The sequence below is a fragment of the Electrona antarctica genome, assembly GCF_951216825.1.
Source record: "Electrona antarctica genome assembly, chromosome: 10".
In the NCBI taxonomy this organism is placed as follows: Eukaryota; Metazoa; Chordata; class Actinopteri; order Myctophiformes; family Myctophidae; genus Electrona; species Electrona antarctica.
The window spans coordinates 21,001,993-21,146,171 of record NC_136791.1 but is presented as its reverse complement, the minus strand read 5'-3'; the positions used below and the strand labels follow the sequence as shown (position 1 = coordinate 21,146,171).

Sequence of the window (144,179 nt, the reverse complement as noted above, 5' to 3'; positions counted from 1 at the left end):
TTAAGCGAAACAGACAATCCCCCAAACATCCCAAGCTCATAAAGCACCCAAAGTGTCTCATGACCATAGGATGTTCAGGATCACCAGTTTGACCATTGACCGTGCTTTGTTGGCCAACAGACACACGCATGCACGCACACACATACACACACACATGCACGCACGCACACACACACACACGCAGAGGATGTATAGGACTTGATGTGGTCCATCTATGGACCGTCTAAGTGGGCAAACTTGATCAGAGCCCTATTGGCTTGAGTTTCTTTTTTTAATACTTCAAAAAGTACAAAACATATTATGTGGAAATAAAATAAACAAGAAATTGGGAGATGTTATAGTTTGCGAGATTATCTACGGACAGACACACACACAACACACACGCGTGCGCGCACACATGCACATGGCTGCAGAGCCATGTCGTATGTGCCTTTTAATGAAGGGTCATGTGGAAAGGTAAAGGGTGCAAGGTAATGTTAGGTCTTGTGCTCAATTGTCTGCCCTCATTTGTCCTTAAATGCCTGTCCTCATTTTGCCTCCCCAGTCCATAATAATAAGTGTCATAATATTATATTTCTGGACACTCACATTTTTCCATTATTATTTCCCCCCCAGATCAGCGTAGTATAATTCTTATAGTTAATACATTATACAAAGCAAATGATAATGCATTAAAAATTATAATCGCTGTGTTATAGTGTGATTATAAGTGGTCTTAGGAGTATTTAATAAAATGACAGGAGGGGGTTGTCCACTTTTCTTTTATAGGCATTATAAAATGCTTCATAATTTATTCAAGACTACGTGAAGACATAATGAATACAGTGTTGTACTGAAAAATATAAAGCCTTCAGTATGTTTATATTGAATTATTAATATTAATATCAAAGAAAGTGTTTCCAAATAGATTCATGGACAAATAAACCAGTAAGACGCCCTGACAGCGAGAAGCGAGATGCACGCATCTGCCTGGGTGACAGCAGACGGCAGATGGCAGACTGCTGGGTGAGCGCTGCAGCTTTGGCAGGGAGGGTAAGATTATGGAATTAATTCTGTACTGGCCATTTAAGGAGCATGTCTTGAGTGTACAGAGTTTAAGGGAAGGGAAAGGATCAACATATGGAATGTCAGAACAGGTTCTGAAACTTCTGAATTATACCCATATATGGAGATCTAAGGGTTTGAGGTCAGATGTAGAGTTGCTGGCCAATACTGATGACATCAGGGATCTCCATATATGGGCATAACTGCGACACAGGTCGCATTTACTATGACATCAAGGTCTCCACATCTCCATCCCTGATGATGTCACATGATGTCACGAGACCTGGGCACCATATATGGTGCCAGACACACTGACGGGAAATGCTAGATTCCATAGTTAACTCTCCACCAGAGTGCTCCAGACTTCCCTCTCCAGAACAACATTAGTAACTTTCTCCTGGGGGAAGACGTTCTAAGGCCAGTGAGTCGATGCGTTTTCTCCAACTGCGCCTTGGTCTGCCCCGGGGTCTCCTCCCACAGGTGGGACGTGCCTCGAGGACCTCCCTAGGGAGACGCCCGAGAGGCATCCTAACCAGATGCCCGAACCACCTAAGCTGGCTCCTTTCCAGGCGAAGAATGAGCGACTCTACTCCGAGTCTCTCCCGTGTGACTGAACTTCTCACCCTATCTCTAAGGGAGATGCCAGTCAAAGAAAACTGTATTCGCGACCTTATTCTTTCGATCAGGGTTAGATGAAGTCAGTGTCGTGATCTGCATATATGGAGATGGCCATATATGGTGCGGCATGACGTGTCACGAGGCGTGATGACACGAGGCGTGACCATGGAGGTGAGATGTCACGAGGCGTGACCATATAGAGGCGTGGGGTGACTAACGAATAACTGACAGACGGGAGATGCACGTTTTCAGAGTAAATTTGACCTACAGTCACAATGAAAGGTATAGAGTATGAAGTCCTGGATGGATGACATCAAGGAATGGACTGAATGCTATACCCCTGCTATACGCACAGCAGAAGACCGCTAGCTGGAGATCCCCGACTGCCCAAGCATCCACAACAACCATGGGTAAATTCTCCTCCCCTCAAAGAAATGCAAATCACTGCATGGCGTCCTTTAAAACGGACCTGAAAATCCACCTTTCAGCATGCCAAAGGGAGAGGAAATGATTGCTCCCCCCCTTAGTCAAGTGACTATACCCCCCACCTCCTTATAACCCCTTCATTTTCCCCAAAACCATATGTTTTTAAGGGGCCCCTTCTATAAACTACTTTTGTCCCCACACGTCTCAAGATTTGCCATTGACAATGAACGGAGAAATTATGTCAGAATTCGGCTAAATATGACATAAATTAAACATAAAAACATTAAACGCCATGCATACATCATATGTAACCGAGCAAATCAGCTAACCAATCACATGTTGGTGGGAGCCCTTGACCAATAAGGACCACCTTATGTACCTTATGAAGCAATGTCAAATGTCCGCTAACATAAATTGATGTACGATGACAAGAGCGCCCCTAATTTCACACGGGTGTGATTATGTTTACTTTTCATGATGATTTGAATGTTGTTGTTATTTTTGTGTCATGATTATTAATTGAATAACCAGGACCTGAATGGAAACAAGACCAATTAAAATCTACAAAGTATCTAGTAACTAAAGTTAAAAAAATAAATGTAGTGGAGTAAAAGTACTCAAGTACAAATACCTCAAAATTGTACTTAAGCAAATGTACTATAGGCATATAACAAATGCATAGTTTTCTTGTGAAAGGAATTTGTGTGTGTGTGTGTGGGGGGGGGGGGGGGGGGGTCACATTCAATCAAAAATCGCGGTAGAAAGGCCTATGATGCAAAATGATGGTGAGTTGGTAACCAAATTGACCCTTATATATCTCTCTCTTGAGAGTGTAAAATGAAAATTTCAAGAAAGTCTATACACAATTAGAGAATATAGGAGAATTATAATTTTGATCAACGTTTGCCTGTTGTCTCTCCCGTGCGGTATACCACATCAATACAGCATGGAATTGTGGACAAAATCGTATCCAACGAAACGACAACTAAACAAAATATTATAAGTCCAGGGCCTGAGAGGCTAAATCTATATGCACGTGGTCCCTGGCTCAAATGCCGAATAAATGGCCTTTATGTGAAAAGGGTTGAAACCCACAGGCCTAGTAGCATGAAATTGAAGGTCATGCAAGGGCCAGATTAAAAACATGCCTGTAAAGCGCTAGCCGTGGTGCTGAATCTATAGGCTGTTATTACGATCACACCAGTCACCTACATATAGGCATATGGGGCACCTGTCTTGCATCTGCCATAACATGTTTGTCGAGAGCCCTTTCTTATACCCTTATGCAACCAAACAAACTATAAGCAATTGCAAATGAAGAAGGCCTATACCAAAGGAACTTCATGTGTGCGCTAAACTGCACTGCATTTAATATTTGAGGGTTAGCCTCAGAGAGTTAGGCTATATGAAACAAGGCAACTGCTGCTACATTTTTACTCATCCGCGATTAGATCATCTCAAATTGTATTTCAGTTTTTTTTTAAGTATTATATTAAACGGGTGATAATGATCAAATTCCAGAGAAACTATATATTATAAAATGTTGGTACACATGCAGCATTGCGGAACTATATAGGAAGGCCTATTGGTATAGGATATAGGTTAATCACAGAACAGCCTTTTAAGGGAATGTCGTATTAATTAATTAGTGAAATTATTGAACAAGACGGTGCTCTCCTCCTACTGGTGGCTTGATAATAAATCAGACTTATTGTGCAATCAGCAAAACTCAAAGCATATAATATCCACACGGATGCGTCTTTAAATCAAAGCTACTGCATGCAGGCTATAAATGATACATGATACAATTGTACAACAAAAAACAGAATCATCTTCACACTCACTGCCAGATCTAACTGCTGCACGTGTAGCCTATTATTTACATATTGATGCATTTTGAGCTTGAATATATTAGTCTATCTGAGCCTTCAAAGTGAGACACCTTTTCAGGCTGGCTATATGTCTCATGTTTTCGTCATATCAAAAATAATAAGGCTAACAAGGAGCATGTTAATGTTTAATGGGCGACATGCACGAAGCTCATTAAAAATACTAGATTCGAAATAAAGTCTATTTAAATGTAAACAAAACATATAAATACCGTATATCCTATCTTTCCATATAGCTTGTGACTGAAAATGCCATATACGACCAAGTGTGCGCAGTATTACAGGCCTTACGCCTACTGTTATGAGGAAAATGTGAGAACATATTGCATGTATGATTGACGCTTGACGGAGACCGTTTTTTATTATTATTATTATTTATTTGTATTTATTTTTTCAAATGTTTATTTTTGGGGAATTAAATGTATTAGCCTATAGAAATGTATCTAAATCAAACTCTATGGCCTATATGAGATATAGGATATATTGGTCAGAAAAACAAATACGCAACAAATAAACAATTTATTTCATTTTGATTTAAAAAAATAAACTAAATACAATCATAATTAGACTACAGCTACCATCATGACATAAAGTTAACTTGTCGATTTAATATAATTACTACGGCATAATAGGCCAATAATAATAATAATAATGCCATAATAATATTTATGTTTTGACACGTTTATAATATTTCGTGACGCTTAGCAAGACGATTGACAAGACGAACGAAACCAAATATTGAGTTAAATCGACACACGGACGGATGATTGTACCGATACGGTTTAGATTGACTATGTGTGATCAGATGATAGGGGATATATATATATATATATATATATATATATATATATATATATATATATATATATATATATATATATATATATATATATATATATGCCACTGTGTGTGCCTGGTGCCTTCTTGGCAACAACAACAACAGATGTATCTCGCCTCCACAACGAGGGAGGCAACATTGTACACACACCCCCACACACACCCATCCATCCATCCAACCATTGAATTGCAGCCAGGCAGGTCTGCAAACTAGGATGCACAGCCAGAGAGTGAGAGAGAGAGAGGAGAGAGAGAGAGAGAGAGAGAGAGGGAGGGGGGTATATGACACCCATGTGCAACAAACCAAACCCACCCACTGTAACAAACCAGGACTCAGACTCTGACGAGACATGATGCTGCACTGTTTTGGATGAATGATAAAGCAAAGGCTATATGAGTAGAGGTAGAGAGAGAGAGAGAGAGAGAGAGAGAGAGAGAGAGAGGCTATATACACGGTCCAGTGCTTTCACTAGACGTTTGCAGATGAAGCAGCTGCCTGTGATTTATTCGCTCTTAATAATTATATCTACATTGAAGGATTTGACTTGCTGTGTTGGTCAGCTGCATCTTCTGGTCAAAATGTAACCAACCATCAAATTCATAGACGAAAAAAAGAAAACCTTTTGAAATGGGATGAAATAAACAAGTCAAAACCAGCCTGGGATCAGTCAAAACGCTGCTTTGCTGTCTATTGATCACCGAGGACATCTAAAGGACTAACATCCATAAGGTATATATATCCTCCAATTATGTAATATCCATGACTGTAACTTAACCATGATTATTTGAGTCATTTTGTTTGTATATGAGTACCTATATACACATCATGCACTGACATAAATCATGTGCATTTCGTTATCAATTCATTTCTTTATATAGGATCTCTAGAGACCATGGATGCTTTTTTGGACCAGATCTGGAGGCCGTCGTCGCTGACTATACTGCTGTCCTCCGTGACGTTCCTCTTCTCCGTTCACCTGTGGCGCTGGTTCCGCCTGAGCGTCCTCCGCCGCAACGGGCAGCACCCCTGCCCGCCCGGACCCTTCCCGTGGCCGGTCATCGGGAACGCCGCGCAGCTCGGCAAGGCGCCTCACCTCACGCTCACGCGCATGGCCAAGAGGTTCGGAGACGTGTTCCAGATCAAGCTGGGCTGCCGGACCGTCGTGGTGCTCAACGGCGACTCGATCCGACAGGCGCTCATCAAGAGGGGGGCCGACTTCGCCGGCAGGCCGGACTTCACCTCCTTCCAGTACGTGTCCAACGGCGACGGGCTCGCCTTCGCCACCGTCACCGAGTGGTGGAAGGTGCATCGCAAGGTGGCCCAGTCCACGGTGCGCATGTTCTCCACGAACAACATGCACACCAAGAAGGCTTTCGAGAACCACGTCATCTGCGAGGCGAGGGAGCTGTTCCATCGGTTCCTGCGGGAGACGCAGGAGCACCGCTATTTCCAGCCGATGACATATCTGGTGGTGTCCACGGCCAACATCATCAGCGCGGTGTGTTTCGGAAAGCGCTATTCGTACGAGGACGAGGAGTTCAAGCAGGTGGTGGGTCGCAACGACCAGTTCACGCGGACCGTGGGCGCCGGGAGCATAGTGGACGTGATGCCCTGGCTGCAGTACTTTCCCAATCCCATCAAAACCATCTTTGAGAACTTTAAAACTCTCAATAGGGAATTTAGCGCGTTCATTGGAGATAAGGTAGCGCAACACAGAAAGACGATCCAGTCGAGCGACATCAGGGACATGACGGACGCGTTCATACTGGCGATGGACCAGCTCAGACAATCTGCCACAGGGGTCCCCGTTGGAAAGGACTACGTGCCCCCCACTCTATCGGATATCTTTGGAGCGAGCCAAGACACCTTGTCGACGGCGCTTCAGTGGATCGTCCTGATACTTGTGAGGTACGTGTATAGGCTAATGAACTAATACTATAATACTATATATATATATATTATAATAATTTATAGAAATAAATCAAATCAGATTTTAAAATCTCGACATTTTAAATGCATGATAACGGTTGTTAAAAGGATATGGTGTAACAAAAATGATGCCATGAAAGTAGATCAGTAGGCCTAAAGCTCTTCACTATTTGCCATTGCCCAAAACTCCATAAACCATATAGGCTGAAGTCAGTCAGGCACTTCAGTAACACCGTTATGTAACCTATGGGTATAGCGCCCTGTAGCCCTGGTCCAGTGCTTACAGCGAGTAGAGCGAGTCTCGCTGTAAGCACTGGACCAGGGCTAAGCGCCCTGCAGCTGCAGATATAGGACCAGAGAGCACATGCATGCTGATAACTGCGTGCCAGTGAAAGTGATTAGGTATAGGGTAAGTGGTTTTCTTTGGTTAAAAATAAGTGTTAAAAAGTGTTTGTTCAGTAAGAGTCTCCATGTCTCTCCAGCTTTTTATTAAACATATAAATTCAGTGTCAGGTCGGGATACCAATTTTAGCCAATCAGGATAGAGAACTCAGTCAGGATACAGATTAAACAAGTGGAATTGTAAGTGATGACACAAATAAATCAACAGGCAGTTTTTGAACTGTCTGGAACACTATATAAAAACATAAGCTGATAAATGGCTGTATACTTTCTCCTGATTGGCTGAGATAAAATGTATTTTCTGTTTATTAAAGAGTTGGAGAGACAGGGAGACCACACTAACACTCTATAGCAATAGTGAATATAGCCTATACTATCAGAATGTAGTGATTTAACATTTTAACAAAAAAACGTTTTGTTTTAACCAAACAAAATCACTTACCTGTGCCACCACTTAATGCAAGTGTATTATGACTATTTTCCCATCTCTGCCCTTCTGAGACTGTATCTCAAAATTACATTGGTGACTGAACCGCTTATCCATAGTCGGGTTGCGGGGGCAACAGCTCCACCAGAGAGCTCCAGACTTCCCTCTCCAGAGTAGGAACGAAGGTTGCTCGGTAGACAGAGAGCTTTGCCTTCTGGCTCAGCTCTCTTTTCGTCACAACAGCATGCTGCATAACTGCAATACTGCCCCTGCCACTCCAACCAGCTGACCAAGCCACCCAGGCTCCTGGTCAGTCATGACCATAAAACATTTGATTCTGTGTCAAAACATATGAAAACTTTTTTATGGTCATGATTCAACTAGGAGCCTGGATGGCTTGGTTGAAGGATTAAATGAATGTAGCTATATATTATTTTCTGAAATCTATGGGGAAAATGGAATTGGGTTTTCTGTGGCACTACAAAATGGTCGCCACTGTTATGCCCTGTATATGTTTGATAATTCTATCAAACCTCATCTATAATAAACCTCATCTATAATAATTAGGATATGTGTTTTTAGAGCGGTGCCTATAACCGCTCCAATGACTGGCTGTGTGTGTCTGTCTATATGTCTGTCTGTTTAGAGTACGAACAGCTGCAGTGACATAAAGTGGCACATTCACACTGAGCACTATAACTATAACTGCAGCCAGCCAGTGGTGTCATTTTGAGCGGTGCCTAACCGCTCAAAACCACATGACTATGGCCGTGTGTGTACGTCTGTCTGTTTAGACTGTAAACAGACTCCAAACTTTAGAATAGCTACAATACCGCTGGATGACCAGCCTAAAGGGCCATTCACACTGAGCACTGTGAGAAGATACATGCATCCGCATGGGTGACGGCAGACTGCTAGGCGAGCGTTGGTGCTTTGGCATGGGGGGTCAGATCAACATATGGAATGAATTCTGTACTGGCCATAAATGGAGTTTGTCTTGAGTGTACAGGGTTTGATGAGGTCAGACCAACATATGGAATGTCAGAACAAGGAGGACGGGTGGTGATGGATCAACTTAAAAAATGTCAGAACAGGTCAGCTCCATATATGGAGATCTAAGGGTTTGAGGTGAGATGTTGTTGCTGACTGGCTCCATATATGCAGATCTAGGTGATGATCCATGTATGGTCATTGGTTATCCAGGGTTAGATGAGGTCAGTGTCGTGAACTTTATATATGGAGATGGCCATTATGGTGGTGTGACGTGTCACGAGGCGCGAGGTCACGAGGCGTGACCATATATGGAGGTGTGATGTCATGAGGAGTTACCATATATGGAGGCGTGATGTCACGAGGCGTGACCATATATGGAGGCGTGATGTCACGAGGCGTGACCATATATGGAGGCGTGCAGCCAGCTAGCGCAATTGTTGAGCAGCCTGCACCGCTCAGTTCACACGGGTGTGACATACACTTGCTGTCACTGTGTGTGTGAACTCTGTTGGGATGTACTGTAGGCCTAAACTGTAGCTTTCACCTGTCAATGTATACAGGCATGCTGAGCAGAAGTAAACTGTAGCTTTCACCTGTCAATGTACAGGCATGATGAGCAGAAGTAAACTGTAGCTTTCACCTGTCAATGTGGGGCGGTAGAGTGGCCGCATGGGAACCGCAAGGATCCCAGTTCGAACCCGGGTACCTCCAGAGTCAGTGTCGAAGTGTCCTTGAGCAAGACTCGGAAGCCCTAACTGCTCCTGATGTGCAGGTTGGTGCCTTGCATGGTTTCCGCCGCCATCGGTGTGGCAATGTGTTGTGTGAATGGGTACATGTAATGCACGATCTATGTAAAGCGCCTTGGATAAAGGCGCTATTATAAATGCACCATTTACCAATGTATACAGTCATGCTGAGCTGATGTAAACTGTAGCTTTCACCTGTCAATGTACATACAGGTATCCTGAGCTGCAACTCCGCCTCCAGCAGGAGGTGGACAAGGTGGTGCCCCGAAGCCGTCTCCCCACCATCGAGGACCAGCAGCAGCTGCCTTACGTCATGGCCTTCATCTACGAGGTGATGCGCTTCACCAGCTTCATGCCGCTCACCATCCCCCACTCCACAACCACGGAAACCTCCATCATGGGCTACACCCTGCCCAAGGACACCGTGGTCTTCGTCAACCAGTGGTCCATCAACCACGACCCGGTCATATGGCCACAGCCGGAGACCTTTCGCCCGGAGCGCTTCCTGGACCAGGACGGAGCCCTGAACAAAGACCTCACAGGCAGCGTGCTCATCTTCTCCCTGGGGAAGCGCAGGTGCATTGGGGAGGACTTGTCCAAGATGCAGCTGTTCCTACTTACCTCCCTGCTGGCTCACCAATTGCACATCACGTCAGACCCAACCAAGCCACTTTCTATGGACTCTAATTATGGGCTGACTCTGAAGCCCCATGCCTACTCCATAGCGGTGTCCGCACGGGACAACATGGATCTGCTGGATGAGGCCAGCAGGCAGTCTACGGACGGAGGGACTCGGGAGGATGCGGGTGGACATAGATCAGACTGAAGAAGAAAAAATGTAAATGAACATAATGTAGGCATTATAACTACAACATAAACAATGAAGGTTGGAAGGACAATATACACTGAAGAGACTCAGCACCTGCATGCAATCAGGTGTCCGCTAAATAACTTAAATATAAATATACATTATATTTATACGTAAGCTGAAAACTCAGGCAAAAAAGTCATTCTTCACTGCTTCACAGGACCGATTCTAGAGACACGTTTGCTTTTTCCAAGTATTGCGAAGACATTGCGGTCTCTCTCACTGGACACATTGTTTATACTGTGCCCTACATGAAAGAGCAAAAAAAACAAACAAAAAAAACACCATGTACTGTATGCACTGGACACCAATTTCATAATTAGGCAGGAGGCATAGGTGATTCTTTCATTTCATGATACACTCAAACAGCACAACAAATGCAAATTGAATGAGGGTCTTTACTGAATTAATGGATTGCGACCCATTGGGTATGCTGGAGTCAACATAATATGGTGTACTGGACCTGACAATGTTGTACTGTTAGTTTGACACTAAATAATCAGGATACACTTTGGGCTCGGAACTGAATTAAAATATGCACTGAGACTTAGATATAAATATGACATTCAGACATTACACTGTGGTCAGAATGAACCCTACACTGTATATCTATTAAACACAAGCTTTTAAAAAAAAACATCTTTAAGGGCTTCCGTCAGCCCAAAGCCCTTGAAATCTTTGCTGACCACGATTACCATAATCTCACCACATATTATAGAATAGCTGCTACACTACATCCTGGCTATTAAGTGTAAACACTGGAATTCACTCTGTAACGAACTATATGGCAGAATACATATCATTATGAAACTGAAATGCATTAAGCTTGTGTAAATTTAGCTATTGCCATGATGGAACACCAGCTCACATTGCATTCATACGACATTCCGTATGTTGTTCCCTCAACCGAATGTCTAAATCTAAATCTAAATGTTCACAATGCAACGTTTGTGATGCCTCGTGAACTTGTAGATCTGATATTTTTTGTTCAGTGTTCCCCCCCCAGAATATGGATGCTAGGGCTCAAGTGCATGGTTAAACCTAACGTTGACCATAAGCCCAGCCTAAAAAACTGAGGGACCAAGGGAATACACTGACACCACGCTAGACAGGAACGCCCAAAAAAGTCACATCCGGGGTAAGAATTTACCCCGGAATTTTCTATGGCTTTTCTTTTTTCCTTAATCACATACGCATCTATGCCGATGCTATCTAACTTGCGGAGGTAGCGTGCCTTGTCCACGGGCAACAGATCTTTCAACGTATGGCATTGCAAATACGTTTGATAATCACTACTCTGCTCAATATTGTTTTGAAAATGCCGCAAATTGCATTGCAGTGAACGAGCGAAAATCACAACTTCCCCCGTTTGTGGGCGGAGTCACAGTTTGAGGCGCTGTTTACGCGCCGTGGTGTCAGTGTATGCATACAGGGCTGACTCTGCCACGAGCACAAGCAATGAAATAATTTCACAAACAGACTGATATGCACATGCAGTGCTTCAACCATTTGTCATCCGATGACATACTACAAATGCATATAGTTACTCAGGAATAACGAATAAGGCCTATCAAATGCCAAATGTTTGACCTAGAATGCTTCTGAATGTTAACTGAAACATTATGACCTAGATCTTTATTCAAAGGTCTAGGTTAAAGCGCATATATGGGTACCAAACATTAACCATTAACTGGCTGCGTATGTAGCTTACGAATGTTGCTAGTCTGTGAACTGCTGTACTATGTACCAATATGACATTACTAATGTTAGATCTATATTAGATCAGTGTTATTAAGACATATTTTTTGTGACAATGATTTTGCTCGTGTTCCACTACTGCATATATAAGCTTGAATGTCCAAGACGCTGCTCTTTGTAAAACCTTAAACCCTACTATTTAAGTTCCTTGGAGAAGATGCCAGTTACAGTACCAAAATTATTTCATATTATCAGATATTAAAAATGTACACAGCAACATCATGAATGTTATTTTTTTTAATGAGTGTCAAAATGGAGCCTTATAGAGTTATCATCTTTACACTCACACAATTGAATTAACAGTTAATTGAATTTTGCAGTGTATAATTGGAACAACAGGGTAAAATAGGTGTGTTTTATATCCTTCTATCCATCTAATTTGTGTCTCTTATCAATAGATGCATACAATACAATACATAATGCCAGGCATTTGACTGAATTTCAGATAAGTTAAAACTGGAGATAGATGACAAGCACCAACCACTCATCTCTGGCTCTTGTGGAAAGCTACATTTTCATTAGTTGTTCTCTATTACTCTCAAAATGTGGAAAATATAGCTATATCCAGAGTATCCATAAACATTTAAGGGGGAATCACACAGTGTATGGCTAGTATAACATTTTATTCAGTTCCCTTGATTGATAAGTTCAGATAAAGAAATGTTTGACTCAGTTAAGTCAGTGCCCCATTTAATAGGAAGGGAGCAGCTCCAGGCAGTTCCTAAAATGCCTGGAATCAGGCTGTGCAAACTGTATGATATAGGCCTACATGAATTCTTAAAACCGATGTGATGAGTGCAGAATAAAAATCCTGCAAAACAAGATTTTTGCCATGAACCTTTTTAGACCCATTTTAGATCATTTCGGACACTCTTTCACACCACCACCACGTTGAATCTAACTTTGATTTCAGTAGTTTCGTTTTACTCAACAATACTGCGGTAAATAATGTAGAACACGTCGTTGATTAAAAACACATCCACAAACCTCCGTCCCACTGACTGTGCATCAACTACAATGTACTTCTTGTCATAATTCTTGCATCCTTTGTCAGATAACACAAATTAGATGAGTACAGCAAAAGGCAATATTCACTGTATAGCTATACAGCTTTTATTGTAGCTGTATCTTACAGCTGTGATGTTATTCTTGAGAGTATTTCTTCATACCCTCTTTCTAGAGCGGACAAACTAACTTGTTTTGAGTGATATTTTACAGTAATACTAAATAAACATTTTATTCATTATTTTGTATTTCTTTATGCAATTTTATGAATGTTTAACACAGAAATGTTATTTTCTGTTATTCACTAATACATAAGGCATTGCAATCCCAAACAGTTCGGCTATTCTTCAAAATCATCTGGGTTAACCTGCAAATCTTTAATACGGTATATCATATTCAACTTGGATGCATAGTAGCTTCAATAGAGTGGAATTCTCTGCCACTATGTGCTCAAAATACAAGACAAAATAACTAGGCAAAGGATTCTGTCTGCAAAGCAAACAAATGTGTATAATATACTGTTGTAATTTTCCATCACAATCCGCGGCTGATGAAGCGTTAAGGCTGATTAACATGTCTCATCCACTGTCAAGAGGGAGTTGAGAAGATGTGTACTGTATTTTGGGCACCATGCCAGGTCAGGTGGGAACCAAAGGGAAGTGTTTGGGAGAGCCCTTTCCCTGTGTGGCGTTTTATCTTGGCCTCCCAGAACATCCTGTACTTGATCAGCGAGAGGTTCGCTGCCAGCTACTGTAAGCTAGTCAAGTTAGTGTGCGTGACAAATCCAGATGAAGGTAGATGATTACTAATAATACGGCACTCAGCATGCAGTTTTTCTCCATCTCTCCCCACTTCTCTACTAGGGAAAGTTGTGGACTCTAGGGACAATTTCTTTGGGGATCTTTGCTTGCTGCAAGATTAGTCTGGTAGTATAGAGACCTGCCACTTTTATGTTTAATATAAATACTATACTATGTCATTTTGACTTTGAGAAATGTAATACCGCTCTGCAACATCACAAGGCTAGGGTTTATTAGTTTTCCCTCGTGAATCACAGGAAGCTGCAGCAACAACTCCCAGTGCATGAGCATTAATTACTGAGAAATGAAACTGGCCTGTTTATGCCGAGACTTTCCCCAAGCGGTCATAGAGTTGAGAGAGAGAATGTATTAATTAAAGGATGGCCACTTACTGTACGTTTGAGGAGTTTGGCAGAATGTTCATTTGTAACTCAGAGAGTATACAGAATGTCTGCAGATGTGAATTGAAAGTAATTTACAATGACGTGCAAACACTTGGGATTTGGATGCATATTATGGATGCATCCAGCGTGGTAGCCTACAGTATAGACATGTATACAGGCCTAAACATCTGCAGCCAACACCAAAGTACATAGGTGTCTCAATATGTTTATAAATTTACCTCATTATCTCAACATTGTGCAAATTAAATGCTTTTTTAATTAAAAAAATTACCCGTTAGGGTTAGGGTACGTCTGGGGACGTCTTGGGAAAAAAAATTGTGTTAAGTTATGTGTCAAAATGTACCATTATGGTCCATTCGAGCGCCGACGCGTGGCACTGACCACCACAACATAATGTGCATGAAGGCATTGATACCGTAAGTTGAAATACTGCAGTCTGTAAAGTTTGACCATTTTAAATTGTCTTTTGAGAAACAGGAGATCGATTTAAATAGACAAAGGTCTGCACAGATAAAGAAAAATAGCAGGTATGTCTGTGAAGCTAGTCGTTTGTTTCACAGCACTTTAACTTAAAACCTTAATTGACTGGATTCCCAAGGGCTCTATACTAGCCCCCCTCCTGTTTCCAATCTAAACGTGGGTAGATTACCTTCTACAGCAAGTGTGGAATGCCCTGACTCCATCCCTCAAAAAATGCAAAATACTGGCATCCTTTAAAACAGGCTTGACAATTGACCTTTCAGCAGGCCAAAGGGAGAGGAAATAATAATGTATTGCATTTTATAGCGCTTTTCCAAGTGCTCAAAGCGTTTTACAATGGTTAATTCATTCATACATTGGGAGGCGAACAGTCGATGCCAGCGTCCTCACATTCACACACCAATGGTGGCAAGCTCACACTGACCAACCCATTGGAGGCAATGTAGAGTTCAGTGTCTTGCCCATGGACACTTCGACATGTAGACAGGAGGAGCCGGGAATCAAACCTCTGACCCATGGATCATTGGACGACCCTTTTCTACCTCCTGAGCCACAGTCGCCCTCGAAATGATCAGGAGCCATCATTTCGAGGGCGACTGTGGCCCTTAGTCAAGTGACTACCACCTACCTCTTTACCCCCTTCCCTTTTCCCCAAACCTATAGGCCTACACGTATTTATTTTTTGTGATGATTGTAATTTTCTTTCATATCATGATTATGAATTGAATACCCTGGACCCGAATGGAAACAAGACTGCAAGGACCTTTTCACCCCCGGTGATATCCGTTTAGAGTAGACCGAGTTGGTCAGAGGGTAAAACAATCACTGCCAGAGAAATGAGTTCTTGCAAGACTACACAAACAACGGTGTTAATCCTAATAAACCTGGCACAATTACAGTACATGTCTGCAAAAAAGGAAGGCAAGCCTTAAAACTACAACATCACTCAATGTCACACAAGAACCTGCCTGTTGTTCTATTGGTTTTGGACTTGGACCAATGTCAATATTTGGTTTATAATAAAGCAGAAAAAAAATCCCCCATAACATTTTAATCATGCACTCATATTTAACTATTGCCATAGATGTCAATTTAATTTGTTTTTAATAATGCGATGAATCTAGAGTTGCAATACCATCCAGTGATAGCCCATTCATCCAAATTGCATTTGCGATCTGCTTGTATCAGACACCAACATTGCAGCTCTAGGGCAAGTTTGATAATATCCTCTTTCAAACTGCAAAGCTTTTGTTTCATAAAAATCCACCGTACACATGTTATACTAGCTACTTTCTGTCAGTGTTGGAGTTTGGAAGCAGACAATACATTTCTGCACACATTTATGTTCCATGCAGTGTCAAACATTACAGTATGTACTGCAATGCTTTTTAGATGCAAGTAAACCACCTGCCATCCTCTTGGGTCAAGTCAGAGCACAAGTAAACCACCTGACATCCTCTTGGGTCAAGTCAGAGCACACATGATGTGAATGTAGCCTAGGACAGTGGCGGAGGTAAAATGGTGTAATTATAGCACCTTTATACAATTAAGTGCAGTGGTTTTCAACCCTTTTCATATCAAGGCCCATTATTTATTCTGCATTTGAGCCACGGACCACCATTTTATGTCATTTTAGCCTCTCAGACGCAAAACTTAGAATATTTTGTTATGGTTGGGTAAGATTTTTGTCCACATTTCCACGCTGTATTGATGTGGTACCATTAGGAGAGATAACAGGCAAATGTCAATCAAAATAACAATTCTTCTAACTCTTGAGAGTGTAAAAAGTTTCATTTTACGCTCTCAAGAGTTAAAGATCTATAAGGCTCCATTTGGGTACCAACTCTGGGGACCACCTGGAACCTCTGGGGACCACCTGGAACCGCCTCAAGGACCACTGGTTGAAAACCACTGAATTAAGCGCTACAGAATGCATTATTACACTACATTCACACATTCACACCCTGAAGGATGGAGGAAACCGTGCAAGGCACCGACCTACTCATCAGGATCACTTAGGGGTAGGGGTTGGCTCGACCTACTCATCAGGATCACTTAGGGGTAGGGGTTGGCTCGACCTACTCATCAGGATCACTTAGGGGTAGGGGTTGGCTCGACCTACTCATCAGGATCACTTAGGGGTAGGGGTTGGCTCGACCCGATCACGTGGTTGGAAAGAAAATAGTGATCGGTGGCCTACTTGGGAACCGGTGGTCAAAATGTACTACACTGATCAGCAAGGAACTCAATCAAGAATTGGTCACCAAGAACTGTTACTTTTGTGCATTACCCACTGTCCCTCCAGGCTATGGGATACATGTCCACCAGTCTGTGCAGTAATGGGGTGAAAGATATTTGCTCCTCCTTTCGGCTAAAGTCACGCAACTATTGTCCTGTAATCATCTTATTTACACATCAACCCATTTCTTTTCAAATGCAGAGAGAGAATAGGGGGATGACATTCAGAAAATCGGGAATCAAACCGGGGCTTAATTGCTGATCAGAACAGTGCGTCCATGCGGTATGCACAACACTCTGCTATTCTTTCACCAAAATACCAACAATGAATGAAGTAGTGTTGGCCTCATTGGTCAAGCTTATAAATATAGCTGTGGTCTGCTGTAGGGTACATAAACTCTGTGCCAGCTTCTAATAGTCCGGAGGCTTAGTGAAAGGATAGTGCAATAAAAGCGTAATTTTTTGCATGATGGTTTGTTAGGGTCAGTTATTGAATTTTAGCCTAGGAGCCCTTGTCAAATATCTATTTTAAATATCAAATTGCAAGACTATCATTATCAATGAAATCCGCCTAGTATTTTCAGACTATATACATCATAAAATTATCAGATTATTTCCAAATGTGATAAAGTTGACTTATTTTGACATTATTAAAGTCACAGAACATGAAATATCATCAATAACACCTTTATTGCAATGAAGAATACAAATGAACTAGAACTCGACCGGCCATCGGACGGTCTCGAGCCACGCCATCCAGGTGGCCAGTTGTCTGGGTGGCCACTTGTGCAGGGTGCCCACTTGTTCAGTCAGACTACATTTTGGGTGCGATACTGTACCATACTATACTGTACAATACTGCACTGTACTGTACCAAACGGTACTGTACCATACTGCACTGTATGTACTGTACCAGACTGTACCGTACCGTACTGCAATGTACCATACTGTATGTTACTGTACCATACCGTGCTGTATTCGGTGCCTGTGGTCGGTGAATGTGGAAATTGTGATATAATTTGCGTCACAGCAAAATGTTAACCGGTGTTATAACCGGTTAATGTTATAACTGGTTGTTGTTATATATACAGCATGTGCCGAATCGCACAGCAGATATAGGTGCTTTGTCTCAGTGCCACTTAATGTCAATCTGCCCCCCGGGTTCTCTAAAACAGACTACTGGCAACAGAAGGACAATGTAGCATATGTATGACTAGGAAACATACACTTATAACTTAAAATTACACTGGCTCTGACAACAAGAACAAAATAAAACCAATAAAGTTTTTACTGTACTGCTGAATTGTTTCAAACATGCTAATTAAGTATTCAATCAATCAGAAACTCACTCACTCACTTTTGATTGATTACTTAATTGAAAATGCATTCAAAGGGATACAGACACAAGAAAGCCGTTAGGCTTGTTTCCGTTCTGGTCCTTTTGGGGAAAGGGGACGGGGAGCACGCTCTCAGTGCCATAACAAAGATTTAAGTTAGATAAATTAGCATGTAGTTTGCTCTTTTCAAATTGCCAATTACTTTATTAATGTAATACATTTGCCCTCACGTATTTGTAATTTGTAACAAGATACCTTTTGGTGCATTTGTGCCCATCTGTGACTATCGCTAGCGGGTCCACCTGAATCAACAAACAAATGCTTTGCAAACCATCAAACAATATCATGTACAGGTGTGAATAAAGCCAAGCATTGTACAAATCAGAATTGCACTTGTTTAATTACAGTCAGGTAGCGCTCAGCAGTGTACAGAGTAATCTCTAGGTAGTGTATAATTTATAAGACAACTTCAAGGAACACTGTACATCACCTTGGTAAATCAAAATACATTATTGTTTTCCTGACACTGTATAACAAAAAAATATTTTACATTTTTCAAGTAGCGTTCATAAAGTAGATAGCCTCCGCTTGAAAACAAGGAAATCAAACAGAGGAACATGACATAGGTAGTAGAGGCCTGTCCTCATCCCAAATGATATACAAAAACACAAAACCTACATTACTTGGTTTCATTGGATCATATAATGGCTAATGATTACACAGTATTAAAGGTTCCTTGCTAGAATTATTTATTGATATCAATTCTACCATAGGGGGGTTTTCAATGTATTCAGAAAATAATATCGGTTTTGGTTTTATGACATAAATTACTCGTGTTATAATATCTCAAACGTGAACCATTATGTGCAATTACTTAACTTCTTTACTTAACTAAGATTTTCGTGGTGAGCAATGTGTTAATGCCATTCCTTTGTTTGCAACAGAGCTAATTTTGTGAATCTATCCAAAACCCAATGCAAATATTCCACTCGCAATCTGCCATGGGAACACACGCATAGCATAAGTATCTCCAGGTTTGCCTTCAAAAAGACATCATCCCTGTAACACTAAAATAATAAAATGTTTAACACGTTAAAGTAAGTTATGTTTTTTTTATACATTAAAGTGATACTGTGTAACAATTCATAGTTTTAGGCGGCTTTGGTCTCTAAGAACTGGGATTCCCAAAATGCAGTTCACGGAAGTACCACTCAAAAAAACAAACAAAAAATAAATGTTGCAGTTTTAGTGCTGAGATGATCACAGCCTTGTCGGAAACCGTGTATGTATTAACTTTTTGGTACATTGTATCAGCTTAAATTTACTGTGTGTCGGGTACAGACACATGACAAAAAACAAGTTTAGAGTTGTCAAAATACACATTAAAATGTGAAAAGTATACCAGTAAAAGATTATGTAAAAAAATAACTTTTCTTCATATCACAAAAGGATGGGTAGCTGCCAGAAGCGGTATACTGTCGTAAGCGACAGTATACCTGTTTTTTTCTGTTTTAGTGTTTAGCTAACACTTCTGCCATCCTGGACGTGGCCCAGTAGTGTCTGTATAATAATGAAACTTAGGCAGGAGATTGACTAACAGGTGGACGTAATATCCCCAACATGATTGCAGATAAAAGCTCTAAACGGATAGAAATTGGAAATTTTAAAATGGATTAAAAGATTTTTGTTTGTAAAATCAGTTGCGCATATATACACACAGGGTATATATATATTTACATGGCTAAAAGTTAAACGCCAACCATCCGCCGAATGCTGGTGGCGAAATAAAAATAAAAACGGCCCGATCTGCTCCATCAGCCATTTATATCGGTGAGCGACGTATAAAATCGTTTTTCCTTCAGTGTTTTATCTCCCGTTTTAAGAACGAAAAGGAAAAAAACTAAATTGCGCTCGTTTAACATGGGCTCCAACGCTCCTTTTTCGAGCCGACTAATTGTTTGAATTGGAATGCAAACTCAAGCACCATGGAAACATACCAGTGAAGACTAGATGACCATTGCCTGCAATTTCACTGTAAAGCCAGCAAGCCAATCACTATTATGCCACACCTCCCTCTACAGAGAGAAGCTGGACAACAGTGTTTAGGATGGAGACTACACTTCCCTCTCAATGGCCGTGATTCACTAAACTGTTTACACCCATATTTTGGGTGTAAAGGAATGCAGTGCAGTGAAAAAGAGGGCCAGAGGTCATCGAGTGGTCACAGATCAGCATGTTTGTTTGGGTGCAACCATTGTTGGAGGTCTTGTTTTGGCCAGTGGTGCCACTTGAATGTGAAGCAGGAGACAAAACAAAAACAGGAAATGGAGCGGAGGGAACACAGGCTCCGCCGTGTCGAGGTGTCCTCGAGACACACTGGTGCATATACACTCATCCTCAGTGCAACTGGATATTCAATATAAAATACATTTTTTTGATCTGACTATTTAAAATATGACACTGGGCATACTGGATCTTGGATCAGGGACCGCGGGGAGACACATGCTCGCAGCTCACATTATCTTTACAGATAAAAGACAATTCACTTACAATCTGTGAAATATTCACTCTTTCACCCTTGTTAACGGTATTATCCTGCAGACCTGATTGCAAGACGGTCTGTGTAGATGTCAGATAATACAATCAGATACAATGTAGTGCAGTCTGTAAGTTCAGATATGACTTGTTTGTTTTTTCCTGAAACGGAGTGAACCATAATCTGTTTAGTCTACCTGTTTGCTTTTAGAACTGACAAGATGGTTTTAACTATGAAGAGCATTCAAGTGTCCCATAGCATAAATGTTACAGGTGTAAGCCATGTGTCCTAATTGTCCTTGAGTGCCAGAGGACAACATCTATTGTACATATAGCTCTGAAATATCCTTTAGCATAAATATACAATTATGTCTGTGTGCTCACTGGAACACCATAGTAGCTTTTTGAAACAACCATCCTGCCCCCATACACACACTCGCAGAGTGAATTAAAATTCAGGGAACACACACACACACACACTCTCACACGCGTGAAGTCGTAGATAATGGTACCAGTGGAGCATAAAAAGGTCCTTTCTAATCCGTGGAAAAAGTGGCCCCCGAAACATTGGAGAGTGTGTTCATACACCAAGCGATGGGCAAAGTAAGTCCAGCTCCTTCTGTGCTTCTTCATCCTAGGAGAGAGGTAACGTTTTACAATACAGTACATACACTGGTGTGACCTCATTCAGCTCTATTCAGTCTGGCTCTAGCCGTGTTATGATACAGTGTGGCTTGTGCCCCCAGCCAGATGACAGACAATAGCTACTGTATGTCTGATCGAAGAAAACTACTTTTTCCCCAGCTTTGGCCATATAAACTATACATTTCCTGTTAATGGCTTTAAAGCAGTGGTTGTCAAAGTGGTCGTAGTCGTAGTCAATGGCGAGGGAGAGCGAGTGCATTTTCCGGCAGTGGCATCAGCCGCGGAGTCTCCGCCAATTGCCAACAACACCCGTGGCAGTGTTTCTCGGCGACGCCCTAGCCCAAACCCTAACCTCACAGGCAAGCCACGGCTGATATTTAACCAGCAGCGCATGTCAGGAGCCACGGGTGAGTTTTAACCAGCGACGCCGACACTCAAACCCTAATCTCACAGGGAAGAGACGGGCAGCACATGTCTCGGCAGTTGCGGCGTCGGCCGCAGAACGGACCGACACTGTCGCGGAAAGTAGCGGCAGTTGTAATAATCCCCCCCACCTTCCCCGCACGCTGGGCAAGACCTACGCTTTGGGGCGGAAGTTGCAGGATTTTGGTGGAAGTACCGCTCAAGGAAATGACGTTGATGCTTTACAAATCATTACATTCTCTGTGAATGAAACAAGTGTTGTGATTGGTCGGAAAAATATCGTATCCGGGGGAAAATACATCTGACGGATGTTTCCGGACCGACACTTTTCTCTTTGCAGATGAGTAAGGCTGGGACCGAGGCTACCTTCCCCGGCAGGTGCCGCCAGTTGCGGCATCTGGACTGGCGGCCGCCGGATAGACCGACACTGCCGCGGAACGGATTGCCGCTGCGGGAGAATGCACTCGCTCCTTCTGGCTTTTTCTCTCAAAAAACAATAGCTATACACTAGCATGGTGTGGCCAACGGAGAAAATACCCAACTAAAAAGCAAGTGAGGTAAAAAAGGAGTCAAATAGAGCATTATGGGTAAACAATCTTTACCTCTTTAGAGACACTATCCATTGAAGAAGCAGCATCACACATCTTTCTAGCCTCTTGTTTCTGGCTCAAGTCTCTGTAGCACTGTCCAAGAAAAATAAATACAATTATTTAATATTTATGTAATTACAGAAATCATATATTTAACATGTAATGTGGTCCCAGAATAATAAGATCTGGATATCAAATAAAGATACTGAATTGATCTTGGATCTTAACCACATGAAACCTTAGCCTGGCTAATAAGCCAGACTCAAATCACACGTGTGGTATTTGAGTCTGGAAATGCTGTGTATGGATCTTGTTTCCCGGGGGGCGGGTTCAAACAATTTCTCTTTGACGCAATTGGTCAGAGCTACTGTCAGTCAAAGGTCTCAAGCATTGAACATCACTGTACCAAAGCCCGCCCATATTGCATACCGTGTCCCGATTGGCCACACCAGTTCTCTGGTGTAGGAAATGTGGGCGACTGTGGCTCAGGAGGTAGAGCAGGTCGTCCAATGATCCATGGGTCGGCGGTTCGAATCCCGGCTCCTCCTGTCTACATGTCGAAGTGTCCTTGGGCAAGACACTGAACCCCAAATTGCTCCCGATGTGCTGGTTGGTACCTTGCATGGCTTCCGCCGCAATCGGTGTATGAATGTGTGTGTGAATGGGTGAATGTAATGCACAATCTATGTAAAGCGCCTTGGATAAAGGCGCTATATAAATGCACCATTTTACCATTTACAATTGAGCCTCTCCAGACCGTAATCCGCCGGCAGGCAATTTTTTTTTGCCAACGGCTGATTCGGTCTGGCTAGCATCCCTATTCCCTAATGAAAAGTGCAATACAAATAAAATGTCTTCTTCTTCTTCTTCTTGTCATGTCAGGATAGTTTCAACATTCAGCAAAAAAATAAGGATTTTGGCTAAATAGCAGATCTACAGATGTACAGATGCAGATGTACACGCTCACAACGCAACATACTGCAAGCTTGTGGATCGCATATTTTCAACAAAGATTTGGTGTGGGGGGATAAAGGGACAGACCACTGTGGTCAACAAAGAACATAGGGTTGAATTGGTTAAAGTCACATACTAACCTTGGCTAAAAACACAAAGTTCGTTTTGGAATATCTGGGACGGATCTCCTCTGCCTGTGAGTGCAAGAAGATACAAAGAGACAAGTTCCATGGTTAACAATTGCAATTTAGGCATTTAGCAGACGCTCTTAATCCAGAGCAATTTACAGTAAGCAAGCACAATACATAAAATACATAGTCATCAAGAATCACAAAGAGTGCTATGTCTACATAAAATGTTATCTAAATTAAAATAGTTGAGCCTTTGCATACACCTGTAAGGTCGTCGAGGCTAGGGCAAGTGCTACAGCAAGTGCTACGAGCTGAGATGGAGTCTGAAGAGGTGAGTTTGCAGACTACGGGAGAAGATTGGGAGTGAGTCTACCGTTGTGTCTATGGAGTTAACATTACTCTAATAGACCCCCATGTGTGTGGTTACAATATTCAAATATGGTCTTCCCTGCATATTTTTGCTTTCTTCCTGAAAGCTGAAAGCCTTTGAGTCAAAAGTCCCAACCGAAATACACCACTTTAGTGACATCAAATCAACCCCTCCACCATTATCATACAACACACAGCTGTGGGCGGGGCTTGAGTTCAGATGGGTGGTGCTAAGGTGAAAACCAGGTATACTTAACTCATTGGGCGCCGAAATCGCCTTTTGACGCCTGTTTTCCGAAGGCCCCGGGCACCGAGATCGCCTTTTCACGCCTTTTTTAATATCAATTCATTACTCTGGTTCCGATGTGGTGAAAAGAATAATAACTATAATAAACGGTCTGTCTATGGGGACGCAGATTTTAGAACGCAAAATTAGACCAAAAACAAGCTTGATTTGTGGCTCATGTCTCTAAACGATATGATCCTAGCTTACAAAAAGTGTTTTTGGTGGATTAAATCAAATGACAATCGCGGGACATGTTACATTTTTACTTCCTGACTGGCAGTTTCCGGCCAAATCGGCTTTCAAACTAAAGGTGCTCGCCGTTGAAAATGCATGTGAGACGCTCTGAGCCCTCCACTAGATGGCACTGTGGTGCCGAATGAGTTAATGAACTGGTTGGTGTGGCCACATAAAAACTACATTTTAAGACTTTCTGTACACTTTTTGAAAAAAAGGAAATCCTCCTAGAATAATCATAATACCTCATGGTGATGTTTTAGGGGGGAACAATCAAGGCGGAGTCTTTAACATTTTAAAAATCGTGAAAAAACGTATTGTGAACGCAATATCGTGATTTGAATCGCAACGTGAGTCGAGTGAATTGTTACACCTTTTCATTTCAAAGACTCCCAGTTTGATGCATTACAATTGCAAAATGCTCGGTGTAGCTCACAGAGCTACAGCCCCATAAGCCCCACACACCCTACGGCAATTCTTCCATAGTCAAGGCCATGCAGCAGCACAGAAAACACCCGGCTATTGGTTAGCAGGAGGATATGTTGTATAACCTCGCAGGAGGTGTTTGTTGAAGCTAAGACAGCCTCTCTCCCCAGCCCCCCCCCCCCCCTCTCCTCTCGGCCATGAGCGACAAGTTCCAACAGGAAGCACTTATATCAAATTGATGGGTGAGATACTCACACACACGAGATGTTGAAGAGGACGCACGCATGGGAATATTGGCCAAGGAGCACGTTTCATTTCTCTACTATATAAACATGTGAAATGTGGGAACACGGGATTAAGTCTTTCTAAACACAGGGGAGGGGTTTGGTCTTTTAAAAAAATCTGGATGCCGATGCAACCTGGAGGCAATAGGTTTCAATTTAACGCCAGACAAATAAGAGCACTGTGCGCTGCATCTTGCAATGGGTGTTAAATTCAACCTTTGAGAGCATGCCAAAACCTAATTTAAAAAATAAATAAATACTAAAAACAAATCCAACAACTATTTGTGGAAACACAAGTAGGTGGGGCTAAGCAGGGGGTAAAAAAAAGCAGGGGAAAAACTGTAGATTCCCGTAGGGCAGTAATCTATTACTGTAATATCCTTACGTTCCTCCTGTCTTGGCAATGGTAAAGGCTTACTCATTACTAACGAGTAAGCCTTTACAATTGCCAAGACAGTAACTGTGTTTTACAGTTACTGATCCTAGTAACTCTACACTACCTTTATTTTATTTTTATGTTTTAATTTTCCCAGAGTGAACGGCTTTCAAAATAAGACGTTTTCCGTCTGCTGCGTTTTTCGAGTTCAGCCACTAGATGGCAAGTGATGGTGGCGAATGAGTGAACTTTGTATTACATAAGTATTATATTAAAACAAGTATTGAACGTATTGCTTCCACGCGCTACGTCCGGCCGGGGAAACTCTCCTGTCAGGTGAAAAGAAGCAGCTTGGACTTCTCATGCATAGCAGGAAGCATGAGGTCAGTCCGCTGCCCCCCAGGTTGGCAGAGGAAGTGTAGCGCCCAGGATTAGATTAGATAATTGACACTGGGTGAAATGGGTTGCAAAATCGTGGGATAATTTTTTTTTTTCCAACGGTTTGCAAAATTAACTCAGGACACAACCCCCCCCCACACACACACACACACACACACACACACACACACACACACACACACACACACACACACACACACACACACACACACACACACACACACACACACACACACACACACACACACACACACACACACACACACACACACACACACACAGGTGTAATGACATTACATACCTTAAGGAAGTGTTTCAGTGCATCCTGGACTGTGGCATTGGGAGGCTCTCCAAATAAGGTAGCGGCAACTTTCCTCTCAATCCACGATAACTGAGCCACCTGACACGTACACAAAAATGGTTAAGGAATTAGACATATTAAATCAGATGCAATTGAATGATAAAAAAGAAAGAAAATCCAGTCATTTGAGAAGCAAATACATATGACTTCTGTTACCATCCGGCCACTCTACCCCTGAGCCACCGCCACCGACCAATAGTATGTCTACACTAAAGCCTGTACCCTGCTCGGAAACTTGAGTAATCATGGAAATCTGGCTTTTGGCTTTTAATTCCATCTAAGGGACAAATACATGGAAAAACAAGCTGGGTAAAATATTCTAGGCTTAAATTAATTGATATATAAATATTTTTGTAAATCTCTATGGGAAAAATTAATGGGCGATCTTTCAGCGGAACCAGAAAAATCACGCCCACTGCCATGCCCTATTCCAGCCTTTGGAAAATACAATATTAAAATCCCATGATGACCAAATGAACCCTGTGTAGACTGGTCTGTTTTTCCACTGACAGTCGTTAAGAGAAGATAATAGGCGGGAGGAGGAGGAGCAGGCCTTCCTCGCCCCCATTCATCTTAGCACAACAATGTGTAATTGCAGGTGTAGCGTTGCCTTGGCGTCATCGCGGGGCCTTTCAAAGAGAACTGCTGCCTCAATGTAAACAGTAGATCATTGTTGAATACCAATACGCCGACGAGAACACATAAAATTTAACCACCCCCACCCAATCATCAGGTGTTACTTCCACCACCACCAAATGTGCTTAATCACTCACTGCCCCACCCCCATGCTCCTGTTTTCGTACAGGTGTGTGTGTGTGTGTGTGTGTGTGTGTGTGCGTGCGTGCGTGCGTGCGTGCGTGCGTGTGTGCGTGCGTGCGTGCGTGCGTGCGTGCAGCTCGCTTGGTCAAGCGTGCCGCAGCTCGCTTGGTCTTCAACCAGCCAAAATTCTCACATGTCTCCCCCCTGCTCCGCTCCCTGCACTGGCTCCCGGTCGCTGCCCGCACAGAATACAAAACTCTGATGTTGGCATTTAAAGCAACCAAAGGTATGGCTCCCCCATATCTTGCCAGCATGATTGAACCCTACAAACCCTCCCGCGCACTCAGATCAGCCAACGCAGGGAAGCTGGAAGTACCCTCACTAAAAACGCCGGGACAACGCTCCACACGTCCCAAACTCTTCTCCCTTCTGGCCCCAAAACTGTGGAATGCACTTCCCGTTGCAATCAGAACTGCAGCATCACTCCCGATCTTCCGCCGTAGTCTGAAAACCCACCTTTTCAGACTCCATCATGGCCCATAGCACTTACCCTACCCCCCTTAGACAGCACTTCTTAGACTTATATAGCATTTGAAACAGACTTATAGCATGTCATGTAGACAGCACAATAAGTGCATTGTATGTAGTCATAGCACTTCATAGTATATAGTGTATAGTAGTCATAGCACTTCATAGTATATATGTACAGCATAGTATAGCATATATGTGTAGTTTATATGTATAGTGTCATTATATAGATATGTTCTAGTTATAGTTTATATGTATAGTGTCATTATATAGATATGTTCTAGTCACGTTCTTAGCTTACGCATGTTTCGCGATAAATGCTTTTTACATATGTGATGTATTCCCATGCTTTTTGTTCTTGCTTATTGTAAGTCGCTCTGGATTAAGAGCGTCTGCTAAATGCCTAAATTGTAAATTGTAAATTGTGCGTGCGTGCGTGCGTAAGAGAACTGGATATGAACAGTGAAATTCTATCAGCCATTCTTCAAAGAAGCCGCCTAATGGAAGCCTGCTTACGGGAAAATGCTGGTTTTGTCAAGTTTTCTGCTCAATCACTTCTGACCCTGCTAGCTACACCGTTGCACAATGTAAATACCGCTGCATGCATTGCACAGTATACTGTTATGTATGTTCAATGCAAAGTCATACTATCTCCTGCTCACAGAAACCCGTTCAATTGACAGCCCCGTAGAAAAAGCTGTTCCGACATTCTCTGCGATCCAGAGTAATGTGCATTGCATAACCCATCGACATAATCTCAAGCCGTGTCTGCTTCTTTTGAAGAAAAACTTCCTGCCTTTGAGGAAACCATTGTTGTGAACAGGTTACCGGCTGTGTTAATCAACAGGAATACTTTGCACTTTGTTCATTCGTTGACGGCTGGTTCACTTCAATATACTTGGTGCATTTTGTATTAAATGAAAAGGGCCTACTGTATGTTCCCAATCATAATGATCAGCAAATATGTATGTATGTGATGATCAATAATTGTTTCTTCTATCCTCCGCGTCATCAGTGCCCATATACCCTATAGGTGGGGTTGGGGAAAGGGCCTTTCTGTGTGGAGTTTGCATGTTCTCCCCGTGTCCCCTAGGCCTAGGGTATATTACGTACCCTCACAAAAAAACGAAGAAATCCTGGTCTCTATACTGCCTCCCCCTGCTGTGTGTGCACGCGTACGTGCGCGTGTGTGTGTGTGTGTGTGTGCGCACGCACGTGACTTACCGCATAGCACCAACGTCCTAGTAGGTAGTAGGATAGGGGGTCCTGTGGCTTAAGCTCGATGGCTTTATCCAGATGATCCTGGATGGACAGAGACATGGGACAAATTAATATACAGACTTTATCCAGGTGATCCTGGAAGGAGGCACAAATATACAGACTTTAAAGTGGTTTTCAATCCTTTTTGTATCAAGGCCCAATATCTATTGGGCATTTGAGCCACGGACCACCATTCGATTAGATTTAGCCTCTCAGACCCAAAACGTAACGAATATTTTGTTGTTGGATAAGATTTTGTCCACCACTATTCCATGCTGTATTGATACCATAGGAGAGATAACGGCAAACGTTGATCAAAATAACAAAATACCAATTATTAAGACTTCTTGTAAATTAAGTATAATGCAGATGTCTAACAATTTAACTGTGGGTCAATTTGGTTTCATTTTACGCTCTCAAGAGTTAAAGATCTCTAGTGGTCCATTTGGTTGCTAACACTCCTTCATTTAGCTGGAGACCACCTGGAATCCCCTTACCTTGAATAAGTAGCCATTCTTTATCTTGTTCTGCACCGTGTCATATTCGGCCATGATACCGCACATGATGGCATACCTGCAGACAGACAAAAAGGACATCGTGTTCACTTTTAGACATTTGAAGACCACCTGAGCGATGGGACTGACAGGTGCCACTCATCATTTTATTGTCCGAAATGTGTTAGTACCTGCTGATGTAACCAGTACCACACATGATTTTGTTTGACTGGAGTGGAAGTACTGTAATTACCTGTAGGATCAGACTTTTTAGGGACTTTGTATATAAAAAAAACACACAAATGTAATATGTTGCCTCCATTATCACCACCTCTAAAGGTGTGTGGAGATGAATCAGGCAGTTCTATTCCCCCCCCCCCCCCCCCCCCCCTGGTCTGAAGTAGGCCACAGGCACTGGGAAGAAGAAGTGATCAAAGTCCTTTCACAACTACGCTGCCATGATGCTGCTGGTGCTCTGTGTCAAACAGTGCAGTGAGACACAAAACACCCTATTATATGGCGGGTTGGGGGGTGCAAGGTCATCTTGACAGTGCCATCTGACATGGTGGTACTGATGGTAGATGGAATCCGAGTGTAGGGTGCGTGTGTGTGTGTGTGCGTGTGTGTGTGTTTCTTGCTTAAGCAGAGCATGATTTGTAGTCGGGCTCCCGACTAATCACTCACTTGCACCATCTCGCTGGATTGTGATTGGTTGAAATGAAGCAGGCACACAGCGTGCCTAAACAGTACGAAAAGCAAACAGTGATTGTGAAAATTGTATTATTTGGCGGTTTGCGGCAGAGCGCAAGTTTTGATTCAGGTGATTGGTGGGGAAGTACGAAATTTAGTTTAGGAGCGTGGTTTATGAGTTTCTCTCCCCGGTGCGGATATTTAATTGATTTATGTAACTTTGGTGATTATTGCTTACAGCCGCTCAAACAGAACATGTAAAAAAAAAAAGAAAAAAAAAAGCTTTCATCCAGGGGGCTTGTAATTGTGTGCAACCATTTGTGAACATAAATCTCAACCCCTTTCGTGCGACACAATGTAACTTCCATTTAATGTGGGCGGTGTGGAAATTAGCAAAAATAAAACGAGTGCCAAACATCACAACGCGTTAAGTGTCTCGCACTTTCTCTGCCAGGGGAACAAAGGTGGGCGATCCATGAGTTCTGCACAATGAATGCACCGTGTTTATTTTCTTAAGATGGCATGGGTGTTGCCCACACGCCACACCACTGCTGGGTTGGCGGCACACATGCAGTGGGGAGCTTTACAACATCACAGGAGCAAAGATGCTATCTGTCTGAAGTTGTGTGCCGTTTGGCTTCCAATGAAAACACACTTCTGGATGGGACGGCTTTTGCGAAAATCCTATAAAAAAAAACATCGCTACCACTTGCGAGGAAACCAATCCAACCCCCGATGCCGAGTGCCAAGCACTGAAGCAGGGAGGCATTGGGTCCCATTTTTATAGTCTTTGGTATAAAACACCTGCGGTCTCCCCGAGGCTATCTTTGGCATGACCCGTGACCTGGCCAGAGAATTGAACCCCGACCTCCCAATCTCAGGACGTACACTCTCTGACCACAATAACTTTGTACTTCTAGAAGTATTGCTGCACTTACTCGATTTGCAAAGATATTTTCCGATTCAAGTTTGCCCTCTAGCGTTTTGGGTTAGAACGTAAACTAATATGACCCGATAGTCTATCTCTGGTCTGTCTCCAAATAGAAATTCCCCCAATGCTACGAGAGTCTAAAAACACAGCAATATAAACATGAATTCAATCCTTGCCATTGAGGTTAATAACATCATCCCAATCCATCAAGGCAGCAATGTCTCCGTAACACTTTATCCTTGCGATCTGAAACATATGTTATTAAGAGCAATAAATCTTGTTTAAGGTCAAGGGAGGGGGGAGAGAGAGAGAGCGAGAGAGATGAGAGTAGCAGCATACCTGAAGGTAGTACTAATCCCCAGGTTGAGATCAAGCATTGCACAGGTGAGGGCTGTGTGGGGAGGATTGCTCAACAGCCATGCTACCGCAGGACATATTTTCCCCAATCCTCTGATTGGTGTCGTGTATCATTATTCAGCATATAGCAATGCTGGCAGTACTTAATCAGAAGTATTTTGGACCCAGGAGGTGTGTGTGTGAGTGCCAGTGCCAGTAGTGGTAGAGCTCATTGTGCCAAGCACACATAATGGTGTTGGCTCGTCTCACCTACCTGGAGTTCCCCTATATGGAGCAACACGCTGGAGGACGGGAGCTCATTTAACAACACAGGACAGACCGGCGATTGTGTTGATGTTCAGGCCTAACTTGTATTTACGGCAAGTGCACCCCTCCCTCCCTCCCTCCCTCCCTCCCTCCCTCCCTCCCTCCCTCCCACGGCGCTATTATTTACCACCATTAACAAATAATAATTGTTATTTACATGCAATGCGGCGTCACAAAGCATTTGGAGAGAGAGACAAAAGATGTCATGCATGCCAGGTTAACTAATGCTTACTGTTTAACGAGCAATGACGGCAAGAAGGGTCTACCTCGTTGCTTAAGTAAACTTTACATTTTCGGCGTGTGAAAAGGTACCGTGGTGTGCGTGCCTCCAGAGAGGGGAGAGAGATGCATGGGAGCAGAGAGCACCAAGAGGAGGTGGAAGAGAGGGAGGGAGGGAGGGAGGCAGTGCATCCACACTGTAGCGTCACGAAGATGCCAAAAGCCGCGAGTGGCAGGCATCTCTTCCTGGTTTTTAGACAGCTGGTGGATGGAAAATGAAGCTTGCGCGCGGCTTCCGCTTGCCGCGGGGGCAAGAGTTTCTGATTTTCTGGCCGACACGGCATTTTGCCTGTGTGGGTGGAGCTGCATTTCCATACACCAGCTATTTAAAAACCAGGAAGAGACGCCTGCCGCTCACGGCATTTGGCATCTTCGTGACGCTACGGTATGGACGCAGAGAGAGAGAGAGAGAGAGAGAGAGAGAGAGGGGGGGGGGGGGGGGGGGAGGGATAGAGGGAGGGAGAGGGAGGGAGGGAGGGAGGGAGGGAGAGAGAGAGAGTGTCAGAGAGATGGGATGTGAAGGTGTGTGGAGAGGTGTGTCAAGCCTCAGGGGCCTATAATATACCTGCTGTTGTTTAGACTTTCCTTTCTGTCCCTGCTGTGTTGAAATACTACCTTGCAGTGGTGCAAAGTAACTAAGTACATTTACTTAAGTACAATTTTGAGGTATTTGTACTTCACTTGAGTATTTCCAATATCCAATACTTTCACTTCTACTCTACGTCTCAGAGCCAAATATTGTACTTTTACTGAACTACAATTATTTGAAACTTTAGTTAAGACTAGTTACTTTGGAGATTTAGATTTCGATTAGAAAACATACATTAAACACTTCAACCCTGGCTATACACATTTCAGCCATTTAAAAATAGCCACTCTACAAGCTCACAATTTGCGTGGCAAAGCTATTTGCAAAAGTTTAAATTGGACATTCTGCATAATGAGTACTTTTACTTTTGGTACTTTTAGTACATTTTGATACCAATACCTTTGTACTTTTACTACAAGTACATTTTGAATTTCGGACCTTTACTTGCAACAGAGTATGTCTATATTGCAGTATTGATACTGCGAGTACTTTTTCCACCACTGCTATGTTGCATGACTTTCCAACGCGATGGGGGGTAACTATCGACAGGGGGGGGGACGCCAGTTGCGCAAAGGTGAAGTCCACGCTTTCATCGGGGCTCGCCGAAAATCCCCCACTCCGACGGGTAAAAACAAAAACCTTTGGTAAAAACAAAAACGCTGCTGGGCGGAAACCGCAAGATTTATTACAGCCTTCATGTCGAAACATAGAGAGCTCATTCAGAGATAGAGAGAGCAAGCGAGAGAGAGAGAGGTCTAGGCTGTGCTCCGGGCTAAACCTGCACTGAACACATTGGAGGAACTCTAGGAATTCAAGGGCAACCTGTTGGAAACATGCTGTGGGAATGAGCAATGTGTTTTGATAAATGGTAAATGGTAAATGGTGCATTTATATAGCGCCTTTATCCAAGGCGCTTTACATAGATTGTGCATTACATTCACCCATTCACACACGCATTCATACACCGATTGCGGCAGAAGCCATACAAGGTACCAACCAGCACATCGGGAGCAATTTGGGGTTCAGTGTCTTGCCCAAGGACACTTCGACATGTAGAATGTGTGTGTGTGGGGGGGGGGGACAGTTGCGAAAGCCCTGTGTGAATTTAAAGAGTGGTTCATGCTTGGTTCATGCGCCAAAGTGAGGTGCCTTGTGAGCTCTTTTAGAGGGGGAATACCACTCATTTTTAACATTGACCTACTGTACTGACCTGTTTATAGCTGGTTAAAACAGAATAATACTTCCAAGTGATGAGGTCTTTGTGGCGCAAGATCGAGAACGGAAGGGGTGCATTGTTGTCATGACAACCCTAATGATGACCGCAGCAACACAAAGGCATGTGTTCAGTTTTAAAGTTGTCACTCCAGAGGTCAAAATGACACCCCCCCCCCTACACACACTCGCGCGCCACCCTTCTGACTGGCGACTGGCAAAGGCCCTGTAGTTAATCCGTGGGTCTTTGTACCATCAGAGGGGCCCTGCAGTCAGGGATTTACATGGGCTAAATTCACACGGAGGGATCAATGAAAACGCACCTAAAAAACAAAGCCTGCGATGCAAGTAATGCAATCACGGTGTCCCTGGCCGCCCGTCAAGCCTGCTGGGATTATATACACAACCGTTTGGGCTTCGTGCTCGCAGGCACGAACACACACACGTCACGCAACCCCCGTAATAACCCTGTCCATGCCGTGGTGGGGAAAAGTACTCAAAGATTTTACTTAAAGGTTTCATGACATTCATTTTCGTTTTTCTTTTAGGTTTAATTACACCCACACAACCTGAACTTTAAACATTCAGAAAGACTAGCTGTCCAGTCAAAGCCTTGGGTGTTCATTCATCCATTCATTTTGTAAATCAAGAGAGTGCACAAATGATTACATTTCTGCACTTTTTCCAGAGTTTACTGAGAATTTGACTGGTGTGGTGTACAGTAGTACGGTATCCCAGTTGTGTTCCACGGCAGGCAGTCCTCCGTAAAGAGGTTGATGATGTGAAAAAATCTGCGGTGGATACTGGGAGGTGGAGGAGGGCATCGTGGGAACAGAACACAGCGCCGTCTGGTTCGACACGGCTGCTGGAGTTCAAAAGTTAGAGAGGAGTGACAGCATGGAGTACGTGCTGCAGAGAGGTTGATAGATAACATTCAACTTTGACAAAGTGCCTCTCCCTCCCCATACAAGCAACTTCAAAAGAAGTCCTTGTCCACCTCTTCTGGTAAATGGTAAATAATACACTAATCACACAAACATCCATACACCGATGACGGAGGAAACCAATGGGGTTCAGAGTCTTGCTCAAGGACACTTCGACACTAACACTGGGGGAGCCCCGGGTTCGAACTGGCAACCTTGCGGTTCCCATCCGGCCACTCTACCCCTGAGCCACCGCCGCCCCGGGAAATAAGCCCTGGTAAGTCAATTTGGCCTTTGACACACAAAAAAGCTGGTGAATTCTATTAAACAGTGATGACTACTGGCTAAGTCGGTTAATGTGTTTAACCCTAGATACCTGGCCATAATGTGTCTGCTTTAAGATACATTGGAATAGAAAAAGTTGAAAAAACACAGGGGAGGACCCTGGGAGTCTCTCTTGCTGAAAAAATAAGCATTTTGGATATATGAATTGAGAACCCTTAAACCTTTTGGTATGAATTTGGACCTAGATATCAGACCATTCCTTTAATACCTGCCTGACATGCCGCTCTATTATTATATCTGTGTATTCCTTTTGTATTGTATATATGTTTGTGTATTTATTGTATTTTAAACCTATTGTTCGTGAGTGTATGGCCCCTTAATTGATGTATTTGTATTGCTCTGGAGTGGATCTTCACATACAGCCTATTGGCTTATTAATTGATTGAATGACGACACCCAGTTATGTTCCACCTATTTAAGGATTTCAAGGCCATACCCATGTAACTTGAGAAAGCCCGGAGGGGCGAAACGTTGTTGTATTTAGGTTGAAATAAAAAAGACGGGGAGCATAACTTTATCGTGTGCGGACATTCCACTTCTTTCTTCATTAACCCTAGATACCTATAATGAATTTCTGGAGAAAAAAAAATCCTGGTTGCATAAACTTCAAGGGCCCAAAATATCCCCATCTGAGTGGATCAGACAGAATTTTGTCTGCTCATTTCTTGTCTGGAGTGCTGCGGTACGTGCATGAGCTAATGCCAATTATTTCCGTACTAATGAGGACAAATAGGACTGCTTGTTCCACAAGGGACTTTAGGGATTGTTCCTGACTCACAATGGACCTCCTTTGGTTTTTCACGCTTTTTTCTGGCGTCATGATTTCCCTTAGAGGGCTGGGATGGGTTGTGTTAAGTGATATGTTTTGGTTTAAAGGTTAAATCACTATATTGTGTTAGTAATCCTTGCTAGTGTTCGTTCCGTAACATGGGGTCTCCCTGTCTCTCCAGCTCTCCAATAAACAGAAAACACATGGTCAGTTAGGTGACACAATTTCAGCAGCCATTATAATCAGCTTAATTCTTATAGTGTTCCAGTTCCAATTTTGTCTGCTCATTTCTTTGTGTCATCACTTACAATTCCACTTGTTTAATCTGTATCCTGACTGAGTTCTCTATCCTGAATGGATAAAATTGGTATCCCGACCTGAAAATGCATTTTCTGTTACCGACTCCTGTTACTGAACAAACAGTCTACAGCAATGAGTACCATCACAATATAGAGCTTTTTCTAACACTTATATTATCCAAAGAAAAATCACCTTTAAAATTGCTAAAGGATAGAATAGTGGTTCGTAAGGCATTTGCACAAGAGATCGAGGCAAGAATTCCCTGGCAGTGCAATGTGGCCTGGGAGAACACGCAACATGGTTTATGCCAAACGTCGTGACAAGTATGGCAGCGGTGTGGAAAGTAGGGTGAGAGCTTTTCTCACGGCATCGACAGAATAAGTAAACAGCTACTTATAAACTGCCTTGCAACACTTCCTGGCACACTCCCCAGTCTCCATCCCCTCCCTGCCTTCTTAAATCATAGTTCTATCTAGGCTTACTTTTCCCCTCCTGTCCATTAAACTCAGACGGCATTTCCGACAAGCTTAAGAATCTCACAAATTCCATTAGTGGGATATGGGATTAAGCATTAGGCTTCTTTTTAAGCTGTTGCTCTTAATTAACTAAACAAACACAGCCTTCTCTACGTGCATGAGCTAATGCCAATTATTTCCGTACTAATGAGGGCAAATAGGACTGCTTGTTCCACAAGGCACTTCCTGACTCACAATGGACCTTTTTGGGGGGGGGGGGGGGGGGGGGGGGGGGTTACTATGCATCGTAAGCATGATCGAGAACCGCATTAACAGTGAAGGCGTTGACTCTGTGAATGTTTATTTTTTCTTTATTTCTCTATTTGATAGAAATCTTCTGCCCATTTGGTATATTATGCTTATACATGAAACCCTACATGTCTACATGCCTGCTAATTGCGCTGCTACATTGTAGCTTACATAATACGTTGTAACTTAATTTTTCAAAATGGGGAGGGAAAAACACTGGGATATCAAAGTTGATTGGTGGTTATCAGCCCAAAAACACTGTTGCAAATAACATTTTAAACTCTAGCCGCATAAGACAGGGGTTCTCAACCTGGGGGTCGCGACCCCTCAGGGGGGTTCCCAAATTATTTTGGGGGGTCCCCAAATTATATTTATATATTTATTTGCAACTGAATTTATGGAAAATAGACATTTAGAGTTCACATAGTACACATAGTGCATGCATAAACTTTCCTTAATGATTATATCTGGTTTCAGTAATTATTTATGATGTATTTTCTCTATTATTAAGGTTATTGTAGCGGTCAATTTGTATTGGTGGTGGGGAGGGGAGCGGGGCGGGGGTCACGACTCACGAGACATGGCCAAAGCCTTTTCGGGGGTCCCCAGCCAAAAACGTTGAGAACCCCTGGCATAAGAGACCAATCTGAATGTCAGTATGTCATCTTCTAGTTCAATCCTCCTCAGCTGTATGCCATTCACCATCTCACTGTACGTACGAGAAGTCAAGTCTTAACACGACGAGTGTTTCAGATGTGGAATGCAGCATTGGGGCCTCCATAAATACAAACAGGATCCATGCCATCAGGCCCACTCCACACAACTCATTAAAAGAGGGAATTTTTCCCTCGAGTCACCACGTAACTTAGGTGATATGCTTTATCAAGTTACTTTAGTTACAAATTGTATTGCCCTATAAAAACGCTGCTAAACCATATACGGTAGATGTATTTCATACCCTGTACTTTATTTCTTGTATGTATGAATGTATGTATGTTGCTTCACACTTCCTGCCCGTTTTGTGTGGGGACTGCGGATGAAAATTAGCATCATTGCTAAATCTGGTGTATTTGCGTTGCATTTACATGTCTCATCGAAATAAACAACTAAAGTAACACTAGAGTAGAGTGACTGCAGCTCACAAATGGGCCTCGGCTAACTTCAAAGCTCATCAGCATGAAATCACAAAACCAATGATTTTCTTTTTTTCTTCCCAATATTTTGTAAGTTAACCCCATTTTTTCCCCCAGTGTCAATTATCTAATGTAATCCTGGGCGCTACACTCCCTCTGTCAACCTGGGGAGAGCAATGCACTGACCTCAAGCCACTTCTTTTCACCTGACAGGGGGGAGTTTCCCTGGTTGGACGTAACGTGTGCATGGAGGAACACGTTATTCCAACCAGTTCCTTCCCCCTCCAGGGGGAGGCCCCAAACCAATCATATTAAAATGGTATTTTTAACAACTCCTAAGAACAACATTTCATGAGTCAAAATAAAAAAGATGTCTTCTAAATCATGACAGTTTTCTGAAATACCTATGTTCCTATATCAGTGGTGCTCAATATTTCATGTCAAGGACCCCCAGAATTATCTGTATTTGGTTGCGGACTCCCGTCTGAAAATATGTTGTTCCAGGGACCTCCCCAGAAGCAAAGATTTGAGTTATAAACGTTCGCTCTGAAATAATATATAGTCAAAGATTTGCGGCACATTTTCACAATTTAAAAAAAAATTGCAGATCTACAAGCTCGTAGCGCTATGAGCTTGTAGATCTGCTAATTTTCAATAGCTAAACATAATCCTTGAAACACCAAAAGGGGTTCCCGCGCAGAATGGGTTAAGTACTCGACTTAAGTACAATCTAAAACAAGTAAACAAGCTCACAATGCGCCGCATCGCAACACACTGTGAGCTTGTAGATCGGCTATTTTCAAATGGCGCGTGGCGTGCGTGCGTGTTCATACCGTTTCAGAGCTTTTGCCATTTTGCTCAAAGAAGGGTTAACTGGATAAGAGTTCACCCCCAGCATGACTGATTCACAAAAAGCTACTGCAGGTAGCCCAAAGATGGTTATCGCTCAAGAGCAGCATTTCATTAACCCTTTGTGTCATCAACCACTGGTTCGTGTTCGCAAGAGCGGTTAATGGGAATAGGAACACCTTGCTGCTTCTAGTTATCACTGTGTGTGTGCGTGCGTGCGTGCGTGCGTGCGTGCGTGCGTGCGTGCGTGCGCTCATGATGATCTCCCTCACAGTGGTGGTGACTGCAGGATCGCACAGCAGCAAGTGTGTGTGTGTGTGTGTGTGTGTGTGTGTGTGTGTGTGTGTAAAGGTATACCTACCACTGATGACTGTCGGCACACAAGGGATTCAGAGTCACAGCTTCTTCTCCCACTTGTTTCCCTGAGTGAAAAAAGAAAAGGGGGGCAAATGATGCTGTGCTGATAACACACACTAACCACCACCTATATGACTGTGGTTTTCAACCCTTTTCACATCAAGACTCTTTATTCGGCATTTGAGCCACGGACCACCATTTGATGACATTTAGCCTCTCAGAACCAAGACCAAATAATATTTTGTTGGATAAGATTTTGTCCACATATCCATGCTGTGGTACTGGTAACATTAGGAGAGATAACAGGCAAACGTTGATCAAAATGACATTCTCTAATTGTGTACGATTCACAATAATTGAACTCTTCAGAGCGTTCATTTGGTTTCATTTTACGGAGTTAAAGATCTAATAAGGTTTGATTTGTCCCCCTCAAGGACCACTGGTGGTCCCCGGACCACTGGAGAGTTGGTAGGCAAATGGACAACTGGTTGAAAACCACTGACCTTACCTAGGACATTCATAATCATGTGAGCAAAAACAAGAGAGCGTGCGGATTAGCTGGATCTGGCAGAATTAGGAGGGAGGGGTTGATTGGATGAACACAACAATAGCTACACAGAGCAGAAACGCCACTAGGCAGTGCACTGTATAGCAATAAAAACAAAAGTGATATGTAACGCAATCCAGGAAGAGATGACTTTTAAATCCTTCATCACTTCGGTGGCGACAGTCTCATTTCACTTGCTCTATTAATACCAACGTCGTTAAGTACAGTATACGGTGCCCTGTTGCTCTAAATAAGCCCATCTCCAAACATCATCAACACCTTTCACAATGGTGTCTTTGAGGAAAGCACCTGACCGGCCTTGATTAAAGGTACATTAATGAGGAAGGATTAAATAAAAACAGGTCAATCCAGTCTGAACCCACACAGCTGCCTCTGTTTGAGGGAAAGGGCATTGTGGTCTACATATTGTTATAGTGTAACTCAAGACGCCAAGAGCGTGGAAAGTTATTAAAACCGGCTTTTAAAAAGCACCGTGGGAGGCAATTGTAAAATCATGAAAATAAATAAAACTAGAGTCATTGATGGCAGAGTGCACATTATTTGTAGCTCAACCATGCAAGCAACTCTAGAGGAGTTGCTGTTAACACCTTGGAGGCGCAGGACTGAGATCACCGTCAAGTTCAAGGTCAGTTGCCCGAGACGGAGATTGATTAATCTCCGTCCAATTAGTGCTATGAAAACTGATCGCATCGCTCTACAGCCTAGAGGCACTTGTTGCGCAATCCTCGGTGTTGCACAACAGTGACACGTCATCGAAAATGTTTCCCTGCCTGTTTAGCTGACAACAACGAAAATCTTAAAACATTCATAACTCGCGATCTAAATCATCCCGTCTAATTATGAAAAAAAGATCCTGTGTTTGACGGCCCTCCGCTGTCCAGTCGCTAGTCGTGATAGATTTATTCTTACCTCCCGTTGTTGTCAATCGACTCTAGAGTGGTGTGGCTATTGTTAGCTGCTACACACACATTCACAACAACATCTGGTCCGTCGGTAAAAGTGGTCCGGGCGCTATAAACGATGGGCACATTTTATTAATGGATTAAATAGGTCCGGGCCCTCAAGGTGTTAACTCATTTGGCACCGAAATCGCCTTTGGGTGCCTGTTTCCAAAGGCCCCAGGCACGAGATCGCCTTTGGACGCCTAATTTAATATCAATAAGATTACGATGGTCAATTGTGTCCTGTCAATTGGTCAATTGTATCCACTACTTGGGCTTTTGTGAACACCCCAGACAGTTTTTAAGTTGCTCGATTCAGTATTTAGATATTCGATATTCATTTTAGCTGTCCCGCCCCCTTTCTATGCAAACCCATTGTAACTTCAAACTCTTTTTAAATGATAGATTCATCGATTCATCCTTTTTTCTGATAACTGATAGTTCTTCCAATACGTGAGGGGGGCATGCATGCTTTTTGCAATTGTTTGATGTTTTTAGTCTCCTCCGGCCTCCTTTCGTTTCCAAAATATATTTTCCATTTCCCCTTGCAAGTTTATTCTTCTTTTACTAAGAGCGCTTCCGCACAGTGATCAGTTGGGGTTTAGCCAGCCACCACAGCTGTGTTTATGACCGATCATCAAATAAGAGGGAAGCTTGGGGAATTACCAGTCTCGGCATGGGCCTTCTTCTCCTCCAGGCTGGAGCTGACGTCGTGAGCATCACAGTAGGCACGGGCTAGTCGCCATAGAAACGTCGAATTCTGTCCAAACTAGGAGTAAAGAAAGAAAGAAAGAAAGAAAGAAAGAAAGAATAATGCATCTGATCAGAATGGTATCATAATGCCAAATGGTTTTCTGTGAGACCTGTCATTGTGAAATTGGATACTGTAAGGAATGGATGCTGATCAGTATTGATTCCGTCGACTAAAACTAAGAAACTGTCGCCGACAACTGTCGCCCTTTTTCACTGAGGAAAACGAAATAAAAACTAAGCTATGATCAGCGGTGCACACAAGCGGTGCGCCAGTGCGCATGCGTCGTCAAAACGTTTGGTGCGCGGTAGATCAAAGGCATTTGCGCACCAACAGCTGAGAGACAGGGATTTAGAGAATGCTGACAGGCATTCAAAAGGAACTCAAATGAGATGTTAACATCCTGTAAGTAGACTTAGAAATAAAACTAGTGTTGACTAATCATTACAAGTAACTCTTATTTTGATGAGGAAGTCAGAGGACAGGAAGTCCGTTTCAGTTGTAAACAAGCTACGATGACAAGCTACAATGACAACGGAAAGGGAAAGTTATTGTGAGCTCAGCTGTAAACCACGTTAGCGACCATAATATGAAAACTATCTGTCACTTAAGCAATGCAGGTTACACACACTGGAATTAAACATGGAACCTGCATTAGGTGCAGCATTGTTTGTAACCTTTATTTCAGGGGAATATTCGGGGGGCATTAGGTGAGTAATTCATTGTATATGTGTTGGACGTTTGTGGTTGTGCTAGTGATAAACGGACAGCTGCTGCCAGTGGGACCTTACTGCTGCTTAACGACGACACTGTCTGTGACTAGGTGTACTAGTGTAGCTTTGCATCTGTTGCATCTTCCCGTGTGAATGCAGCATAACGTTGTGGCAGGATAAGAACCCCCCCCCCCCCACTGTGCGCACAAAACTACATGGCCAGGTGAGTACTAGCCCAAAATAATAATGTGCACCCCTGGCTATGATGACTAAAACTAGACAAAATATTAGTCAAATGTTAGGGAGCGACTAGTGGAGTGGAGATCCAATTTATGTTGGTTGCGTTCTGATCTACAAGCTCGTAGCTTGTAGATCGGCAATTGTCACTATACAACCAAGTGTAAAATCAACCATTACCACACCATCTGCCAAATGCCATATGCCAAAATGCATTTTTGTCGACAAAATCGACTGTAGATTTAGTCGACTGAAATCGTATGATATTTAGTGGACTAAAACTAGACTGACACTACAAGTAAGCCTTCTAAAGGGCGAGGTCGCGTGCACGCATCCGCCTCGTTGACGGCAGACTGCTGGGCGAGCGATGGTGCTTTGGCATGGGGGGTCAGATCAACATGAATGAATTCTGTACTGGCCATATAAGGACCATGTCTTGTGAGTGCAGGGTTTGATGAGGTCAGATCAACATTATGGAATGTCAGAACAGGTCAGCTCCATACATATATGGAGATCTAAGGGTGGTAGCGGGGACATTCTCTTGAGTGTACAGGGTTTGATGAGGGCCCAGGTAGGGCCTGGCCTTAATTTCCGGTCCTGCTGTGAACTCTAATTTTCGCCGGCTGCCAGGTGCGGCTGCACTAATAACTTTGGGGAAGGCCCGTTTAGAGTTTGAATGGATAGGTATAAGTCAAAAGGGAGACATCGAAGAGGAAGGATGGATGGGGAAGGATCAACATATAGAATGTCAGAACAGGTTATGACATATATCTCCATATATGGAGGTCTGAGGTTAGATGTAGAGTTGCTGGCCAATATTGATGGCATCAGGGATGTCCATATATGGGCTTAACTGCGACAGCAGGTCGCAATTACTATGACATCAGTGATATCAATCCCTGATAATGTCATGTGATGTCACGATGACCTGGGCACCATATATGGTGGCTGATCTCACGTGATGTCACGATGACCTGGTGTAACACACTGACGGGAAATGCAAGATTCCATAGTAAATGGAACAAACAACATTCCACTAAATATGACTAAAACTACATTTTATTTTATTCAAAAGACTGACTAAAACTAAATATTTTTTTCCCTCTGTCAACACTAAGGCCGATAATAAATGTGTGGACATCCAACACACCTCCTCTCTCTTCTCCTGCAACGTGTCTAGGCTCTCTCTCTTGTCGGACGCGGTGCCTTCGTGCAAGGCGTCGATCCTGTCGAGAAGGATGGACAGATCGTCCACAGGCTCTTCCTCTTCCCCGCTCTGACCTTCATCGTTTGACTCCTCTCCGTCTGAGTCAGTCAGGGCAGTTATGTACCTGAAAAACATGTCGAACAGACCCGTCTTTAGCAAAAAAAAAAAAAAAAAACATGCATTCAATCACTACACACACACACACACACACACACACACACACACACACACACACACACACACACACACACACACACACACACACACACACACACACACACACACACACACACACACACACACACACACACACACACACACACACACACACACACACACACACACACACACACACACACACACACCATTTGTAGTAGATAACAGTAGCACAATTTGAAATTTGCACCCTATGGCCAGAAACATAATTAAGTCTGTGTGTTTGACTGTATTGCTGAATTCCTACAATGACCATAATGCTTTAGTGCACTGCCCCTCCCTGTGTGAGAAGGAAGTGAGACCAATGCCTGATGAGTCATCAGGGCAGTTGAAATACTAATACGGTATATACTAATCTAATGTAATATCTAAAAACGCATATTACACACATTAAAAACCCCGGGAACGTGTTTCTTGTGTCCTAAACATCATTAAAATGAGATCTGGGTGAAAAAGGCCATTTAAATCATGCACGATTCAGCTTCACTGACATGCGCTGAACATGAACTGCATGCTGGTTACAAATAATAAATGTGACTCGTCTTGATTCTGCAATAACCACAAAATGATACTTGGCTTAAGGTGTGTGCACCAATAAATTATTGGCAATGGTTGGGCCAAAAAAACCCAGTTCACCCTATGATCATAAAAACACAGCTTGGGGTCGCAATCACCCAACGTAAAACACATCTCCTTCCTTCCGTGTGTGGAATCAGGAATGAAAGTCTCCTGAGGCATCCGTGTTGTGATGACTAAGAGCCATCATAATCAAGTCTTAACGAGTAGCTTTTACTCCCCCCTCCCCCCCACAAACACACACGTCACACACATACACCCCGGCAGACATTGGCAATAATGGATCAGCAGTAGTCTGTACACTTGTACAGTACAGTATGTCTACATGCAAAGTACACGTTTGCTTACACAAGGGGGGCTCTTAATTGTTTGTTGGTAAGATACCTGAAGGCTTTTCTAATGCACAAAGGGAGACTTGTTGGCCGGGACGGACGAGGCACGCAATGTTCAAATGCATGTGTTACGACGGCCTCCTTTCAACCACCCTAAGTAAATTCTAACACCCCTAAGCTACCACTTAAAACACAAGCAGTAAAAAGAATTATGCATTAATTCCATAGTCGGGTAAAAAATGAAAGACGCAGAGGAAAAATGAAAATATGAAAGGCCTCCATTAAGCGTTGGCAGTAGCAACACATGCGTCATCAGTGGTTATAGGGAATGTTTTAGGGGGGGTGGCGAGTGGTCCTGGCGGGATGTGTCAGAGCAGAGCGGGGCCGCCGTTGTGGCAGAAACATTATGGGACTAACAGGTGCTGCTGCCGTGCCAGAGGCTTCCACCAGACTCCTCCCTTCAACCCCACACCGATGTGATTAAAGGAGTCTGGGCCTCTGAGCTACAGGAGGTGTTTTCTTCAGTAAAAAAGAAAAAGAAAAAAAACGCTGTCAAGTAAAAAGCGTGGCTGACATGGGCAACAAATCAAGAGAACACCGCAACACAGTGTGCCGTGCTGTGCTTCTGGCTCCACCGATCAATCACAGCTTCTTCCCACAACCGCCAAAAAAAACATGAATTTTCTATACTGAGACAAACATTATTAACGACAAAGATCAGGGTAACTCTCTAGGGGAATTTCTACCTTTTTTGTTAAAAGGTCAGGATTTTAAGACGCATGACCTGAAAGTACAAATGTCATCGCTAGAGGCCTATTCTTTTCCTCCGTGCTTAAAACCGACTGAAGTCAGCTACGTGTAGGCACACCCCAGTAAGAGAAATGCTTTCTGTGGGGGGATTAACAGCCGTCAATCTCACCTACCATTTCTGTGGCCGACAGGCCTGGCCTGTTAGCTCGTAGACTCCCAGAGCGCTTGTTGTTTTAAAGCCTACAGTATTTGCTTGAAAGGAAGACTCCTAATCCCTCTGCACACACACAGGCAAACTCTGGGAAATAAAGCGTGTTCTTGAGCCATCAACCTACCTCACGCACATGCAATTCTTGTTCTTTGACTATATACGTCTCTAAATGTGTTGATGAATTGAACAAGGTGGACCCTCTTGTAAACAAGTGTAATGCTTAAGTGGGTCGTCCACTCAAAGTTAACAGTCTTTGTATTGAGTTTGTGCTTGAAATGTACTGTAATTCTGCAAACTGTTAATAAATATTTCAATCAATTCAATCAATCAATCAATCAATGATTTGGTGCGAAAAGGAAGGATGACTGATCTAACCCTAAACAGCAGGTAGGCCAGGGATGAGTAACTTTGACGATGGCCACTAACTATACTTCCAGTTTCCACACTCACTCCAGAGGGCGACATTGCATATTACCGTCGTAGCAAAAATAGCCGATCTACAAGCTCAAAACGCGTCGTCCCAGTTTACACTTTCTGGTCGCTAATAATATCCTCTCTGTCTGACTGCGGGGTAAACCCCAAAAACGTGTAGGCAGACACCAACCATTTATTGGAAAGTTTGAAAGGACCACTTCAATTGGTCCTCACTAATAATCATGGTAAAATATCAAAATATGTTTCTACCGACATCATCAATGGGGAATCCAAGCTAATAGAAACTGCAGGCTTTCTACAGTATTCCTGAAAAGTTGCAATGTGAAAATGGAAGCCATCGTTCTCGTGATTGGTGTACGTCAAAATATATATATTTTTAAAAATACAAAAAAATCTGCCTAACGATGATGTCATTGGTGTACGGGTTTCTGAATTGCCCACAGCCCTCATATGGGACACAGACCGAATAGGAAAAAAATTGTGGTATTTATTTTATCATTAACATTAGTGAGGTGAAGCAGTCCTTTAAATAAAGCTAAATGGGCATGCTTTTGTCTGCATAATAAGGGCAATGCAGTCTGATGCTGCTTTATTCTGAGCTGTATGGTATACTACAGTGAACTAACTGGATACAAGGCTTTTGGCCCGACTGTGGTGTTATTTGAGTTTCATCATTCGTCCATTCAATCACTAATTCATTCATTCATGTCCTTTCATTCATTCAGTAGTCTCTCCACAGTTGTTTACTCAATGGAGGTGGTGAGAGAGGGAGCGCAGAGTAACTGACTGATCAGCGCATTCCGCACGCACACGCACACACCCACCCACCCCCGGCTCATGAATCAGGACACCAAGGTAAATCCGTGAATGTGTGTGTCATCATTATCCTTAAAGTGATTATGAGTCTGACTGTATACCCGAATGTAAAGTAAAGAATAAACAAACGGAGGCTAGAAAACAAAACAAAAAAATCGCAAAATGTGACCAAATTTGACTGAGGGACTGCCATTGGATTTTTTTTAATTTTCGTTTTTTCATGTCTTATGAAAGCAGGGAATCATAGCTTCAAATTGATATATTGGCTTATAGAGTAGTCTTGCAGAAAACAGGCTTGAAAGGTTCACTGCTGTGGTCTTTAACATTACACCGTGACCTAGCTACATGTTTAAGCATTTATTTCATATTTACATCGATTTCAGCTCTGACACTTATTTCAGACATGCTGTAGTATGTGAAGAGTCTGCCTATGCTATTTTCTCTGGTGAAAAGCTGGAATTTGCGCAATGCCAAGTAATGTACATCTCACTCTCCTAAGTCCAGTACCACACAATGCGGTTAAATGGGAAACCTTTATTTCCTCGAAAGGAATACAGCTTGCAGTGTAAGCACAGGTTAAACTGGAAGCACAAAGATAAGAGAATAATTATGATGCATAATTAATAACAACGGTATTGTCTAAATGGGTTAAGTGGCTCAGTGGAAGTCTGTTCCACAGGCGCGGTGCAGCCCAACGGAAGGCCCAGTCCCCCCCAACGGAAGGCCCAGTCCCCCCCAACGGAAGGCCCAGTCCCCCCCAACGGAAGGCCCAGTCCCCCGAAGGTTGCATTTCATTTCCCTTATTTCACCTTGGCAGTGGCAGGGGGAAAAAATGGAGGAAAGTAACTAAGTGCATTTACTTCAGTACTGTACTTAGTACAATAGAGGTATTTGTACTTTACTTGCAGTACTTTTACTGCACTACATTTCAGATCCAAATATTGTACTTTTACTACCACTACATTTATGTGAAAACTTTAGTTACTAGTTACTTTGTAGATTTGTATTAGTATTACAAAACTTACTTCAGCCCCTATTATACAGTATATATATTCCGGCTATTTGAAAATAACCGATCTACAAGCTCACAATGGGTAGCAATGAGACACATTGTGAGCTTGTAGATCTGCTATTTTTTTTTCCCCACGATTTTGTAACCCATTTTTCACCCCTGTGTCAATTATCTAATGTGATCCTGGGCTCTACACACCCTCCACCAACCTGGGGAGAGCAACGGACTTGAACTCATGCTTCCTTCATGCATGAGTGTCCAAGTTGCTCCTTTACACTTGACAGGGGGGAGTTTCCCCGGTTGGACGTAGCGTGTGGAAGGAACACGTTATTCCAACCAGTTCCTTTCTGCTCCATCAGGCTGGCCAGGGGGAGGCAGTTTAGAGACCAGGATTACTGCATGTTTTTGTGAGGGTACCTACCCTAGGGGACACGGGGAGAACATGCAAACTCCACACAGAAAGGCCCTTTCGCCAGCCTCACCTCGGATCTGCTATTTTCTAAATATTTTAATACCGTAGAAACCTTGAAACAAGTACTTTTACTTTTGGTACTTTTAATACCATTTTGATACCAATACCAATACTTTAATACTTTAACTCACGTACATTTTCATTACTGGACCTTTTTACTTGTAAGGGAGTATAGTTCTACATTTTACTTAATAAGTAAGAAATGTTGAGTAGTTTTTCCACCACTGGGAACGAGGGAGGCACTCTTTCAGTTGCCGGTGGGAGTTTAGCAGTTGCCGGTGGCGCCGCCATGGTTACACATCCTTCAAAACAAACCTGATAGTTACAGTTACCATCCCAACATGGCTGGGCCTAGGAGCATTCAGCTCCGGCTACATTCAAGCCTGTGCACCGCTTAATGTGGCAAGGGCAATGAAACAATGACAACAATGACCGGTTGGACCAGCATCAAATCTGTAAGGCCCCATACACGCATACAGAACACATGCATGTTCTGCGTCTTGTCTGTCTTTAACTCATTTATCGCAGACATCGCCTTTTCTTTTTTCTAATGGCGCTCGGAGCCAAGATCGCCTTTTTTAATATCAATTGATTACGGTGATCAACTGCGTCCTGTATGCGGTCATAACACTTGGGTTCCGGTGCGATGAAAAGGATAAAATAAACGGAAATGGAAAATCCGCTGGTCTTATGCATGTCTATGGGGACGCAGCTTTTTGAACGCCAATATGTCGGATTCTTATTTTTGTGTCAAAACAAGCTAGATACAAAAAGTATGTTTTGGGTGGATTAAATGACATTTGCGGCAGTCGTTAAATATCAGATTTTAACTTCCTGACTGGGAGTTTCCGGCCCAAAAGGATTTCAATCTAAGAGCCTCGCCCATTGAGTTATAAAGTGTGGCAGCCTGCGCCGCTCTGAGTCACCACTAGATGGCGGTCAATGAGTTAATGGCTGCCACAATGCATTTCCAATGGGAGGGAGTCACATGGTTTGACCAAACATTTGTATTTGATGGCTGTGTTCTGCCCATCAAACCATGTGACTCCCATTGGAAATGCATTGTGGCGGCCATTAACACTCCGATTGCCCGGGGTTATTTAATCCATTAAATCAGCGGTTCCCAAACTTTTTTGGCCGTGCACCCAGTTACCTCCAGACCTAGCTGACGCACCCCCCCACATGGAAATATAAATTGCATAAGCTATATAGAGACAAATATTTCCTATTTATCCACATATATGCACATATATGAACCTGAATATGGCATAATATATGCAGCATAGGCTACATTTTGCATATACATACAACATAATATGTTAATATATTTAAAATAAAACAATAGCACCACCATTAGCCTTTTCATGTCGCACACCCCCTAGAAGTCACTCGAGTCGCGCACCACAGTTTGGGAACCCCTGCATTAAATCATAGCGCCCAAGCAATTCATAGCAACGGAGCACTTTTACCGGCGGACCGGAAGTTATACCGGATGTGGCTGGAGCAGCTAAATGTAGCCAAAACGGCGATCGACAACAACGGGAGGCATGATTAAATCTAACGCAACTAGCGACTGGACAGCGGGGGGCCGTCTAACACAGGATCTTTTCTTAGAATTGGACGGGATGATTTAGATCGCGAGTTATTTTTTTATTGTTTTAAGATTTTCGTTGTCGTCGGCCAAATAGGGGGGGGAAATTTTCGATGACGTCCCACTGTTGTGCAACATCGAGGATTGCGCAACAGGCGCTCCTAGGCTGTAGAGCGATGCGATCGGTTTTCATATTAATAAACTTCGTCTTTTGGATAAAACTTCGTCCTGGGCGCTGGGTGTAACAGTTTGAGTGCGGAATTAATTACATCGCAATGCCACGTTCACTGCCTGGATTTCACTAATCTTTGAAGAACGACCGTGCCGACATCATCGTTCCTTTTCATGAAAATCCGCTTTAAAATCGTGTAATCGCTTGTACGCCGCCATTGGAATGCATTGGGCTCTTTTTCTGATGACGTAATCAAAACAGGTCACCTAACCCACTCTGTCCGATGGAAACTCAGTTAAGTTTTAAAACGTATTAAAAACGCGAATGAAACAATGAAAACATAACTTGTGTAACTCATTATTGGGAGAGAAGCTGTTCTACAATCAATTTTTGTAACTTGTGTAAGTCGTGAATGGGGGGGGGGGGGGTGTTACACACAGACAAGACACAGAACATGTGTATGTGTATGGGGCATTGGGGCCTATGTGACGCCTTCCACTTTTCCCATGCTTCCAACAGATCAGCTGCCGAACCGGCCATGTGGCGGTGACATGACATCATCGGGTTTCACTTCACTTTGACATCGTGAAACTGGCAGCCGGCGCTCGCTGACTATGCATGCACCCCGTTTGTTGTGATAGGTAATGGCATGCAAGGCAAACAAATGAACACACAACGAACAATTAGGTGGCATTCATCTGTGACAGACAGGTTGTGACATTATCGGCGCTACGGCCGAGATAAATCACACTGCATGTTTTCTTTCACACTAGATTACTCCCAAGTCGTTACCGACAGGTGTCACCGACAGCTCTCGTCTACACTGGCAAAGCAGGTTTATCAGGAGATACTGTGATTTGTCTCCTCAAAAGGACAGGCACTGCATTGCATAATGAGGTTAACTACCCTCAGATATCAGCCCCTAACACAAGAAACTTATTGTACACAATAGAGGCTTAGGCTCGTAATGAAACTTGCCTAAAGGCAAAGAACATCCAACAATATACATAAACAGGGCGGAGAGAGGGACGCCTGCACTTATGACTGAAAGAAAAAGAAACATAGGTGAGAAATATCAATGACATGGTGTGAGTTTCTTACAAAGCTTTATTCCCTGAAGCAACGTGTGTGCGTGTGCGTGCATGCGTGCGTGCGTGCGTGCGTGCACGGTCGGGGAGTGGGGAATGGGATGCGAGGCCTAAAGTATAACTTTTTTCAGCAAAACACTGGAACTGATAGGAGGAACAGAGCCAACCGACAAAGGCCGCCAGCGTGTTCGCGTCTCGTGCATGCTGACAGTTACCAGGCATAACATTTTCCTCCTCAATTCTTTCAGATGTAACATGTTAAGCCCAGTTGCATACATTCGGAGAGCTGACCCGATACCATGTTTTTCAGACCGAGTACGAGTACTGAATTTTTAGTACTCGCCGATACCGAGTACCGATAAGAGTACCTTTTATTTTTGTTGAATAACCACTTATTTTACTCCCTTTTTCTCCCATTTAATTTAAATGTCATGCCTTGTACTTGTAATGATACTGTAATGTTCAATTACCACAATAATAATAGCCTGAAACAATTTAGAAAAAGAATGTTCTTGCTAGGCTGAACGATCAATGCAACAGCATTGATCGTTCAGCCTAGTGTCAATTGAATGTTTTGGTACTCGGGTCAGAGTATAGGGGCCGGTTCCGAGTACCAAGTACTTGAGGGTGGTATCGGCCCGAGTACCCGATACCAGTATCGGTATCGGAACCATTTGCAGGTGTCAGATTAGAGGCAGAAAATCAATGCAAACCACTAGCTTGAGGGGTTTTGTTTTTTGCACGAGAAGAACCTTTCAATAAACGATGCCCCTGGAGGGAAAGTGTATACTGTAGCCAACTGTGGGTGATTGAATTTGTGCTCCAGGATTGTGGCAAATGCGAGAAATGACTAATGCATTCGTGTCCGGGTAGCTCAGTCGGTAGAGTACTTGCCTTCCGACCGCAAGGTCATGGGTTCGAACTCGGGCACCACCAACTCAGCGTATGAGGAGCTTGATGTCGTGCGGTAAGTACTGCATGATGAGCTGATGGTAGGTGTTGTTGCGCTCCACCTCAGCATTCCATCTCTCAGAGATCTAGTGCATTGTGAAACGGGGATAGACTCCCGCACCCTGGCTGATACCGGCAATGAGCCTCTCTGACTTACTTACTTAATGCATACAATGTTTGTTCTAGTAATGTACAGTAAATGCCTTTAGTGGAGACATTTGAGGAAGTCTGTTGAAGGGAGCCATCTTGGACACTCAACACCGTGACATCATTGAACAATTAGGCAAGAAGCGTTTAATCCTAAAACAGACAATGAGTTCCTTTTTTCTCTCTTTATAAACATTTCTATGTGCTATGATCAGACATGCCTCTTGTTAAACAAAACTGATCTGCTTAAATCAACAACTAGCCAGCAGCATAAATGGTATTATTATTTAGAGCGAGCGGGGGGGGTGGGGGGTGGGGTTATGTTATAATGTCCTTGAGCTATACAGCGGTGTGTGTGACGTGAATAAACTGCAGTGGGAACTGTTGGGGAGGAATTACAAGTTCCTACAAGAGGCATTTATATGAAGTCTCTGACAGCTCGGCGCACAGTCACAGTGATTGATGGCCTCTCTGCTTGTAGAGGTAGCACGGAGGAGGAAGCTGTTGTGACACATGAAGAGTGAATGGAAGCAAGCGAAACGGGAACTCTCTACTTTTCAGTGGCTGCGTCTAAATCTTTATCATTTTGATATACAAGCAACACTGCCCCGTGTTGAGATTGTGACATACTCTAACTCGTTTATTTCAGTGGTGGAAAGTAACCAAGTACATTAACTTAGGTACTGTAACTTAAGTACAATTTTGAGGTATTTGTACTTTAAGTGAGTATTTCCGATTTTCAATACTTTTATTTCTACTCCACTATACATCTCAGAGGCGAATATTGTACTTTTACGCCACTACATTTATTTGACAGCTTTAGTTACTTGTTACTTTGTAGATTTTGATTAATACTACAGGACATACAGTACCACTTCAGCCCTATATACATTTAGGCCATTTGAAAATAGCCGATGCCATTGTGAGCTTGTAGATTTGCTATTTTCAAAAGGTTGTTTACATTCAAAAACTTCAAAGGAGACATTCTGCACAATGATAACTTTTACTTTTGGTACTTTAAGTACATTTCGATGCCAATACTTACTTTTACTTGTAACGGAGGAGTATTTCTATATTGCAGTATTGATACTTTTACTTAAGTAAAACATTTGTGTTGTAAACATGTAAACCTGTCACATGTAAACCTGATTTATGCGTTGTCGTGCGAGGCATCGCTCGCTGAAAATATTTTGTGATGTGTTGTTGTGAACTCATACAGTAGATCTGCTATGTTTGGGGGAGCGACACCACTGTGCACATTAACACAATGAGTGCCGCCTGCTGGCTGAAAGCGGTATCATGACGCTTGGGTGCCACGTGATGAGAAGCAATTCTATTGTGATGTGAGTCTGGTTTGGGGTGCCATCTTGGATGCTAAAGAATAGCATCAATGCTAGCGAGCTAAAATGAGGTCCATCGTTGCTCTAGAAAACACCAATGTTCCCATCGTGCTCACCGGATAATCAGAAAATATCCCCGAGTCCGAAAATCGCAGATGAGTTCAAAACCACGGAGTGCCGTAGTTTCTGAGAAAAGAGCGTGCAAAGGCAGCGGCTACAACAGAAGCTAATGGCAATGGAGAAACAAAAACAGTGCGGGCGGGGCCCTAGCAAACGTGCACAGCAACCAGAGCGGTTAAAAAAAAAGGAAAATAGTGATATCAAACGCCTCAAGACGAGCCTACTCGTCAAGAGCGCCCGCGCATTGCGCGCAATTAATTAATCAGGACAACGGGATCAAATGTATTAAGTGTGCTGCAAGAGCCTCATGTTTGAGCAAGACCCATCTAATCAGCACGCACGCCAGCAATGGTCACAGTTGGGATGTCTTTACAAACATGCCAGATAAAGCTGGCTTTAAAAATATATATATGATGACTAAGATTATCACATGAATAAACGGCAATTTGCTCTAGTGGAACTAGAAAGCCCATTTCCAAACAAACACACACACAGGTTGGAAAAGTATGAAGCTTGAAAAAACATTCACCTCCAGTAAAATAAGCAGAGCTCAGTTCTTACCGTAAGAGGCCAATCTGTACATGCCCCTGTAAGTTGCCTCATGATAAATGCATAGTTGTGTTCATGTTGTGGAATATAAACTTACCGGAGGTACGTTTATATTCCACACATTCTGAAATGGCCTATTGGATAATGCTGCATGATTCTTGCTCATATGTGAATCTCGATTTTACTCCACAAGAATTGAGATCACCGATTATCACATGATTCTCGTTTTTTTCCATGAAAATAACTGTAGTTGCTGAACATTACTACATTAAAAACTTGGCTCCTGGAGCCAAATAACTACTGTGGCTTTAAAGATATTATGGCTTCATTGCCTTTATTTGATAGGGTACAGTAATGTGGAAAGGGGGAGAGAGATGGGGGGGAAGACATGCAGCAAAGGTAGACGGGCTCGGGACTCGAACCCGCGGCATGCCGCCAGGCTGGATTACCGGCCTAAGTGCCTGGACCGCTCAGCCGCCGCCCAGGCCACTACTGTGGCTTTAAACGGACAACATCAAAGTGCTTGACTTGACTTAAACCTCTCTCAAAGTCTCTCTCTTGTAGCAAAAAACATAAGAGTAACTAAAATGAATTGGACAGCCAACAAATGCTGCTCGGTCCTTGCTCAAATTTAGCAATGAGATCCCATAGGTGTCTGAATCTAGATCTCGATCTGTTTGATTAATTGTGCAGCACTACCATTTGATGAGATTTGTCAGTATATGGGCCATATACAGTTTTGGAGTCTGTAAGACGATTGTTTACATTCAACATTCAGCGGACACTGTCAAACAGACCTTTATTTCGAGCAAAGTAAAATGCTCCCTAAACACACAAATCTGTCTCATATTTTTAAGGCAGTTACTTTGAATCAAAAAGCAATATAACAGTGCAGTACTTACTTAGCAACGTTTGCCCCACTCTTACTACCATCATCACGGTTCTTCTTAGTTACATAAGAGCATTTAGCACGGAGATATTATGCTATGATTTCCAACAAGTTCCAAGACAGACATGGGAGAGCCCTTTAAATGGATGTGAGGATTATGGGGTTTAATTGGTCTCTCTGGTTGAACGCCATGCATTCCCCAAGGGGGTGGAATTTCTTCGCTGCACCTTTTCCCACTACACTAAAAACCCCACGCCCTCCACTCGTACAAATAACAGAGCGCGGGGAAAAGGCTCTTCAATTACCGCAAGGTGATTTGATTTCTCTTAAAGCATAATAACCCGTACTGTAATTAACAGCTGTTTGATGAGGGCCGATGCCTGCCAATCAAGAGCTGGGAATCTTGGCTTTCAGAGGGCAGTCTACTTTACTCTCTTCATGCTTCTGTCTGCCTCTCGAACAAATGGGGAGAGTGATGTTTACAGAGGGGAGAGGTTTGAGCCCCTGTTCCACATAGGGGACTTTTTTTCTTCTTCTTTTAAATGTCTCTGTTGCATTGCACTTAATCCCAGGGATAGGGAACACAGACAAAGTCTGTTCACCTATAAACAATAACATCAGAGGCTATTTACTACATACCATTTGACCAAACATAAATTACACCGATAAGCACAATATGAGCAGCAAATTAAGAAAATGTATAACGTCTTTCCCACCAAACATCATCGTATCATTAATAATAATTGTGATTCATACTTGACAATCACAATATTCAGCAAAATAATCAAGATTATCATTTTAGCCGTAATGGTGCAGCCCTTCAATCATGTGTCCAGTATATTTAAAAAGTGTCACTGACTGTCCTCTAGCCTCTAGTCTAGTGCAGGGGTCACGACCCCTCGGGGGGGGGGGGTCCCCAGATAAGAACGAAAAAACATTGCATGGGTGCACCTGGGACGTATCCTCAGTGATGTATCACAAGGTCATCGGGATTTCGGGTCTCGCAACATCATACCCCTCACTCAGGTGATCAAGTCCCGACTTACGTCCCAGTAGCTAGTACCCACGCACGATCAGTCCCATTAGGGAAAGACCAGGGCCACACAATCCGCCGCTCCCGAACTACTCTGCCGGGACTGGTAGGTAGACCAATCTGGCGCGTGGATTGACTCCTGTCTGGGCCCCTCATACGTCTCACCAGGTCCACTCCTGCTCTCACCAGGTACACTCCTACGTCTCACCAAGTCCACTCCTGCTCTCACCAGGTCCACTCCTGCTCTCACCAGGTCCACTCCTACGTCTCACCAGGTCCACTCCTGCTCTCACCAGGTCCACTCCTGCTCTCACCAGGTCCACTCCTACGTCTCACCAGGTCCACTCCTGCTCTCACCAGGTCCACTCCTACGTCTCACCATGTCCACTCCTGCTCTCACCAGGTCCACTCCTGCTCTCACCAGGTCCACTCCTGCTCTCACCAGGTCCACTCCTACGTCTCACCATGTCCACTCCTGCTCTCACCAGGTCCACTCCTACGTCTCACCATGTCCACTCCTGCTCTCACCAGGTCCACTCCTGCTCTCACCAGGTCCACTCCTACATCTCACCATGTCCACTCCTGCTCTCACCAGGTCCACTCCTACGTCTCACCAGGTCCACTCCTGCTCTCACCAGGTCCAGACTCCCAGCACTCCTGACACTTAATTCAGGAGTGGCGGATTCTTGAGCTCTTGGTTCTGCAAGCTCCACCTGAACGGTGGTGCTGCATGCTCTACTTGCGGCTTGAATGGCCATCCTAAAGGCCTCACCATGGGTTGTTACTTATATATATATATATATATATATATATATATATATATATATAAAAAGTTTTTCCTTCCTCCTGTTACCTGTCCTGCTCCTGAGATGCACCGGACCAGCGTACAACAGGCTTGCGGCACGGTGGAACCCCCTTGTGAATGACCAAAACTGCATTTGTACTCTCGTTCCCAGATTTGCTACAATTTATGCTCGTGTCCAAAAAAAATAAAAAATAAACAGCTTAAGCCTGCCTGACTGCTAAACATTTAATGGGTTAATGATTGTCACTTAACTGCCAATATTTGTTTTCACAAGATGAGATTTAAAGTGGCAGTCCATTCTAAAGGAGAGACATCTGTTGTTTATGTTATTTTAAGTTGGCGTGTGATCAAGGTATTTGGGCTGTGGATAGGAGAGGTGGATGACTGGGCATGTGGCACCAGATTCCTACGGCTGCTCCCTCCCTCCAACAACCTGAGGCGCATTCATCATACCTCACATTTAGACCACAGAAAATAAGCAAGTCAGGCCAGGTGGCAATGCCAAATGGGCACATGCCTTAAAAATATCACCCGTGCGAACTGAGCGGTGCAACTATGCTTTTATTGTGATAGTCACTGTACTGTAACGGCAGTGGGATCCGGGGACCCCCAGGGGTCCTTGAGGCAGTTCCAGGGGGTCCCCGGCTAAATTATAGTTTGGAACCAAATGGACCCCTTATGGGTCTGTATTCTGTAACTCAACATTGATTTTATAATATAAATGGGGGGGTCCCAGAGATGGAAATACCATTAAATGGGGGTCTGTAGACTAATTTGCATGTCAAACTGGGGGTCTTTGAAATGAAAATGGTTGAGAATCACTGCTAGAGAAATTAAAATCTTTATCCAAGGCTTTACAGAGATTGTGCATTATATTCACCCATTCACACACATTCATACACGATGCCAGAGGAAACCATGCAAGGCACGGTACAAGTAAAAGGCAGAACTTTTACTTGTACTACATCTTGGATCCAAATATTGTACTTTAATACCACTACAAATATTTGAAAACTTTAGTTACTAGTTACTTTATAGATTTGGATAATTATACAAAAACACACATTAATATAGATATTTCGGCCATTTGAAAATAGCCGATCTACAAGCTAATTATTACATTATGGCCTGCATGGACACGGACAGGAAAAAAGCAGGACACTCGACTGTGAGGTCTTTGTCAAGTCTAAATGAGATGACAGGAAATTACGTCTTTTATAGTATAGCTCTGGTAGCTCCTTGTCACACACTGTATAAAAGACGTAATTTCCTGACCTCTCATTATCTCATTATCATCCAAGCATCATTAAAATAAGATCTGGCTGCAATTTGCAAAAGGGGTGTGTCCCTTTAACAGTTTGGCTCAGCACCAAGGAGGAGGAGGATGTGCGTTAGCCAGGCTATAAAATAAACTTACTTGCCTGACTGTAAACCAAAAATCACACCCGTATGAAGTGAGTGGTGCAACTCCGTCAGGGTTTTTCATGACCCGCAGGTCCAGCATGTGATAATAATCTGACCCGGCCCAGCCCGCCCCGCAGCACCCCATCAATTTCCACAACTCGACCTGGCCCGCACCCCGCCATCATTAAATGCACGTCAAATATGTCTTTGAACGCAGCTTTTATGTCAAAAAAGGTGCTTCTAAACTGTCTTAAAAGGCTAATAATATCACTGGCAAGTACGCATAGTCCCGGCCCGACTCCCGGGTGTTTCCGACCACCGCATCACATCCATAACTTTTGACTGGGTCTTCTGACGTCTTTGGAAGGCCCAGACGAAGGCGCATCATGGCTGGAAAAACTACCTAAAATCTAAATTTGCTGTCAAAATCAACACTGCTACACAGCGAGGTGACTTTTTTTAAGGGTACTCACCCGCCCTCGCTCTCTGCCTCCTCTGAACTCGGCCCCTCGGCCCTGGCTCCTCCTCCTGTGGAGAGGGCCCGGCGCGCGGCCCTCTTCCTGCGTGTGGGCGTGCTCCTGTGGAGGGGCCCCAACGTCCGGACTCTGCCGGCTGCCGCTGCTCCCTCCACCAAGCCAAGCTCATCCCGCACGTGGTCCTGCAACGTGGGCAGAGCGCTCTTCAGTGCCTTCATCTCGTCCTTCAGCTCCGAAACGCACTGGATTAGGGCCTCCAGGCGGGCCAGGACTTCGGCCTGGCCCCCACCGCCGTTGCTGGGCCCCACCATCATCGTGCCGCCGGCGGCCCGCTGCTCGTCGTCATGCGCCGCCGACGACAGACAGGAGGATCTTCGTCGCTCGGACCGTTGGCTCTGGTACCAGACCGCGGCCAAGCCGATGCCGGCCACCCCGGCCAGCGCACCCAGAGCCAGCACCCTGCCGTCCGCCTGGGCCATGCTGCTGTAGTGGACCTTCAGACGGAGGAGAGAAGAAGGGACGCAAGTGGACAAAACGTTGAGACCTTGTTGTATCCGCTGCTGCCGTTTGCTACAAATAAGATTCGGAATGCCTAAAAAGGAGTTGCGAGCCCCCATCTTTGTTTTACACAAACATATGGAGCCACACTACTGTTAAATATATTGTAAAAATATATTTTTTTTTAATGTATTTCAGTTGTGACGTGGATGATGTCTGTGCATACAGCAGCCAGGTTGTGCCTTAAACTGACCCCAGTTTTATTTCCATCTCATGAGGAGATAAAGCCTGGGAATTAAGAACCAGAAGTACAGGAAGTACAGTGAGTAGAGTACACTACAGGGACACATCATGTTGAATGTCCAGCCCTCCTGTAGCCTTGCATTACCTGTATTTCAGGTTAAGCCATTAAGACCTGAGACCAGGCAGATTCTACAAATGTTCTACAACTGTATCACAAAACATATTAGACATAAGCCATGGACCTCAAATGATGAAAGCTTGCAATACATTTTCGGATACGTAATACAGTAATAGCGCAGATGTGTTCTGAGCTGCTTTATTTTAAGCAGCAACCGCATACTGACCTACAGCATTAAAACAGTCAGTCAATGTAAAATGTTTTGGTTTATTTGTTATCAGGTTTGTTTTTCTTGAGCTTGTTTATTTTATGTATGAGCACTGTACAACATAACAGGTTAACAGCTTATTCCAAATTTAGAAATTTGTCGCAATTAGTCTGCTAAATGCCTAAATTGTAAATTGTAAATTGTATTATGTAGTTTTATACGAATCGATTGTTTCTCCCCAACATTTGCTTAAAGGACCAATTCACCACTTTTCAACCTATCTTCATATAATTGGTCCTCACTAATGTTCATGATACAATACCACATTTTTTTCCTACACTGTCTGTGTCTCATAGGAGGGCTGTGGGCAGTTCAGAAAATCATTGTTAGGCAGATTTTTTTTAAACAAGATTTTTTTAAATATATATTTAGATTTCTATTATCGTGAGAACGATGGCTTCCATTATCGCATTGCAACTTTTCAGGAATAGAAAGCCTGATGATTTCACTGGTGGACGGGTTTCTGAACTGCCCCACAGCCCTCATTAGCCCCTTTCGGCACCCTCGGTTAGCTTCCTGAAGTCTGGACATCGCTGCCCAATTTGTTGGATATGGTTTTATATGTCAACAGACAACAGCATAATCTTTCTAAGCTGCAAGCTGTGTCATTAAAATGATACAGTTACAATTTCCCTCTGCCTTCCCTAGCTTAGCTGTGTTTTAAGTTATGGAAAAAATATAACTAGATCCCTCATTTTAAGTTAATTCAGACAAGTGTAAGCTTAAAGCATATGGCGTATATAAGAAACAGCATTGCTACACGCACAGCAATAACTATAAGCTTCAAGCTTAACGATACCGTCTTATTGCTGCCTGATTTCATCATTCACCTGCAGTATAGACAGTAGTATTGACTGTGTACACTAAAGACTTGTTGGCCAGCTGGGTAATAGGATAAACACTAATCTCTTCACGAGTAGTTACTTCTAACAAGAAGAAGCTCTGTCGTTACAAGATCACATTACAAGATCCCTTCACACACAGATAGATCCAATGACAACCAATCCAGCAAGCAATCTGCCTTCACTCAAAGGTTAATGGATGATGGTGGTGACCGTGTTGCATCATAAACAATAACGTGAATTGCCCCTGTTCAATGTCCACCGGCGGGCCCGGGCTATATACCAGATACATTACAGATACCGGATACATTATTATTCCATTGAGTTACACTGTCAACATACGCTTACTTTTAAACATGCATACTCAAGTCAAGGCCTTCCATTCATAATGTCATCCTTATTCATGAATAATGAGTAATAATAGAGAGCTTACTCGGCAGGTAAGCAGGCTCGTATCTTATTGACAGCAGCAGAGCAGTCCAGGTCACTGTGCAACTTCTAAAACCTTCCGTCTTTGCTAAACATCCCCAACAGAAAGGTTCCGCGCTGACACCAGTAGTAGTCAGTCAGCATCATAGCATAGCGCCGAAGTTCCCACTTCAGCCTGCAATCTACTTGGAAATGTGCTGCAAACTAGGTGCACTGGCGCAGTGAAACCCCGTTTGTGTTTTGTTGGTAAGAATTGATTACATTTTTGTTACATTGGTTTGTATAATCATTTGTATAAATCATTATGTCAGGTCTTTATCAGATATATAATATTTTTGCACAATCAATTGGTACTAGGCCTACTGTATCTTTTCTGTTAATGCAATGATGAATTCATATTAATAATAATAATTAATTTGCACTTAAATAAACATGACATAATAATTAGTAGGTTCATAATAATAATAACTAGAACTGCACTCTGTCGAGTGCCTACTTGCTTGTTGCACACAAGTAGGCCTACTAGTGCTGTACTGTAGACCGGCCGCTACAAACTTTCAAATCTCAGCCTCTCTGTGAAAGAACGTTTTCAATATTGAATTATTAGGTTTAGCTATTTGCTACGTACCTTGCTTTTGGAGGAGAAAAAGTAGTATTTTGAAGTATGGTAATGATTACTTATGCCTGTTATGGCAGTGGTGTCAGATTACATACTACATTTAATAAACTAGAATGGTGCCCGTGGGGCCTCTACAGCGGTGCCCGTGGGGCACTAGCCTACTTGGAACGATGCAAGTTGGAAATGCATGCCCCACCCAGATATTATGCGTTGGAGCCTCTACGGCGGTGGGCACTGGACTACCAGCTCTGTATATGGACGATGGGCAGGGGACCACGGCAGATTGCCAGATTCCCAGAAAAGCATGGCCCAGCGGCATTCTGCCGAGTAGGTGGAGCTTCATTTCCATCCACCAGCTGTCTAAAAACCCGGAAGAGACGCCGGCAGACAGCGGCTTTTGGCCACGCAAGGAAGCTTAGGTGTGCCCAGAGTCTGTACCATGGTGCACTGCTAAGGTCTGATCCCCCCCTCGCTCTGCTCCATGCAGACTCTTCTCCCTTCTGGCTCCAAAAATGGAATGAACTTCCCATTGCAATCAATCTTCCGCCGTAGTCTGAAAACTCGGGTGCAGTACTTAGTTTAGACAGTACTTAGTTTAGACTAGTCATTTGGTTAGACCAGTCATTAGTCCTACATCTACAACCTATCTCAAACCCTCACCTCCCACGGGGCTGCACACCTTTTTTTTTTTTTTTATCTTTTTTTTTTGTGGAGGGACAGATAGTAGGCTGACAAGAAATGGGGAGAGAGATGGGGGGAAGACATGCAGTAAAGGCTGTTGGGATCGGGAGTCGAACCCGCGGCACACTGCCAGACTGGATTACCAGCCAAGGTGCCTGGACCATTGAGCCATGGCCCAGGCCCTAAACCTAACCTTAACCCATGTCTAACCAATGACTAGTCTAAACTAAGTATGCACCCCGAAAACTCACCTCTTCAGACTCCACCTTAGCCGTATCACTTATTAATTTGCACTAACCTTGACGACCTTACAGGCGTATGCAAAGGCTAAATGTATGTAATTTAGATTATGTAGACATACTAGACATGTCTATACTATAGCGCATATATGTCAAACTCAAGGCCCGGGGGCCAAATCAGGCCCGTGGATGAATTATCTTTGGCCCGCGGGATGATATTTAATTAGTATTAGAACTGGCCCTCTGGTATATTGCACGGACCACCATAATACTACAAGTCCGACAATTCACTGCGAGTGCATTGGCACATATCACATACTATGAAATCAGTGCTTGGTGAGGATCATAGAACAGGAAACTGAGCTTAATAATAATGCATTTTCAGTTTTAAATGCATTTACTTTTTTGCTGTTTGCCTGGGACGTCCTTATGACCGCGGTGCCCGTGTGTTGAAACACAGTCCGGCCCTCGACCTCGACCGATTTCTTTATTTTGGCCCACTGTGTATTTGAGTTTGACATCCCTGCTATAGCGTATAGTCTGTATACTCATAGTTTCATTGCCTTCCAACCCACACCTCCCGAGTTCGAATCCCGCTGTTACCACTATTTTTGGACATTAGTTTTTGTTAGGGTTATGTTTAGGCATAGCTTTTGTGAGGTCTGGTTTAGAGTTAGGTTTAGGCATATAGCCTCTTGTGTGCGGTCCAAATCAACACAGCATAGCGCTATGATAGCGCTCCCTACCCCACTGACAACCAATCACAAGTCTCCTACGGACACAATATTCACAACCAGTAACTGCAGGTCTGATGAAAAGAATGGGAACAGGTGTGTACTGTAGATGGGCAGGTACAAAAAGTTGAGGAGAATGAGGTGAGGTGGAAGGAATGCGGGAGTTGCTGGAAGGGAGAGAAATAGACAGACAGATGTGGCAGGAAAGAAGAGACATGACTGACTGTATACACTTGGCAGATGAGCTGGGGGCTATAAGGTCAGGACCTGCACAGTAGACAATTGTAGACACTGGGGACAGAACGGAACAGAAGGAGCTATGTGGCTGAACCATAGAGTATAAAGAAGGATAGAGACTGAACTGGCGCGAAGCTCCGCCCCCCCCGCTATTCATGTCAGTGGAAGTTGCTCAGTGGCGTTTTGAAGCACCCGGAAGGACCGTCTCAGAACGTCTACTGCCGCAAATGCGGAAGTGCAACCGAGCGCTCAATGTTAAAGCTCAGCTGCACAGGGTTTCCTCAAGGGGCCAGTGAGGCTATTCAACGTTGAAGGTCTGGGTCCTAGTGGTAGGAGGAGGGACTACAGGCGGACCCGTGGATTCATGACCGGGAAACCCCGTGCAGCTGGGCTTTAACATTGAGCGCTCGGTTGCATACGTCACCCCGGACCTCAAAGTTGAGGTCCGGAGGAGGGACTTCCGGCAGTCTTCCGGGTGCTTCAAAACGCCACTGAGCAACTTCCACTGACATGAATAGCTGGGGGGCGGAGCTTCGCGCCAGTTCAGTCTCTATCCTTTTATATACTCTATGGGTTTCCTCGTCATGAATCCACGGGTCCGCCTGCAGTCCTTCCTCTTACCACTAGTATTCCGTCCTCACGGTCGTGTATCCGAACAACAGCTTGACAGATAGCTAACAAAAACTCCAGCAAAACGTTTTCTTCAAAAGAGTATGGCTTTACTGATGGTCGTTTCTGTAAAACTGAAAATACAGTACAAAGCATGTATCAAAATGCTGCTCAAATGTATGCAAATTAAATCACAACATTGTAAATAGTTCCATGTACAACATTCTTTTTTAACACATTTTAACAAGATGAAATAAACTAGTAAACAATTATGAAATTGCAGAATATGTCTTCAAATGTCTATATGAATTGTAACTTTTCCATCACTGGCAACAGAGCAACAATGTAGCATTAGAAATGGCACTGCTAGCACATTAGCTTGGTTAGCACAGGCTTTAGCCCTTGTATTACAGGTTAAACAAATTTACATGTGTAGTGCACTCTACATTCATAAAACAACTCAAAGTCACTCATTTCTTCCACTGAACAACTTTCATGTGAAAACTCTCAAAACACTGGTCTCTACTTACAGACATATCAACTCCAAAGGCTTAGCTGACAAGAGAGAAACTGCTTGACATGCACACTGTTTGCTGCTCTCTGCACTAATGAGCACATGGAAATAAAGCCGACATAAAAAGGCACTACTTCAAAATGTCCACTAGGGGTCAGAAATATCTTAAACTGAACTGGTGACATAACACTCCCCGCATGGTATACTAACAAGTATGCCACTATAAACTACTCCTTCTGCAATAGTCCGAGTTTGGAGTGTCAGTGAAAGGAGGTTAACAGGTTAACAGGAGGGGCCGAGTTCGTAGACCGAAGCTTTGGCTCCGTTGGGAAGGCTGCTGAATGTGTCCTGAATGGACTAGGGCATAGAAGGTGCCAACAGACTGCAGCTGTACTGACTGCATTTGCACCTGCTGCACAGGGGGAAAGGCTGAGGAAGGGGGTGGCTTCCCTGTTGATAACGATAAGAAGGGCTCAATTGGGTATGTGTAATCATTTTTTGGCCAAGTGTCGGTTGTGTGAGAGGACTGGGAATGTCTGTAGCTTGGACGTAGTGTTTCCTCTCTTTCTCCACACTGCATGTCCTTCGCAAAAGTGATGCTAGGCTCTGTAACCTCTGACCCTGTGTATACAGCTTGTGGAGGAGTGAGGGGTTCAGAATGTGATTCCTCAGAAGCTGGCTCTGTGGCTGCACTGGCCACTGAAGGAGCAACCTCCACCTCGACGTGTGCAGGCTTCACGGTGGAGGTCAGCGCTGCTGTTGAATGCATGGCTTGGATAGGCTGTGACTGTTCTACAGTCTTGAGGGCTTGGATGTATTGCGGTTCTCGTACCTGGCCCTTGTTGGCTGAATGTATCCCTGAGGGTCTGTCTGCCTCAGCTTTTGGCTTCAAAACCTTGCCTCCAAGGTCATCTGCGTTTGTCGGCAGAGTTAACTCCTCTGGGCATAAAGGAGTGTTCAATTGGGGTTGCTTTGTCAATTGTGGTTGCTGTGTAGGAGCGCTGAATCTCGCCTTTTCGGAGACTGCTCCAGTACATGGCATGAGAGATGAGGTGCGTACATCTTGTAGCACGTTTGTCCTGAAGACATTCACGTTGGATGGCTTTTTGGCTCCCTCAAGGCAGATCTCACCCACAATTACCCAGCCTAAATCCAGTCGCTGTGCAAATGGAGTATGGTGCGGACCATTGTGCTGCTCGCGCACCTTGTGTACGCTCAGAATGTCCCGCCCTAGCAATAGGAGAATGGGAACATTGGGGTCAGGTGGTGCTATTTTGCCTATGAGTGGTTCAAGGTGAGGGAAGTATTGTATGATGTCGGGTGAGGGAATTTCAGATCTGTCATCTGGGATAGTATTACACTCCAGGAGTGAGGGAAGTGCTACCTTGGTTTTCCCATTGAGTGATGCAACAACAAAATTGCTGGCTTTCCTGCCTGCTGTCTGCTTTGTGCCTGAGCACGTCTTCATAGTGTAGGAGGCTGCATCTCCACTGATGCCAAACAGGTTGAAGAACTCTGACTTCACTAGTGACCTGTTACTCTGGTCATCTAACACTGCGTAAATCCTCTCAGCCTTGTCAGGACGATTAGCAGGGTATACTTGAACTAGACACATTTTGGAACATGATCTGGGTCCGTTAATCTCGCTGCAGATTTCTGTGCACATGGAGGTGACTTCAGTTGATGAACCGCTCTCTCCCTCCCCGCCGTGCTCTTGCTCTGTCTCCAAGTCTCCCACTGCCCAAGGAGCTGGACCTGGGTGCAATGCAGAGATATGCCTATCACTAACACATTCCCTGCACCTCACATAAGCCTTACAGTCCTTAGCGAAGTGCTTTGTAGATGCACAACACCGAAAGCAGATGGACATTTCCTTCAGAAAAGCTTTCCTGTCATCTAGATGCCTGTTTCTGAATTCACGGCACTTGGCTAGAGGGTGTGGCTTGTTATGGATAGGACACTCACTGTTTGGTTCAAGTTCTCTTCTAGCAGGGGTGCTGTCCTGGTCCTCTGAAGCCGTGGCTGACACCTCAGTTTTCCTTACTGAGACTGGTGTCTGATAACTGTACTTGACAGGTTTCTCTGGCTTAATCTGGGATGCGTTGGTCGTCAAGATCCTAAAACTTGGGTCATTGCGAGCTCGAGCTTCTTGGCTAATGAAATCACAGAAGAATTCGAATGGGGGAAAAGATACTAGGTGCTCAGCTTTGTATCTGGAACCCCGTGAGATCCACTTCTCTTGGATGTTGTAAGGCAACTTCTCCACAACGGGTGCAATACCACGTGGAGTGTCTAGATACCCCAAACCGGGCAGGTAACCCTCATACTTGGCTGATTCCAATTCTTGGAGCAGGTCACTGAGCTCTCTCAGTTGCATAGGATCTTTATTGCTGATCTTGGGGAAGTTATCCAGCCTGTCGAAGAGGGACTTTTCAATGACTTCTGCAGAGCCGAAGCATTCTTCCAAGCGTTGCCAGGCTTTGTGCAGGCCGAGAGATGGATCACCTATATGCACTGCACGCATTCTTCTCACATGCTTTGCTGACTCACTCCCTAACCACTTAACCAGAAGGTCAAGCTCTTCATTTGGACTGAGTAGTAGACCGTCAATGACATTTGTAAAGGATGTCCTCCAAGCCAAGAAGTTTTCTGGTAAATCATCGAACTTGGTGAGGCCAGAAGTGACAAGGTCCCTGCGTGCTAGGTACCTAGCCATGTCACTGATGTCACTTGTGTCTCCAGTTGCAGTGGGTTTGAATGGTGAGCTCTGAAACTGACTAGGAGTTGTTTTGTTTGGTATGCCCTGAAACCTACTGGGAGTGGGCAGTGCTGGCCTTTGCCTACTGGTTTGGTGTAATGGAGAAATGTGTTCATGCTTGTTGCTGGGGAAGCGCTGTCCTTCATAAGGAAGAGTTAAACGCTGTCTTAGGGGTGTGGGTGATCTCAGTACGTGGACTGTTGCCTCTAGATTGACCATAGCTTGCATATTGTCTTCAGCAGACCGCTTCTCATCCTCAGCAGACTGCTTCTCATCTTCAGCAGGTAGCCGTAGGCGTGACTGTTGTTCTACGTACTGCTGTGTGCGTTGGGTGATTGCATGAGTGATAGCTTCTGCAGCATGACTGCCTTCTGCAGCACGACTGCCTTCATCCTCTTCAGCTGCCTCAATGACATTTGCCTCAGCAATGGCTGCTGCCACTTCTTTATCATGCTGCAAGGTATTTAGTTTGGCCTCTAACTGGGCTCTCTCAATCATAATCTGTGCTTCCTTCTTGGCATACTCAGCACGTGCGCGTGCAACTTCCACTTTAACACGTGCCTTGACGGCTGCCGAACTGGTTGCAGAAACATTAGACTTTCTAGTTTTGCAAGAGGCTACAGACCTTATATCCATTTGGTCCACCTCCAGTGGTTCTTTGCTTGGCTCCTCTATAGATTCAATAATCTCTTCCTCTTTTGATGCCATCATGCAGTATTGGTGTATGCTTGGCGTGAGCAAGGGTGATGATGATGATGTTAAGCACTCGCTGTGAAGATTCCTCTTCTTGTGACGATCTGCCCGCTGAGTTGATATGTCTTTTTACTATTCCGTCCTCACGGTCGTGTATCCGAACAACAGCTTGACAGATAGCTAACAAAAACTCCAGCAAAACGTTTTCTTCAAAAGAGTATGGCTTTACTGATGGTCGTTTCTGTAAAACTGAAAATACAGTACAAAGCATGTATCAAAATGCTGCTCAAATGTATGCAAATTAAATCACAACATTGTAAATAGTTCCATGTACAACATTCTTTTTTAACACATTTTAACAAGATGAAATAAACTAGTAAACAATTATGAAATTGCAGAATATGTCTTCAAATGTCTATATGAATTGTAACTTTTCCATCACTGGCAACAGAGCAACAATGTAGCATTAGAAATGGCACTGCTAGCACATTAGCTTGGTTAGCACAGGCTTTAGCCCTTGTATTACAGGTTAAACAAATTTACATGTGTAGTGCACTCTACATTCATAAAACAACTCAAAGTCACTCATTTCTTCCACTGAACAACTTTCATGTGAAAACTCTCAAAACACTGGTCTCTACTTACAGACATATCAACTCCAAAGGCTTAGCTGACAAGAGAGAAACTGCTTGACATGCACACTGTTTGCTGCTCTCTGCACTAATGAGCACATGGAAATAAAGCCGACATAAAAAGGCACTACTTCAAAATGTCCACTAGGGGTCAGAAATATCTTAAACTGAACTGGTGACATAACAACTAGGGCCCAGCGCTTCAACGTTGGAGCGCCTCACTGGCCCCTTGGGGCTGAACCGACAATTTGTCCGTCCCGTGGGGAGTTCCGTATTTACTGTTGGGTTTTTTTGTTTGGTTTTTTCGAAGGGCTGCATAACGTGGAAAAATAGAGCACTTGCATAAAGAAAAAAGATTCACACTCAGAGCTTACTCACAATCTGCTCAGCACCACAGCGCTCGGTGTAGCCGGGTTCCATTGATTATAGTGGCAGCGTACCGTTGCGGAGCAATTCTGCGCCAAGTCCGTCCCCGGTGTAGCCCGCCCCATAGTCTCTTTTTGAGGGGCGCTAGCACCTCCAACGTCTGGCTTTCGGACATTACGTCAGATGGCAGCCGAGTCTATGGTTTGTTTAGGGCACTTTAGACAAACACAGACTTTTGAGGAGCTATGCCCAGCTTTTAGTGTGTGTGCACACACATTCCCATTGACAATGAATGGACAATTTTACGTCATAGTGTAAACACAAACATTGCATAACACAAACATTGAAGACGAAGGTGAGGATGCAAATTCTGATTGGCCAGAATGGTATGATGAATGATGATGTACGATGATAAGAGCGCCCGTCACTTCACACGGGTGTGATTTTTGAAGGGCGCTAGCCCCTCCTATACAGGTTTAATGTTTGTCTTTAGTTCAATGTTTGTTTAATAAACACCATTGACAATGAAGGGAAAACTTATGTCATTTTGTAACTCATTAAGTCATATTGTCTCTTTATTGTTAATGGCATTCAATGTTTGTGTTGGCACCGTTTGTTTTATATCACCATTACATCACCTAATCAACATGAGTTAGACTTTAATATATTAGCGCCCCTCACTTCACACGTGAGCTTGTACATTTTTAATTCCAGACTTTTACTTGTAACAGAGTAATTCTACATTACAGTAATGATACTTTTACTTAAGTAAATATTGTACTTTTTCCACCACTGTCCCTTTCATCATCAGTTAGCAGCCATACATGATATGTTCTTGTTATGTCTTTCAACCACTGCAAATGAATGATCATACACAATCCACACTGGCCCGTACATACAGTATGTCCTCTCCAGAGTGGTTGCTTTGCTAATGTATCTTTTTATATATGGCCAACCATCAGTTATAGTAGCATCCAACATCAAAACCAGGACACCGGGTTGTTGGGATACAAGTTTGAATATTGTAGTAGGAGATTGCAGGTAGAAAACCAAGAAAGGTTTTGTAAATAAGAATTATCCACATCTAGCTACACATTTTCATTACACCCATGAAGGCCAGTTTATGGAGGAGTCGCCTTGGCCTGTACTCACTCCAGTCACAGTGACGCAACCTAAAATTCAAGGCTGCAGATTGCCGCAACTGCAGATCCTGCTCTCCCCTATCCAGTGATCCCTGTCAGGCAGCGCTATATTTATGGCAATTACCTTGAGGAATTCATTGACCCTTTGATATAAGTTTAAACCAATGCTAGGCTAGCCTAATGCATACAGTAGGTTTAGCATGCTTGCACCATAGCACATGCAGTGGCTTAATTGTCTCCACCAGGCCGAAGGCATGGGGAGAGAGTATGTTTTGCACTCAGTCCGTGTGTGTGTGTGTCTCCGTCCTTCCGTCCGTCTGTGTACAGCTAATCTCCGGCACCGTTAACCCGGTCGATGCCAAACTTTGCACACACACTCCCTGGATGCCAACGATGAACCTCTGCCCCACATTTTCCAGAACGGCCTGTTATAGCGCCACCATGAGGCAGCTTTTCACATTTTTTACCTAAAACTGCACCGATCTGCGTGAAACGTTGCATGCACACTCCCTAGAGGCTAAGGACAAACCTTTGACCTGCATTTTCCGCATCTGCCTTTTATAGCGCCACCAGGAGGCTGACTTTTGTAAAACACATTTTTTGATATTACTCCTCCAGATTCTGTCCAAAAATCTCACAAATCGTTACACAGTATCTCTATGGTCATGTGCTCAAGTCGGATCTGTCCGATATTTCATATTCCATCCTAATTGGCTATAATTGGCTTTCACAGTTTGCAAGATTGCCCCGTTTTGAACAAAAGCCTCAAATCATGAACGCAGCATGCAATTTACGTGAAATCTTTCACACATTTTCTTACTAGGCTGAGGAATATATCCCACCCTTTTCACATTGGCCTGTTATAGCGCCACCAACAGGTTGATTTTTGCAAAACACATTTTTGGAACAAAATGCCTCAAATCATCCAATTGTCATCAAAGGCGTATTGAAGAAATGGCACCCTTTTCACATTGGCCTATTATAGCGCCACCAGGAGGCCACAACCTGACCTGCCCTGGTGGAGACCTGTGCCCAGAAGGGCACTTTTTCTAGTTTGTTCTTTCTTCGTATGCTCGTATGGTGACCAATGAAAACAGTATTTGTGTCCTTTCAGTTTGGCTATGTTTTAATATTGATGTTTTGATCCAGTTGACTTTTCAGTTTTTAATTCTCGATGCACTTTAGACTGAGATATATAGCCTTGCTTTAGTCCTTCAAAGACCACAGTAACAATATAACACAGGTCAGGATCATATTTTAGCCAGACTAACTGGTTTGAATAAAGTAAAAGACTGACCACATCAACACATGTCTGTTTCATCAGAGAACATGAGTGGAAAATCAATGAATGCATATAGGCCTATACACTTGTTCATTGGCTATGAGAACCTTGCATTGTGACTATGAGAGATGCAATTTGATTTTTTTATCTCAAGTAGATTACAGTATCATACGTTTACAATTTACTTTACAATTTACAATCAGCACAAGTCTAAGACAAACACATCATAAACTCATAATTTACATAAACATATCCTCTTGAATTTGAACTTAATAATTGTCTTAATTGTCTTCTGTTGTCTGGAGTTATACATTCATGGTTCAATTCGTGGTATGACAAACACCAATGTGTATCAAACTTGTCAGTGCTATAATTTAGGTAATTGTCCTGACTGTTTTCTCACTCAAAGTTATAGGCTACTTGGCATGTTTCATGTGTTTTAGCGTATTCCCTGTAAAGTAATAATAAATGTACATTGTGCAAATCTGAGCATGTATTTCCAAGACTTTCTATGCTGCAAAAGGTAGCATTACCATTTACAACACACAGTGTACTGTACGATCAATGTTGAAAAATACTAAACTTACCTCTAGAAAGAAAATGTATCTCCCTGCGAGAGTTCTCCCTGCTGTACACTCTATTGTCTGGACTGCGATTGAGAAGGGTCCAAATGTATTTATAAACAAATCAACCTTGAACTTGGTGTCAGTTCAACTGAAGTTGTCCTTAACTCCAATGATACATGGCTAGTGTAATGGGGGAACGTACAATTTGTTTATTTGTTTGTTTTTATTCCATTATGTACACATACCTCCAAAATAAACGGCACAATTATTTATATTGTCTGTCATTGCGAACGCAGTGAGCATTTACTATGAGACCCAGCAGATCACGTCTGTGTGTGTGTGTGTCTGTCTGTGTGTGTGTGTGTCACGCTGTAACACCACCCGCCCACCACCAGAGGGCGCAGCTGTATCACACACAAAAACACACACACACACACATGCACGCACACACGCACGCACGCACGCACGCACGCACACACACACACAAAACTTAACTTAAAAAAAAACTTAACTTAAAAAAAAAACTTAAAAAGGAAAAACGCACACACACAAAACTTAACTTAAAAAAAAACTTAACTTAAAAAAAAACTTAACTTAAAAAAAAAACTTAAAAAGGAAAAACGCACACACACAAAAAACTTAACTTAAAAAAAACTTAACTTAAAAAAAAACTTAAAAAGGAAAAACTTTAAAAGGAAAGAAAAACCTAAAAAAAACTTTACTTAAAAAAAACTTAACTTAAAAAAAAACTTAAAAAGGAAAAACTTTAAAAGGAAAGAAAAACTTAAAAAAAACTTAACTTAAAAAAAAACTTAACTTAAAAAAAAAACTTAGAAAGGAAAAACTTTAAAAGGAAAGAAAAACTTAAAAAAAACTTAACTTAAGAAAAAAACTTAAACACAAAAAAAGAGAACTTAAAAAAAACCTTACAAAATTACGTAATTTATTCTAATTGTTGTTTTTGCAATTTACGAGCTGCGTTCGCTTCCCGCGTTCGCGTCTTATTAGGGTGATTTTGCCGTTCCCCCCAGAGGTTTTTGGCCAAAACGAATGCGGCTTGCCGCATAGCCGCAAGGGCCCAGGGGGGGGGGGGGGGCTCAACAATTACTCTAGCCTCAACTCTAGCCTATAAATCTGGCACTGGCTATATCTTATCTTGTGGACAATGAACTTACGGTTACTGGTGGTATCTCAACTGGTGAAAAAGCCCTCATTGAAGGATGTGTTAATCAATTAATGTATTGATTACCGTAAATTACAACATTGATACAAAGTCTGATGAGGTAATATTTAGTATTTCCTTCAGAAAGATAACTAAAGTGTGTGTGTGTGTGTGTGTGTGTGTGTGTGTGTGTGTGTGTGTGTGTGTGTGTGTGTGTGTGTGTGTGTGTGTGTGTGTGTGTGTGTGTGTGTGTGTGTGTGTGTGTGTGTGTGTGTGTGTGTGTGTGTGTGTGTGTGCGCGCGCGCGGGCGTGCCTAGAAACATATTTGATTATGCACAATGTTTACTTGACCTGCCAGAGGCCGGCAGTCAGTCAGTCATACCCCACACGGAGAGGCATAACAGTCAGCCGGGGGGCACAGTAAAGAGTAAAGGGGGGAGTTCCCTTGCTTCAGTGATCTGACGATCGCTACGTGCAGTTTCTTTCCTGTACAGTCTGTACATAGAGTACACAGTATTGTTCCTCTGCAGCCCACAGCCTGCATTCTGCCAGCACGTACAGGGAACAAAAAGCCCACCTGAAACCCAGAGGCATGGCGTCGCAAAAAAAAAAGAAAAAGAAGAAGAAGCTTGGCCACAGCAGCATGAGGCCCTGGGCTGGCCCCCACGTACAGACGTACTGTAGATGTGCCGATAAGGGAGGCGCAACCAGCCGTGGCCTCGCTCCCACCGGCTCAAAGCCAGCAGATAAGGAGTAGAGCCATCGTTAGCACGGATGTTTCATCCACCCAACCACCACACAGCTGCCCGAGGGCATGCCACAGGGAACACATGAAAGCAGCCTTAGATTTTGGCTCTGTGTGCACAAATAAACCCATAACACTTGTCAACGCTATAGAAGGGAGAATAATCCAGGTGAAATAAAGCATCGCTATCAGGCCTCTGCTGACACACCATGAGTGTGACCTCCAATTATTCCCTGTCAGTTCTGAATGAGAGTTTCTTTATTTTTTTCACCAATTAACTTGCATGAGTTGGAAGAGAAGAAATGACATCTGTGTCAGTTGCATACTGTGTTTACAGGTAGTTTAAAGATTAATTCAGCCATAAAACAGTTGTGTAACTGATTTTATCTTTGAGCTGTAAGAGTTTGTGAGGATTGGGAAAGTCTATCTGATATGTCTACACTTGCTCCATTGATGTCTATCGTAGATGCATTCAGTTTTCTCATACTCACACAGTAGGCCAACATTGTGAGCCCAGCAAGTGATTTGGGGGATTAGAAAAGAAACAAGAAACATTAATTTAAGACCTCTATTACGACAAATAGCATAAGTACACAGGGCGATGTATATTTACATTGCATTCATCTTTTTCTTTTGAAAAATGTCGCCCTTAATCATATGGCCAAAATAGGGGTTGAAAGCAATTAAAGCTACAATCACTAAATTGTACAACTGTTGTCTCCCTCTCCCTGTGGAGAGATGTAATTGCAATGTATCCAGTGTCCAATCTGGTGCACAGGTACTGTATACTTCAAATAACTTTATACTGGCATGATTGTCAACCGGATACCTGACCAGGATCTAAATGTCTCAATGGAATCTCCAACCACTACAGATGTGCTTGTAATATTATATTACTATTAACATACTCTACCATTATACAGATTGGTTAAAATAAAGTTGGATTCATTGTAGCTTTAATTTAGCCTGACTTATAACTGTAAACATGAGTTGTGAAAATATCTTAAATGTAACATTGATCCGTTTAACTTTTGTAGTTTGAAGCATATGTTGTGATATGTGGTTAAGATTTTATTTGTTGTGTTTTCTTGTGTCGAGGGGGGGGGGGGGGGTTGACCCATTTTCCTCCCTTGTTCTTTAAAACAATTCATTAAAACATGCACAGGTTTTTACATGTATAGTAGTTATGTTTCATAGTCTTTTTCTTTGTATCAGTAGTCTGTGAATTTGTCAAGTGTGCGTGCGTGTTCTTAGTCATCAGATCAAGGCCCCACATGAATACAGTTGCATGCAGTTAAAGTGTATTACACAAGGGTGGATATTATAGCATTACTCATTCACTTTGCGGTCCCGATTAAAGTGATTAATGGAGGATTTATTAGCATACTTCACATTACAGTGGCACGTCATGCACATAATCCTGGCCCCTAGCGGTGCCCAGTGAGCAGCAGATTGGCATGCCATTCGTTCACATTTAACATTACTTACTTGGCTGTTTAAACGTATCCCATCATGGCCCTATATAGCTGTTGCACCTCTGAAATGGCACAGATTTAGAACAGATTTCAATTTATGAAATGCATTTCAAGTTTTCAACCATAATCGCCATAAGAAACATGTCGGCATCGTACATTTCTGTCCTGACAGGCGGCATTTTGTTCGGCATCAAATGTTTACGTGTCAGCGGGTGTTTACATATCATATGTACAAAAAGGGGGGCATGGTGGTGCCTGCAGTCGCCTCACAACTAGGTCCTGGGTTAGATTCCTGCTGAGGACGCTGTGGGCGCTGGGGGCGTGTTCTCTCCTCCATGTCATCAGTGCCCATACCCTAGGTTGGAAAAAGGGCCTTTCTTTGTCCCCTAGGCCTATAGGGTGTTCCCCGTGTCCCCTAGGTATAGGTACCCTAAAAAAGAAAATGGAGTAATCCTGGTTAGAGTTCTCAACGGGCCTGAAAATGTAGGCCTGGCCCTTACTGGGCCCCGAGTTCCAGCCTGACTAATTATAATACATTTTAGGCCCGACCCAGCCCTAAAACGTTGGGTCGGGTAGGGTTGGGTTTGGGCAGAATTTCAGAACTCTTAATACAGAGTAAAAGTGCATGATCTTCATAATAGATAAATACACAGCAGACAGAACAGAATTATTATTTTCATTATTATAAGATCAGTCTGTTGCTCTAGGTTGGCAGAGGGAGTGTAAAGCCCAGGATTACACTAGACAATTGACACTGGCTGAAAGAAATGGGTTACAAAATCACTGGATAATACATATAGGTGTAGAAACGTATAACTAGCACTCATGCTAATACACTGTAAGCAATGGATCTGGTTCGTCCAATGTGATTGTGATGTCCATGTCAAATAAATAATCAATAATTAATACAATATTCGACTCGATTGCACGCCATTGCAAAAGTAGAACATATGTGATTAATCGGAATAATTCGATTTTTTTAATCTATTAGAATGAACAAATAATTGATATTTTTCAGCCCCAATGTAAAGACGTTTTTAGGACTCAAGATGAACCTGTAACCATGTGACTAATACCCTCAGATCAGTACAGTACCAAATCGGTCACACCACGACCACGAACCCCCACCTGGAAATGTTTTGTGCCAGAGAGCTGCTCTGAAGGGTGGTCTGCACCAGAAGGTCCACTCTACATACTGTGGGACCTCAGTCACACATTCGGAACGGAGACAGAACGTGTGTTCTGTCTCTGTTCTGGGGGGAGAGGGGGGGCAGAGCAGCGCTGGAACAGAGCCATCAAGTTCAATGGGAGTCACATGGTTTTGACGAAACAGCCTTGCTTGATGGGGGGGGGCAGAACAGAGCTGGAACAGAGCCATCAAGCAAAGCTGATGGCAGAACAGAGACAGAGAACCCGCTCTGTCGCTGTTTCGACAGTGTGAGCGGCGCCTGGACCAGGACACGAGTTGTGATGATTTGCTGTCTCACTTCCTCAAGAGACAAAGGCCATATTGCACCTTTCGCCAGCAAGGAGGCCTTTATAATGTTCTTCTTGTACTTCCTGTCAAATTCCCTGTATGCGCCTCGGAGCCAGCTGCTCAGGGAGGGCTTGTTTTCACTGGTCAGCCAAACAAGCCAAAAATGTGTCCCTTTCCCTGACCTTTGCCCCAAAGTTCCAAGCCCGAAAATTAAGACCTGGCCCTACCTGGGCTTATACTGGGCCCTAACAGGGCTGGCCCGGGGCCCCGTCTGGCCTTACTAAATTGCACACATTTTGTACCCTACCCGGCCTGAAAACGCCAATTAAAAAAAAAGAAAAATAAGGTCCATACTGTATATGGGCATTCCCAGATCTGTTGTTTCAGCATGACCTCGCCCTTTAGGGCGTCTTACTGGTAGTGTTACTTCGCACCCACAGGTGTGATTCATTTGGTATATAATGCTCCAGATCGTGTGATAGTGTCAAGGTTACAGACAGGGTCAGTGAAAGAAAAGAAAACTGCTATTTTTGTGTGCCTCACCACTGTATGTACGACGAGTATAAATTAGATGCTATACCCTCACCCCAACCTTATTGAAAAGTGTTCCCTCTGTCAGGCAAATGCAATCACGTCATTTATGCCCAGGTGTGGCAGATAAATGTGCAGTGGAAAGGAAGAGATAACTTTGAAGGAATGATTACATAACCATGCATGCAGGACGGTAGCCAGATAAAAAGAAAATGAAGTACAGCAGTTTCACGTGACAATTTCAGATCGCAATCAGATTTAGAGTCACTTAATCTCTGCAAGTTCAAAAACGTGAACAGGAATTTGAATTTTGAACCTTTGAGTGACGTAATATAACTCAGCCAGAATTCAAAGTGCATCTCACATACTCGACATAATAATAAAAATACATGCTCAACATATAGCGGTGTGAGTTTGAGGCACCCTGCTCTCTCACAATGAAAATTACCGGTATGAATCAGTTCAGTATGGAGTTGAACCCATTAAAATCTGCAGTGTGGCCCGGACGGTTAGCTCAACCGTCTGGGCACCTAGGCTGCCAAGCCAGCCGGACGGCGTGCCGCGGGCTTGACTCCCGAGCCCGACGGCCTTTTCTGCGTGTCACCCATCTCTCTCCCCCTTTCTTGTCTATATACTGTTCGCTATCAAATGAATGAATGCATGATTGTATTTATTTACGTGTCTGACAGGATTATTCAGACACAATTTACCGTACAATATATTTCTTGTGCCAACACGCTGACACCAAAATATTAAACAAAAGTAAATATCATACAATGTATACATAACATAATCAAGAGTACTGTACATTCAAGTAATCAATTTTGTCGAGATAGAGACGAGATAGAGACTAAAGTGTATAAAAGGCATAAAAAGCCACAAAACAAATCTTAAAAAAAACAAAACAATCTGCAGTGTAAATGTAACTCTGAGAGTGTCCAAGCCTGTAATAAGTAAGGGGGTCCCATTTCGTTACTAAGTCTTGACTGAGACATAAACTTTCTCTTTCGAGTCTCCAGCTATAAAAGGTTCGGGAATTCCACATGGATTACATCACACGCAGACCTCGCTGTGACTGTTGGCTTTATAGTGGCCCTCCTGTGGACAGCATTTACAAAGGGTTTGTTTTTTATTGGCAACGAGCCAAGGGTGACTGGGTCAATTCCCTTCCCTCCCTCTCTCTGCTATATCTCTATATACGCTCCAGTGGTTCAGGGACTGACTCACAGCAGCCCAGCAGCCTAGCATTCCTCTAACAGCAGATATGCATCATGACATGCTTGTGCTAAATTTCTATGAGAGCAGAGCACCCTGTCCTGTGATATTATCCCCCCCCCTCTCTCTCACACACACTCTCACATGCATGCATGCACACACGTGCACACTCTCTCTCTCTCTCTCTCTCTCTCTCTCTCTCTCTCTCTCTCTCTCTCTCTCTCTCTCTCTCTCTCTCTCTCTCTCTCTCTCTCTCTCTCTCTCTCCCCCTAAACCTTTTTATTGAAAAGCACACATGCACAGTCCTTAACACCTTCAAAACAACCCCCACTCATCATTACATGGCCTTCGACTTTGTCCCGCTCCAGTATTTACAGGTTGAGAATATAGGTAATGAATAACTAGTTATGTTGTCATACACAGGCAGCCAGGCATGCAAACGCACACACGCACTCCAGACTTCCCAAAACAAACTGGTCAGGCTATACTACTTGGGCTCACTCTCCGAACCCACCTCACTCCTGCCCATTTTGACAGGCTGGAATGGCTTAGGGTTGACGACAGAGTACAGCATCTTGCAATGGGTCTGGTCCACAAGATTTCGCTACACTACCAAGATACCCATGTGCCTGTCTAAATACTTTCTTATGTCAACAAAGTCCACATCCACAACACCAGAGGGAGTTCAACAAACCATGTACAACCCAGATTCGGCACAAACAAGGAACTAAATTAATTTTGCTCCTATGCCACCAAAATGTGGAATGCCCTACGAACAGCCATTAAGACATGTTAATCCCTTGACTCCTTCAAAAGCGCTCTCAAAGGGCCCCCGGAAATAAAGTCTGAGTAGTCCCCACCCCCTTCTCCCCTTACTGTATATGTTTTTCCCTTTTTACTTCATTTATATGATGATTTTCTGTTTTTTGAGTGGTGTAAACCACTCCTACAACTGGCTTTGTTAGTCTGTGCAGAAAAAATGAGCATGGTTGCTATGTTCACCCTGTTCACCCGGGTGTGATTTCATTATTGAGTGGTGTAAACCACTCCTACAACTGGCTTTGTTAGTCTGTGCAGAAAAAATGAGCATGGTTGCTATGTTCACCCTGTTCACCCGGGTGTGATTTCATTACGTCAGACATGATTTCATTACGTCAGACAGGCTATATAAGACCTTACACCACTCAGTTCACACGGGGGTGATTTTTTTAAAATAATCAATCAAACAAACAGACAGTGTTTTGCAATCTTTTGGGGACGTTGCAGCATTGCAATGTATTGCATGTCTCCACTTTCCTCCCCTATAACCTTAATTAAAACCGGGGACAATGATCTTGTCCCCAATTAGACATGCAGTCCCCATTCAACTAGTTTTACAGTATGTCCAAAATGTGTCCCAAAATGTGGTTATTTAATGTCACAGCAGAAAATAGCAGATATACAAGCTCTGCTAAAAAAAATTGCTGACCTTGTAGATCAGCTACTAATGTTTAAGACTACTTCTTAAACATTTGTTTTCTAATTTATGGAATTTTCTTCGATTTCTTCATTAAATTACTGACATTTTCATTGGATTTTGTTTTTAATTCATGAAAAATTTTAACTTTTTTTTGGAATGTTATATTAATAATAATAATAATAATAATAATTTAAACCATAGAAATGGATCCCGACCCACAGTTTGGGAACCACTGTCCTGCTACTACTCTACACTACATCACCACCTGATTTTTTTGTTCTGTTTTAGGCCAAACGTGGCCAGCAGATGGCGCCTAAAGAACTATCTTTGAGATGCTCAAGACTGCGATGAACATTGGATGAGGAACACAGTCACAGATAGATAGATATAGCTCCATGGACTTCACACACACACAGCTTATGAATGTAAGATTCTAAAAAGGTTTATCACTTTGAGCTATAGATGGCTCTGCATAATGTCTGGATGGGAATATAAGCAGTAATCAAGATAATCTGTAGACGTTATGCATGTTGTTGACTGGTGTGTGTTGAAACACCTGAGTCAGTTGTCTCTCATGGTAGTTACAGTACATTATGTATATATACTCGAGCATCATCATACAGTAATTATATATGACAAAACAGCAGGCAAAGCTGGGCAGGGATATGGATTGTGGAGCACATTTGTATAAACAAGAGGTTGCAAGACCTATCTGAATCAGAAAGAAAGAAAGAAAGAAAGAAGTAAATGTAAGCATATGAAAGAGAGCCTGATATATTTTTCATCGTCTTCTACATTTTCAAACTGACCATTCCATATGAAATGATTTGCCATTTTGTTTAATATAAACTAATGTCAAAACAAAGTGAAGTAAAGACAGCTTATACGAATGTTGACTGAACATGTTGTTAATGGAGATGACAGTTGCACATCTCACATCTCTTTTTGGCAAGTTCATGATAATGAAAGAGAAAGGAATGTAGTCGTAAGGTGTAATTGTATCCGTGGTGGAAGTGTCATGAAACATACTGTACGCTATAGCTATTTCCACCTAATGAAAGAGACCACAATGTATAGTGAGAATGAATGAGTCATGTTATTTTTTCACAAATAAACAGTGGTGGAAAGTAACTAAGTACTTTTACTTAAGTACTGTACTTAAGTAAAATTTTGAGGCATTTTCCAGTACTTTTACTTCTACTCCACTACATCTCGGAGCCAAAATTTGTAGGTTTATTCACTACAATTATTTGAAAACGTTAGTTACTAGTTACTTTGGAGATTTTAATTTTGATTAGAAAACATACATTAACCACTTCAACCCTATACATTTTGGCCATTTGAAAATAGCCGATCTACTATTTTCAATAGACGTACACATGTTGTACACGTACACTTGTGAAGTGGGACATTCTGTAATATGAGTACTTTTACTTTTAGTACTTAAAGTACATTTTGATGCCGATACTTTTTTACTTTTACTCAAGTACATTTTCAATTCCGTACTTTTACTTGTAACAGAGTAGTTCTAAATTGCAGTATTGGTACTTTTACTTAGGTAAAACAATTGAGTACTTTTTCCACCACTGCAAATAAATGGTTCACATACAATGACCGTCTAATGTGCATTAGTGATCATATTGCTGCTTAGATCGCTTGTAGATTTTATTTTCACTATTGTTTAAGATATTTTTTAAATGTATGTATGTATTAATTTATTTTTATTTCTGTAAACAATAATTAACGGAACGGTAAAAAACATGGTTTGTACTTGAGACCATTGGGAATGGTATTGGTTAAGGCTGAACCGTGGTTAAAACGGCTGGCTGAGGACCAAATCCCAGAACCTTCTCTCCTGTACAACACACTGTATCCCTAACAGCTTACTGTTTTACTTTACAGCAATAAAGTGTGGCCTCCCTGTCCAATCTGTAGCCATCGATAGTGCAGTCGGGGGTGGGGGGTCCTACCTGCCAGTCCTAGCTGGAATTGCTCCAGCCAGTCTCCGACGGGATGCTGCTACCCTAGCCCTGGCAAGAAAAGCCCAGAAGTACTACTGGCACACCCTGCACAAAGCCACCCACAACAACACCGGCACCACCAGGCAGGCTCAAGTCTTGCCATCCCTACAACAAGGCATCACAAGAGATGCTACAGTGTATTCCTGAGGACTTGTCCAGAGACGCCTGGTTGGTAGCATCCTGGAAACAGTCGGCATGGGAGACGGCCGAGCCCTCCTGTATCCAGCGATACATCCGGGACCCAGCAGGTGGTGTAAAAGGAATAGAAGACAGACATGCCATGGACCTCGCTGAACCGTCTGCGCTCTGGCATCGGACGCTTCAAATCATCTATGAAGAAGTGGGGCCTGTCGGACAGTGCGGCATGCGAGTGTGGCGAGCCTGAACAGACTGCCGAGCACATGATCACAGGCTGCCCCTTATACAGCCCACCCTCAGAAGCTGGCCTTTTTGACTTAGGACCGAAGACGAGGGCATGGCTGCATGACACCGAGTTGGCCATCTGATGAAACACAAAAGAAGAAGTGCAGTCGGTGAACAAAGCCTCACAAATCGCAATATGACATTCACTGTCTGCACGTGCGCATGCTGAGCACATCACCAACAACAGTGTTAGTGTAACAGAGATTTGCTGTACGTTTACTTATTTTGCAATCTCACTTCACACAGGTGTGATTATTTTTTTATATTTATTTTGTGGCTTTTATGCTTTTATTGATAGGACAGCAGACTGACCGGAAACGGGGAGAGAGATGGGGTGTGACACGCAGCCAAGGTCATCGGGATCGGGACTCGAACCCGCAACACGTTGGCATTGCAGCCTAGGGTGCCCAGACCGCCATGCCATGCAGCGGCTCGGGGCTCACCAGGCTTTTTCATTCGTTCATGGCTCTATAGGAATGCTGCACATTCAGAGTGGCATGAGATGTTAATCTGGCTCCTGAAAACACAAAAACAGTATCAGTGATAGGATTCGATTGGTCATTTATGAACAGAACACCTGCAGACTAAGTTGAAGTCATGTCAGCCCGGCTGTCAAACTCAGGAGTTGTACAGATATAATATTCAGCAAACAGCTGTGTAAGATATATGGTCTGTTGTTTGTGGAATAATGATCCTAAACCACACAGTATACAGGATGTTGGGCATACACATGAAAAACACATTTATAGAACTAAAAAGAAAACGAAAAGAAAATTCACACCCGTGTGAAGTGAGCGGTGCATTTTTGGTTTTGGTCATTCTTCTATGAATTCTCCAGTTACGTTTCAATTTACTTTTACGTTTCTTGTGAAACCTTTCCCACATTGGTTGTACTCTTTTCTTTATCCAGTATCCACCCTGGCTTGTTTCTTTTATGAAATGAAACAAAATTAGTTACAAGATGTATTTATACGTCTTACGTTGTCATTTAAGTATCCTAAACTTAATATTAAAGTCCTTAGACTTGGCTGACAAACAAATTACGTCATAAGTAAATTTCTTTTAACAAACATAAAAAGTCCCATAGACTTGGCTGCCATATGATATGATACTTTCTTTATCTTTATCTTTATTTTCAAAAGTCATGTACTGGAGTGGCTAGCGCCCCTTAAAAATGTACAAGTCCCGGTAAAGGTACAGTACAATCTGGTTCAGATCTGTTTTTGACGGGCACTATCCTTGACATTGAATGGAGAATTTTACGCCATAGTGTCTGAGCAAATCGGCTTTAGTGTCTATTTTTGTCCTACACAAACATTAAATTCCCATTGAAAATGAATGGAGAATCTTACGTCATAGTGTCTGAGCAAATAGGCATAGTGTCTATTTTACGTCATGATGAAGTACGATGATAAGCGCGCCCCTCACTTCACATGGGTGTGATTTTTTCTTTCTTTAAAAAAATTTGCTCAACATAAATTGGCTAAACATAATCAGTCTTAATTTAATTAATTCATTTACAGCCAATTTACAGTGCTTCATGAGTACTTTGAACATACTGTATGACATCTTAAATTGAACACTGTCCCTCTTTATGGAGTGCCGTGATTTTTGTACTTTTTCTGTTTTGTATATGTGTCTATGTAGTTAACATTACTCTAATAGAGACCTCCAGGTCTCTAATAGACCTCCAGGTGTGGTTAGAATATTGAAATATGTCTTTCCTGTGTATTTTTGGTTTCTTCCTGAAAGCTGAAAGCCTTTGAGTCAAAAGGCCCAATCGAAATCACACTACGTTAGTGACATCACAATATCATCACCTCCCCTAACCCCTTCCCCTTTATCATACAACAACAGCTGTGGGTGTGTGTGGCTTCAGTTCAGATCGATCACCACCCACCTGACAACCAGGCATACTTAATGAAATGGTGGGTGTGGCCACATAAAAACATAATTTTAACACTTTCTGTACACATAAAGTGTACATGAAAATAATCTTTCTCCTAGTATAATCATAGTGCCTGGTGATCATGATTTAGGGGGGGGGGGGGGGGGGGGATCACGGTATTCCATCTTTAACCCATTTAGATCTGAGGCCGATTCTAAAAGCGCCATGAGACCTAAACTTTTTTTTATTTTTTTATGTTGAGAGGTAGCTCCTGGACTGAAAGGTACTGTATAACAGCGTAAAGGTTACACCAGGTCTAGCTCATTTGGGATCAAGGCTCCGTCTCATTTCATTCGTTTCCTGTAAGCATGAAATATTACGATTTGCCAAATAGATCTTACATGGAATCAATACCCCCATAAGGGAATCATATAGAAACAGAGCCCACAGGTAGATAGATACTGGGGTGGTGGTGGGAGCACAACAAACTAGCAGAATAACACACAGCCGCAGTAGAGCAGCAGCAAAAAGAATGAGCTGTGAGCAGGGAGGTTTTAAATAGCCCGCCCCACTCAGATGGAGTGAGCATGTGACTGTCACTGATCAGCTCAGGAACTGCTGCTGCTTTGTCTTGTCTGCCTGAACTCAGTCAATAGCCTGAACTATATAGTTCTGCAGGCTTAATTTGCATCATGAACTATACCAGTGGTTCCCAAAGTGGGGTTCGGTGATCCCCAGGGTCCTTGAGGGACTTCAAGGGGGTCCCCAGCTAAATGATAATTAGGAACCAAACGGACCCGTATGTGTCTGTAACTCAGAGAGTGTACAAATGGAACCAAATGTTGGTTCCATTTGTACACTCTCAGAGTTAAATTAACTTTGATTTTACAATCTACATTGGGGTAGCAGAGATAGAAATGCCATTAAATGGGGGACTGTAGCCCAATTCACGTCAAACTAAGGGGGGTCCTTGAAATTAAACTGGTTGATAATCACTACTAGAGCCTTAAAAATCTTCTCTCATGGGGGGTCCTTGGCATATTTTTTCAAATGGGGGGTCCGCGGGCTAATTAGTGTCAATTTGGGGGTCCTTGACACTATATAGTATAGTATGTATAGTTTACATAGATACTCCACTGTTACGTTCTTAGTTTACGCATGATTCATGATAACTACTTTTTGTCTCCACCAGGCCGAAGGCATGGGGAGAGAGTATGTTTTGCACTCCGTCTGTGTGTGTGTGTGTGTGTGTGTGTGTGTGTGTGTGTGCGTCCGTCCGTCCTTCCTTCCGTCCGTCTGTTACCAGCTAATCACCGATCCATGCCAAACTTTGCACACACACTCTCTGGATGCCAACGACGAACCTCTGCCCCAAATATTCCTCAACGGCCTGTTATAGCGCCACCATGAGGCCGATTTAGGCAAAACACATTTCTGTAGATTACTCGTACACATTTTATCCATACATCACACAATTCGGTATACACTATCTCCATAGTCATGTGATCAACACGGATCTGCACCATTTCCCATCTTCCTTCCTGATTGGCTAAGATTCACTTCCAAAGCTCACATGATTGGTCCGTTTTCGAACAAAATGCCACAAATCACAAACACAGTGTGCAATTTCCGTGAAATTATACACGCACATTTCCACTAGGCTGAGGACGACATGACACAATTTATTTTCCAAACCAGCCTCATGGTGGCGCTATAACAGGGCAATTCCTGTTTTTACCTATAACTGCATGATCTGTGTACAACTTTGTATGCGCACTCCCTAGAGGCCATGGAAAAACATTTTCCCTGCATCCCTCCACATCTGCCGGTTATAGCGCCACCATGAGGCCGATTTCTGCAAAACACATTGTTTATATTAGTCGCAAAGATTTCATCCAAATCTCATGCAAATCGGTATACATGATCTCTGTAGTCATGTGATCAAGACGAGTCTGTTTGATTTCTCAGATTCTACACTGATTGGCTAAGATTGCATTCCAAAGTCTTCAGGAGTGGCCCGTTTTGTACAAAATGCTGCACATGTCCTGCTCATCCAGAATTCTATCCTCAGAGATGCTATGAGTGATCTGGCTCTGCATTTCCTCAACAAAATGAAGACAATTGTTGCAAAAAACAAACAAACATGTTTATATCACTCCTAAACATTTTGCCAAACATCACACACACTCCTATCCTCCTGGTGGAGACCTGTGCCCGGAAGGGCACTTTTTCTAGTTATATATGTGATGTATGCCATGCTTTTTGTTATTGCTTAATGTAAGTCGCTCTGGATTAAGAGCGTCTGCTAAATGCCTAAATTGTAAATTGTAAAAAGCTTGGAAACCACTGAACTATACCATATAGCTCTGCAGGCTTCGCATCATGACATATACCATCCTGAACTATATAGCACTGCAGGCCTCGCATCATGAACCACAGCAGGATGCGTCTTTGTACTGTTAATGCTCTCCAGCTCCATAAATCATAAGAGGGAAAAAAACATGATAGCAAACAGCAAGAGAGAAAACCCACAAAAACAAAAAAAAACAATGAGCAGTGAATCTCCTCCCCGGCCTTCTCGCTTGAAGCTCCAGTTTCTCATGTTTCTTTTGCTCTCATGCTGTATTTGTGTGGTGGCTGAGTGAAAGCCACCACAGTGGCAGAGCGGCCCAGAATAGCAGAGGGCGGGGAAGGCCAGTGGACTTGCATGTGGGCCGCCGAGCTGTAGCGTTTCTAAACCATACGCTGGCCTGTGGAATGGAGGCTGCTTCCTCATGCATGCCAGTGGTCAGAGCTCGGCCTACACACCCTCAGCTATTTCTGTCTCTCATTCTCTCTCTCTCTTACTCCCCCTGCTTTTCTCCCGCCCGTGCATGCACACAGTCACACACGCACACACATGTAGTGGCTCAGAGCCTCAGCCTGATAGCCTTAAAAGTCTAATATCTCCCCGAGTCCATAGGGATATCCCTTTGGTCTAGTGGTTAAGACCCGAGTTCGAATCCCGAACACACACACACACACACACACACACACACACACACACACACACACACACACACACACACACACACACACACACACACACACACACACACACACACACACACACACACACACACACACACACACACACACACACACACACACACACACACACAAATTGCCCTCCTCCATACTGCTGAAGATGGGGAATTAATTAAGTGGAAGGAGAAAGAAGGTGAAGGAGAAATAAAAATTTGAAGATGACCACCTCACAAAGTTCAAACATACCTATACCTTCCTCTTCAACATACAGTAGGGGGAGGGGTGGCAATGTCCATTCCTATACAGAGGGAAATACCGGTACGTATGAACACATCACACCTGTCCTCCTTTCACTACACTTGCTCCCCATCTCCTCCACTACTGAAGGCAAAATCTCTCTTTTCATCCATCAGTGCATCCACAGAAATTCTCCCCCCTACCTCAAAGAACTCCTCACACCCCACAATCCTCCGCTCGAAACCTCTGCTCTGCCAACACAAGCTTTCCTCATTCCCCCAGGACCAAACTCTGCACCGGTCCATGGGCCTTCTGCTCCGCTTCTTTGGTTTGCTTTTGTTCTGTTTTTGAGCGGTGCACAACACTCCAATGACTGGCCGTATGCGTCCCTATGGGGGTGCATACGTTGGTTAGACATACCAACAGTCCGACAGGCAACACTATCGCTCCTGATATGCGTGGCCGGTTACAACTAACCTGTGGCTCCTGACATGCGTGGCAGTTTAAAACTAACCTGTGGCTGGCCTGAGCCGTGGCTCAGCGGTCGAGGCACCTTGGCCGGTAGCCCGAGTCTGGCAGTGTGCCGCGGGTTCAACTCCCGATCCCAACGGCCTTTACTGCATGTCACTCCCCCATCTCTCTCCCCTATTTCCTGTCAGCCTACTGTCTGTCCCTCTATAAAAAATATAAAAATAAAGGCGAAAGCCGCAAAAAAAACATTTAAAACTAGAAAAAGTGCCCTTCTGGGCACAGGTCTCCACCAGGAGGATAGGAGTGTGTGTGATGTTTGGCAAAATGTTTAAGAGTGATATAAACATGTTTGTTTGTTTGTTTTTTGCATCAATTTTCTTCATTTTGTTGAGGAAATGCAGAGCCAGATCACTCATAGCATCTCTGAGGATAGAATTCTGGATGAGCAGGACATGTGCAGCATTTTGTACAAAACGGGCCACTCCTGAAGACTTTGGAAGGCAATCTTAGCTAATCAGTGTAGAATCTGAGAAATCAAACAGACTCGTCTTGATCACATGTTACAGAGATCATGTATACCGATTTGCCTGAGATTTGGATGAAATCTGTGCAATAAACAATGTGTTTTGCAGAAATCGGCCTCATGGTGGCGTGGAAATGTGCGTGTATAATTTCATGGAAATTGCACACTGTTTGTGATTTGTGGCATTTTGTTCGAAACGGACCAATCATGTGAGCTTTGGAAGCGAATCTTAGCCAATCAGGAAGGAAGATGGGAAATGGTGCAGATCTGTGTTGATCACATGACTATGGAGATAGTGTATACCGAATTGTGTGATGTATGGATAAAATGTGTACGAGTAATCTACAGAAATGTGTTTTGCCTAAATCGGCCTCATGGTGGCGCTATAACAGGCCGTTGAGGAATATTTGGGGCAGAGGTTCGTTGTTGGCATCCAGGGAGTGTGTGTGCAAAGTTTGGCATGGATCGGGCCAACGGTGCTGGAGATTAGCTGGTAACAGACGGACGGAAGGAAGGACGGACGGACACACACACACACACACACACACACGGACGGAGTGCAAAACATACTCTCTCCCCATGCCTTCGGCCTGGTGGAGACAATAACCTGTGGCTCCTGACATGCGTGGCAGTTTAAAACTAACCTGTGGCTCCTGACATGCGTGGCAGTTTAAAACTAACCTGTGGGCCACAGGTTAGTTTTCCTGACATGTGTGGCAGGTTAATTAAAACTAACCTGTCGCTCCTGATATGCGTGGCAGGTATATTCTCTCGAAAAGAGTTAGTGCACTGCTCGCTAAAACTCAACAAAAATACTTGGTGACAAGCCCCATACTCTACTTGTAAGGCAGCTACAGCACTCACAAGCCACACGTGCCATTCATAAAATAAAAGATAGTCAAGGTAAACTTATTACTGATCCAGCTGGGATTGATAAAAGTTTTGCTCAGTTCTATGACGAACTCTACCAATCTAAGAGTAAGAATACAGATCCACAAATCATGAACCGACAGCCAATTACCTATACCTTAGATGAGGTATAGGTATAGCTATATCTCAATCTCAATAAAGCCCCCGGCTTCAGTAAGATGGAGGGGGGCTTTCAGGTAGGAAGGGGCCAAACGTCCGAAGGTCACTTTTGGTTGCTGGTGAAACATGGACAATCTCTAACTACAATTATTACGCACAAAATGTCCTATTTAACAGTGCAGAGTATTGTTAATTTAACGCATACTCAAACACTGCTTGCTTGCAATGTGACAGGAATATATAATTGTACTCATTGTGAATCATTGTGATTGTGAATCAGTGTGAAATGTAAATGCAAATGTCTTCCAGTGCTGGAGAGAGAAAGTGCCATGGAGCAGACAGACATACTAATGCTGTTTCAGGTTATAAAAATGCTAAGCAGATCTGGAAAATGGATAAACACACCCCACAGTGTTGTTAATCAAGGCGCCTACAGTCATCAGAGAGCGATGCACTTTGCACGATAACGGCATTCCAAAGACGTTATTGTACAATTACATGAGGCCTCATTGTGGCTAATGCAGTGTGAATGTTCAGCCGGCTGTATGGCAGAGCAGCGTCAACGAAATGGGAAACATTCCTTTTTGTTTCGGTTCACGGACATCTCAGGTAATGACACCGCTGGGAAATAACTCACCAGAATGTAATGACAGGCTATTGAGGAATTCCAGACTCATAGAGAGAGAGAGGGGGTATTTGTTTGAGAAAGAGCTGAGTTCATGTTTTCTTATTCCCAGCCTTCGTTGGTGACCTAAATGTGTTGAATTCTCTGGTGTGGAGTCCCATATGAGTGAAACTTTCTCCACTTGTGGAGACAGGCTGCAGGCACCTGATGACGCAGACAAACAGACACTGCAGAGGTATGTGTCTACTGCACATTGTATACAACTATAATCCCTGCAATATCTCCCACTCATAAATTCTTTGCCACTTTCATTGTCTCTTCTCTCTCTCTCTGTTTCTCTCTCTTTCATCTCTATTCGCTCACTCTCATTCTCTCTCCCTCTCTCGTACAAACATTCACACACAAATATACAGCAGACCATTGGACACTGGACAGCAGCCAACTTTAGGCTTCTCGGCTGCTCAGTGCAATTCACTGCTGCTAGCTTTCTGCAGTCTTTGTAGTGCTTTACTGGCCTACTACTTTACCCTTGTTCACATATGTCCATCCCAACACGTCTCACCCCAGTTCCACAAAGTAATGTAAATAAATTCAAAGCCTGTGTACACACACCAGTGGTGCAATGTAACTGCAAATGTATACAGGTACTTCTAGCCTACTTTAAACGTTTGAGGAACTTGTTTATTTGATTATTTCTATTTCATCCTATACTTTATTCTTACAAAATGGTAAATGATCCATATGCATTCATTACATTCAAATGCACACACACACACACACACACACACACACACACCACTGACGCACACAAACACACGCCATCCTTCTCCCAAGCCAGATATTCCAACTCAGTCTCACCCTGACTCAACATCTCTCTATACAGTACTTCCAGAGTCCTGTCTGTCTGCATCATGAGCTGAGGCTTCTGGGTGACGGCTATAGCCTTGGCTCCAGAGAGCAGAGGATAAACAGGCCCAGATGGGGAAGGTCGGATACGTCTGCCTCAGATGATTTACTCCTTAGTGCAGGACAATGGAGGGGACCAGCCTTATGGGTACACCTACACATGGTCACCCCCCCTACCATGGCAAATCTGAACCACATGGGAGAGGTGTAGAATGATCACCTTTTGATCTGCCCTGTGTTGGAATATCCAGACTGCCAGCCAGGGAATGTCTCTATCCTGGTCATAGTAGCAGGCAGCCTCGCTGTGACCTGGCTGCCATGCCAGGGTGACAAGGAGTTAGTTTGTACCACAGTATCACAACCCCGTACAGTAGTGTACATACAAAAAACAAACAAGCATTGGTAATTGTGACATCAATAACTGGTACAGTAACAAGGAAGGGGGGGGATAACTTAAACACCCATCCCCTGCCAGGATTAATGTATTTATTTATCACGCATTGCCAAGGTTTTCAACCCTTTCAACCCTTATTTTAAAGAATATAAAGACATATTTCACATAGCCTACGGTCTTGGCGGACGGCCAGACTAAAGCTTAATTACGGTTTCTACGGTTCTGGCGGGCTTTGTGTATTCACGATGCAGTAAATGTCTCTCTTTGACACTGCTGAACGGTTGAATCACTAATCATATTCGAATAGTAATCAATCATTGCTATAGAGTGTTTGTTCAATAACAGGGGTCTCCCTGTCTCTCCAGCTCTTCAATAAACAGAAAATACATTTTCAGGTAGGTGACACAATTTCAGCCACCAGGAAAAAGTAGTCATTTTCATTTATCTGCTTAGTTTGTACCAGACCAGTGCACGGCACAGAGTCGGTAACAATGGCAGTTGGAATGGAAGAGTACCCGTTCCACCCAACTGTCTGAGTCCCTTTTAATAATAATAATAATAATAGCTAATTGTCTCCTCATGCCGAACAACTTTCGTGTTCTGACTTTTGACCTCTGACCTTTAGATCCACCCTCCATTTTGAATTATATGAAAAACAGTTCAAATCTATCTCCTCCCGGGATCTTTGATCAAAATGCACAAACATTTCAACACGTTAACTTTGAACCTATACGGACAAAAAAAATCAAGAGTGCATTTTTTAAGTGAAAGAATGAAGGATTTATTAAAATTGCAGTTTCATGAAAATTCTTCTTCTGCCCCCTTTGTACATGAAATTGTACTTAAAATATAGCTCTGCAAGCAGCGATAACAGGCACTCTGCAGGCATAATCATTGATTATTATTACAAAACATACAGTAACCACTTCAGCCTTATGTTTCGGCCATTTGAAAATAGCAGATGTACAAGCTCACAATGCGTCACATTGTGAAGCACTGTGAGCTTGTAGATCTGCCACTTTCAAAATATGTTTATTTGAAAACTGGGACATTCTGCATAATGAGTACTTTTACATTTGATACTTTTAGTAGTACATTTTGAGGTCATTACTTTTGTACTTTTACTCAAGTAAATTTTTTATTCTGGAATTTTACTTGTAACGGAGTAGTTCTACATTGCAATATTGATACTTTTACATTTGAGTACTTTCTACCACTGGATTTGGACTCAGGCTTTCTTCATGCCGCGTGCCACCAGGCAGGCGAACACCGTCATCACCATCTTCGGTTTCCCCTCCACCAGGTCTTCTGGCAGAGCGTACACTCGCGCACCGATTTTCCTCGCCATGGAGATGGCGTACTTTGCGTTGTTGAGTTTCTCTTCCTCCGTGAGGTGCTCCGTCTTCAGCAGGTCGTAGCGAACAGAGCCAGGCTGGATGGCGTCAATCAGGTCCAGAACGGGCATGCTGCTGCCGCTGATGGCGCCGTCCTTGAAGCCACTGAAGGTGGGTTTTCCCGCCTGTGCGAGCATGTCGTTGGCCCAGGACACGATGGCGTCGTCGCTCACTTTCTGACCTTCCCCCAGGTTCTCCAGGATGTTCAGGGTGTACCTCCTCATGAGCTGCCAGAGGAGTGCCAGGGTGAGCTTGCGGTTCCCTTCAATGAGGTCCTGTCCTGCGATGCCCACCAGAGAGAATTTAGCGTCGTTCTTCCCCAGCGCCACGGCGTAGTTGCAGTTCTCCAACTTCTTCATGTTGCTCCCGAATTTAGAATAGGGAGGTTTGTTGACTCTGTTCCAGTCTACCGGAACCTTGATCTTCTCATACAGCTGAAAGAGGACTAATGCATCGTCAAGGTCCGCATAGAGGTGGTTGACACGAGGGTTGACCCCCAGTGAGTTCATCCAGTTTCGGAAGGTGCGTTCCTCCCTGGTCTCACCCTCAATGGCGCTCCAGTCGATGTCCTGGTTCTGTGGCTTCTTCAACGCCGGGTGCTTGTTGAACAGGTTGGCCACGAAGGCCAGGTTCAGCTTGGGGTTCCCGCGCACCACATCTGTCGCTGTGACGAACTGCCGTGCGCCCAGTCGCTCCGACTGGACCAGCATGCACTCTGCCCTCTGCAGGTCATCTGGCTGCCTGATGCCTGACATGTCGATGGCAACATCGATCCCTTCCTTCTTATTGATGGCTTTCCTGAAGGTTTTGGACACCTCTGAGCTCTTCAGTCCATGAACAACTTCAGTGAACCGGTCAAAGGCGAGTTGCTCTCCGGTCCCGGTGAGCTCCTGAACGATCTCTCTGACAAGGTACCCGGGCAGCGGCAAGTTGGCGGCTTTGAAGAGCGCGTCGAGCTCATCTTTGCTGATGAAGCCATTGTTGTCCACGTCAATCTTAGAAAAAGCCTCTTTCAGTTCCTCCATCTCCTCTGGAGATATCGGCGTGGTAGCAGCCATCTTGAATCTCTGATTTAAGCAGCAGGATCTTGGCTCGTATGAGTTCATTCTGATACTCTACTGAAGGTCAAAGGTCTTGGAAGTAGAGTCTTGAAGAGGTCTCGTCTTGTATCTCGTGTCCTGTGTCTTGTAGAGTGCTGTTGAGGATCCACGGGAGTGGGGATGTATATGAAGGTCTTGACAGTAGATTCTGAGGGTTTGAGATCGTTGGAGATAACCAAGTGCGTTGGTTGCAATATGAGGGTTGGAAGCAGAGGGCTTCTTTTATACTGTTCAGGTTATCCTATGATGATGTCAGACTGATGTGTCATTGTCTCCATGTATGGAGATCCATGTTATCCTGATGATGTCAGAGTGATGTGTCATCGTCTCCATGTATGGAGATCCACGTTACCCTGATGATGTCAGAGTGATGTGTCATCATCTCTATGTATGGAGATCCAGGCGATGAGTTCACTAGGGTTCAGCTCCATATGTGGAGATCCAGGTGATGAAGAGTCAGTGTCACGTGACATCATAAGGGATCTCCATATATGGGTATATGTATATGTAGTCGCAACGTAGACAACATCGCCAGGGGATCTTCCCCATATATGGGAATGTCAATATATGGGCCATATGGGCATCCCCAGCCGATGCCCTAATACAATCCCTGTTATGCCCATATATGGAGATCCCTGATGTCATCAATATTAAGCCCATATATGGGAATGTCAATATATGACCATATATGGGCATCCCCAGCCGATGCCCTAATACCCCCAGCAAGGGCAAAATCCAATAGACCCGACCGTCGCGTCGGTAGGTAAGTTCGGCGGTCGGTCGTTAGTCCGACGGTCGGTCGGAAAGTCCGACGGTCGGTCGGTAAGTCCGACGGTCGGTCAGTCGGCCATTTCTCAACCGTTTTTGACAGGGGTGGGCTTGTTGGAATCGTGCCCTGGGCACGTTTTTGGGGGTCTGGAGGTTCGGGGACACCTGGGGACCCCCAGAGACCCCCACATGGTAACTGTCATTTCTCAACCGTTTTGGGCGGGGGTGGGCTCGTTGGAATCGTGTCGCCTCTCTGGGCATCGTAGTTACGACCACAGGTCGCATTTACTATGAAAACGTGCATTTCCCCTTCACTCCGTCCATCTGTTAGTCACCCCACGCATCCATATATGGTTACGCATCGTTACATCATGTGACATCACGTGACATCATAAGGGATCTCCACATATGGGTATATATGTAGTCGCGACGTAGACGACATCCCCATATATGGGAATGTCAATATAAGGTCCATATATGGGTATCCCCAGCCGATGCCCTAATACAATCCCTGTTATACCCATATATGGAGATCCCTGATGTACGATACGATACGATACAACTTTATTGTCAGCTTTCACTGAAATTTGCCTTGCGTCCATGACATCCCCGTTCAAGATACAGACAGGACATACACAATACATTAGCAGACAGGAACAAGAACAAAATAACATATCCTCTTGGTTTACCGATTTTGGTTTAAAAGCAGAACAGACTGGTGTACAAAATAGTTCTTTAGCCTGTTTTTCTTATATTTTGGGACTCTAAACCGCCTCATGGAGGCCAACAGTTGATATTCATCATTTAAAACATGTAAGGGGTCAGAGGAGATGCTCTTCGCCAGTCTAAGCATGCTCTAATTGGTCTGGGCTTCTTTAAAGGAACGTAACACAACCTCAACTGACCTACCAACAATTTTAGCGCAGATCTTAATTTGGCTATACAGTTTGTTCTTATATACCATTGGTAGGCTGTTAAACCAGGCCGTGCTACAGTACAACATCACAGTTTGAACAACAGACGTATAGAAAAGAGACAAGATCTGGTTTACACAAGGGTTGACCCCCAGTGAGTTCATCCAGTTTCGGAAGGTGCGTTCCTCCCTGGTCTCACCCTCAATGGCGCTCCAGTCGATGTCCTGGTTCTGTGGCTTCTTCAACGCCGGGTGCTTGTTGAACAGGTTGGCCACGAAGGCCAGGTTCAGCTTGGGGTTCCCGCGCACCACATCTGTCGCTGTGACGAACTGCCGTGCGCCCAGTCGCTCCGACTGGACCAGCATGCACTCTGCCCTCTGCAGGTCATCTGGCTGCCTGATGCCTGACATGTCGATGGAAACAGGTGGAATGCCCTCCTCATCTCCGCTGGGAGCCACTCGGTTCAGTAAGTTGTAGTAAGCCTTAGAGTCCTTGATGTCAGAGCGGAAGTTTTTGATCTTGGGACATCCGGCCTCCTCCAGGTGATGGTTGGCCCAGCGCAGCAGCAGCTCCTCTGGAGACGACTTTGTCAGGTCCTCCAGACTCTCACCGTCACGCAGCAGGGCGATCAGAGCTTCACTTTTGTTGAGTTCGATGTCAGCAAACAGGCCAATCTTGATGACCTGCCACAGCAGACCGAGGACCAGGTGCTGCCTGCCTTCCTTTAGGTCCACAGCTCCGATGTTTACCACATGACAGCCGATGGCTGATGCGGAGTTAAGAGCCAGGTTCAAGTTTTCCTGTGTTGTGAAGGGAGTGAGTTTCTTCTTGTTGATGGTCCTCTCGTCGATGGTGTCAGGCACCGACAGGTTGATCATCTTACATAGAACGATTCCATCGCCCACTGCAGTGAACAGGTCATCGTTGTTGGGGTCCATGGGTAGAACGTGCTTACAGTCTGGATCATTCTCCAGGGCTTTATTTACCCAGTTCACAAAGGCCACCTTCTCCTCCTCCGAATAAGAATGCTGTGTGCCAGACTGCTCAGATGTTCCTGCAATAGCACAGATCCCTTCCTTCTTATTGATGGCTTTCCTGAAGGTTTTGGACACCTCTGAGCTCTTCAGTCCATGAACAACTTCAGTGAACCGGTCAAAGGCGAGTTGCTCTCCGGTCCCGGTGAGCTCCTGAGCGATCTCTCTGACAAGGTACCCGGGCAGCGGCAAGTTGGCGGCTTTGAAGAGCGCGTCGAGCTCATCTTTTCTGATGAAGCCATTGTTGTCCACGTCAATCTTAGAAAAAGCCTCTTTCAGTTCCTCCATCTCCTCTGGAGATATCGGCGTGGTAGCAGCCATCTTGAATCTCTGATTTAAGCAGCAGGATCTTGGCTCGTATGAGTTCATTCTGATACTCTACTGAAGGTCAAAGGTCTTGGAAGTAGAGTCTTGAAGAGGTCTCGTCTTGTATCTCGTGTCTTGTAGAGTGCTGTTGAGGATATGAAGGTCTTGACAGTAGATTCTGAGGGTTTGAGATCGTTGGAGATAACCGAGTGCGTTGGTTGCAATATGAGGGTTGGAAGCAGAGGGCTTCTTTTATACTGTTCAGGTTATCCTATGAGGATTTCAGACTGATGTGTCATTGTCTCCATGTATGGAGATCCATGTTATCCTGATGATGTCAGAGTGATGTGTCATCGTCTCCATGTATGGAGATCCAGGTTATCCTGATGATGTCAGAGTGATGTGTCATCATCTCTATATATGGAGATCCAGGCGATGAGTTCACTAGGGTTCAGCTCCATATGTGGAGATCCAGGTGATGAAGAGTCAGTGTCACGTGACATCATAAGGGATCTCCATATATGGGTATATGTATATGTAGTCGCAACGTAGACAACATCGCCAGGGGATCTTCCCCATATATGGGAATGTCAATATAAGGTCCATATGGGCATCCCAGCCCTAATACAATCCCTGTTATGCCCATATATGGAGAACCCTGATGTCATCAATATTAAGCCCATATATGGGAATGTCAATATATGACCATATATGGGCATCCCCAGCCGATGCCCTAATACCCCCAGCAAGGGCAAAATCCAATAGACCCGACCGCCGCGTCGTTAGGTAAGTCCGGCGGTCGGTCGGTAAGTCCGACGGTCGGTCGGAAAGTCCGACGGTCGGTCGGAAAGTCCGACGGTCGGTCGGTAAGTCCGACGGTCGGTCAGTCGGCCATTTCTCAACAGTTTTTGACAGGGGTGGGCTTGTTGGAATCGTGCCCTGGGCACGTTTTTGGTGGTCTGGAGGTTCGGGGACACCTGGGGACCCCCAGAGACCCCCACATGGTAACTGTCATTTCTCAACCGTTTTGGGCGGGGGTGGGCTCGTTGGAATCGTGTCGCCTCTCTGGGCATCGTAGTTATGACCACAGGTCGCATTTACTATGAAAACGTGCATTTCCCCTTCACTCCGTCCATCTGTTAGTCACCCCACGCATCCACATGGTTACGCATCGTTACATCATGTGACATCACGTGACATCATAAGGGATCTCCACATATGGGTATATATGTAGTCGCGACGTAGACAACATCCCCATATATGGGAATGTCAATATCTTCGCCAGTCTAAGCATGCTCTAATTGGTCTGGGCTTCTTTAAAGGAACGTAACACAACCTCAACTGGCCTACCAACAATTTTAGCGCAGATCTTAATTTGGCTATACAGTTTGTTCTTATATACATACCATTGATAGGCTGTTAAACCAGGCCGTGCTACAGTACAACATCACAGTTTGAACAACAGACGTATAGAAAAGAGACAAGATCTGACTGCTTGCACCAAACGATCTAAGTCGGCGTAGGGAGTACATACGCTGTTGTATCCTCTTACAAATATAGTCAATATGAGATGACCATGATAAGGTGGCGTCTATCATCACCCCCAGATATTTGTACGATGGGACTTGTTCAATAGCTGAACCATGGATTGTCACCGGTGGTATCTTATCACCGGGAGCAGGACCAAATATAATTTCCTCAGTTTTCTTAGTGTTGATAATCAGATTATGTTTGTCACACCATTCTACAAGCCGGTCAACGCTACACTGGTACTGTTTTGGTTCATCACTGTCAGTCATCAGAGCTATTAACGTAGAATCATCTGAATATTTCAGAAGAAACTGATTTGACTCGCAGGTGTCATCAATATTAAGCCCATATATGGGAATGTCAATATATGACCATATATGGGCATCCCCAGCCGATGCCCTAATACCCCCAGCAAGGGCAAAATCCAATGACCCGACCGCCGCGTCGGTCGGTAAGTCTGACGGGTCGGTCAGTAAGTCCGATGGTCGGTCATTAGTCCGACGATCGGTTGGTAAGTCCAATGGTCGGTCGGTAACATGGTCGGTAAGTCCAACCATGTTGTGTTGGCATATTGTTCTCCGTGCCTGCGACTCGACTGATCCTCACCCACCACCCTGCCTCACCAAAGTTTTATAATATTTGCTGTACCGTCAGTTATTTTATATGCTGTATATAAACACATAGTTTATAAAAACGGTTGAGAAATGACAGAGTTACCATGTGGGGGTCCCTAGGGGGTTCCTGGGGGTCCCCGAACCTCCAGACCCCCAAAAACGCTCCCAGGGGGGCGCCACGACCGTCGGACCGTCCAAAACAGTTCAGAAATGGCCGACTGACCGACCGTCGGACTTACCGACCGACCGTCGGACTTACCGACCGTCGGACTTAAGACCGACCGTCGGACTTAAGACCGACCGTCGGACTAACAACCGATCGTCATACAATCCCTGTTATGCCCATATATGGAGATCCCTGTTGTCATCAATATTAAGCCCATATATGGGAATGTCAGAATATGACCATATATGGGCATCCCCAGACGATGCCCTAGTACAATCCCTGTTATGCCCATATATGGAGATCCCTGATGTCATCAATATTAAGCCCATATATGGGAATGTCAATATATGACCATATATGGGCATCCCCAGACGATGCCCTAGTACAATCCCTGTTATGCCCATATATGGAGATCCCTGATGTCATCAATATTAAGCCCATATATGGGAATGTCAATATATGACCATATTGGAACTCATGATAACCACTGTGGTTGTCGCAGTTGGTACAACACAGTTGGTACAACACATGGATCTCCATCTCCCTTTAGTGCGAGGTCGCTTCTCGCCCTCAGGGTGTCTTACCGGTACTAACCAGAGAGAGTGGCGTCATTGAGGGGGCAGAAAACAGCACTCGGGCGCTGTTCATGCAGCACTGGAGAGTGACGATGTGGAGTTTTAAATACATTGTTTTCAATGAGAGCGGCGCAAATATCAGCAATTTTAGGCATGTGTGCAACGTACAGTACATTGCATTGTGCAGTGACAACTAAAGTCTCTGTGATGTTTATGTTGTACTATTACAAAAAATCACACCTGTGTGAAGTGCTCCATGTCCATGTCTCTCCATCTTTTTATTAATATTGATGACATCAGGGATTGTATTATGGCATCATCTGGGAATGCCCATATATGGACCTTATATTGACATTCCCATATATGGGGAAGGTCCCCTGGCGATGTCGTCTATGTCACGACTACATACTTTATATACCCATATATGGAGATCGTTTATGATGTCACATGATGTCACGATGCGTGACCATATATGAAGTGGACCGACCTCGACATTACTGACTCTTCATCACCTGGATCTCCACATATGGAGCTGAACCCTAGTGAACTCATCACCTGGATCTCCATATATAGAGATGATGACACATCACTCTGACATCATCAGGATAACCTGGATCTCCATACATGGAGACAATGCCACATCAGTCTGACATCATCAGGATAACATGGATCTCCATACATGGAGACAATGCCACATCAGTCTGACATCATCAGGATAACCTGGATCTCCATATATAGAGATGATGACACATCACTCTGACATCATCAGGATAACCTGGATCTCCATACATGGAGACAATGCCACATCAGTCTGACATCATCATAGGATAACCTGAACAGTATAAAAGAAGCCCTCTGCTTCCAACCCTCATATTGCAACCAACGCACTCGGTTATCTCCAACGATCTCAAACCCTCAGAATCTACTGTCAAGACCTTCATATACATCCACAATCGCCTGGATCCTCAACAGCACTCTACAAGACACAGGACACGAGATACAAGACGAGACCTCTTCAAGACTCTACTTCCAAGACCTTTGACCTTCGGTAGAGTATCAGAATGAACTCATACGAGCCAAGATCCTGCTGCTTAAATCAGAGATTCAAGATGGCTGCCACCACGCCGATATCTCCCGAGGAGATGGAGGAACTGAAACAGGCTTTTTCTAAGATTGACGTGGACAACAATGGCTTCATCAGCAAAGATGAGCTCGACGCGCTCTTCAAAGCCGCCAACTTGCCGCTGCCAGGGTATCGCGTCAGAGAGATCGTTCAGGAGCTCACCGGGACCGGAGAGCAACTCGCCTTTGACCGGTTCACTGAAGTTGTTCATGGACTGAAGAGCTCAGAGGTGTCCAAAACCTTCAGGAAAGCCATCAATAAGAAGGAAGGGATCTGTGCTATTGCAGGAACATCTGAGCAGTCTGGCACACAGCATTCTTATTCGGAGGAGGAGAAGGTGGCCTTTGTGAACTGGGTAAATAAAGCCCTGGAGAATGATCCGGACTGTAAGCACGTTCTACCCATGGACCCCAACAGCGATGACCTGTTCACTGCAGTGGGCGATGGAATCGTTCTATGTAAGATGATCAACCTGTCGGTGCCTGACACCATCGACGAGAGGACCATCAACAAGAAGAAACTCACTCCCTTCACAACACAGGAAAACTTGAACCTGGCTCTTAACTCCGCATCGGCCATCGGCTGTCATGTGGTAAACATCGGAGCTGTGGACCTAAAGGAAGGCAGGCAGCACCTGGTCCTCGGTCTGCTGTGGCAGGTCATCAAGATTGGCCTGTTTGCTGACATCGAACTCAACAAAAGTGAAGCTCTGATCGCCCTGCTGCGTGACGGTGAGAGTCTGGAGGACCTGACAAAGTCGTCTCCAGAGGAGCTGCTGCTGCGCTGGGCCAACCATCACCTGGAGGAGGCCGGATGTCCCAAGATCAAAAACTTCAGCTCTGACATCAAGGACTCTAAGGCTTACTACAACTTACTGAACCGAGTGGCTCCCAGCGGAGATGAGGAGGGCATTCCACCTGTTGCCATCGACATGTCAGGCATCAGGCAGCCAGATGACCTGCAGAGGGCAGAGTGCATGCTGGTCCAGTCGGAGCGACTGGGCGCACGGCAGTTCGTCACAGCGACAGATGTGGTGCGCGGGAACCCCAAGCTGAACCTGGCCTTCGTGGCCAACCTGTTCAACAAGCACCCGGCGCTGAAGAAGCCACAGGACCAGGACATCGACCGGAGCGCCATTGAGGGTGAGACCAGGGAGGAACGCACCTTCCGAAACTGGATGAACTCACTGGGGGTCAACCCTCGTGTCAACCACCTCTATGCGGACCTTGACGATGCATTAGTCCTCTTCCAGCTGTATGAGAAGATCAAGGTTCCGGTAGACTGGAACAGAGTCAACAAACCTCCCTATTCTAAATTCGGGAGCAACATGAAGAAGTTGGAGAACTGCAACTATGCCGTGGCACTGGGGAAGAACGAGGCCAAATTATCTCTGGTGGGCATCGCAGGACAGGACCTCAACGAAGGGAACCGCAAGCTCACCCTGGCACTCCTCTGGCAGCTCATGAGGAGGTACACCCTGAACATCCTGGAGAACCTGGGGGAAGGTCAGAAAGTGAGCGACGACGCCATCGTGTCCTGGGCCAACGACATGCTCGCGCAGGCGGGAAAACCCACCTTCAGTGGCTTCAAGGACGGCGCCATCAGCGGCAGCAGCATGCCCGTTCTGGACCTGATTGACGCCATCCAGCCTGGCTCTGTTCGCTACGACCTGCTGAAGACAGAGAATCTCACGGAGGAAGAGAAACTCAACAACGCAAAGTACGCCATCTCCATGGCGAGGAAAATTGGCGCGAGAGTGTACGCTCTGCCAGAAGACCTGGTGGAGGGGAAACCGAAGATGGTGATGACGGTGTTCGCCTGCCTGGTGGCACGCGGCATGAAGAAAGCTTGAGTCCAAATCCAGTGGTAGAAAGTACTCAAATGTATATAAATGTATGTATATAATAGTATCAATATTGCAATGTAGAACTACTCAAAATGTCCAACTACTCAAAATGTACTACAAAAAGTATCAAATGTAAAAGTATCCATTATGCAGAATGTCCCATTTAAGTTTTCAAATAAACATATTTTGAAAGTGGCAATTTTCATAAATCCTTCATTCTTTCACTTAAAAAATGCATTCTCGATTATTTTGTCCACATAGGTTCAAAATTAACGTGTTGAAATGTTTTGATCAAATATCCCAGGAGGAGATAGATTTTAACAGTTTTTCATAAAAATGATAAAAAATAAGATTTTAACGGTCTTTCATAAAAATTATAAAAAATAATAATTCAAAATGGAGGGTGGATCTAAAGGTCAGAGGTCAAAAGTCAGAACACGAAAGTTGTTTGGCATGAGGAGACACATACTATATGTGGTCATTGAAACGGTTCATGAGCTATGCCCGTTCAAAGTTTGCATTTTGAACACTTATTTTAACCAAAGAAAATCACCCTACCTTTAGGAGGTTTATGTTCGCTTGACGCTTTGTAGTGTCTAGTGTGTGGGGCTGTACATAAAGATGTACTGCTAATGATGCTACAAACATGAGAAATAGGCATAGTAGTCACTTTATAATTTTTATAATAGCCTTCTTACTGTGACCTGGATGGATAAGGTTGAGAGACTATATTGGACATGAAACAGTAAGGATTGGATCTTTGTCTTACATTCTGTAAGCAAAATGCATTCGTTTTAGTAATGGGGTCACATGGTACATACAGTAGCCTTACACATCAAATTGTTTCTACTGTAGGCTATACTGTTATGACAGTCACATGGTGTTACGGTATTTTGTTTTACATTGATGATGACACGCTAAATATATGTTGTGAGCGACAATAGAGTTTTATTAAACTCACATGCAAGGTAAGTATGGGCTTCAATTAAGTCAGTTCAGTCCATATTTAATAGATTTGTAAAAGCTTAAGGACATTAGAGTTCCCAATTATGTCAACTTACTAGATCTGTAACCTGGCTATTAGTGCTGCAACTCGGCTTGTGCCCTGCTTCTGCGTATACTATTTTGGCCCTCTGCACTGGGGGGGAATTACTTCCCCAGTACTTTCATAAACTAAACCTGTAATTCTGAATAATGGAAGCTTTCATGGGGCATTAGATCATAACTTTGGTGAAATTACCGGCATCGCTAAATCACCATTTTTGTAAACTGGAAAGACCTCTGAAAGATATATTTGTCAGTAAATTATCAGATAGTCTCCACAACAATGGCCTCTTTCATGGTTTCAGTGTGCTGATGCCACACACACGCACACGCACACGCACACACACACACACACACACACACACACACACACACACACACACACACACACACAATGTTCCAGCTATCAAATGGCCTTCCTTTCGCGTGATCAGCTCCTTTGTGCCCCTCTTGGTGCCTCTGTCTTTTGCACATGCTCAGTTTCACTGTGCAGTGCACACGCGTGGTGTCTCTGTTCTTCTGCACACGCTCAGTGGCTCTGAATACAATAAAGGCTGAGGTATCTGTGGCATGTGTGCCTAACCCCCGCAACAGCTCTCACTCTGCCTCTGAGGCACACTACAGTGTCTGGCCTGCTTACAGGCATCTGCACTATAGTTTCTGCAGCTAATTCCTACGTTTGGGGATGGGGAATGCAGAGTGTTGTCTTTTGTGTGGTATGTGCATTGTTGCAAAGCATAGAATCAGCCTGTCAAGTGAACAGAGACTGAGAGAGATGCCAGGCTAGGAGGACATTGTTTGTGTCAGAAGGGTTAAGTCCTTCGAGGACTATAAATCGTTGCCCCGTGAGAGTTCGTCCTCTAAGGGGACAGACAGGTTGGAACAAGTAACCCTTCTATTGAAAACATCTTGTCCAGAATGTGATAGACCTCTTCTGGAATGAAAATCACCCTCTCTAAATATACTCAAGTTTTGCATGTCAGCGAAAGCGACTTTATTTTGTAAAATCACTGACTTATGACTGTTGCCTTCAAAACTACATTGCACAATTCGGAGTGTCTCTCAACATTTTGCAGTCTGTATACTACCATGAAAAATAATATTTAGTTAAATTAATCAGCACCTTCAAATTGTGTACTCAGTTTGAAAAGTCTAGCTGGTATCATTCTATGTGCAAGGACTAATAGAGGGTATGTGTGTGACATCATCATTACTACTGCATGATGCAGTAGTAACAATTTGATGTGTAAGGCTACTGTATGTACCATGTGACCCCATTACTAAAACGAATGCATTTTGCTTACAGAATGTAAGACAAAGATCCAATCCTTACTGTGTCATGTCCAATGTAGTCTCTCAACCTTATTATCCGTCCAGGTCACAGTAAGAAGGCTTTATAAAGTGATAAAATGCAGATGGTGTCTTGGCACCAGAAAAGCCTGGGGTCAATTAAATCTCCCCATGCCCTCATACAGTGCTCAGTAGCCTACTGTGTTCAACCACCCGCTTTGAATGTTATAAACCGATAATCAAATGCATATACTGCGAGCCTAGACTGGCTGTCATTAGGAAACACGGAAGTGAAACTGACTTACGTGGCCGGTGAAGACCTGATATAAGGTTATGGGACTTATGTGGCTGGTTAAAACTGATATGAGGTTAGGGGACTTGCGTGGTCGGTTAAGACTGATATGAGGTTATGGGACCTACGTGCATGGTTAAAACTGATATGAGGTTAGGGGACTTGCGTGGCCGGTTAAAACTGATATGAGGTTAGGGAACTTAATTACGTGGCCGGTTAAGAATGAGGTATAGGGTTAAATTTAGTCGGACAATGCGTCCAACACCATGTCGGATGTCTCCGCGTTTCCTAATCGCAGTCAGTATAGGCTCCCAGGATACATGCAGTAGGTCATTAGGATCGTCTTGATAAGTAACCTACTGGTGAATATCGTTGATTTTCATTCAAATCCGCTATATATATAGTTCAACTGAATCAGCAGTATTGTCATGGGACAGCTTGCCACAGAATATCTCCAGAATGTTGCTCCCTATTTTACATTTTATTGATTTTATACGAGAGATATATTATGAACACAATCCACTTAATCAAAGCGTTTCTGTGTTGGCAGATTCAAGCACGCGACTCGCAAGGCTGCTAATGAACTGTTGAGTCGTTGACTAACAGTCAAAGCAGCTAAAGATAAACCCACCAGATGTTCTAAAAGCATATTGCTATTCCCGAGAATGAAACCACACATCTCAATCCAAAGCAGATGAGGAGCTGCCTACTCACAGTCTGAATATGTACAGAAAGAAGTGCGTGTGAAAACTTGACCACTCCTTATTTGGCAACATATTTTGTTGTCAATGTTGGGGGGTTTGACACAAATGCGTCTGCACGGTGTCTGGCAATTCATATACAGCAAGGGTCCATTTAATAGTGTACAAATTTACCCATAATATACTGTAGGTCAAATTTTAACTTTAATAGTTTAATTTTATGAACATCAAAAAGTGTTTAAACGGAGTAAAATGAAGATTAAGATACCCGAATCAGATGGACAGCAGTGGTGGAAAAAGTACTCAAATGTTTTGCTTAAGTGAAAGTATCAATACTGGAATATAGAATTACTCCGTTACAAGTAAAAGTCCGGAATTCAAAATGTACTTGAATAAAAGTACAGAAGTATTGGCATCAAAATGTACTTACCAAAAGTAAAAGTACTCATTATGCAGAATATGTCCCGTTTCAAGTTTTCAAATGTATTAAAATATTTGAAAATAGCAGATCTACAGCTATTTTCAAATGGCCGAAATATATCTAACAGTTTTGCAATATTAATCCAAATCTACAAAGTAACTTGTAACTAAAGTTTTCAAATAGTTGTATTGGAGTAAAAGGTACAATATTTGCATCCGAGATATAGTGGAGTAGATAAAGTATTGGAAAAAGTACGTACTTAAGTAAATGTACTTATTTACTTTACACCACTGATGGACACAAAAATCCTTGCAACGATTATTCTCCATGCCCCAGGAATGTTATTTACTGACAACACAGATAATACTTCTCTAAACCCGTAAACTAGGGTGAAAAACAGGAAGCCAATCTTTGATGAGATTGTGCGCTTAAACTGACAACGATTCAGTGGGGACTTCTATCATCTGAACGTGTTACGCAGCGACCAACCATACAACATGTTATGGCTTCTAAATGGAGCCAAACCATTATCCATCATCACCGCATCACTTAACCCGTTTCCACCCGATACCAGATTCTACAATGTCTTCTAAATGATGATAGTTTTCAGAAAAACTTATGTTTCTATATCAGTTGTTCTCAAACTATTTCATGTCAAGGAGCCCCAGAATTATATGTACAGTAATTGGCCGCCGACCCCCATCTGAAAATATGTTGTTCCAGGGACCACCCCAGAAGCAAAGATTTGAGTTAAAAAACGTTCTCTCTGAAGGAATAAATATTCAAAGATTTGCGTCACATTTTCACGATAAAAAAAAAGAAAAAAAAGAGATCTGCTATTTTTCAATAGCTTTGTAACATAATGCTTTAAACACCAAAAGGGGTTCCCGTTCAGAATGGGTTAAAACACGTGGGAACGCTAAAATGTTTAATTTATCCACGTCCCTCGTGTCCAATTAGATACATCCCCGCAAACCTTAAGCGTGGTTTTGTTGTCAGGGAAACCGATAAGTGCATCCGGGCATTTCGTTTTATTTACTCACGTTATCTCCTTGGATTAAATAAATAAATAAAACGCATTATATAATTTTTTTCCGAGAACATTCTCCAGATTCCTACATGGTTGCAAGCGTGGTCCTGGAGACACATTTCTAATGAGAAACAGACTCTGCCAGAGGCCATGTCTTTCTGTTGTGAGGGATAAATCAAGGTCCTGCTGAAAAGCACCCCCAAGCATGCTATGCGTCAAGCCTCAAGCTATGGAACGATCTTCAAAACATCTGTAACTGATGTCAGTGTTGTAATATCTCCTATACCTAACCTCAGCCATGGCTACTGTGGTGAGGAGAGCTCATGGTCTATAGGCCTCCAGACTGCCCTAAATGTGACTCTGGCTGTATCCATACCCCTCTCGCCACTCTATGATAATGGGCCAGGGCAACCTGCCAATTCTCATGGACATAATAGTGCTGCTGTGGCTGTGCCCGGGAGCAAGACATAGGCCGGTGGAAAACGGACAACCGCAAGTTGATTGCAAGATTGGTGGCCTGTGGCAAAGCTACCGGGATTCCATTCCAATGGGAGGGCTCGTGGTGCCATATTATAGATCACTTGTTCTCTTGCCCGGATGTGTGCCAGACACCATCACACTAGTATGAGGATGTGGTCAGATGGTCTGATATAGTGGACAATCACATTAGGGGAACATAACATTTCGTGGAAGACACCAAAATAAATCTTTGCATATAGGCTAATAATACACATTGTACAATGTGATTGGAGCATAAATTGCTTTGGTGAAAAAATAAATTCTACTAATTCTACTTAAAAAAAATAGATATAGCCTGTTAAACTAGGATAGCTGAACTGTTGTTGCTTCCACAATTCCACAGTACCGTTTGTACAATTCCTAACTCACATTGCCAAAGAGCAACTATAATATTTCCATTGTGTGGTCCACTGTAATTCAGAAGGTGCAGTGCATCACCCGCGTGCACGGCAAGAAAACCATTTTGGGATATGGCCACAGAGCAAAACAGTGTTTAGACTACCCACAATGCCCTCCTCTCTTCGCTTAGCTACAAATCTCCATGTGTTTCCTCAGAACATTGGCCGGTACCCTTTCATAATACAGTAAAAGTACAGTACAGCCTGTGGGGCTGAGAACATTGTGAAATGTTTACTGTCAGGCTGGAAATAAATGTCCACATGAGGACCTGCAAAGTAAATGTGATAAGACTGTAAACGGGGGCCATTATAATGGACAGCTAGGTCTTTTAGTCTCCAGACTCCACATGTTCCCTATATTATCCAGTATGTTATACTGTATGGACAGGAGAGTTTGGAAGGTTTCATGTTTTCACAGGTTGTAAAAGAATGCTGACAAATGTCAGAAAACAGAGGACTGCAATCACCGCATAAATGGCTGAACAACGCCCGTGAGAGTTCAGAGTAACGGGAGTGTTTTCATTGTTATTGCTATAGGCCCTGCATATCTTTGTTATTTTATAATTCCTCGTCTGGCAGCAAGGCGTGTGTTGTTATTTCATTGAAGGTTAGAGGACTGATCATAAAGTATGATTTAATAAGATCGTACTGTACAGTATATACAGTACTTAACGTCCAAATGTATCTCCAGCAGGAGATTCATGTGTTGGCCTGTGTTTGTGTCTCTCCATATGCGCTATTCTGGCATATGTGGCCGATTAGTGCACACTGCTAGCAGGCCAAGGACCTCAATTCCCAAATATCGTTTCCCATTAGTCGGTGACAAGTTAACCATCCTATATAATTTTGGTGAAGTAATATTTTCAGATCTATCTTCCCTTCAGGTTATGGAATATGCGTCCTGCAAGGCTATTCTCTAGAGATTGTCTAGAACTAGCCAAATTGGGCACATTATCATATCCTTCCAGTTTATAGAATACTACCCAATTACGACGCTCCAGCTTATCGGATGTAGGCCTACTGCACATACGTGCACAAATACAGTTAAAATTCTACACCAAAATATACATTCAACGTGACAACATATGATAACACTGAATCTCCCAGACCGTCTTTTATTGAATTATCAAAATTATGATTTTTTTTTGTAATTCTACAAAAGACACAGGGATCAGATGGAGGGATTATATCTCCAAAATGGTCTGGGAATGCCTCGGCATCCCCCCGAATGAAGTTACTAAAGTCTGGAGCTCTGGAGCTCCCCTGCGACCAGTCTACGGATAAGCCGTTGAAGATGGATGGATGGATGGATGGATGGATGGATGTATCGTTCATATAGGCTTTGCTACATACTGAGTTGACTACAGTAAAAATGTGTCGACATCCAATTTCAAAACTCTTCAAACCTTTGGAATATCCTGTCCTGGAATGATTAAATGATAAAATATTCCTCTGACAACAAGGCAAGTGCAACCATCGCCTTTTATCTAACAAAACAGTATAAAGTCATCAGCCAAACACACCCTGACATGAAAACATATCCCAAACACAGTCTGGTGTCACCGTTTCATATTTCTCACTGTCTATGCTCCCTGTTTCCTCCCTCAAACACCAAATGATAATGAGGTAGCTTTACACCATAATGGGTGTGAATGCGTCTATTCTAGCATCTGGTGGAGGAAGGGTGGAGGCGCAAAAGACAGGATGTGTCGATCGGATGAGCTGTTTGGCAAGAATTAGAACCTACAGTAAACGTGTGAGACAGAGAGAGTCATCAGACAGCCACGCCCACACAAACAGCATGTCGTTCTGCGCTCAAAAGTTACAGCAGGAAAGAAAGCAAAAGCCGGTTATTTTGCAACAACAGCAAAGGAGAAACTATAAGCTGCAAAATCCTGAGTGTATGACATTGTAAAATTAGATTTTTTTATTTTTTGTAATCAGACATTTCCTTTTTCTTTTCTTTTTTTAACTTTGTTTTTATTTCAGTTTAGGCAACTTCACAGAATTAAAAGCATACATTTTTCTTACAACTGCTTTTTTTTCCACAACCTCAGCTGTTTCATACTTTCAAAGAATATATATATATATTATACACTCATACACACAAACAACTTCACATACATTTACAAGTATTCACAATAAAACAAGGAAATAAAATACTACAAGTATTTACCATAAAACAAGGAAATAAAATACAAGTAGCAAGACAAAAACAACAGAGCGTCGACAACAATGGGAAGTGAACAAAACTGAGAACAGACATGACTGGAGACAGAGGAAAGAGTATGAGCACATCAGAAGGTCTGGGGAGAAGTGTATTCAGTGAGTCGTTACTCGAGATTCCGAAACCTGCTACCTCATTAGTAGAGGCAGTACAGGACAGACATTTCCTTTTGATAGACTGAGACAGCTAACAAAAAGGAGAAAAGGGCGCACGCACAACAGTGTTGGTGAGGTGTTGCTGGCCTTTGTAAATAAATATAGAAGTTAAAGAAAAAGGCTGCACACTCGTATAGTCACGATGCAAAATGTATTTAAAAAGAAACCAACGTTTCGACCAGGCAACTATAAGGTCTTCTTCAGAAAATGATTCCCTGAATAATAGCATATAGTGAGACAGGCCTGTTTAAAAGCGGATCAGGGTGTTGTCAAGTCAGATGAGCTCACTGGAACAGTTCACCTACAGTACTGCATATAACTGCACAGTCAAATCCTCAGTGTTCACTTTTAAAGGAAATATGTTTAAAAATGGAAAACTTACGGGTGAATTTAGTAACATTTGTGCACTCTCTGGAGTTCCACGTGGATAAATTAACACCAAGGACTTTACTGTGTGGGGAGAAAAACAGCCACAGAGAGCCGTCTTGTTCGAGACGCAAACACCTGTCCTGCGCCAAAGCAAATGGCTCCTAATGGAAATGGATGAATACAAGTTGACTTGTTCCTCCCGCAGCACATCACCAAAACAAGACTTGGGGAAACTAAACAAAAAACAAGGTGACAACGATATTCCTGGCAATTATTTTGTATTCGCTCTATGTTGTATCCAGTGATGTTACCACCAAAGGTTCCATTGAAGAACCACAGTGAATGGCAGGCGGAAAAATAGTAGATCTTCAAGCTCACAACACTTCGCATTGCAGTGTGTAGTAAACGTGTAGATCCGCTATTTTCGGTGCACTACACCTCGTGCCCATTTCAGGCCCATTATTAAGTCCATCTAATGTTGGATGGGAGTTGTGTGGTTTGTGCTCCGAGGATGAATGAGCTCTACTGTTGAGTAATTCATCTTGCGGGAGAAGCTATTTTTAGGCCAGCACAGTAGCATGCCCCGCAGGGCTCTGGAGTTTCCGAGGTTTATCGTCCTTCTCGAGTTAGAAGATCATATGCTGGCCACATGGAAGGCTAGATAGATGACATCACCTCCGGTGACACTTACACTGCTATTGGAAGAGATGTGTATTGGTAAGTGCTGTTTAACTGGTTTAAAGTGATGGCTGTGTAACTTAAATTGAGGGTGTCTCTGCAACTGTAAACTGTCCACACACAGAGCCGACCGAGAACAACATTCATTTTGCAGTGTGCAGGGGACTCGACAAATGCCTCATGTATGGCTGGTTATTACACTGGCACAGATGTCACGCTATCTGGACATCATTGTAGGGTGGAAGGCTGGAAGCGGATTAGGAGAGTGTGCTATCCATGTCCAATGTTCCAGAGACGACAAGTGGGAATTTGTTGAAGGCTGTGATTGTGCATGTATGTCGGACATGACGGGATTATTGGCAGCATACTATTTAGACTTGCAAGGACTTGTATTCACCCCCATTCGCCCAACCACCACAAAGAGAGCGTGCACGTGCACACGCATGCACGGCATACACCTCTGTTTCCCTCTAACTCACTCTCTTTCTCCATATATCCATACTGTATCTCTCTCTCTCTCTCTCTCTCTAAATGGTAAATGGTAAATGGTGCATTTATATAGCGCCTTTATCCAAGGCGCTTTACATAGATTGTGCATTACATTCACCCATTCATACACCGATTGCGGCGGAGGCCATGCAAGGTACCAACCAGCACATCGGGAGCAATTTGGGGTTCAGTGTCTTGCCCAAGGACACTTCGACATGTAGACAGGAGGAGCCGGGATTCAAACCGCCGACCCATGGATCATTGGACGACCTGCTCTACCTCCTGAGCCACAGTCGCTTTTATCAGGAACAGAGATAAAAAGGAGGGGCAATTTCAAAACCTGCTTTACGTGGTTTTCTCTCTCTCTCTCTCTCTCTCTCTCTCTCTCTCTCTCTCTCTCTCTCTCTCTCTCTCTCTCTCTCTCTCTCTCTCTCTCTCTCTCTCTCTCCCCAAACATACAGATTCACAACACGTACTGTTCCTTCTTCACCAAATCGCATTTACACAAAGCATGACAGTGCAGTATTGGTTTATATGAGGTGATGATGTGGGCCTTTTTAATCAAGAACAGAGATCTGAAAAAGCTGTGTCCTTGACTCGAGGGCATCAGGTTAGGTCACCACGTGATGATGATGTCTCTCCACTCGCCTTGCATGCATGTGAGAGATTGTACTAAAACAGTGATTCCTATATACCTTAAGGAAGTCTACTTCGAGCAGCAGCAGATCATGTGTTGTCCATTTGCCAATTAATACGTGTCCTGTGATGCACCACCGCAGTACTGCAGCACTCTGCACTAATGAGTCCATTCAGCACATGGAACCATATCCCAATTCTGGCAAATTGCAAGCAATACACAGTGCATTATTTCAACTTCAACGTATTGCTTCAACTTATTGCTTCAACTTATTGCTTCAACTTATTGCTTCAACCTATTGCTTCAACTTATTGCTTCAACCTATTGCTTCAACCTATTGCTTCAACCTATTGCCGGCCTTGCCGCACACGCCTGCGCCGCAAGGCCGTGGCAGGCGTAAAGAGTGTCCCTTATTTCAAGATCTCAAAGGTGGCAACCCTAGTGTGTGTGTGTGTGTGTGTGTGTGTGTGTGTGTGTGTGTGTGTGTGTGTGTGTGTGTGTGTGTGTGTGTGTGTGTGTGTGTGTGTGTGTGTGTGTGTGTGTGCACACACGCATATATTTGTGTGTGTGAGAGAGAGAGAGAGAGAGAGCGGGGGGCGGGGGAGGGGTGAGAGCTGAGAGGGGAAAGGAGGTGAGAGACACCTCCTGAAAGTCTGCCTCATGCCTGCCTGCTAGATTGAATCTTATCAGATTGAAGGCAGAGGCTGTGAGCAGATAGAGAGGAGAGGAGAGACACAGCAAAGGAGTCTGCTGCAGTACAGTTTGTTGTGCACAAAGCCAGACACCACGCTTTTGGGAAAGAGAGGTATTTTGTGAGGCAGCATCTCGACTCTCAGCCTCCTCCACACAAACGCGCACACACACACACACACACACACACACACACACACACACACACACACACACACACACACACACACACACACACACACACACACACACACACACACACACACACACACACACACACACACACACACACACACACACACACACACACACACACACACACAGCAAAGCTTCACGTCCCACTGCTGTCTCTCTGTCTGTCCGTCCGTCCGTCCATCACAGCTAAGACACAGGACAGGGAGCTGGGAGGATCCTCAAGCCTGCTAAAAACAAGCAGGTCTTGGTAAGAGGGAAGACTGACTAGCACAGGTGCTGCAGGAGAGAGAGAGAGAGAGAGAGAGAGAGAGAGAGAGAGAGAGAGAGAGAGGGATAGAGAGAGAGAGAGAGAGAGAGAGAGAGAGAGAGAGAGAGAGAGAGAGAGAGAGAGAGAGACAGAAGGACAGAAGAGAGGGAGGGAGAGGAAAAGGAGAGGGAGGGGACAGAGCAGGACAGAAAAAAGAGAGCGAGGAGAGAGAAGGAAGCAAGAGAGAGAGATTCTGAGGAGTAGGAGAGAGACAGAGAGAGCGAGAGAGAGAGAGGGGGTAGGTGGAGACTTCTAGCTTCAGAAGGGAACCGTGCCTGAGAAGAATTCCAAAACAGCTGTCCGTGCGGCAGACAGACATCCCATCCCAGCCGACAGGAGCGTGTTGTGTGTGTCCCTGAAGGCAGAGGCAGGCAGAAGACATAGCCGTGTCAACAAGGCACGGGACTGGAGCCACACACACACATACTGTACACACACATACCTCCATCCGGCTGCACACTCACTCTGCACATCAATCTGGGATTCTGGGGACGAGGACGTTCAGGAGAGTAGGCAGGATCACCGCCAAGGATCAAGAAGACCTCTCCATTTGGAATATCAGAGGTGAGTGAGAGGCAGCCGGCATTGTGTTTTAGTTGCAGTACTGTAGTGTCAGTTTGGTATTCAATTGATCAACCGATCAAATGTCGGTTTATTGTAATTGTTCATGTAAATTGTAAAAAGTGTCCTGTAAGTCCATATGGGCTGGGCTTCTTCGGAAGCATGACACTTAAATAAAGAATCAATCAATCAATAAATCAATCAATCATACTGTCATGCTCTGTGCAGGTGATTTAGATATGCGTTTATTATTAATAGAACTTCGTAGATTCGATTTTTTTTTCTTTGCTGTATTCCTCATCCTCACAGTGCTTAGGTTTGTGACGAGGGCATGCATTGTATAGCAGGCAGAATGGGTTGTTTGCTCAGCGACAGGCAAGTGTGAAAACGTGCATGGTAAGTTTAGCCGGTCTAAGAATGTTTGCTCAGCAAACGCTCTCATACATACAACACAAGGGCTGAACTGTTAAGAGCAACATGATACCCCTTTCCAAGAGAGACATTTTTAGTCTGGCTACACAGACACAGTACAACATGCTTTAAGGCACGTTTCCACCAAAATGCAGAGCTAGCCCCTGCTTGAATCCCTCGAGGGAGCAGATTTGGATGGGGGTTAGAGAGGAAAAAGGTCTGTGCTCATCACTTTGCCAACATGCGTTTGTGTTGTCATCAAGTTTCATCGTGTTTTCATAATGCTTCAGTTTTTTTGCCAAGGATAACTCTGGCAAACGGTGCCTGACTGTGCTTGTGCAGCAGGGTGGCACCAGGGAGAGAGCGAAAGACACAGAACAAATACTCCACCCTGCTATTCACCATAGTCCCAGTGCAGCCACCACCAGGCCCCCCAAAGGAAGGCCTTTGCCTATAATTGAGGGCTTTTTTTATGTAACAAACAGCTTGGCCTATTCTGGAAGGGTACCATTACCATGTGCGGTGTGTGCCTATTCTTTTTATAACAGCCCAAACTGAGGGTCTTTTGGCTATTCATAGACACGACAGAAGTCAAGACCGGAGATGCAAACCAATTAACTTCACAGTTCTAGTCATACAGTATACTGTACAGTAGGCTACTTCTGCATGAGGTGCAGAGGTAAGTACACCGTCACCACGCTTGTCCCTCTGCTATTAGCCTGTGTATATTACAGTCTATAAGTCTATATACAGTCATTACAATGTGACAAAATAGCATGCTCTCATCATCTCCGCTGTAATGCAAGAACATCTGCACAGTGATAATGCCCATATGAGACAAGACATTCAGTCAGAGACTGCAAGCTTTTCATTTATTTATTTTTACAGAAAAAGCCTTATGCAGCCATTCTGCCATAGCCCTCTTCTACGTATTTGTCGCTGGCTGTCTCATGGCTGTGGTGTATTTCAGTGTGCAGCGACAGTTGAGCTGCAAAGCGTCGTCAAACTGGAACCGGATTTGTTTTTTTGGCACCGACCGTCCACTGTAAAAGCTCCAGGAATACATCGACCCAGTTATTTGGCTCATGACTTGATTGATACAGTATATTATGGCCTATCCCAAAATAGCCAGACGCGGCATGAGCAGTATCTTTAATATCACCATCCTCCCATTGCCCCATATCTGTCTGTCATTACATTTAAAGACACAGCAACACCCCCCCCCCCTCCCCCAAATAGGAATAACTAACCCCCCAAAGGGGTTAGTTAGGGAACATAATTCCCCCTTCCGTTGCAGTGACGAGGTAAAGCCCCGTCGTCAAGGCTGGAGAGACTCCAGATCTCATTATGCCTGCAAAGATAGCCACAGCTGACCCAATGACACAGACACGCATGCACACGCACACGCACACACACACACACACACACACACACACACACACACACACACACACACACACACACACACACCTATATCCCGCAGCACTTGTCAGGAGTGGATCAGCAATCCTGAGGAAGGCGCCACTGCATGCCTCCTTCCTTCCTTCCCTCCCCGGAGGTGTAAATGAAAACCGTGACCGCATTCTGCAGTGGCGTCGCTGCCCGCCCGCCCACCTGCTCGCCCGCCCCGGCTCAGAGCGGGGCAGCACGTGCACGTGCCATGCACCCTGCTTCTCCTCCTCCTCCTCCTGGGCCCGTTCCAAAAGAAGAGTCGCATGTCATGGCTTTGGCTGCATAAGCCCCACCACAACGCACCTGCTCCACTTCTAACAGTCCCCGACGAGACAGAAATGGATCCAGGGGGTCAGCGGGCCAACGTGAGGCTGTCGTCATGCTGCAGGCTACCCTCAGCTATACTGTAACTAACCAGCCATTTCCGGGTCGGGCAAACATCAGATCAGTGTATACTGTATAGCTTTTGAAATGTCCTCTTTTTAAGAGTTGGATTCAATTGAAGGAAGCATGAGCTCAGCTCGGGGCTCTCCCCAGGTTGGCGGAGGGAGAGTATAGCGCCCCAGGAGTACAGCTTTATCCGGAATTGGCACCGGGTGAAAAATGCGTTACAAAAATCGTGGGATAAAAATGAAAAATAAATGTATAATACATTGATTCGACTTAATTCAAGAATTGGATTCCACTAAGCGTTTGGCAGTGAAGGCATCAAAAACTGAGGCAGTGTATTAGTAGTAGTATTGTTTTTTTTGTTCCTCAGAATTTGACGCGGTGACCGGGTGACCCCTGACATTCCTGTCATGTTTGCCACACCAGCTAAACTGGACCACCAGTGAGTGAGTGCATGGCTTGACATGAAGGTCAACCTTTCATCAAACCAGCTGACTTCTTCTCAGGGGCCACAACTGTTGACCTTGAGTATAGGATAGGATGCACAGCAGCAGATGTCTGTCTGTCTGTCTCTCCCCAAGTGTTTCAGGAAGAGCTGGGTTGATCCCGCCTGGTCAAGGATCTCCTACTGCATTCCAACCGCCAGGCTATTGATTTCAAACCATGTCATGATCTTCTATCATGAAGCAGCAAAGCTTTGCATTTTCTTCTATAGTCACTGTACATTTGTCACGAAGCTGGCAGACCAATATAATTCCATGAGTATGTCCGACCGGAAGTGCTACACAGTAAAATCCTTGTTAACTTATGTATACCTGTCCTGTACAATATATAACATTGCACAAATGTAACCAAATGGACATGTCAGGATGGTCAGGATTTGACTGTGTAGATCCAGTGGTGGTGCAGTAACCTTTAATTCTTGTGATTGGCCACAGGGTGGATGTTATAGCTATATAGACGGAGCATGCGCACTCTGACCAGCACCACCCACAGAGGCAGCAGGAAGCGGAGGCAGCATTAGTTTATTAACTTCCAATCGTGGCCTGATTTTAGTGATTTCTCACCACAGCACGCGTGCATCTGTTGTCAAGGTCAGACGCTATTGAGCAGCGGAGGGAGGGAAAATGACAGCAAAGACTAGAGGGCAGGATGACTGATGGAGTAGTAAGCCTTGCTGAGAGCCATGTGGCCTATAGGGCAGGAGCCTATGGGCTCCATTTTCGTCACCCCTAAACCCCTTATCCCTAAACTTCTTTGCCTTTTTGAATAGTTAAAATGTAGATTGGCTAGTTGAACTATTCAAAAAATGTTTATCAAAATAGTAAAAAAAAAAAAAAGGCAAAGAAGTTTAGGGATAAGGGGTTTAGCAGTGATGAAAATGGAGCCCATATATCTCCTGTTTCTGTAGCATGAGGCAGCTTGATGTACAAGTACACCCCCTGGACATGACGCTAGTATGTCGCAGGGAGTTACACCCAATCCAAACCTTGATGCCTAGTGCCGAGCAGGGAGGGATTGGGTACCATTTTTCAGACTCTTTGATATGACCCGCCCTGAGACTGGGAGGTCTCAGGGCGGGTCATATCAAAGAGTCTGAAACACTCTAACCACAAGGACACTGAGCTGGTTTGGAGACAATGAGATAGAAATCCTGACCATCCTGACCATCCAGGCTAGCATGTCATCTAACGTTATCCATCTCGCATCAAACACTGCGGGGATCGAACCCCAACCTCCCAGTCTCAGGGCGGACACTCTAACCACAAGGCCACTGAGCTGGTTTGGAGACAATGAGATAGAAAACCTGACCATCCTGACCATCCAGGCTAGCATGTCATCTAACGTTATCCATCTCGCATCAAACACTGCGGCAGTACTTCTCGCCCCGCTCCCTCCCTGCTGCCCGCCCACACACACCTTCCCTCATTCCCTCTCTCTCTCTCTCTCTCTCTTGCTATTGGCAAACAACAAACATCTTTCGTTTTGAATGCACATGGCGTGCATTCAAAACCGCTATCTCTCACGACGAGCCCAGTCAAGCACCTCGTACAAACACTCGCGCTCACACTCAAACACACGACACAAGGAGGGATGGCGATGCCGTTCCAACACGCTCGCACATGTTGCATCCTTCCAATGTGTTTGTCATGTCTATGTATAGCACCACATTGTGCCTGCTACTGTAAGTGACAGGTTTAATTTGGGCTGTAATGACGCCCACCTCCCCCCAAAGTGAGAGCATTTTTCTGCATCACTATATATTTTCAAGGTTGAGAGACATGGTGAGGTGAAAAGGTAGTGGTTAATGTTACAGCATGATCACGCTGTTGTGTCTACTCTAAATGGTAAATGGTGCATTTATATAGCACTTTCTATCCAAAGCATTTTACTGTGCATCACATTCACCTACAAAAACCTGCACAGTGCACATCGGGAGCAATTAGGGGTGCAGAGTCTTGCTCAAGGACATTTCAACACTAACTCTGGGGGAGCCCGGGTTCGAACTGGGAACCTCACGCTCACGGTTCCCATACAGCCACTCTACCGGCCAGTCTAGTTTGTGTGGTTATGGTTTAGTGATTGGACAAGTGATAAATGGTAAACTCCTTCATATAACCTTAATTTGTACAGATGAGGTCAGAAACTACGAGAGACAAAAACGCACACAAATGAATTGGAAACACAAGCCTAACCGCATGCTATGCGTGCACGTTGTGAGCTTGTAGATCAGCTATTTTCTGTGTGAAACGTCGTCACGCAACTAAGTACTGAATAAATCAGTGGTTCCCAAACTTTACAGCTCGAGACCCAAAAAATACATGATGTATGTATCCTTCCCCAGGACCTAAACGCACATGAGTTAACCACTTACTGTAAGCCCTATTTAATATTGTGAGCTGCTCTACAAGCTCACAACATGTCACGATGCGATGTGAGCTTACAGTACATATTTATGCGGATAGAAACTTTTTGAATTTGTGTAGAACATTTCTGGGGGGAAACCTGAAATGTATTTAAAAAAAGAAAGAAAAACCTGTAAAAAAAATTGCTCCATGACCCAGAAATCGGTCCCGGCCCATTGTTTGAGAAGCACTACTTTAGTGAGCACTTGATTCAAGTCTCTCTACAGTCTAGATTAGAACCAGCCTAAAAATGCAAGAATGTAAACACGTCATGGTGAAAAATTAGGTCTAGTAGCCTACATATCAAGCGGTAGTTGTTAATGATTCTATTTGGAACTCAAATGCACGGCAACAAGTGTCTGCGTGTCTCTCTCTCTCTCTATCTCCCCCTCTAATGTGTCTGCCGGATAAATGTGGCCTGCTTTTTAAAGAGGTCCTGATAAGAGCGCTGTTAAGAGTGCGTCTCCACGAGGTCAGCTGCTGCAGCAAGAATGTGGATGTTTTGTCAGTCGACCGTTTTGTTTTGTCATGTTATGTTTCATGCGGTCGGTCGGTCGGTCGGTCGGTCGGTGGATCGACCGCCCAGGCACGCATGCACGGCTGTGCAGCCAGTGGTGGAAAGTAACTATAAAGTACATTTACTTAAGTGCTGGAATTAAGTGCAATGTTGAGGTAACTTTACTTGAGTATTTCCGAAATTCTACGCCACTATACATCTCAGATCCAAATATTGTACTTTTACTCCGCTACATTAATTTGAAAACATTGTAGATTTTCATTATTATTACAAAACATACATTAACCACTTCATCCCTTTCCAGCCGTTTGAAAATAGCAGATCTACAAACTCACAATGTGTCGCAATGCGACGCATTGTGAGCTTGTAGATCTGCTATTTTCAAAATATTTTATATGCATTTTGAACTTGTGAAATGGGACATTCTGCATAATGACTACTTACTATTTTTGGTACTTCATAAGTACATTTCGATGCCAATACTTTCGTACTTTTAGTCAGAGTACAGAGTATTTCTACATTTCTGCAGTATATTGATACTTTTACAAGTATAAGTAATGTGTAAACAATGTGGGTACTTTTTTCCTTCACGGCTGTGCAGTGGAGCACTGTGTCAGACGGTCATACTGCTGACAGACCTCTCATAAGTAAATATGTCTATAAATGGGCAAGCACTCTCCCTCTCCCTCTGCACACGCACACACACACCCCCCTTTCACATTTATTTTTCATCTCCTTGGTTACTGTGTCATTTCAAACGGTAAAACCGAAAAAAGAACAATTTCACTTGGGTTTTGTAACTGAATAATTTATAAAAAAGAAATAAGTGCATCAGTTCTGACCACATGCAGCCTTTAGTGTCCCACTTTTTGGCATATCAAGATAGTATAGGCACACGTTTGGTCGAAAATAGGCAAACATTCTGTGAAAGTAGATATACAAGCTCACAACGCATATCGTGTTGAACTTGTGACGTGTTGTTAGCGTGTACTATGTCTGCTATTTTGGCTACTTGACATGCAATAGTTGAAGTGGTTAAAATCTATCAAGGCCTTATGTGTATCAAAGCCTGCAGGTTCAAATCACAATCTGCATTGCCTTGTCTCTTAAAATACACCCATGTGTAATCCCTCTCTCTCCCTCTCCCTTTATCATGCAAGCCCCCTTAAACCCATTTTTCCCTTATGCTGCCAGCCGGGCAACCCCCCATACCAGCCCCCCCCCCCTCTCTTTCTTCCATCTCTGTGCGTGTCTAAGTAGCAGGCCTCCCCTAAACTTGCTACCCTGCGCTGATCCTAGTTAAATTCCCCCCGGCATCGCCTATCTCTCCTCCGCCCCCAATCTGCTGTCCAGCTGTTCCACATTAGCACATCCAGAACAGGGGGAAGCCTTCGTTTCGGAGGTATACTTGGCATTGTTGGAAATGTGAATGTGAGCAGAACAATGGCAGGGCCTCATGCAGGCACGTGCACACATACACATCAAAGGGGTCTTCAGTAGGATTGTCCCGATCCGGAATCGGATCAGGAGCAAAAAACGTGATCGGGACATTTCTAGTAGGCTATCAATAATATATCCACGTCATGATATTAGACTGGATATTGTGTGTGATTTTGGATATTGTACTATTGTGATGTGGCATATAAGTGTTCTATAAAAATATAAATATCGGATAAATATCAGATACTCAAAATCAACCGTCTGTAAAAAGCGGCCTTTCTTCAGACCACACTTACTATGGTGAAAGAAATGCAAATCCCCCCCCACCCCCCATATCCGAAGGCAGCATTCAGGAGAATTGCCTTTTTCTGAACTCTCCCGAACTTGAATGCAACATTCTGCGGTGACAGACTTTGTCTGTGTGCAGAAATCCATGTCGTACGTTGTTGTAACGCTGAATCTCCAGTAGACATGAGTGTTGATTTCGTCAACTAAAACTATGATGAAATGACATAAAAACTAAAATAAGTCAGCTATGATGACTAAAGGGCCTTTCAAACGTGAAGCGATATAACGCGACTATGGTTCATTTTCAATGAGACCTGCGTTTTTGCGCGGAGCAGCCGCGGTGCGACAACGCAAGCGTATTTACGTGAATTTGTTGCTCATTTCGTGCACACGCCTGTGACTCACCAGTTTAGTTTAGCTTTTTTTTTTACGCTTGCGTTGTCGAGCCCCTCCTGAGAAGACCTGCCGTTGATCCAGGCAGCAACGTGTGCGTTCCTCGCTTCCCGTTTGAAAGGCCCTTAAAACTGTGACTAAATATATTGACAATTTCGTCAACAAATACAAACTAGACAAAGGGACTAGTGGAGAATAAGTCGTTTTATGTTTGGTTGCAAGCAGGTGTCCCGTTCCGAAAATAGCATATCTACAAGCTCACTATGGCATATATAAATCAGGCATTACGACGTCATCATGGCCCGCTAAGGTACATTTTAGTCAACTAAATTAACTGTAGATTTAGTCGACTAAAACATTTCAGGTGACTAAAATGTGACTAAAACAATGGATTTTTTTGTGAAAAGACTATGACTAACACTAAATCAATTTGCTGTCAAAATAAACACTGCCAGACGCCAGTAGCTAAAGAGTGCGGGGGTCGCGCTCCGAAAATAGCTGATCTGAGCTTGTATAGATCAGCTATTTTCACTATTCTTTGCAAAAAGTGCCCTTTCTAGGGAATTTCAGCCCCCATGGCCATGCCTCTCTAACATTCTCTGCACGTCCCTCCCTGCTCATCCTCATCCTCCACTTTTCAGGCCGTATACAATCCTCATGTAGTGTTAGGATATTGAACCAGATTCTTCAAAATGTCTTCTAAAACATGACAGTTTTCTGAAAAACCCTGTATGTTTCTATCAGTGGTTTTCAAACTATTTCATGTCAAGGACCCCACAAATTATATGTAAATGGCCGCCGACCCCCATCTGAAAATATGTTGTTCCAGGGACCTCCCCAGAAGCAAAGATTTGGGTTAAAAAAACGTTCGCTCTGAAATAATGTATATTCAAAGATTTGCACCACATTTTCACGATTTTTCAATAGTTAAAGTATAACATAATGCTTAAAAAACAAAAGGGGTTCCCGTCCTGAATGGGTTCATTTAACCCCGAGTGTGTAAAGAAAGTGTAAAGAGAGTGTAAAGATTGACTCAACACTGGGTGTTTTACTGCGCTGGCTCCTTGGCTCTCCAAATGCAGGGGGGATGAGCACGTTCTGTCTTGGCTCCAGGAAATAATTTAGGGACTGTTGTTGGTAATCAGATTTCTTTATCGGGATGGCTGGGTAGACAGGAACTGTAGATCAGTAGAAGCAGGTCACTGCGGGGAAAGCCTCGGGGAGACTTCGGTAAATCTGTCAGCAATGGGTTCAAATGTGTTATATAAATATCAAATGGAATGCCTGATGTAACATAGACTCCTTGCATGTGGTATATACCCCCAGCAGCAAACCCACAGAAATATGTTTAGTGTCAACATGTTACTGATGCCATTGACCTGAAGATCTGACTGTTCTCCATTTCCATCTCATTTCAGAACGGAGGCTGGGCTGGGCGACCTTTCTGCAAACATAATCGCCGCTATAGAACTTGGAATCCTATTTCCTGATCAATGACACTACCAAGGCTATTTTTGGAGTTGCACATGACCTGCGCCTTACTGGAGAATGTAACTCGAGCATCTCACCAGGGACTGGTGTAGACTGTATCGCGTTCAAAAACCACATAAAGATATATCTCTTTTTTTTTTTGGTTATCGTTCTGTCCTGCATATCTGAAGACATGCCGGCTAAAGCTCCGATATACCTGAAACCCATCAACAGTAAGAAGGGGAAAAAATGTCGCCTGAGGGACATGCTGTCCCCAGATATGATCAGTCCACCCCTGGGGGACTTCCGCCACACTGTCCACATTGGTCGGGGAGACAGAGACACCTTTGGAGACATGTCTTTCCTTCAGGGGAAGTTTGAGCTTCTGCCAGGGAAGGACGCGATAGCACAACCTCTGTTTGGCCTCCAAAACGACTATCTGCGAACAAACAGCACCTCCGACGCTTCCTTTGCCGAGACCCCCTCCCCCGTTCTCAAGAACGCCATATCCCTCCCTACCATCGGCGGTGGCCAGGCCCTCACTCTTCCCCTGATCTCCTGCGGTGTGTACCGGCTGCCCCCGGAGCCGCTGGAGGACATTGTGGGGGCTTCTTCTTCGGCTTCCATGAACCCCGACCGGATGCAAGAACTGGAGATCATGCAGATGGACGAGCTGCTGTGCTCCATGGAGGTCTTTAGCCGCAAGCCCTCCCCGCCTCCCATCGGCGCCGTCCGCTCGAAACCAGACGTCCTTCTGGATCTGGCGCCGGAGAAACCGGAGGAGCCGATCAGCAAGGCGGTCTCCAAAGCCAATAAAATGAACAAAGGCGAAAGGGGGCGCGAGAAGCCGTCGTCCTCCTACTACAACAGCGGCGGCAGCAATAAGGGCAGCTTCAAGGCCAACGGGAGCCTGTACAGCAGCGCGAGCAGCGACAGCTACGACAGCTACGACGGCAAAGGGCACGGCGGCGCCGTTCACGACGGGAGTCCCAGCGGCAACAGCGGCAGGGGGGGCTTCAACGGGAACGGCAACTGCAACGGCTATGGACGCTTCAACAGTGAGGAGCTCTCTGACTGCATCGGAGACTGGGCGGACAGGGACAGCGGGATGGAGGAGGGGGGGCGCATCACCTGCGACTTTGACTTGGCGTTCCCCAATAAGGGGAAGAGGTGCGCGTCCCAGGACTCCCTCGCCCAGATCACGGGCTCGCTGCTCTCCCTCGAGCTGGACTTGGGCCCGTCCATCCTGGACGACGTGCTCAACATCATGAATCAGCCCGCCGCAAAGAGCAGGCCGTGAGCAGTGCTGCGGCCGAGCGCAAAGAGCAGGCCGTGAGCAGTGCTACGGCCGAGCGCAAAGAGCAGGCCATGAGCAGTGCTATAAGGCCGAGTTCTGGGGTGTGGGTAAAAATATGGGGAAATTATTATAGGACTTTTCAATCTTCATAATTGGTCCTCACTAATGTCCATGAGTTTTTTTCCTACTCAGTCTGTGTCTCATATAGGACCATGGGCAGTTCAGAAACTGAACTGCCCATGGTGCCACTGTCTTCCAGCCAGTGGCATCATCGATGGGGAGTCTAAACTAATAGAAACGTCAGGCTTTCTATTCCTGAAAAGTTACCATGCTATAATGGAAGACATCGTATTAAAAATCTTAAATAAAATAATCTTGTTTAAAAACAATATCAGCCTAACGATGATGTTACTGGAAGACAGGTGTCTGAACTGCCCACAGCCCTCCTATGAAACACAAAGACTGAGTACATTATTGCTTGCTCAGAGCGCGCAAGTACTGCGATCGGCTGGGTATGTCGGTGTTGACCACCGGCCAATAAGGGACCACCATTCTTGATGACGTAACTAAGGTACGTTTGGTGATAGGCTGGGTATGTATGTATGTATGTATGTATGTATGTATGTATGTATGTATGTATGTATGTATGTATGTATGTATGTATGTATGTATGTCGGAGTAAGAATGGTGGTCCCTTATTGTCTGTTGATGGTGACGTAACTAAGGTATGTTTCAAGGTTGGTATAAGGTCAATAACGGGTCTAAAGGATTTAGAACAGCAGTTGTAATATAGACATTATGGCCTACTTGTGTGCAAGTCGCAAGTTGGCACCTCGACAGAGTGCATTTCTAGTTATTATTATTTTTGTTGCTATTTTATCAGTATTGAGGACCAATTATAAGAAGAAGGTTGAAAAGTGGTGAAGCCATAGCCTACTTTAACTATAAGCCATGAGAGAGACTCATGAAGCAATCAAAATGGTGTCTGGATATATCATTGTGATGAAAATGAGCTAAAATAGTCATGAACTTGCTTATGTTTTTATTGTCAAAACAAATAACTATTGTTGCTTCTATGGAGTGTTGATTTTCTCTTTCTTCTTTGTTTGTCAGATGCTACCAGCATGTTTAAGATGCATGCACTATTGAATTTAAACTAAAATACAGCCATTTGTGCCTTTGTTTTGTTCTGTTTTTCCTCCTGAATTAAATTAATAATAATGAATTATAGTTTTGGTTTATTTTCCTGACATATGCAGCCATTTATATAAAAAGGTACTCGAGTTTTGAGGTTGCATTAACTTTTTTTCATTTCATTTTTTTTACGCACACAAGAAGCATTAAAATAATGCATTTTGCGTGACCTATTATTGTGTTTAACAAAGCACGGTTTTCTTTGCCACACGACTCGTTTGCCACATGACTATTTCAAGGAACAGAATACTATGCATATTTGTGTTTTTATTATTGTAAGACAAATAAATACATTTTGTCCTATTTTGCTGAATTTCTTGCAAGCATATACTGTATATAGGCACTGGATATGAGTGTTTATTCTCTGTGTGTGTGTGTGTGTGTGTGTGTGTGTGTGTGTGTGTGTGTGTGTGTGTGTGTGTGTGTGTGTGTGTGTGTGTGTGTGTGTGTGTGAGAGAGAGAGAGAGAGAGACAGAGACCCTTTATTTAATCTTTCGTGTACACTCAAAAATTCATCAGGACAATTCTACAAATTGCATGCGTTGGGCACTCACAATAATATTAAAAATAGTATTAAAAAAAACATTTATTTTCCATCCTAAAACAAAGACAAAACCAGTGATTCTTGCTCAATGCTATACACAAGACATTCTCTTTCGCCCCCACATCTCAACAAACTGTTCTCTAGACAGGAAATCAGTTCATAGTAGGCAAACTCTATTCTGAGACAAGCTGATACCAGTCCTTTTGCCATGAGTTCAGGTTTTCTACTGACCCTGCATTTTATTCCTCACAGTGAGCCCAGATGCTCATTGTTACCGACGCAAGTAAAAACAAAAAAAGTTTAGCAGTCCCACCCGTCTCTTTTGTGATGCTTTGTACTTTGGCCCAAAAATAAACATGTCATCATTGAGCTCGTTAGAGAGAGAGAGAGAGAGAGAGAGAGAGAGAGAGAGAGAGAGAGAGAGAGAGAGAGAGAGAGAGAGAGAGAGAGAGAGAGAGAGAGAGAGAGAGAGAGAGAGACAAGGAGCGAAGAACAGAATAAAGTAGGACAGTGACAAAAAGACAAGACAAGGGGATGTCTTATCCAGGAAATAAAGGACCATAGACTGGCAGAGAGAGAGAAGGACAGAATGGATTAATTTTCTCGCCCCTGGCATTCCTCACATTCTGCCCTGCTGTGGGAGCAGTTCTGGGTGAGATGCAGCCCCTCATCTGGCCAACCAGGCGCCGGCGGCTTCAGTCGTTTGCACTTTGCACGTGGAGGAAGGGGACAAGCAGAGGAGGGGGTCCTAAAAATTCCCTGCATTCCAAACCACAGAACACAAGTGTCCAGGGCTAGACATAAATCAGCTGTTTCAAGTGTGTGCGTGTGTGTGTGTGTGTGTGTGTGTGTGTGTGTGTGTGTGTGTGTGTGTGGGGGGGGGGGGGGGGGGTCTTAATCTTAGACCTAGCAATCCATCAAGCAGAATGTGTAGGGATATGCGGTTGTAAATCCTAACTCAACTGCCCACAGGACAAACTTTGTCCAGTACAGAGCAAAGCAATGGATGTGCCCTCCCATATGTTGACTTGGCAATGTTAAAGTAGGCCAACAGTTCGAAAGAGCAAGACACTGGACCATATGTGATTACACATGCCTTTTGTAGTACCCTTGAACCCGAACAGCCCTTCATACAATGCATCCCTCAACCCTATTCCCTCCATCTCCGATGCAGGGCCCTAAAGTGAGGCACATACATTATACAGCATAGGGCAGGGGTGTCCAAACATTTTTCAAAGGGGGTCATATAAGAACATTTATAAACACCCAAGGGCCAACTACATCTCCTAACATAATGTACCGTCGGACTATAACAAAGTCACATACATAATTGAGTACCACAGACGAATAACAGTCCAAGTCCACACTATTGATCCATAATATATAAATGATAGATAAGGGTTCAGGACAACGAGGCCTTTTCGTGGAGGGGTCAGTCTGAAATTTGGACTTAGACTGTTTTTCGTCTGTGGTACTCAATTATTAATTACATATGCATCGCATCTAAACGATTCTATTCTATCATCAATATTTAATATCAATGGTCTTTTGTCCAACAGGTGTGTGCTGTTAGCAAAAAGTGTAACTCAGCCTTTTTTCAGCCACATGTCACATTTCCAAATGTAACCAGACAAGCAAGGTAAAAAAAAAAAATATATATATATATATATATATATATATATATATATATATATATATATATATACGTATATGAAGGAACAAGGAGTACACTGACAAATACTCCCATACTGTTGGGTGGGTCGTTCATAATACAATTCAGGTATGAAGCTGCATACAGCATACAATTCTTCCCCGGGCCGTATTTGGCCCGCGGGCTGCACTTTCACTTTGGACACCCCTGGTATAGGGGGAGTCAATACAAGAAGACCCTATGGAGGCCCTCAGAACCAGACATGTTCCTCTTCAACATCACACACATGGACGTCCTTCACATTTGCAAGATAAGGGGCTGTCACCTTAACACCAACATATATTTGTCTTTTAAGTGCCAATGTACCAATCTTGGCCTGAGGGGCCTAGATAACAATACCCCAAATCTCGGCCACTCGCTCACTCCAGCATGGCCGTGTTGCGGTGACATTGGTGACCTGCTGAAATATGTGACATCACAGATGTAGACATCACGTATAACGTCAGTCATTGCGGTTTGTTTATTAGCAGAATTCAACCTAGCGGTATTTAGGCCACGTATTTAAAGACATTCCATGCATGTAAGTTAAGTGAAGTCCACAAGATGGTCAAATATTTTGGCAGGTCACCAATTTCACCGTAACACCACCATGCTTGCTGGAGTGACCTTGCTTGAGTGGCCGAGATCCAGGGGTAATGGAATTTAGCTTTACTCCCTCCCACCACATGAACACAGGACGTCCATAAGTGCCGACCATGTTTGCGATAGCAAGCTAATTATTTCACATGCAAATAATTAGCTGCGTGCAATCCCATTTCTGTCATGACATGGGCCACTGTGGCGAACCTCCCGGAATCAGTCAAAGACCTCAGAATGTGGCTAAACAACAACCGCGGCCGGCCCAGTCAAGGAGTCTCAAGCGGTCGTAAAACCAGATGGTAGAGGAAACACAAGCATTTCCCCCACGCAAGAAAAACCCCATGTCGTGGCAAAGGGTCTTACGCCCTTGGAAAATCCTTGCGTTACAAGGAAAGGGCTTACATTCAGTGGTGAAAAGTAACTAAGTACAATTCAATGAGGTATTTGTTCTTTACTTGAATATTTCCAATTTCCAGTACTTTTACTTCTACTCCACTTACACCTCAGAGCAGAGGCAAATATTGTACTTTTACTCCACTGCATGTATTTGAAAACTTTAGTTGCTAGTTAATTTGTAGATTGTGATTATTATTACAAAACATAAATTAACCACTACAGCCCTATATACTGTACATTTCGGCCAAATAGCTGATCTACAAGCTCACAATGGTCGCGATGGAACACATTGTGAGCTTGTAGATTTACTATTTTCTAAATATTTGTATTCTGCCTATAATAATGATGACAAATCTTTAAGTACATCATATTTTTGTACTTTTAGTCAAGTCAATTTTGAATTCCAGACTTTTTCTCGTAACAGAGTAGAACTTGTACATTGCAGTATTGATACTTTTACTTAATTAAAACATGCAAGTATACTTTGTCCACCACTGCTTGCATTTGCATAGCGTATATATACAGTAACATTCAAACATGAGTAATGGAAACCTTTACAAAGCAGTCGAGTTAATTACTGTATTTATACCGGCAATGGTACATGGCTGACATGATGACAGTGTTCATCTGACAGGCGTGGACCCTTAACAAACTCCCTACTACTTACAGAAGATGCTGTGGCCACAGCAGTGCAGCGTGTTAGAGGCATTAGTGTGGAAATTCCAAAGCTATTTGACTCAAAATGCCAGGAAAAGCCTTTAAAAAAAAAAAAAAATGAAACTCAACACAAATACTTTATAAACTGTTGAACATTGCAGTCATGTTCCCTTACTTTGTGTTTGGTGCCTCGTATCAGATTTTTGGAGTGATAAAAAGGGGGTTATTTCTGTTATCTGTGGGATCTTCTGGCTTTCTGGGGGCCTTGATTTGTGACGCATTGTGTTATGCAAGCGAGCCGAGGTACAGTATAGCATTACTATTTCCAGGAGTTCTATAACAGCGGGACTTGCAAACATAAGCAAACGCAGAACGTATAATATTTCGCTGTGTTGCTGTAGTGAGTGATCGTATTTAATAAAAGCATGGATAATCTTTCATACGCTATAGCCTAGCAGTCCCAGACTATTCTCCTGTTGTTTGGTCTTCCCTGAGACCCCCAAGGCAGGACAGATAATACATGATGACACAGAGGAGAAGCCAAAAAGACTCCTGTTGGATTGCTCTTTATTACAACAGTCATAGCAGGTTGACCGTCAGAAACCCTGGATGCCACTGCCATAAGTTTATAATGTTGACACAATGATGCTATACAATAATACAGTCTTGCGTCGCATGACACAGTCCCACGCACTAAAAACTGAACAATAATCCACTTGTTTCTCTGACCACACAGTCACTGCTTGTTTTCTTGTTTGTCAGATTGTGTGTGTTTTTTTCTTTCTTTTTTTGTAGTTTTTATTTCCCCACCAACTCAAGAAGATATATTTATATATTTATTTGTTGCTTTTTTAGATAAATAATGTCTAAGGTTTATTCGGTTTGGCTGTAAATGTTTTGGTCTTTTATTGTTGTTCAGAATCAAACACATGTCATATGTCTGGTCTTTATTAGGGAATAAGGGAATGTTTTGTAGATTAGTAACTCAATTTCTGTTGGTCGTGAACTTGAAAGAGGGAGGTGACTCGGGTGTTGCCACCTGGTGCCTTGTAATTTCCCAGACGGTTGCTGACTTGACTAACACAGGAGGAAAAAAAGTAAAAAGAAAGACAGAAAAAACAAAATCATAATTACAAAATGTTGGGTCTCTTTGATGCTGTGGCTCAGTGGAGTCATCATGATACAAAATCCTTCGGAAATGTATATAAATGTGCATTATACACAAAAGAATTAACATTCTCTGGAGAATTCTACCATTGACAAAACAAGAAACGTATAAGTTTGGAAGAAGATCAAAAGTCAAAACAGAACCACACAGTGTAAATGACAACATCAGAGGTAGTTTATGTCTATGCACAGTATGCAGTGTCCTATAACAGCACGGGTTGCTATTGGCTCTTTCCATCGCACAAAAGATAATATTCCCCCATACAGTCAAATCCTCTGCGTTAATTTAAATGGGTACAAATGTAACCAAATGGTATCAGGTACGGTCGCCCCTAAACCATCTCGCCCCTCAATTTTTCCGCTGGCCTCACGCCGACTGCTCGGTCCGACGGTTCTTGTATTCTTTATTTTGTTTTACTGAGAATAAGGTTAGAAATAAGTTTAGGGTTAGGCATAGTTTTACTGGGGTTAAGTTTAGGTATAGGGTTATGTTTAGGCATAGTTTCACTGAGGTTAAGGTTAGGAATAAGGTTAGGTTTAACCGTTTAAGCATAATCCACTTAGGTTACTTTAGGAATACCAGGCCGCACAGTTCCGTCGGCTGTACGAATGGGGCGAGTTGGTAAAGGGGCGAGTCGTCTGGTATTCAACCAAATGGACCTGTGTAAGTAAGTGTCCATTTGGTTACATTTGTACTCTCCGAGTTTCAAATGGATTAGTAACACTGAGGATTTTCACTGTGTAGTGATATAAATCACACCTGTGTGAAGTGAGCAGTGCAACTATACATTTATTGTTATAGTTACTGTACTGCACTGTGCTCTGTACTACTGTGCTCTGTACTGTACTGTGATTATGTTTGGAAAAAGTCTTGAAAGTCTTTGAAACATCCAGACCCCCCCAAATTTATAGACTGAAGTAATTAAAGCGGGTCACGTTTGCAAATCAATAATATATCAGTATTCTGATATTAACCTGCGGGCCACATTAAGTGAAGGTGGGGGCCGCATGTGAGCCCCCGGGCCGCCAGTTGCCTAGTACAGAATCATAACTCAAGAACATGCTGTGAATGTTCTTCCAACAGCCAGACAGACACATTGGTGATATGAGGAATTCAGTTCCTCTGCTGTCAGTTACAGATGAATAACAAGCATTGGCCCCAAAGACATGGGTGCCAAAGACAGACATGGGTGATGGGTGCCAAAGAAAGCACGTCTCAGGAGACCCAGGGAAATGTTCCACCGACCGGAGCTCCACCAGAGAGCCAAATAACACGCTGGCTGTCTTTCACATGGAGATGTGTTAGTGAAAGTAGCACTTGTGCAAGTACTGTAAAAGCATCAATACTGAAATGTACTGTAGAACTGTCTCCGTTACAAGTATATACAGTATACGACGGGAATTCAAAGGGTACTTCAAATGTACTTGAAGTATACTAATTGTGCAGAATGTCCCATTGAAAGTTTTCAAATGTATGTTAATCATTCGTTCCTACTCTCACCTATGGTCATGAAGTGTGGGTCATGACCGAAAGAATAAATGTCACGAATACAAGCGGCCAAAATGAGTTTTCTTCGACGGGTGGCTGGCATCCGGGTGAGAAGTTTACGAGAGAGACTCGGAGTAGAGCCGCTGCTTCTTCGCCTGGAAAGGAGCCAGCTTAGGTGGTTGGGGCATCTGGTTAGGATGCCTCTCGGGCGTCTCCCTAGGGAGGTCCCACTGGGAGGAGACCCCGGGGCAGACCAAGGCGCAGTTGGAGGAAATACATCGACTCACTGGTCTTGGAACGTCTCAGGATCCCCCAGGAGGAAGTCACTAATGTTGCTCTAGAGGGAAGTCTGGAGCACTCTGGTGGAGCTGTTGCCCCCGCGACCCGACTACAGATAAGCGGTTGAAGATGGATGGATGGATGGATTGGCTGTTTTCGGGGGAAAGAATTAAAGTGTGAAAATGTGTGAACATTTACGAATGACATGCCTAAAATAAGGACGCCACGTCAGGTTGAAGTGGTTAATGAGACGTTTCCTCACTGCCTGGCCCTAGACGGTAGACGGAGACAGCAGAGACACAAACAGGCTCACAGATAAAGCCTCACTTGTCTTCTTCCACTCGCTTTGCATGCCTCACAAACAACATAAGCCTCAAACACTACTAACAGTCGGTTCCGTCCAGCAGACAGGACAAGTGGGAAATGTCTGAGCTACTGTGGGCTCGCCTCAGAAATGCGAGTGTTTAAATATTATTATTGCTCACATTGGGATCGAGTTATCATTGATTTTGAAATGCATGCCGTGTACGCTCGACAAAAAATGTAATGCGGGGGATTAAGATAATCAGGCTCCAAGTCCAAGCAGTTGAGGTTTCTTGGGAACATTTACTTTGGGATGCGGTGCATGGAAGCAAAATGTTCCCTGGCTCTGCTGATTTAGCAGGTTGGAATTAAACCCCATGCTCTCACCTTCAACAGAAAACAACAGCACCGCATAATAGCAAGAGCTTTGTTCTCAGGCTAGGGGGTATAAACACAAGCAGGAGAAAAGGGGCATGATGCAGTGCAGATGCGACTCTAGCTCATTTTGAGCCCAGGCCGCTCCGCGCCACGGCGGGATACCTCCAGGTCAAAATTCTGTTGACTGTTGTTTGGCTGACAGTAACCATGGAGAGATGGCTTTGTAGCTTCAGCACGTGAGGGCTGAGAGGAGAGGAGTGAGAGGACGAGTTAGAACATTAGAACAGTGTCACTCCGAACGCCAGGACGCTGACAGCGAGACGAGAACCAGACGCTGTCCAGTTGCAGTGCAGTACTATGTAGACCAAAACACAAGCAACACTTAAATATGCATTTGATTTTGACTCCAGCTCTAACTGGTTTGTGCTCACGTACGTCACGTGCGTTGCAGCTATACAGTATTATATGAGGCTCCTTGCTTCAGCCAGTGGTGGAAATCAGAAGATCAACATGAAATCAAAACATAACAGAGCAGTTATTTTTCAAAATGTAGTAAAAGGTAAAGCTATTCTTTTATGATTACAGAATGACGGACTGACGAGGTTTTCAAAGTAATCTGCGACCTACGGTCGCAATTAATGCTTCTAAAGGCTCTTAAATAGACGCTGTTGACATTAACTTTAGCCGATCCTCGCTAGCTGTTTTTTGGGGGGCAGTAATTTGGTCTTCTTCTTACAAGCGAAATAGAACGAGAGTCTATGGTGGCAATAGCAACAGCGCCCGAGGGTTTTATAGTGGCCATGGAGTGAGTTAAATTAAGAGCCACGCCGCATAAAGAAGTTAAAGTTCCTGCCATTTACTGTATAGCTGCTGCTCCTATCCAGAGTGATTTACAACGCGCCAGGGGTTCCGCTTCTTGTTCAAGTATACACTTAAGACAGTTATAGGGGTCAAACTTTTATTTGTTTGTTTGGTTATATGGCGAACAGCCCACCGTGCAACCCCACATGCATTATAACAATCAGTGGTGGAAAGTATCTACTTAAGAATTTACTTAAGTACTGTACTTAACCCATTTAGACCTGACACCAGATTCTACAAAATGTATTCTAAAATCAGTTGTCTGAAAAGCCCATGTTTCTATGTCAGTTGTTCTCTTCGCTCTGAAAGAATATATATTCAAAGATTTGCGCCACATTTTCGCGATTTAAAAAAAATAGCAGACCTACAAGCTCTGCATAATGAGTACTTTCTACTTTTGGTACTTTAAGTGCATCTTGATGCCAATACTTCTTTACTTTTACTCGAGTACTCTTTGAATTCCAGACTTTTACTTGTAACGGAGCATTTCTATATTGCAGTATTTATGATTTTACTTAAGTACAAAATATACTACTACTTTTTCCACTACTGCTAACAATGCCACCCACATGGATTAACCTCAACTGGATTGTACCCTACGTGTCACTTTGCCAAGTAGCTCAGACTGCAGTCGGTTGACACTCGCTCCTCCTGTCAGCTTAATGAGGAATGGAGGAAGGCTTCTTCAGGACATGGCTGCCCAACACAAAGCCAGCACTTGCCAGTTTAATCGGCTTACTGTAATTTATGGCAACCCATGCAAGCCACTAAAAACAAACCATGAATTATTCATATTTGATTTATATTCATTTCAAAGAGGAAAGATATAAGATAATGGGGTTGCGGTTACATTCAGTTAAGACTTGAGGTACTGTAATGTATGTGCTGGGTGCCGAATCCATAGCTTCCCTTCTAAGGCAGATTGGGGGTCCAGAAACCAAAGGCTTTCATCACGTGATTCTTTCCAATACCGTCCTCGACGATATTTTTGTCATATATTCAAAGGGCATGCCTCTCATCTGAGGCAGCACTACTACCCACTAGGGTCCTATACTGCTCCACACAGTCTATATAGTCACACATTAGCAGAGGTATTTATATATTTGCTCTTTGCTGAATTTCCTCCGAGCAGCTCTCTGGGAATTCCTTCAGTGCCACGACAGGGGAAGGGGGGGTAATGGACAGGGTGGGGGTGCCATCTCCCTTTATAGATGTGGGTGACATCACTTGCCCCCGTTTTTCCTCTCACGGGTCAACAACACTTGTGTCGCCCAGACGGGATGAATGCACCCAGTAACCCATCTGGATCCCAACCAAGTCACTCACTAGTGTATCAGACGGGATGAATGCACCCAGTAACCCATCTGGATCCCAACCAAGTCACTCACTAGTGTATCAGACGGGATGAATGCACCCAGTACCCATCTGGATCCCAACCAAGTCACTCACTAGTGTATCAGACAGGATGAATGCACCCAGTAACCCATCTGGATCCCAACCAAGTCACTCACTAGTGTATCAGACGGGATGAATGCACCCAGTAACCCATCTGGATCCAGACCAAGTCACTCACTAGTGTATCAAATTGATTCGTTGTAGTTCTTCATGGCCAAGTAGAGAATATCTGGGGCATATAGGTTCACACTCACAGAATGATTTCTGTAGAATAGACTGGCCAGATGATCAACATTTCTAAGGACTTTAATCCTTAATTAGTTTAATGTCGATTAACTGACTGACTGACTGACTGACTGACTGACTGACTGGATTCATGTTTTTATTCACAACATGCATACAGAGTACATGAACATATGTATTTTTAATGTACATATCTGTCAAAAGTGTAGAACACAAAAAGCTAGAGGGCTTAATTCCATTGTGGTGTAAATTGAGTGTGTAAATGGGACCTGTTACTCAACTAGGCTAATTGAAGGTCTTTATGGGGGGACTGATATTCTTAATTTTGTTACTGTACGTTGATTTTGTGATTGGTTTTACACAGGGAGGTCAATTAACTATAGTCTTTAAGTATTTAAATATTTTATGCAATGTCAGCGTGCATACATTAGCCTTTTCGTACAAGATGCCTGCTAATAATTCTACGTGTAAGCTATCGTGCAAACATGAAAAGTGGAAGCTATAATGAATTGCATTTTTATAGCGCTTTTGCAAGTGCTCAAAGCGCTTTACAATGGTCCATTCATTCATACATTGGGAGGTGAAGCAGTGAACTTCCCACATACACACAATATAATGGTGGCAACCTCACACCCACTGACTCATTGGAAGCAATGTGGGGTTCATTGTCTTATTGCCCAAGGACACTTCGACATGTAGACAGGAGGAGCCAGTATTCGAACCGCCAACCCACGGATCATTGGATGACCTGCTTCTACCTCCTGAGCCACAGCCGCCCCGAAGCTATGAAAGCACACAGTGCACATGGGAGTGCTCAGGTCAGGGGACTGCATTCCTACTGTTATGGCCAACAGGCCTCAGGATTCTGCCTTTTAAGGTAAGACCCCGCTCTGTTTTCTCCCTCCTCTGTCTCCAGGGGGGCTCACTGGGTGCCCCTGACTCCTCTTTTATACGTTGTCACCAGGCAGCTAGTCATGCAGATCACATCTGCAGAAAACTTCCAGCAGGTTCCTTTTCCTGCAAAGCCTTGTGTGAAGAAACAGCAGCTGGTGGCCATTCACTTTACGCTTTGTTTGGAACAAAAGGAACTTCTGGGTTTGCTCGCTTGAATTATGAGCCAACAGTAAAGCGAAACAACAGGGAAATTCAGCAATAAACACTAACACGCCATACCGTATATATGCTCTCCACATGTCATACCACAGACAAAAAGAGAAAGACTTCTGAATGGACACTGACCACAGTGATGTGTGACCTTTGATCTCTCCTCCAGGTCCCAGAGTATGGAACTACGTATAAGAAATGCATCTCTTAAAAAAGTATATTCCGTTGCTGAAACCTCGTACCTCCATCTTTCCGGGTCCGGGGACCCCCAGGGGTACCTGAGGGAGTCCCAGGGGGTCCCCAGCTAAATGATAGTTGGGAACCAAATGGACCCTTATGGGTCTGTAACTCTGAGAGTGTACAAATGGAACCAAATGAACCCTAACGGGTCCATTTGGTTCCATTTGTACACTCTCAGAGTTACATTAACATTGATTTTACAATATAAATTGGGGGTCCCAGAGATAGAAATGTCATTAAATGGGGGTCTGTAGACTAATGCACGTCAAACCTGGGGGTCCTTGAAATTAAACGGGTTGAGAATCACTGCTAGAGCCGTAAAGATCTTTTCTTATGGGGGTCCCTGGCATATCTTTTCAAATGGGGGTCCGCGGGCTAATTAGTGTCAATTTGGGGGTCCTTGACATGAAAAGGTTTGGGAACCAGTGCCCTATACTTCACCATACAAGAATGTGGCACAAAAGTAGTGAACATACCCAATCTGCAAGCTCACAACGCATCACAATTCCGACATCTGTCTAATTCCGAATTAGACAGATGTATCGACTGTGTGTAGGCCTACTAAAGCTGTCATCAAGTGAAAACAAAAAAATGTGTGAATTGAGTGGTGCAACTCCGTGTGGGGGTCCCCGGGGGGTCCCTGGAAGTTCCAGACCCACAGGAACGCATGCGGCCAGGGTCCCGGCCCGGTTCCGGCGAGCCACCCCGTGTCTGGAATGGTTGAGAAATGACAGAGTTACCGTGTGGGGGTCCCTCTACTGTACTGTAGGCTACTGTACTGTAACACCCCAAATCATCATATATACAATTAATGTGTGTGTGTGTGTGTGTGTGTGTGTGTGTGTGTGTGTGTGTGTGTGTGTGTGTGTGTGTGTGTGTGTGTGTGTGTGTGGCTGCGCAACAGTGACACTTGGTGGTGAAAACCAACCAAATGCTATTTTCGTGCTCGGACAGACCCAGCCAGCCATCCAGGGACAGACCCAGGGACACACAAAGCTGTCGGATGGTTGCACCACTCAATAAACAATAAATCAAGTGAGCCCTCTATAGGAATTACAAGTGATGATAGCACCTATTAAGTTTCGTGTATAGCTGATTATTATCCCTAGCTACAGTATGATCTGCCTTTGTTGCTGATTGCATGGCTATAAGCTAGCCTGCTATTGTAGAAACAAATAAAGTGAAATCAAAACAACAGGAATTACATAAAGCAGCGCTTGCATTGCATAACTGGAATGTCAGTAAATTACCTATCCAAAGGTTCACAGGTCACAAGGTTTTCAGGCATGAGGGAAAATTCCACTGCAAAGATTCGCAGATAAAAAAAAGTCTGCCCCCCCCCCCCCTCTTTTGCCATCAGTGCTTTGAGAGTAACAAAGACAGATTGCTGATGTCAATGTTCATGACCTTTAAGAACCTTCATCATTGTGAGTGTTTGGACTCTTGAAAAGCAGATTGCTTGAAGACAATCTGATGTTGAGCAATACAGCATCTGTCATAATAAGTTGATAGATGACATATTTAAATGTAAGGCTCAGTCATGAGCAGAATTCTTCAAGCAAAAAGCCTTCTAATACGGCTCCTCACTGGTACTTATAACATTAGATCTGGGTCTATACTAGGCTAGTCTACTTTTTCCCCTTACTACACTCATTTTTATTTCTGGCTAATGTAATGTGTAATAGTGGTAGTAGTGATAGTATTTAAATAAGTAATCCTAGTTGTGGCTGTACCTGTAATTTGACATATTAAAAGGTTTAGGTGCTGACATTTAGAAATATTTCTAAATGTCCAAAATAAAGAAGAAATGCTACAAAATGATTAGAACTAGGCAAGCAGTGCCCTCTGCTGTGCTAAAGAGATACTGCCTCAGTATAACTGAGCATGATGACTAATAGATATGGTCTACTCTCTACTGTATGTTGTATGACGTATTCATTTGAAGAGACAGATACTATACTTTAGAGTCTAGACAAATTATGTTTAGTTGACTAGCCTACCTTGTCTTATTTGCAATACACCTGTCGCTTAACATAACCTGTCTGTCTGCACACCGACTCAGGAGGCTGCTGCACACATGGCTTCATTCAGTCAGACACAGACACATACACACGGACGGCAGCACAGCTCAAAAGGTCCAACTCAGTCTCCATTAAGAGGATCACTCAACACTCACTGGTTGGTCCCTTACTGGTAGTACCGGCAACAACAGACCACCCAGATCTTTCTTCATAGCACTTGACTGAAACATTCCACACTTGTGAAAGTCAAATAAAATCAATCACAGTCAAACAGTCTAGAGCTGCAGTCAGCCGTAGCCCTCAGTGTGGTTCAAGAAGGACTTTGTAGCAAAATAGGCAATTTAAGCAGGATATTGTGATTTAATTATTACGCCACAGCAAGCCAATCAGTATCCAGACCAATATGTCGAGGAGGTTCACCTTCAGATGTGTCCCATTTAATCAAAGCTTTTTCAATGACATCACAGACGAACATTGTTACGATTTATCTCTACAGATTACGGCTCCTGGTTACCCACTAAGATTTTTATGGCTCTAGCAGTGATTCTCAACCCGTTTAATTTCAGGGACCCCCAGTTTGACATGCATTAGGCTACGGACCCCCATTTAATGGCATTTCTATCTCTGGGACCCCCAATTTATATTTTAAAATCAATGTCAATTTAACTCTGAGAGTTACTCTCTGAGTTACAGACCCATAAAGGGTTCATTTAGCTGGGGACCCCCTGGAACTCCCTCAGGTACCCCCCTCAGCTCATGCCACCTGTAGTGTCTTTCAGACCAGGGACAAGTCAGAGGTCAACCCTAGACATGACATGCTGCTGCCTGCTGTTAATTCTGTTATAAACCTTCTACCCACTTCTTTGGCACCCTCAAAGATTTTAACAATAATGGCAGTCTACCAAACATAGCGATGTCAGGTTTTAAGTAGTTAAACTGGCACAATAATGTTATAAATTGAATTTGAATTTTAAATGTAATTATTTATTATGATATTTTCTTTCAAGATTGCACCCCTGAAAACCTGTGGTCCGTCTAAGCCACTTTGCAAGTTGTCCAGACAGGGTTTGGACTATAAAGCTCTGAAGAAAAGTTATGATTTACTAATGAGATTATCTGCGCTTTCACCTCACTCCAGGCGTGCTACCACAAAGCAGGGCAAGGGGGGGAGAATGAAAATGAGCCAAAAAGTCTGGGGTTTGGCTCCGTCTCAAGTTCTTTGCATGCAAACCTGCTAATTCATCTGGCTGGATAACGACCGGCTTGCATGCCACTGGGCCATCATTAGTGACCGAAATGGTCACCAAAATACGTCACTTTATTCAGAAGGGGGCGACTGCTGGGGCCATGAGGTGTCCTGGACACGGCTGGGCAAGATTATTGGACAACAAAACCAAAAAACTAAACAAAACTAAACTATTTAGCAGTGAAAAAGACATGGCTATCCAGTTTAGAATACTTTTTTTCTGGGGAACAAAATGGGAAGTTGCCTTATTCAAAACTCCTACGATAGACCCTATACTGTACTATACCCAGTGGTGGAATAAGTACTCAAACATTTTACTTAAGTAAAAGTATCAATATTGCAATATAGAAATAAGTAAAAGTTCTGAATTCAACATGTACTTGAGTAAAACTACAAAAGTAGTGGCACCAAAATGTCCTTATAGTACCAAAAGTAAAAGTACACTCATTGTGTAGAATGTCCCATTTCAACTACATCTACAAGCTCACAATGCATCAATGTATTGGAAATTGAAAATACTTATGTAAAGTACAAACACCTCAAAATTGTACTTAAGTAGGCTGCCGCTGCAGTACTTAAGCAAATGTAGTTACTTTACACCACTGACTATACCTATTGAAACATCTTGAGTGTAATTAAACAAGCGCCCCTTCTCAATCCAGACACCATGGTGCATGTAGAAAGGGACCAGTCCTAAACTTGACACTGCTCTGTGGTTTCTGAAACCGAGAACTTAGTTTAGACATGTAATAAAAAAAAGAAACTTGGATGTCCAAAATGTTGACTTATTTTAAATGAAATGGTATTTATTTACCGTCACTTCAGGCTTGCAAAATAAACAGTCAGCATAATACAATTAAACAACTGTCTTTGCTCCCATACAGTCAACAAACTGTTTGCCTCTTCACTCCAGCAACACCTGTGCTTCATTACTCACTTCCTCAAATAGCCTGGCCAACCTTAGCCTTGACTTGACCTTGGATTATACCAGGGACAATGACTTGGACTTGGACTTAGCTCCCCCTCGGACACACCTGTGGACTACACCAGGTACAAATGACTTTTTGTTGCACTCCCTCATGGAGCTACTTGCGGATTATACTAGGGTCAGTCCACCCTAGGTGGACACGCACTGACCTTTTGCACCTTAATCCCATGTATAACGCACTGACTTTTTTGTTTTTCTATTGTTGCTCTTGTTGTGTTGTTATTGCTCTTTTTTCTCTAAGCACCTTACCTTAACGTCCATATGTATATCATGCACAGTATAAGTATAACATGCACAGTATACATACATTGCTGCTATGCTCAGGCACCTTAGTTAGTTTTTTTTATTATCTCAGGTTTTGTAAATATGTAGATTCTGTTGCTCTCTTGTTTTGATCTCCTTCCCACTTGCCCCCCACCCCTCTTCTTCTCCCCCCCCCCCCCCTCTTCTTTCTATGGAAAATAACGTTGCGATGGGAACGATGTGCAAAAACGAATTTCACCCACTTCTTTACCTTGTAAACCTGTGATGTGACAATAAAACTGATTCTGATTCTGATTCTGACCGAGCCTTCCGGTGACATCATCAATGATAGAAATAAAACAAACGTTAGGCTCTTACAGGGACTTTAAGTTGATGTAGAAGAATGTTATATAATATGAAGAACCACTGGGTGTCACTATAGTTAAGGTCATTTCACAATGACACATTATCTTACTAATAAATATTGCTGGCACTTAAGCCACTAGTAGTTCAACTTAGCTGAATAGCTTCCAGCACTACTATTCCTGTTCCATTTGTACACTCAGAGTTGCAGACCCATAAGGGTGTTGGTTCCGAACTATAATTTAGCTGGGAACCCCCTGGAACTCCCTCAAGGACCCCTGGGGGTCCCGGGAACCCACTTTGAGAACCACTGTGCTAAAGCATCTTAGCATAGTGTTGTGTAACTTGTGACTTGTGTATCTATCTGCATTTGATCAGTGGACGGTTGTGAACCTGGAGAATCAGATTTACACCGTATACGTTCCAGATCCTTGATATGATCCTCAGGATTCATATTCATCAGTATTTATTTGGAGGGGGGGAAATGTGTCTGTCTGTCTGTCTGTCTGTCTGTCAATAAGCCATGTGGAATGTTTTTGTTTTACATACAGTATACCTGTATTTTATTATACTGTAAATGCATATGAATGAACATGAGATATCCATATAAGAAATTACTTTTGCTTCAACAAAGTTGTACATTTTAGACTCAGTATCTGATTTTCTGTATTTTGTAAATATTGAGCAATGAACATGGTAACAATGTTTTCTCCAAAATGGTTGCAGTATAGTCTCTAATAATTCAGTTATCAATCACTACTTAAATCGTTTTGCAGTGTATAGTATTGTAGTGTTGTGATGACATATTCACTACAAGCTAATTATTATTACCCTATTGGCCCGAATATAAGACTACGTTTTTACCCAATGGAAATATCCTAAAACTAGAAAAAGTGCCCTT

At 43.6% G+C, this 144,179-nt stretch overlaps 5 protein-coding genes across 9 annotated transcripts; 3 read left to right on the top strand and 2 right to left on the bottom strand.

The window, feature by feature from the left end:
- The first annotated feature begins 5,271 nt into the window (after positions 1-5,271).
- Positions 5,272-11,267, top strand: cyp1b1 (cytochrome P450, family 1, subfamily B, polypeptide 1). The gene is made up of 3 exons (XM_079512118.1): positions 5,272-5,544; positions 5,694-6,723; positions 9,526-11,267. The coding sequence occupies exons 2-3, from the start codon at positions 5,708-5,710 to the stop codon at positions 10,136-10,138; spliced, it is 1,629 nt and encodes a 542-aa protein (XP_079368244.1). The 5' UTR covers positions 5,272-5,544; positions 5,694-5,707; the 3' UTR covers positions 10,139-11,267.
- Positions 11,268-18,583: 7,316 nt separating this feature from the next.
- Positions 18,584-61,376, bottom strand: rmdn2 (regulator of microtubule dynamics 2). Of its 2 annotated transcripts, none has more exons than XM_079512089.1 (11): positions 61,265-61,376; positions 58,860-59,356; positions 43,421-43,601; positions 41,236-41,338; positions 39,065-39,125; positions 29,260-29,335; positions 28,727-28,804; positions 26,156-26,254; positions 23,490-23,543; positions 22,408-22,488; positions 18,584-21,371 (listed from the first exon to the last, which is right to left on the bottom strand). In XM_079512089.1, the coding sequence occupies exons 2-11, from the start codon at positions 59,339-59,341 to the stop codon at positions 21,318-21,320; spliced, it is 1,269 nt and encodes a 422-aa protein (XP_079368215.1). In that variant the 5' UTR covers positions 59,342-59,356; positions 61,265-61,376; the 3' UTR covers positions 18,584-21,317. The 2 variants fall into 2 exon arrangements, with proteins under 2 accessions (XP_079368215.1, XP_079368216.1); XM_079512090.1 differs by lacking the exon at positions 61,265-61,376 and adding an exon at positions 61,180-61,245.
- A 31,792-nt stretch (positions 61,377-93,168) lies between these two features.
- Positions 93,169-97,471, bottom strand: LOC306930591 (plastin-2-like; the record flags this gene model as incomplete). Of its 3 annotated transcripts, none has more annotated exons than XM_079511636.1 (2): positions 93,169-93,818; positions 96,256-97,471. In XM_079511636.1, 2 exons carry the CDS (start codon positions 97,469-97,471, stop codon positions 93,169-93,171), a joined length of 1,866 nt encoding a protein of 621 aa, XP_079367762.1. The 3 variants fall into 3 exon arrangements, with proteins under 3 accessions (XP_079367762.1, XP_079367763.1, XP_079367764.1); XM_079511637.1 differs by having other exon boundaries at positions 93,169-93,822; positions 96,260-97,471; XM_079511638.1 differs by having other exon boundaries at positions 93,169-94,075; positions 96,513-97,471.
- A 3,979-nt stretch (positions 97,472-101,450) lies between these two features.
- Positions 101,451-103,316, top strand: LOC306931037 (plastin-2-like; the record flags this gene model as incomplete). Its single annotated transcript, XM_079512213.1, has 1 exon — positions 101,451-103,316. One exon carries the CDS (start codon positions 101,451-101,453, stop codon positions 103,314-103,316), a length of 1,866 nt encoding a protein of 621 aa, XP_079368339.1.
- Positions 103,317-114,907: 11,591 nt separating this feature from the next.
- Positions 114,908-126,383, top strand: cdc42ep3 (CDC42 effector protein (Rho GTPase binding) 3). Of its 2 annotated transcripts, XM_079511755.1 has the most exons (3): positions 114,908-115,316; positions 124,529-125,873; positions 125,910-126,383. In XM_079511755.1, exons 2-3 carry the CDS (start codon positions 124,774-124,776, stop codon positions 125,914-125,916), a joined length of 1,107 nt encoding a protein of 368 aa, XP_079367881.1. In that variant the 5' UTR covers positions 114,908-115,316; positions 124,529-124,773; the 3' UTR covers positions 125,917-126,383. The 2 variants fall into 2 exon arrangements, with proteins under 2 accessions (XP_079367881.1, XP_079367882.1); XM_079511756.1 differs by having other exon boundaries at positions 124,529-126,383.
- The last annotated feature ends 17,796 nt before the right edge of the window (positions 126,384-144,179 follow it).

Bases quoted from the DNA above. Each gene is read 5' to 3' on its own strand.
- rmdn2 (XM_079512089.1), bottom strand. From the start codon at position 59,341: ATGGCCCAGGCGGACGGCAGGGTGCTGGCTCTGGGTGCGCTGGCCGGG. The intron at 39,126-41,235 runs GTAATTCCCCAA...TTTTTCACTCAG, and splicing joins GAAGGCCCATGCCGAGACTG to GGAAACAAGTGGGAGAAGAA. The intron at 22,489-23,489 runs GTTAGTATGTGA...TTTCTTGGACAG, and splicing joins ACTTTGTGTTTTTAGCCAAG to TGCTACAGAGACTTGAGCCA.
- cyp1b1 (XM_079512118.1), top strand. From the start codon at position 5,708: ATGGATGCTTTTTTGGACCAGATCTGGAGGCCGTCGTCGCTGACTATA. The intron at 6,724-9,525 runs GTACGTGTATAG...ATGTACATACAG, and splicing joins ATCGTCCTGATACTTGTGAG to GTATCCTGAGCTGCAACTCC.
- cdc42ep3 (XM_079511755.1), top strand. From the start codon at position 124,774: ATGCCGGCTAAAGCTCCGATATACCTGAAACCCATCAACAGTAAGAAG.